Genomic DNA, 121,896 nt, shown 5'->3' on the forward strand with positions numbered 1-121,896 from the left:
GAATAATTAAAAAATCCTGCATGTTCGGCACAGCTTTTGTTCTGTATTTTGCAAAAGGTTATGCTATCTATAGCCTATTAGGATGTCACTACTAACTCCTAAGGAGGTTAAGCAAATTCAGGGAATAAATTCAAATCAACAGATGTAACCAATCTATTCCCAACTCCTAAAAGGCTTTTTGCCATTAATGGAACAGAAGTTCCAGATGACATAGAAGAGTGATAATGTAGTGCCACTAGTTTTTAAAAGACTATCAGTGTGAACAATGCAATATATATATATATTTATATATATCTTAGCCTGCCACAAATCCTAGGAAAAATAATGATGGAAAATAAAAAAGGACAATCACTGCTGATAGAATTTGTTCAGTCCATTTCAGTTATCAGGTGAGGAACAGTGGCCTGATTGCAGCCTGTATGTCTCTTTCTAGGTGTAAAAGAAGATAAAATGAGCATTCCTTCCTGGAATATAAATGCGGAGAAATTCAATTAGCAATTGGGATCACATTCTTACCATCAAGAGCACTTAGTGGGACACGTTGCTTACAGAAATGAAGGATTTGCCATGTCTTGATGTTTTCCAGAGAAAGCTGGATACATTTGTAGGGAACAGGCGGTGGGACCCACGGTGGGTGTTGGTGATGTGAAATGAGCAGGGTGCCCAGGGCAGGGAGGCAGAATCGATGCAGGCAGCCCTGTCACACCACACTGTTGGGCACAGATAACCCTCCCTTCCGCTCTTCAGAGAGAGTCCTAAAATCTGATCTGTTGCCTTTCAGCTCAGATGCTTTAGTCCAAGCAGTGGCTGAAATGTAAATGCTTTGAGATATCTGCAGGTGGGTATTTTGGTGAGCTGCAGCTTACTTCAGATAAACAATTTGCCCTTTCTCAGGGGCTATGCATCCATGGACATCCTGGCACCCCCTGCAGTAACAAATGCCCATGCAGAATTGCACCAGTTTTGTCTGGGGGACCCTTCCTGTGTGTCAGTGTGCCATGACTCAATGCACTGACTGTTCTGGCTTGGTTCTCATCTTTCTTTTGGGCATGGTCCATTTTCTGTGATTGTCTAAGAGTTTCATTTAATGTATTCCCTGCAGCAGTGAACCTAAAACATGAGTAATGCCTACAATCCACTGCTCTCCTCTCCAGCACATTTTTCTTGCTGGTTTTGTCCTTTTGCAGCAGGTTTTAAATTTGCTACAAGGTATTGGGAAAGGTTTCAGTAAATGCTCATTCTAGCCATCCATTACCTGTGCACAAGCTGGTCCCTTTCAGTTCAGCACTCCTACAAAGCCAGTGCTCGTGCACAGTAACTGCAGCATCGTGTTTTCAGTGTTGTTTCAGTCTGTTAGAAAACAATCAGTTTCCAGGCTGCCTTTCAGCACTGCCTCCCAAAAGGCAATGATTTGGGTTCTGTGTTTGGTTTAGTTCTCGTTTTGTCATCCCACTTCCACAAAATGGTCATGTGGATTGAACAGAAGTGGGAAAACAAAACTCACACCATCTGTGGCCCCTGAGGGTCTAATGACACTTTACCTCAGAGCTCAGGTGTTCATCCCGTGCCAAATGAGCCCTGGCAATTTCTTCTGCTCAGTTAGCTGCTTCCCAAACCAACTGTGTTACACTAAACACTCACTGTGCTTAGCACCAGGTATCTGGCAGGCCAGGAGCCACACTGCTGTGGCTAGCCTTCTTCCACAGGGGCACTGAGCCCTTTTTTTGTGGAGTTAAATGAGGATGAAAGAAACTAGAGGAGCCCTGAGCAGCCCTGCAACATGGTGCACATAGCCCAGCTCTGGGCTGGGGGGATGAAGGAAAGGGTTTGCACTGCAAAAACCTGAGCATTCACAGAGGTAAAGAGCATGCCATTTTCCCTCTGGGTGCCATTAAAACTTCCTCATTTGTGCAAGCTACAGTAGAGAGAATTGTATTTGTTTTAAGGACTGGAAATCCTCAGGACTGTGTGGCTGTAACCCGTCCTGCTTGCAGCCATCACATGAAAACATGCATATAAGTATGCCCAAGCATACCCCCCCGGGGCCCCAGAGACCACCAACCACTTGGTTTCTTGGGGACTACTGGCATGTCATTTTGAATGCAGGGGACGGTGCTAACGGGCTCTGCAGGGAGGTTTAGGGATGGAGGTGGTAAGTCTGCAATGCAGAGCAGGGCTGGAAGGCCCTCAGCCAGCCTGGGAATGGCCATGGCTCACATGGGATGCGTGACTTCCCTGAAGGAAGATGAAGAACTTGTCCCAGGACAAGCTCAGTGACCTTGTTTCCATGGGAAAGGGCTTTGCACAGAATGAAGTAATTTCTGGCAAAGCCCAGAGCTGAAATGAGACGCCCTGGCCAGATTGGAGGTCTGGTGCCCTCGGCCCAGCAGCCACTGCCCTCCCAGCATGGTGGCTGAGAGGCACCGTGTGCTGGCAGGAAGACGAGATGGCCAGCAGCACCAGGTTGAGGGCAAGAAGGTGCCCAGAGCATGTCGGGCTGCTCCCTTGTGTCACTGCAGGCAAAGGCGAGCCAAAAGGTCCAGGTTCTGGGGGCCCTTCCCTGAGCCTCCCACTGTTTCTAACTTTTGTATTTCCTCTTGTATTCTCTCTTTGCCCCCTCTAAGTGCTCAGGCCTCATTACTGTCAGCAATGACCATTAAAATACCGAGATGGAGCAGGACTCTCTCCAGTTGTCTGCCACATGACTTGCACCAAAGCTATTGTAGCACAATGTGGACCTTGTTTGCAAAAGTGTTTTGCACAACAGTGGGCACCAGGCAATGGTTTTGTCAATGACAGCAGTGGGAAGAGTTGTTTCTGTCCCAACGGACACTGGCAGAAGGGGTGTTCGGTGTCCCAGCACGTGCTCATGGGTTGGCAAAGCACAGCCCTGCCTGCCTGCCTGCCTCACCCTGAACCACAGGTTCAGGAAACTCAGCTGCAGTTTTCCCACTAGCATCAGGAAAAGCCTCTGTAATGGAGAACTTCACTGCCACAGATTTTTCATGACTGCCTTATTACTTTTCTGATAAAAACTTTGTAATAACATTTTCAATTTCAGCATCTGATCTTTCATATCACAAATTGATGCCAATGCTTATTCATATTTTTTCTTAACACCTGGCTGATGTTCAGTCATCCTGGAGAAGGATTCAGCACTGATGAAGTGTCATGTTGCCACTTCCAATGACTTTCAGTCCTGTTCTGTGCAGGCTGGGGGACATGAGAAAACACAGGCATGGCAGTTTAGCACAGTTTTCCCTTACCGGCAAGCTCAACTGTCCTCTGTCCCTAAATCTTAGTACACCTTTCAAAGTATATGTTGTAAGTCCCAGTGTTGCTTCTTGCCCAAGAGACATTTAAGGTCACTATGAGAATTATGGGTCTCAGTAATGTATTAAAACCAGTAAATTATTAAACCTGTAAAACAGCCTGAATACCATGATGCTGTCAAACAAATACAGCCCTTTTATTTGCTGGCAGTTACCATGCAGTGATATAATACAGCTGCCTGCTGTCTTGTGATCCATCTGTCATATCAGACTGAGGCAACCACCAGTAACCACTGGCTCCACAATGGTGTCCCTGTAAATGTGTGGCCGTCTCACAGTGGAGCATGGCTGTGTCTGGCAGCAGCAGCAGCAGCTGCAGAACACGTTGGCAACATCCCGTAAGTCCCAGTTCATCCCCATCTGCAGTACTTGGGGGTAAGCTACCGAACGGGGCACAGTGTGTGTACCAAAATATATGTATGTATCTTTAGTCCTTTTAAGGTGGCTTGGTAAAATATATTGCTCTCTTTCCCCACTGTTCTTGTTCTTTCAACACCAGGTCAAGCCTCTCTGGTCCTGGTGAGGCCCTTCCTGGGTCCCTCAGCCAGAAGGTGGGGTGGCCACAGGCACTGCCTCCTCCCCTGGGGGAAAGCAGCTCCCCAGGGATACCTGACAGAGGCCTCTGAGGCCACACCACCCCCAGAGACCTCTGTCCTTTGCCACTAACACTGGAGAGAGCATGAGCTGGGAAGGGGATGTGTGTCTGAAAAGTCCAGGCTTTGGGGGATCAGCTGCTCTAAGTTGGTTCCTCAGAAGCTACATGGACTTTGGGACCATGTTCAGCACCTGCCTTACAGCTGGTCACTGCTCCAGTAACTCACCCAAAGATTCTTAAATCGGAGTATGAACAATTTAAAAATAAAGTGTTTAAAAGACATACCATGAACTGGTTGGGGTTCACTGTAAAAAAAAGGTGAAAGAGGTTTTTAATTTCTCCCGTGCTAGCAAGCACCTAAACAACATGTTCTTCTAGACCTTTAGTTGTCTAAGCTGTTTCAAAAGCTTAAAACTCAACTAAAATAAAAACCCAAAACCAATCAGAAAAATTGTTGAAGTGAATGAGATTTTTAAGTTGAAAACTGAAAGCAGAAAGTCCTTCTCTCCAAAGACCACAGAATTGGAGCAAAACACAAAACACATGCTGGAGGCATCCCACCATGGCCATGGGGAGCCAGGGAGCCTGGCGCGGCCCCAGCTGCTGTGAGCACACAGTCTCCAAAGGTGTGGACTTTCTTCACCAAGCTGGATGAGCCCTTTTCCTGGGGGTCAGCAGATGTCCTAGAAATAGAGAGGAGGCACCAGCTGGAGAAATGGACATAGCTGGATGGGAGTGCTTTGTGGCTTTATGCAATGAAAGAAAGCTTAGGTCTGTATAGAAGACTGTATTTTAAATTAATGTCTCATAGTGATCTCATGTAGCACCCTCTGGCTGGAACAAGGCAGGTCAGGGTTTTCCTGTGGCTGCTCTCTCACCTGGCTCCAACGAGGTCGCATGGCAATTGCGGATGCTTCTCTGAGATCTCAGAGGCCCCGATGTCCCAGCTAACGACACCCGCCAGTGTGTTAGGGTGCTGTACTTCCCAGCATACCCTACAGAGTAGCCTTAGAGGGCACACTACAATATTAGTTCCTGATTGCCTTCAGCTAGGTGGGGAAAGCTTCCCACTTCCCAGGCCAGTATTTGGTGCTGGGAGGGAGAAGAGATTTACCACAGGTTCAGAGTAAAAGAACCTGCAGGGCCAGGTAAAATTGCTTAAAAGGTTGCTTTAAATAAAATGTTAAATAAAAAAGTTGCTTTAAGTACCAGTAGGCAAGATTAGCATAAAATATCACCAAAATGCCAAAGAAAAATAAGATGGTTTTATTAAATAGCAAACAACAAATGGAAATGCACCTTTCTCCGCACAGTAGGGAGGAAAAGGAATCGACCAACAGGGTACTAATGAAAGTATTGAACAACTGAATTACTTCTGGCACTGCAAATGAGAGTTGTAGACAAGTGTACATATAAAACTCGATTTACAAGGTCAGAAGAGGACTCATGCAGCACGCAAAGAAGTGGCATCCAGTCATGCTTAATTGATTAAGAATATTTTAACTGAACAGAGACCCCCAGCTGGAAAAACCTATGGAGAACCTATGTTTGTTTCTTGGCATTTTCAGCATTTCTCCAAGTGAAGAGACATCATTCCAAGAAAAGAAAGATGTAAGCATGTTTTCCTCAAAGGAAGGTTTCTGCTTCAGCTTTTCATTTAAAAATAATAGCTATGTCAAGCAAAATTTATGGGCTTTTTAAGACTTTTGCTAATTTTTGGTTTTTAAGGTTTTGTTCTCTGTTTCACAGATGGTTCTAGGACTGGAACTTCTGCATAGTTGTGCTAAACTGTTCCCAAATACTTTCAGCCTGAACAGAAACAGAAAACCCCAGTAATTATAAGGGAAACTTGGTTCTAAACCAGCCACAAAGTTTAGGTGCTTTTTTAGCTGCTTATCTAAACACCTGCTGTTATCTCTAAGGAGATAACTTATCTGGATAAGTTTCTGGATAAGTAATCCTTGATAAGTAATCCGGGATTACTTATCAACGGCAGTTGTGGTATCTGGAGGCGTGAGACTGTTGCATTTGTTTTAAATTTATTTTAAATATTAAGATGACATATCCTGTGAACTGAAGCTCAAATGTTTGTACTTCTGCAAATGAGGAGATTTACAGTCTGGACTAAATATTCATGAAAATTTTTGGCTGGATATATCTGTTTCTCTGTCTCTGTGGAAAATCTAATCCTATAGGTACATTTTCAGGTAGGTTTGTCCTGACATAGAATAAACTCAAGTCAATAAAGCTCTACTGACATATGCCAAGGATCTTTTCCAGTGATGACTTTTGCATTTGAATATGAAGACTTAAACTGGATACTTGCATCTGTTACTCTTGCCACAGCCCTCAGAAGGCTGATGGGACCTTGAGACTTTCAAGTTTGCTTTCCATAGTGCTAAAATAGCAGGCAGCATTGCCACTATTTAGCAGGTTCAGGATCAAGCCATGTGGTAAACCTTGGTTCTGTTTCTAGCACTAGCAGAAGAGAAAGTGCTGTAAGCAGCTCCTTTGCAAGGATGTAACAACTTGCACATCAAAGAAATTGAATCTCTGAAGAGAAAATCACAGAATCACAGAATGGTGGGGGTTGGAAGGGACCTCTGAAGATCATCTTGTCCAACCCCCTGCTTGAGCAGGCACACCTAGAGCAGGGGGCACAGGACCACATCCAGGCAGGTTTTGAATGTCTCCAGGGAAGGAGACTCCACAGCCTCCCTGGGCAGCCTGTGCCACTGCTCTGGCACCCTCACGGTAAAGAGGTTTTTCCTCATATTTGGGTGGCACTTCCTGTGTTCCAACTTGTGCCCGTTGCCCCTTGTCCTGTCGTTGGGCGCTACTGAAAAGAGCCTGGTCCCATTATCCTGACACTCACCCTGTAGATATTTGTAGGTAATGATAAGATCCCCCCTCAGTCTTCTCTTCTCCAGGCTGAACAAACCCAAGTCTCTCAGCCTTTCCTCATAAGGGAGACGCTCCAGCCCCCTGATCATCTTCGTAGCTCTCTGCTGGACTTGCTCAAGCAGTTCCCTCTCCTTCTTAATCTGGGGGGCCCAAAACTGGATGCAGTACTCCAAATGTGGTCTCACCAGGGAAAATGGTGAGCATCAATTTAGTATTTGATGCTCAATATTTAGTCTAACATGCCATATTATTATTGTAACTGAATTTTAGAGATCACTGCAACTAAGATATGAAGCTTACACAGGATTGAAAATATTCCCTGCCTGAAAACAGGAACAGAAGTCCAGATGGTACAAAATAGCTTTAGCATGACAGAAAATTGAAAGCAGCTTTCTTTTTGAAGGCCAAAAATAATTTTTCTTGTATGAAACATTATTAACTTCAACATGCAGGTTTTTCTTTTTGTCAAATTACCTCTCTCTCTCTCTTGCTCATCCTTATTTCCTACCCCTCAAATTGCCTAAATCTAAATACAGTCAAGGGGAAATGAGTCTAGACCAAAGCTATTGTAAATGCTTGGAAGATCTCTCATCTTCTCCTTCCTACAATGAACCGCAGTCTGGTTTTGTGTCCTAGTTTCACCTGCATGAGCCTTGGCAGAAGGATGAAAGGAGAGGCCCATGCAATTTGACCTCCACCTGTATCTGTTTTCTCCCCTCAGGTGAGCATGGGCTCACCTTGCTTGGGAGCTTTCATTACCCAAAACATTCATCTGAAAGGGAAGAAATACAGTTTTTCTGTTTGTTTGCAAGGCCATGTATGGTCCAAAGTTCTTCTGGTTATTTTTGAATTGAGATGGAGGTAGTGGCACATGTGCTCAACTATTTGAGCTTCTCATACAGCAAAATTAACTAATCGATGCCAGTTTTGTTAAACTTGTTATTATAAAGGATCTAACCCAGTTTTCACAGCACATTTTCACACAAGGGCCACTGAAACCTTTCTGTTGGAAGTGCACTGTACGCTCAGTTAAGGCCACTGGCAACAGGTGCCTGTTCTTATTACTTTCTGTCAAGTCTTTATAAGTAGTCTAACAAATCCAAAAAATCCTGGAGTTGAAAGGAACTGATACAAATTAAAAGTGTGCTCATCTGCAGGTGGATGAGGTGCTAAGCATGTAGTGCAGCACTGCTTTTCCTCTGAAATCTCCCATAGCAATGCAGCAAAAGAGACATGGTGAAGTCTGGCTACCAGACCACAAGTAATTTCTGCTTGACTCAGTCCTAGGATGGTTTGAAATGACCAAACTGTTACCCTGTTGCTCAAAATTACCTCAGATCCCAAGGTCTGGAAAATGGTACGTGTGGCATCAATATTTAATAAGACCCCTGGGGAAATGTGGAGAATTACAGGGAGATAAATCTGCCATACTAAGCAGATTAGTGGGAAAAAATATTTTGAAATAGATAAATATGTTATACCGGGAATGAATCAACATGGCTTTTAGAGTAAAATCTGTTGGAGTTATTTGAAGATATCAACAAACATACAATTAAGGATGAGCTAATCACCACACCATTTTAACAATGTCCCTCCTCAAAGTGCATTAAAGAAACTAAGCTATTATGAGTATAAAATTAGTAGAGTAATAGGAAATGGAATGGCTGTAGAACTCTCTAAATGTTCGTAAGTGATCATGAAAAGAATGTGAAGAATTAGGAGACACTTTTTGCTGATGATATTGAATTATTCACAGTAGTCAATGCTAAGTCCATCAAGAGCTGTAAAAAGATTTTGTGAGAATATTAAATACTGATAAATACAAAGTAATGCAAAACCTACCCGAATTACATTTTCACAGTAACGGTCTCTATATTAGCTATTACTACCAAGGAAAAAGATCTTGCAATAACTGCTAATATTTCTCTGAAAATTTCAGCTTAGTTCAGGGCAGTGATCAAAAAGCTAAACCAAATGTTAGGAATTACTAGGGAAGAAGCAAGGAATATAAAAGAAAACATATCATGCCAGACTGTATACGCCTCTGGAATGACAACAGCGTCTTCAGTTCTAGCCACATTAGCCCAGGGGGCCTGTCCTAGAGCCAGAGAGGTATAGCAATGGCCAACAACGATAAAAATACAGAAATACAGAATGGTTCCCATATGAGAAGAACACGCTCCCAAATAAAAGAGAAATAGCAAGTAGATTATTTGTGTTAGTGAGGAGCTCTACATTGAACTGAGGGGCAAGGGATGAAGGAGGATAATTCTCTGTGCCAGTGGGAAAGACACTGCTGAAGCGTGAAAATCCCCTCAGGCTATAAAAGAGCGATATGCACACCTTATCACCTCCAGTAGCCTGTCCTGAATTTACCAAGTCTATGACTATATTTTTATTGGTAATCTGATCGCAGCTTGGTAATAATGTTTTTCTTGTATATGATCAAATGTATAGTACAGCAGCTTTCCAAAGCCCAGGGAGTAAGGATAACAAAGCTCACAGCTTTTACAGACTATCTGAATTAAAAACTTATATAATTTTGTATTTTTAAAAATAGTTCTACAGCTGGGGCTTTCCTGAAGTGGATGAGGTTTCCATATCAATCCACAGTGGATTTCCCCTCCAAATACTCATCCAGTCATCCCCCTGAGCCATGTAAAGATTTTCCACTAACAAGATCCTTCTGCAATAGGTTCCACAGGTCAGTTACCTGCTGCATGACAAATCCTTTCTTCTGTTTGTTTTGCGTCCTGGCAGCTTTCTCTGATGCCCCTTCCTGCAGCACAGTGTATTAAAAGGATCCTGTCAAAGCACCAAATAATAATATGCACCCAGCCTGTTGCCATGTATTTGAGAAAGACCATAATTTGAAAGAACATAAATAGGAAACGAGCATAGCAGATAGCAGAATACTACTTTCTCTCCAGTTAGCAGGTTTAGTGCATTAAGAACAGACTCTTCTGCTAGATGTGGAAATGCTATTTCACCCTCAAAACAAGTGGAAAAACAGAAGTGTAATTTCAATTGTAGTTATTATTCTGACAACATTTCTCCTGACCTAGTAGCACAGTAAGAACATTTTCTTTCAAAATATGTCTTTATTTTCTGCAGCCACAAACCTATCATACATTAGCTATTTTGCCTAATGTATTGCATTTGACCCTCCGGTCTAGATGAAATCCATTGGCCCTGGGAGCGTGTAAATTACCCAAATCGCTTACCTGTGAGAAAGAGATCTTGCTAATGGCACCGTGTCCACACCAGGCAGAACCGCATGACTGCTCCCCAGCTGGCGGCCATGGCCTCTGGGCCTCCCAGGTGCGAGGATTTGCAGTGTCTTGTTTGAAAAATAGATCTGTCCACCCACTTGCTGGGAACATCCTCCTTACCACAACAGCCAAATGTTTCTGATTCTGCATGGCAATAAAAGGAGAGCTGTCAATCCCAGTATTAAAGTGCTTTGGGCAACACTTGCCCCAGGATGCTAAGAACTGTGGTGTAGTATGTGCTTTGCCATCCCACGTGTACGCTGTGGGTACAGATTCATAGCTGATAGCAGTAGGGCATACGAGCAACCCATGCAGCTCAGCATTTTGCAGCCCACTTCTATTCCTGTGAGGGCTGGAACTATACCAAATAAAACCCAATTCATATTGCTAAATAGAACTGAGTTTCTCTCTAGCTCATTAATTCACTTATGACTTCAACTGTCTTTTATTGTCGTCTTCTTATGTCTCTTCTCTGCTCTTTGGAAATAATTTTCATTTTTGGTAATCAGCCTAGTAATCAAAGCCTCCAGTTCCAGACACAAGCTCCCACTCACAAAATCCCTGAAGGGTTGATTGCTGGGAACTGGGAGGATCTGCCAGGGAGAGAAACACTCAGCTGCCCCTGTTTAAGCAGCCACTTCTGGTTGCTCTTACAAGCCGGCAATATGGATCTTCGCTCTAACTCAGTTCTTATGTTCACGAGTAAAACGGGGAAAATTTCTGGTCTGAAACAATATGTTTATTCATGTAAACTACAGTTCAATATGTGTAGTACCTGTTAAGATAGGGATAGATTTCCTATTCTCATTTGGCTCTGAAACATTATAGGAAGGGAAACAGTCAAAAACAGACAAAAAATGTTGAGTTTCTCTAATTTTTTTTTGTCATAAAATTGGGATGATTTTTCTTGCATAATCTTATTCATAATTATTTTTGAGCCCATAAAAAGCAACAATGTGACTTGTTGAATGAACAGATTTACTTTGCCATTATTCAACTGTTTTTATCCCAAAGGGTCAGAACAAGAGTTTTAAAAGTATTCATTGTTGGCCTAAGTCTACTTTCATTTCTGTTAACGTAAATGTCCCATCCTGGGCATGTTTCTCCTGTAGACTGTTAGGTGAATTTATCTCAGCTGGGTAGCAATGGCGTTTCAGGTTTTAAACACACTCTAAAGTAGTTTCATTAAAAATAGGGCTATTTTACACAACATGCCAGCAGCCCAGTCTATAAACAACTGCCTAATAAATATTTACTGGTTCAGGTTTGGCATTCTACTTCTACATCTGTCCTCCCAATACAGAAATCTGGGTGATGAAAGACCCTTCTGAAGGTTACTTTGGTTTGAAATCAGTTTCTCTAACTTTGGTGTCTCCTAGTCCAGGTTTGCTCAGCTTCTGGATGTGCTGCCTCTCTGAGCTTCTTTTTCTCCCCAGTAAAGCACCTTACGGTGCTCACATGTATGGGCATAACCCTTCTTGTCATACAGGTAACTTATGTGACATGCTGCAGCTGCAGTAGAAAGTGGAGGGAATGCAAGTGAATCTGTGAACCTGTGACCACACAGGAGCTTTGACTCTGGCTACCAGGCAAGACTCTGGCCTGTGCTTTGTGCATAACCTCGCATGCCCACTTGTATAATTAATAAAATGTTGGGACAGCAGCTAACCCATTGGTAATTTGTTCTCTCTCTGGTTTAAGAAAAGGCTTCCTTTGAAAGCTTCTTAATTTATATATATGATTTCCAGGGTAAGTGGTGGTAGGGTACGAAGTTTCTTTACTATCGGGGGAGCGTCAGCTGCTGCAACATGTTCACACCTGACTGTGCTAGGTCTCTGCTGGGCTCGTGTTTATTTTTAAACTGGTCTTATACAAAACTACAGATATAAATAGCATGGATAGTGAAAGATGAATTACCCAAAACAGGAGAAGATGAGCATTTATTTCCACGTGGCGTAGCCCCCACCAGCAGGTGACAGCAAGATGACTCCCAGGCAAAGCAGAGAAAGGAATACTACATGCAATATGGAGATTTTATTTGTGTGTTCAGTGTCCATCTCCCTAGGTTTCCATTTGATTATGGCCATATGCCTCCTGTGCCTCTGTGACTAACCCTCTGGGGTCAGCCATGGCTAAAGCAATCTTCTCTTTGAATTTTTCTACAGTAAGAAAAGGAGACAGGGTAAGAAAATGCCAAACATTTTGGTGGAGCCAAGTGCTGTGGGATTTCTTTCAAGAATAATGATTAACAAATGTTAGCTAACACCTTTCTGAAACTTCCTTTTTCTAATTCTTGCAAGGACCAGTTTGAGCCCAGAATATTAATAGTAACATTAATCCACTCATGCATAAGTAAATGTAGTATTTGGATGGAAATGTCTGCTGGTATGGGAACAACTCACATAACAACTGTGGACCCAGCCAGGTGGCCAGTTGTATTGCGGCTGTGGGGGTGATGTGGTGCAGGAAGGGCCAGATGAGGCCATGCGGAGCGTGCTGCGACCCACACATCGGCGCTGCCCCTGCCTGCCTGGGGTTCTGGCCGAACACGCGCTGAGGCATGGCTGGCCTTCCTCAGCACCAGTGCTTGCCCCGGCTCCTCCAGGGCAGAACAATGCAGGTGTCCAGCCAGGACTTGACTCTCCTGCCTGGTACAGGTCACCTACAACCATGTCTTAGCTCCTCCTAACTTTTGGAGGCTTCGCCTTTGGCTCACTGCAAAGCTAGGCCAGCCCTTGGAATGAGTCTCCCTCCATCGGCGGCGTTAGCTGCTCACCTACCCCGGGGCCAAGGTCCTGCTCTGACACGGCCCTGCTACGCAACTCTGATTCAGGCTGCTGAGCAAGAGCTGTGAGCCACCGTGGCAAGAGGTCAGCAATGCAAAATTACCGTGCCAGGAATCGTTGGGTCACACGGTCGGTGGACCGGCATTGGTGGGGGGGTGGCAGGCAGCAGCTCAGCACTGGGGAGGCTCTGGTCCAGGGGACAGCAGAGGCTGACCCCTCTCCTCCTGTCCGATGATCGCCTGGCCAGCAGAGAGACTTTGGGGTGGGGAGCATGCTAATGCTTATCTTCATAGTTTGTCAAATCCCACTTTGTAATGTGTGTTACGTAATAGATGATCACTTTATGCATTGAGTTGTACATGTCCTGTTTGCAGTCTCTTTGCATCTGGTTAGATACCCAAGCAAACTGACGTGAAAGAGAGGCCATAACACATTTTGAGCTGGGACCTGCTTGCGTTCACCTTCCCAGCCCAACTCTTCCTGTGCTGGTGGGGAAGACTGTTCACGCAGCTTGGTATTGCTCTTCTCCACAAAGACAGGAGGCCCCCATACGTGGTCTTTTAGTCTCTCTTCATGGCCCTGGTGACTCCATTGACTACAGAGAAGATCATTCTTCCCTTTGATCCCATGGCCTCCAGCCTCTGTTACCCCATCAGACTCCCTAGTGTAAATTATTAATGTAGATAAATTATTAATTCACACTGATGGTCCAGAAATGCTACACTAGTAAAAAACCCAGAAGCTTAATAAATAATTATGAAGGAGCACATCCGCAGTTACCACAGATGAACATGGTCTTCCAATAGTCTGAAGTTACAGGATAGCAACAAGCCAAAATGATGCAAATTGATATGTGGACTCTCTGTGCATATCTTTTGTGTGAATCACTAAGTCCTGTGATATCTCTAACATGTGTTTGATCTGTGATATTCTGAAAGTAAAAAACCCTCATACACTGAAAATGCAAAAAGTGCCCGGTACCTAACTGATTAAGCTGATTTCTAGACTCTCAGAAAAGTGCATAACTTCATTTCCTTTTTTATAATCTTCTTTTAAGGTACAAATTAAGTGGATGTCCTCTTTATTTCAGTGCTTCTCCTGTATTTCTAGAAAAATTATTACTGTGTCTGCACAGAAAATTATATAATACATATGTAACAAAAATGCCAGGTAATTTAAAATAAATGTTAGCTTGATAAGCAATGAAAGCTATTTCTGTATGTCTGCTACATCTAATACTGAAAGCAGTTTCAGTTATGTGTTTCCTTGATTGACACATTAGAGATTTTTTTATGGTTTAAGTGTAATGAAGCTATACATTTGAGAGACCTGTCCTGCACTTGAGGTTTTGCCAGGAAGGGTGAAGTTGTGAATATCTGGATTTACTACAAAATTAATCTGCTTTTTCCTTTTTGCACCTTCACTTTTGAAATGTTTTGCTTACTGTTGCAATATTATTCATGTAGGATGTTGGTTTAGCAGTTCTCTACATATTCTCCTTGTTAGCAATTATTCCACCACCAAGAGTATCCACCCCAGTGCTGTCATACATCTTATTTTAGAGCATAACGGTAAAGCAGCTTTTAATTTATCTAATTATCATATTTGCTTGATGATTCTGCCTGGATTTGCAGTGGATCCTTTTTGGTAATTAACCTAAATAAGTTTACTGAGATTACCTCTACAAAGAACAGACATTTCATTTCCTCTTACGCATGATTTGTATTCCGATTTCCTGTGCTTCACAAGCATAAAAGTAACACAGCCAGCAGCTTGGTGCTGCAGCCATCACATTCAGCCATTTACAAGCATCAGTCATCCATTTGTTTCTGGAGGAGGGAGGTTTATTTCCCACTCTGCTCTGCTGGCTGGCAGCATGCATACCCCAGAATTTAAGATTATTTGCGATTAATTTCTGTTGCTCTCTGTGCACATTTAAGGATTTGACCACTTAGTCCACCTTGAACTCTAGACACAGAAGATCAGTGGACCTACACAATGATAAAATGTGTTAGTAAAAGGAGCTTCAAATGCACGCTCTGTTCCTTTGCTTCTTCCTGCTCCTCTAGAGATGGTCTCCCTGAGCTTTGCCTTGACTTAGCCTCTATCCTGCCTCTATTTCTTGAAACCCTTCAATTCAGCGCTCTGCCGGAGCGGTATTTCACAGCCACAAGCTCGTTCAGCCTTCCCTCTCAGATGTATTTGATTGGAAAATGTGACTGGGAAAGGGGACATTTGCCTGTACAGTGCAGCTGAGTGACAAACACAGGTGGGCACCATTTGACTGACCAGATGCAAAGAACGCTGTCGTTTTGCTTCATTTCAGTCCTTATTATTCTAAACATTTTGACTTATTACATCTTTCTTATACTGGCAGCTACATTCAAATTTTATCAGTAGCTGCTGGCGCTTTTTCTTGGCTTTGTTTTTCTGTTACATCTTGGTTGTCTGAGTTATGACTGAAGTTAAATCATATCAGCATGTTTTCTTCTTCTTCCCTTCTGACTGTTTCAGTGCCTGAAGTTCTCTGTATGGCTGGGGAACAAAAAGAATTAACAAGGATTCTGAAAGCGTAATGCTTTCTGTGACTTTTAATTTAAATTGTAATTTTGCTAAAAAAACCCACATCAGAATCTCCAGAGTCAATCCTGACCTCAAACCGTCTCTGCCTTTCTTATCTGAAAGAAAAACTCCTTTTATTTCAAATAAGCTTCTGCTGAAGTCCTCATGTGTTGTTTCTTAATCAACTCCTTTTAACCACCCTAATTCTGCATTTTTTGATTGGTTTAGTCCTTAATCACCAAGAGCAAAAGGGAGCTATATTTTCCAGCAAAGAGAAGAGTCCCTTGCAAGAAACAGTCCCACGTCCCTGTCTCTGCTAGTGCATTTTCCATCCAAGAGTCACTAAACAAAGCACATAAACAACAGTGGGAGCGGAGACCGGCACCCAGGAGCCAAACTGTAGCCTCTTGCTGCAGGAGTATTTGCTTATCAATGCCAGAGTGCCCTTTTTGCTATGCCAGGAATGGCAGGCATATCACTTTTTGTTTTCCTATGTACTGTTCTAATTATTGCTCCACTGTGAGTGTGTTTTATTTCTCAGCCCAGCCGTCTCTCAGGACTGATTTTCATTCAGTACAAATGTTCTCATTAGAAAGACTTAACATGAGGAGAATATAAATGAGAAGATGAGTGCACGCTAAGAACTTGCTTATACAGAAACTGTATTTATCAAAGGAACAGCAGAGTAAAACACGTTAGCATTAGCATGCTCCTATTCCCACGGTTCAAACAGTTTCCTCTCCTGTAAGAACGGTGTGACTCCTTGCCTCTGAAACCAGGCCAGCGTAATGATTTTGTTTAACTGAAATAAAAAGTGCAAAGCATTTATGTAGAACATTATGGCACAGCACTCATGAGCTCTCTGAAAGCAAATGCACCTTCACCAGTTTCAGAGATTACTCCTTATCACTATGTGAAAACTTACTGAAGAATCAAAATTCCTAAAGGTTTTCATGAATTAAGTTACTACATGACCATCACTTAGAACAATTTTCATAAAGCTAAAACAACGCTTATTTTATCCGACTGCCCACTAACCACGGAGCTGACCCAGTCACCATCTCGGTTCTGAGAGGGTGCACCCCTCGGGGGCTGCTTTTGTCTGGTGGTTTTGGGCCATTTGTGCTGCCTCAGGATCAGACAGTAGTCATCTCTAGGTGAAGACTTCAGCAAACAGCCATGCAGGTCCTCCTCTGACCTCTGGCAGCGCGAGCGAGACAAGGTGTCTCTGCAAAGACATCAACCCCTTTGGGATTTCAGTGACAACTTCTCCCCTCCTCCAAAGGGATGGAAACAGCTGAAAGCTACGGTACCCTCATTTTCTAAGGGTATGCCATTAACAGTTGAACAGAGGCAGAGGGCATTCACAGATAAAAGACTGCTTTGAAAAGATTGTGCAAGACAAAGTGCCAGGCTAGAAGCAGAGTGAAGCAACCCTCAGGAGCCCAGCTACCAGGCTCCACCTGAGGCAGCCAGATTCCCTCCTGCCTCCCATGGGGCTGCAGCTGGCTCCGCAGGTAGCGTTTCATCTGCAGTGAAAAAGTTTCAGTTTATCCTTCATTTTACGAGCATATTTTTGGACATAACTGAATTTTAAAAGTAAATGTGCTTTTACTGAACTCCAACTTACGAGCTCTACTGGGCGTAGTGGCTTTGCTCTTCTATTTTTCCTGGTTGCTCATGACATAAATGTGTAGGATATCTCTCAAGACTTTTATAAAATCAGAATTCTAACAAGAATACATGAGTCTAGACTGACATAAAAATGAAACAGTATCATTCTTGTTGCCAGGATGAAGCATGGATGACACTTTTTGATCCATGACACATTCACACGGCCTTCAGCCTCAAACAGCACACACAAAAGTGTGCAGTTATAATCAGAAACTTCTATAAACGTAGGACATGAAGCCTCTTGAATCCTAACTTCCAGACTGTATAACCTTGCCATAAAGTAATATTTTACCACTCAAAGCATCATACTTATTTCAGTGGGACCATTAGTGGATCCAGGGCATTATCCAGTGTGGATCCCAATATCTGTATATCTGGATACAGTGTCTGACCTTAAGCTCCAACAGAGCTTAACAAGAGACACACTGTTTAGTTTCCTTTTCACAAAGATCTTGATGCACATTCATCTGCTCCTTTACGATTTAGCACCCTGATGCCATGTTCACCTGTGCCTGGAGCCATCAGTGTCTACAACAGTCTCTCTTCCCACATCAGAGAATTGGTGTCTGTTGGTCAGGACTTACATGGATTTACTGATCTCTCTGGTTACTCTGTCAACTCTTAAACACCTCTGATGCACAGCTCAACAGTGCAGACAATTTATGGCAAGGCCTGCTCAGGCAATCAAATGTACGGCTTCTGCAACTTCTGTGCTCTACGCCTTGACCAAACATAGATGTCAGAAACAGTTTCTCAGTGGGTCACTGCAGTCCAAAGACTTCCAGCTAGACCAGTTCTGGAAGCTGAGCTACCGCTTTTAAACCTGTCACAGACATCTCTACAATCAGCAGTGTAGAAATACTCGAGTATGGCAAGCTAGAAGGTAGAACTGAAAACAAAACATGGACAAACTTGCAGCATCTGTTTTGAAACGCCAACTCCTTCCTGCAATCCCCTGTGCATCACTACCTCAAGACATTCCCCAGAAGAAGCACTTAATTAAAAAACAGACTGTTGTATGAAAATGATTTATGAGTATGAGGAAGGCAACATATCTGTCCTGGTGTGCACGGCTCAGAGCTTCACACCTGCAAGTATTAGGTTCAGTCTTGATGCATCTGCCTTCTTCAGTGCTCATCCTCCAACAGATCCATACAAGAGATTTATGCTTTAATTTGACAGCCAGGCTTCACTACCAGTGGGAAAAGAAAAATAGAGAAAGCAAGAAAGGTTGTCGTAAGAGAATGAATCCAGATCAAAGATTTTTTTTTCTACCTTATTTTGTTTTCAATTTTATATAAATTAATAGCGGTGTCTTGTCAAAAGCTGAAACAAAGGCTATGGTTAGCATCTTAAAAGAATATGAACGGTTTAGAAACAAAAGCCCTGTTGACTTTCATGGGCCAAAACATCTGAAAATCAAATATGGGTTTTAATTGCTTAAACATAGTTATCTTGTATCTTTTTAGAGGCTCTGGGGTATCCTCTGGCCCACAGTTCCTGATCTGGAAGAACACATGTCTCCTGTAGGGCCTGCGTCATATTTGCCAGACCATGCCAAGCTCACTCTAGGGCATCTCAAATGATACTAGCCACCTATGCTCAGGCCACTAAAAGTCCCCTATACCTTATTTTTTCAGAGCTGCTATTCTTGATGCCATCTGTAAGAACTGTGAATGAGCCTCTAATAACAAGGTCATCTATCAAAGTGTCTGGACGTAATTTCAGTCATTGCTTTCTAAAGTTTTACTTGAAACTTCAGAACAATGACTGTTACAAGCTGAATGATACAAAAAGGCACTTCATCATGGTAATGACCTGTATGGAGGAGGAATGGGAGATGATAACCTGAGATTTAGAGAGAATAACAATAAACTGTCTTCCTGTTTTCCTAGCCGATAGTCTGGTTTTGTGTTGTCAGCTGCAGGTTGGATTTATACCATATTAAATAACTATTTCTGAATGAACTAGTACTCAGTAACGTTTCATATGACAAAGAAACTTCTCAGAAGCTTCTCTCCTCAGCCTGTGGAATAAGGGAACAAGCTGGGCTCAAGAGTCACTGTGCAGGGATGTACAGATCCACTTGTGAAAGTCTGGGGTTTTTTTTTTTGCAGATTTTTTTTTTTTTTACTCTAGAGCAAATTTGAGACTACTTACTAAACTCAAACTCAACTTTTCCTGTTGAAGAGTGGATATGGACCTCTACAAAGCTGTATCAGTACTTCATTCTAAACCCGCACTGCCCGGAATATAAATTAATCCCTAGAGATTCAAAGTTTTGCAATTTAAAACAATCATGACTTGGGACTAGCTTATCTGCATTAATTTCTAGATCAGTATCTTGGCACAACACCTGTAGTCAGCTTAATGGTGTGATTCATACCAGCACCGTTTCTGTCAATCCCATTACTTGCCAGTACTTCATTTTATTAAAGTCCATCTGGAGACGGGTAAAAACATACATACTTTATTGTGAACATGGCATGTGTGAGATGTATTTCAGAATATACTGTTATATATCAAATGGGAAAAAAATCTCTGACGCATGAGAAATGACCAGTGCTTGAGACCAATGAAGAATATGCACACAGCTGTTCTAACAGCATGATTCTGATACCAGTTACAACATATATTATACAGCTTTTATGAGCAGAGGCAATTTTAAACAATGTTTATAAAAAATGCAAATATTGGACCTACTCTTGCATTGTTGTACATCCAAAGCTTCAGTGAATCTTGCAGGTGTGTGGAGGGAACAATGACAGCAAACTGACACCCCACCTCACTCAGCAGAAGGTAGAGATGGAGAAATCATCAAAAAGAACAGACGAAAAACACTGTTCTACAAAAGTAAAAAGGTAACTATTATCCCAAGGAATATTGTTTTCACAAGAAATTTTAATTGCAGCATCCTGACTCCATTAAAGCCAATGAAAGTCTCCCATTGAGATCAGTGGAGCCTGAATCTCATTCTGAAATTTAAAACATTCTTGCATTAGTGTAAACATCAGCAGAAACAACATGTCAGCATCTATACGAGTATTCAAGTGCTGTTAAAAAAAAAAAATAAAAACAAGACAGTGCTAACCCAAAATCCCAGTACATATCCAAAAGGCAGGTAATTAAAGAGTTTTTTTCAAATATACATTTTACAGTATTTAAAAGCATCCATTTTTTAATATTTGTATATCATTGTGAGGGAAACGATGTACGAGAAAAAACAGTATTATCTGCAGTAATAAAGGAAGGGCACAGTGTTTGCTCAGACTTATTTGAAACCAGTATTTTTCCACTTTGGAGTCATGACATATATCTGCACATTCAAGCATGTTTCAAAGCAGTGCTGAGGAGTGGCTGTACTTCATCATTATGAAATATACTCCTCCCGTGCAAGTATTTCAGCATGATTCCTCATGAGCCATTTATACCCATTCATATTTTCAGTAAAAAATAACCAGAAAGGAAGATTTCTTGAAGAAATATTTTTTGTCTTTAAAAACAACCCGATGACATTTTACATCATGGCAATTTACAGTCATGCATTTGGAGACCCAGAGTCAATACTTTTCCATTTACTGTGAGAGTTGTGACTGTCTTCAAACAGTTCTTTCCTAATTTTCATGCGGATATCAGAACTGGATAACAGCTCCTTTATCTGAGTCAGTCTAGATAACAGGGCGTGTGTTTCTCTGTGCAAAGCTTCCTTTACTAAGTCTGCTTCATGGCTCTTTCCTAGAGGAAAAGAACAATATAACATTTTATAAAAACCACTGTCATTTAAAGTTATTAATGTACGGAGATAAAGAGATCGTATCTGGTTTGGACAGTATTAATTGCTCAGCCTTTTGCCCATATTGATTTTTTAATAAAAAGGTACTTTGTCAAAAAAAAACCAACTAATTTGCATCAACAAATGCTACGAAAAAGTAAAGAACAGTACAGCGTCACAGTTAAGAGAAACTCCTGCTGTATTACATACTGTGTAACAGTATCTGCGATGAATATCTGCAGTGGTAATTTTTAGCTTGGGGTTGACCGCTGTTGACTAGGAAACAGCATGTGCTCTCACATGCAGTAAGCAGGCCTGCGGCAGTGCCAAATCCTCGGGCGGAGGGCATTGCTTCCACTTATGGCAAGGCCTCTTCCACGGCCATTCGTGACAATCCGAAAGGCAAACGCAAAGGGTTCAGTTTCTCTTCAAAAGCAAGGAAGGGACTCTTGGTATCAAGAGCCAGTGAAGACTGGAGCCACCTGCTTCACCATTCTTGTCTTTTCTCCACCGTCCATCCCTCCCAGCATTCAACAGATTTTCAGCAGTGCTAGCACTTAAACGGGTAGACAGTGTCCTTCGATTCAGAACAAACTTTTGATAAGAGACTCACAAAGCAGAGTGCCTGTCACCCAGAACTACTTAGCAAATTTCAGCAGGGAGCTGGGACATGTTTTTGTGGTTATTCTTGGTGGGATATTTGCTCCCAGGCTTTTTGCACGGTGCTCACTTGCTGTTATTGTCGCTCTCATTCTTACTGCTGCTTGCTGCTTCTTCAGTTTTCACGGGGCTTCCATCAGTCTGTCTCGTTTTGTTTTGTGTTTCTTCTAAATATTGCTGTACAGCCTTCAGCACCGCGTTCTCCACCAGCCTTTTGCTGAGGCTCACCAGCTCTGCATCATCTGGCTCTGCTGCATGTTTTTCACCTACGTGTCACAACAGACAAGAGAAGGAATTCATTGCCACGGAAAGATAGTAGCCGTAATTTTAGCAGGAGCCTCCGGCTGAGCTGGATTTTAAGTTACAAGCTGCCTCTTCCTGATTGTAAAATGTGATTTCCCCCTCCTCAAGCTCTGAATCAGAAGTGTTTCATGAAGATGTATACAGTATATCAGATCAAAAATATCTCACTGCCCATCTTTATTGTAACACTCCAGCAAAAGCCGCTGGCTAACACTATGAGCACCCACTCAGCTTAGAAGGGCAAGCGTGCAAATTTGATTTCTCCTGGACAACCATCACCTGTGCCATCTGAGCAAAGGTGAAGAATATGGCACATGAGGAATCTACATTTTAGCAGCGTTCTTAAATTTAGCTGCCCCTGTTTTGTGATTTTGCTTAATAAAGCTGAAGTCTTCTACCTATTTATTCATTGCTTGTAATTCAAGAGTTTCTCATGGAAAAAAAAATGACTGAAATACTCTAAGCACAGGTTAGAAAGTTTTTTTCTAAACAAAGCGTAAAACTTGGAAAAAACATATACGCCCTCCCTGTCTCTCTTCTGTCTTCTAACTTAAAGCACTGACACTGAAGGAGTGCAAGTTCCAGCAGTCTATTCTTAGGTATCTGCTGATTAAAGCAAGAAGCTGGCATCAACCTACTTTGTTAAAGAGTTCACATGAATAAACACATACAATGAAGTAACTGTACACATAGTGAGGATTCTCATACATCACTACATGGATATTGAAATTTTACTTTTCCACAAATCATATTCCTAGCAAGCTAGATAGCCTACTACAGCATCCTCCTGTTATGAATAATGCAATCCAGGAAAAGCAGATTTTATTGTCTGATTTCCACTGGCCATGTAATTTGCCACTCTGCAATTTCTTGTACTAGGTAAATAACTGTTTCCCTCCATCTCTATTTAGAGGCTGTATTTTTAATGTCCTTTTCTGGAGTTTGCATTCTGCAACCAGTAATAAGAGGCTGCTTAGTCACATACATCTGGTGAGAGAGATACTATTGTATAGTCTCAGCACAAAGCTCTGTACTGTTCAATTACCTAAATTTGCTCTTTTTCATATATGTAAATTTATTCAAGTTTCCTACCACATAGAGATTATAGTTATAAAATACTTCTATTAGTCGTCTTAGTGGATTGCACAACCCAGGAGTGATTTCACTGATGAAACATAATTCATATGGGGATTTGAGGGGGAGAGGGAGAGGTAAACAAAACTCTTAATTTTCAGAGGCAGTGCCTTTATTAGCTGTTATTATAAGCATCCCACTCTGGAACAGCAACACAGACCAAACTCTTCCAGTTCTGGGCCTCCACAGCACTGTTTCTGTTGGAAAGGAAAACTGCACCCTCCAGCTAAGGAGTCATCAGACTAGACCCAGGTAAAGCATTTCATTACGTTTTGGAAAAATACTCTAAAACATCTCCTCCTAGCTTTTATGAATTGATCCCACATGCTCCTTTGAATGCAGCCCTTCGATTCCAAATTTCCCTTGCCTTTAATGAAGATGCTTAACAAAATTTATTCACTAGAAAAAAAAAAACCAACACTGTGGCTTCCAGTTGGAGAGCTTCTTATTTTTCAGAATTGCTAGTGAATCACAGAAATCGTTACTCATACAGCTCTAATGATTTGTCTGTGCAACTCTGAACAAAATCAATGGGAAATATGGTGCCCAGCCACTCTGACACTTGACCCTATAGTACTTAATATGCATAATATGAGTAATCAGTCACAGAGGCTTCTAGATACCACAAACCAATAGTGGTTATATTTACTCAGAATGTAATTTTACTTGTAGTACATTAGGTACTATTCTTATAGTCTAAAAAAGGACAGCGCTCCTCTAAAATATTTTCTGCACAACAGTTCTCATTTAAATATATACATATAAAATCCATATATCTACTATTGCATTTAAAACTTCAAAGTAAGTAGATAGCTCACTGCGTAAGTAATTTCTCAAGCACAACAAACGTTATGGTACTTAAAATAAGCCTTTTAAAAGTACAGTTTATATAGCTACAGAAAAATTTTTTGTGGGGGCTTTTTTGTTGTTTATTTGCTTGTAATATTTTGAGACATTCATGGCTCAGCAACAGCCTGGAGTCAAGCCTATAATACCTCCTAAGTAAGCTCTGCATTCCTACTGGGAAGACGTACACGGGATCTGACTGACATGTGAATGCGCATACGTGCACATCCCTGTACGAAGAGTGCCCTTGATTTATCCAGCCAGCCACCTTGGAGGATGGGCACCTGGGGCTATATGATTCACTTATGCTCTGTTTATATTCTCAGACTCCCTAATAGCAGCTCTATGACTGTGCAATGCTGAGGTTCACTGGCAAGGCAGTTGTATATTATTGTATCACTCCTATTCATGACTGTTGACAAAAAGAAATAGGTCACCTAATAATAACAAGTATTGATCATCTATATTTACTTGAATATTTAACACACATATCTGTTTATATCTCTCTCCATGCTGTATCTGCTGCTTGCCTGCTTCTTAGATGTATACAATTCCTTTGCAGTAGGCAAATGCTTCTTTGTGTAGACTGTCTTATGTTATAGGAATTATCAGAATATCAGTAAAAAGCCATTGTAGATATGACTGTTTCAGATTTAAAAGGGAGGTTTAAATATTCAGAATTGCTTTGGTTGTAAACTCTGAAAAGGGAGTAGATATACCACGCCCGCTGTATTTGCATCTATGCTATGCCTCTCAGTATGGCCCGTGCCCCTACTTTATTTCTGTGCCTGTGAATAAAAAACTTCAACTGTTTTCTCCTGCATGTCGCTCGGAATAAGAATGGAAAAAAAAAACCCCAAAACACCACCTTTCATTTTGTTTATTCCATAACTCTCTTCTATAATTTTCAAAAGATGAAAACAAATTCATACTCGGTGAACATATTCCATTGCATCCATGCTAAGCAGTGCTTTTTATTACTGAAGCATAGCTATTGTCCCGAAATGACCACTATTTTTTACAAACAGGAACTATCAACTGCACAAATTATTCAAAAAGGGCTTTATGATCCTACAGAATGCTGCTAGCAGTTATGGACATGCAACCAAATCCAAGTTTGGATTCAAGTTCACCGCTGAATCTCTCTACTGGACTCTGTATATACACTCTCCAACTCTACGCCCCCTTACGCTTTACAAGATTGTGATCTGGATTTTGAAATACTGCATTGGGACAAATCAGATTTCATGGTCCTGGTATAGCATTTTCATGGTCTTGACATAGCCTGTTTTAGAGCCCACATGGATATCTCAGATTTGGAGAGACGCAGGACAGTTACTTGGATCCCTTTTTTGCTTATAGCAGTCGTCCATTTTTTGTGAGAGATTTAATTGAAGGAACCAACAGTGGACCCCTTGTACAGAAAAAGCCAGTTTTACAACCTTTTACCAGCTACACTCCAAGACAATGTTCTGCAATCCTTGCCTCATGGCCTCAACACACTGGGTTTTGTTTTTCCTTCCAACAATCTTTCATCACAACAAGATGACGACAACATGGTGCAAATTATAAAGCAGACTCTTGGTATTTTGAATAGGTGACTGAGACCAGCTGGGAAGCCTGTACAAAGCAGAGGTTACAGTCTGCGCCCTGGGGAGGGCCATGGTAACGTACATGCCTCTGTTTACCCTTTGGTTCATCAGTTTTCTAATATTGTTTTTACAAAATCTAGAAACAAAAAAACCCCACAAGGGACTCAGGCAATCTTCCAAAAACTAATCACTAAGAAATTTCTTCTGAATGCTGGAAAGCTTCATTTTTCTACTTACACTGTGCCTCCGGCTGACACCAAGAGGGTGAGCCAAGTCATTGTTGCAAACACTTGAAGCTTTCACCACAAGACTCCCTTTCTATGGTGACTCCTCAGTGGCTCCAACTCATAATAATTCCTCACTATAAGATAATTGATTATTTCCCCCCTCTGTACAGGGGCAAAAAGCTTTGGTGGTGTGCAGTACGGCAGGACTGGAAGGAAGGAGACAACTACCCTAAGTATTGGCGGACTAAGAAACCTTCATCAGATGACTACCAATTATTTCTGCATATGGTAGGGTTACAGAAAGCAAAGAAAGGCCAATAAAACAAATGCCTGACAGATTTCAGCATGTGAATTCATGCAGTTTGCAATGTCAGTGGTTGTGCCTTTATCATGGTTCACTATGTTATCAGAAAAAGACCTAAGAGTGAAGACATCATTTATACTCACAAGGCTCAGGCAGACGTAGAGTATTGCAAGGCTGCCATGCCCAGCTGCAGCCCGTGGAAACATCTAGTCTTTGCTACACTAGACCTTTGCCTCTGCAAAATCTGATTCAAAATTAAATTAAATCTCATTGACTTCCATGGGAATTGGATGAGGTTCCCACACACTGAACTACAATGTCCTATGCATCAGACCAATGTGCTGAACATTTTCTTTTACTGAGGAATTTGAGATACATTTGGGAGGCCATATATAAGCAAAACTATAGCATTAGAGAAATACCATCCCCCCTTGCCCTGCAAAGACAGTGACTCCACAGTCCGTAACAGAGTAACAAGCTATAACAGCCACCAAACTATGCTTCCCACCCTTGCAACAGACTGTGAATGAGCCAGCACATTCAAGATCATGGCTTTGAAGCAATGAACACAAACATGAGCATGTGCCCATATCTAATCAACACAATAAGCACAGACAAGAAAGTCACAACTCTGAACATTTCCTCATTAATTAGGAAGGACTTCCACGAAATGTCTCGAGTGGTCACTTAAGGAATTGGCACAAACAAGGCACTGAGAAGAAGGGTAAACCTATAATCTCATTATTGCATGATGGTGATGACATTTGTGTTGTTGGATGTTCCCACCTGATGTTAAATGATGTGTGCAGTTTAGCTCCACTGGAAATCTGACAAACTTCTTTAGTTTTACATATATTGCTCTGTAAATACAGGACTGTAACAAGGCAATACCAATCTGTCCTTTGTGCCTAATACATAGATTTCTAGTTTGCTAGAAAGATTTTTTTTTTTTTAATTTGCTTTGACAATTACCATGGAATAAACCAAACAAAGACAGGAATTTCTAGTGAAGAGGAAATTAAGGGTGTTACAGCTATTCAGGGAAAACGGTGCTCTTGCCAGTTTCAGTGGTGACCGCAGGAACACCTGTACCTCCCTCGGAGCTGGAGCCTTGGCAAACATGGCAAAAGTTTGTTTTGTTTCAGACAAAACCCTTTGAAGCTCAGTGATCTAAAATTTCTGACCACCTCTGACTATAAGTGGAGAAACAGGATGTCCTCTGCTAAACATAGTCTTCCTTCTACGAGCACTGAAGGATGCAATGCCACAGACATAAGCCTTCAAAAGACAAAAAAAACCAAACCAAAACCAAAACCCAACCAAACCTGAAAAGCCCTAACTAAAGTAACAGAGACTGCACTCCTGGCAGTTCTGTTAAGTATCTTGGGCTTATTTTCCTATTAAAAGAGACCGGCTGACAGAGAAGCTTCCTGACTCCCTTAATGTAGTTTAATGCTTAAACTTAATGAATTTAAGAAGCCTAGTGTAGCCAGAAACACAGATAACATAATGGCTGGAGGAAAGAAATGGGTCAAAAAGCTGTGAGTTTTACTCAATTTTTCTCACCGATACTCAGGCAGAGAGAACAGCCCAAGTCACAAAAGTGGTTTTACATAACCACAGGAACAGCTACCGTGCACACTGACCATGGGAGGACAAAAACATCCAGGCAGATAGTGATAGCAAACACCCAGGCACAATTATTCACCCCCCTTCACCACCCACAGGACTGCCTGGTGCTAGCAGCTCAAGGGAAATGGTGAAGAGGAGCTGCCTGGGCCAGGAGCGAGAGCAGGAGAGTTCCTTCTCCCCACAGGACGCAGCCGAGGGGGACCCCCCTCCTGTTTTCAGTGCCTTAGACACCAGGCTTCCCAGCTTCCCATGGAAAAGCTGAAGTCTGGAACAGGTCAGACCCAGCAGTCCCTCATCTTCAGTGGCTCTCCAGAAATCATACTAGGAATGTAACGCATGATGGGAGACAGCGTACGTTGCTCCCCCATCAACCTGGGTCGCCAGGGACCACAGACAGAGCTGGATGGTCTTGAAGGCAGAAAATGACCCCACTAGGTTGCTAAGCTGAAGGGGGCTGTAGGCCCAAGAAATGCAGCAACTAACCAAAATAGGATATACACAGATTTTAATTGCCAAAGTCCACATGTGTTGCCAAATCCTAAAAGTTCCTGCTTATGGACCAGTCAACTGTGGGAATCAAATGTTCACTCACATGTGTGATGAGGGAAGTCATTTAATATACATTCACCTCTTGTTACTGTTTCCTATCCTTCTTACATTCTCTGTGAACTTCAATTCCATTTCTTTAGGATTCATCTGTTACTATACAGCTTCCAATGGGACACTATCTTGGCAGAGACTTCTTCATGCTACTATCAAGTAGACTAAAAAAGCAACTTTTTTAGACTAAGACAGATGTTAAACAAGCGCTAATAAGTGAATCTTAACAAGCTGATCCTGCATTGTTGCTCCTCCTGAGCTCAGAAAGACTCCATACAAACCCACACTTTCAAATAGTCTCTCACACAATATGTGCCTTTCCTCGGGGAAAGCAATTTTGAATATATTTGTAAATTATGGAAAGAAAAGCCAAATTTTAATCAACATGCATTTTCATTTAATTATTTCAGCTAAAGTAACATGAGTTGTGAAACACAGCTGCATACTGCTTGAACTGTAAGGAAGACGAAACCTTGTCCAAAAAAGATTAAGATGTACATATAATTGCAATTAAAGAGGATGTCCAACAGTGTCCATAACATACTGAAATAAGGTGCAATTTTTATGGAAAAATGTAGCTTGCAAGGTGTTTTTAACATTTTTGTAATCGCACTTAATTACACCCTAAATCTAATGGAAGAAGGCTACAGTCACCTCTTTTGGCAGGAGCATCTTACATAGTCTTGAACTGGTAGTGTAACTACATGCTAGCATTGTCAGAACAGATGGGTCTAAATCCTTTCCCCCAGGACCTTGCATAAAGGAACTGAATTGCCTTCATCAGCATCTTGGGCAAACCATGAAGTTATGTATTCTTGAACATGAGAGTAGTATTGTTGCTGTCTTTCATTTCATGGATCAAGCCTACAGAATCTGACCCAATTTGTTGATAGCTTTGGGAAAACTAACATAACACTCTTAAATCAACCTGAATGTAATTAAAAAAAAAAAATAATCATTAAGTACTTATGGCATTTCCTACCTTAATCCCCTTTATCTATTATATGTTTTGCCTTCAGTAATGTATTAAACATTATTCTTTCTTCCCTCCCTTCTGTTTGCCATATAACCTCCACTTTGGTTTTTTTTTAAAGCAAGTTTGACATGTTTTAACTCTGATTTTGTGAGATATAGCTATATAAGTGTTCACTGCTCTAACACATATAGGTTTATGAAAGGTTTATGAATATGAAATTTATTTTTGACTCTTGGAAAGATTAGTTCATAAAAATTTAGACCTCTCTTTAAATGCTATGGTTCTGAACTCACAAAACTACTGCTCAGAATCATCTTCAGGCCAATGTCTTCCTCAACTTTAATCTCTCTCTAAAAGCCCAAATATACTTACTTGCAAGAACATTGAATCTTGATGTCCAAAGAAAAATATTCAGGTCAGATAAGCAACAAATTCAGACATGTGTTTGGGCATAATAAATTGCTCTGTGTCATGGGGTTTTTGGTCACCTGAGCCACATGAAATCAGAGTAGCTGTAGGTAAAAAGTTAAGAATGCTGAAGGTATGACTACAGTTCACTTCATCTAATTCACAGGAATCTAAGAATCGTTGCTAAAGCATAGCATAAAAGGGGATCACTTAACGAAATCTGCAGATGAAAAAACCTGAAACATCACCATGTCATAAAACTAAATTTAATACAATCAATCCTTCACATCAAATAAGCAGACTTTATAATCTAGGACAAGAAAAAATTGCAGAATAAGAATACTAGAGGACAACTTTTTTCCCCATCCCATTTTCTTTATGAATAGTGCATATATCTTAAGTTGAAGAACAAGCACCTAGTAATCAAAATAACATTATTCTTGAGTCTGCTTCACCATTAGAAATCAAGAATAATTGAGTCCTGATTATTTGTTTAAACCAGTAGACCTTAATTCCACACCCTTGCTATGCTAAATATCAAATAGCTGTAAAAGCATTTTCTTTGTCAAACAAAACTCCTTAAGAACATAACCGACATTTCCTTACCTAATAGCAACACATGAGAGTAATTCCCTACAGCTCTTACACTGCATGCTAGCAAAATAATCACTCACTCTCTCTCTTCCCCCATATTTCTACTTCCTCAAACTCAGTGAGTCAAAGCCTATTCTAGGTGCACTTCAATGAAATCAATCCACAAAAATACATCTGCTATGCCAAAAACTGAACTAATCCTCACAACTTTTAGCAACTTACACTCTGTACCGCAATGGATTGCTCATTCCCATGCCTTAAAATTGATGGTTCTCTTTTCACTCCTTTTTCCATTTGCAAATTCTGTTAACTCTACCTACACAGTATTCACATTTCCATGCCTTCCTCTTCAGCATCTTAATAATTCTAATTCTGCCCCATTAACATCAATGGAGGACTGTTTATTTATGCCATCTGGTCTTCTGGTCTTTCATTTCTATCAGGCTAAACAGTTCTAATTTGGAGTTTCATCTTTGTTTCTTCATCTCCTCTTATTTTAAGTTAATATTTTTCTCAGTCTTTTGCCAACTCAGAGTAAAGGAATAAAGGTTGGATATTCATGCTGAAACCAGTTTTTGTATTTCTTTTCACTACATTCAGAACCAACCGTGAAATCAAAAGCAGGTATTTTTTATTCACTCCAGCTAAACAACAATGCATTTTTTTTTTTCCATAGTTGCCTTTGCCTTTATGCTTTCCACATAGTAAAGTTCTGCCACTTTTATGTTTGGCTACAGGGGCCAAGAAAAGTTCATTAAGGATGAGGAGAAGGAAGGAGACGGGTGATGGTTCCCCTTAAGAACAATTTTATTATTCATGATTTTGAGATTTCCCAAGATGGGTAAACACATGATAGTTGCATGGCATGTGTAATATGGTTTTAACTCCAAGAATGCAGGTATAACTATACATCAGAGGGTTATGTGCTGTTAGCACGTGGGGCACCAGAAGCAGTAACCTAGAGCTGTTGAGAATTAGCCTGCCCTCACAGTGTGGGTACAGCAGCATGTTGATCCAGCTGTTCTGCTGCTCATGTAGGAACTTATACTTGGACACATCTTACCACATAATGTGTTTTTATCCAAAGTCTAATCCTGTAATCTCTTATTTTATGCCTTCTATAGAGATTATGGCTAAAGAAGTATCAATTGAATGAAATTAATCTTTCAAAGCAAAATTATGTGCTTCATTTGAAATGGAGTTAGTATTATTATTCACTTGTGCTGAAGCAGGCGTTACAGGCAATGCCTCCATGATCTGGGCTGTGTTATACCAAGCCTCTGTCCTTATTACACCTGGCCCTCCTTCCAAATGTTTCATTCTAGTTACAACAGAGAACACACACAATATATGAATTGGGCACACAGGTGGGATCAACTGAAAGTAACATTGATTTCATTAAATCAGAGCATCAACAGTGTTTTGAAACAGGCAACCACTACACCAAATTTCATTTTAACAAGAGAAAAGTAATCCCAGACTTTAGGAGGGTGTTCAGTTACTACAACTCACCTTAGTCACTGGTTATATTTTGTAGAACTGCAAGAATAAACATTTCATTTCGTGCTGGAAAAACCTCTCACATCCTATTAACGATGTGTATCTGAAATGTAACAGGGGAACTGAGAGAAGACAGGAAGAAAGGAAAACCTTTTTGATTGCATAAGGCTATACTGGATGGTAATGGATTTTTAGGACAGCAAAAAATGTTACTCATTTGCTGGTTCTCCTCAGCCACAGTAAGTGCTGCAGAAAACATGCCCGGTACTTAATATGCTTTTGTTCAATCCTTGTGCTTTAGTACTAAAGTGGAAAATTGCATAAAATGCCATTTAAAGAGTTATTGCTGTGATGTGAAACTGAACAAGTAACACAATACTAGACCATGGCATAAGACATTTCTCCTCATAGCAAAAGGATACAAGCTCTCTAGCAAGAGCAAATGGATTATCGATGCCTGAGGATTTTAACTCACAGGACACTCAGCAAGTGCCCAGTTGAAGTTCACCTGAGACTGGCAGAGAGTCAAAAGGATTAAGTCACCAGCAGAAACGATAAAGTTAATTGTGAATTTTGAGATTTTGGGGAATTGGCATCCAGGGGAGATATTTATTAAGGAGTGAGTTTTCTCTATACCAATTTAGGGCAGCAATTCCTAAGGTTCACGAGAGTTATAGGCAGGGTCAGAAGACTGACAGAAGTTCAGCTGTGTATTCTAACATCAGAATTACAAGTCTAAAAGCACCAACTAGTGTATGAGTTGGGCAGCGCTGAATCTATCACCGGTACAGCGCACTTCCAGCTATTTAAGGCCCAGGGGCTTAGTCTGTATTCAAATGTTTTTCAATGGAAGGCTCCTAAATTTTAAACAATGCTTGTGGCTTCCAGTCCATTTTCCTTTTGTTAAGGCAGGCTAACTTCCTAGCCCTTCCTCCTTGCTAAATTTCATAGCATATACAACCCTTCTCCTATACCCCAAATTCTTCTAAATCTCACTCTCTTCTGTCAGTTTTACAGTTCAAGCTTATGGAAATTGAATTAGAAATAGCAAAAATGATTAGGTATGAAATATTACTAAACCAGCAATGAACAGCAGCTGAACAAGGTGCCAGTATGCCTTATTACGATACTTTTCAAGATATCTTATTTTCCACTTTGCCTGTAATATTTCTACAAATAACAACAGACCAGGGTCATCTAAAGAACAGCCTCTGACTGGACCAAGGACCTTTGATTGCCTTGTTTTCTTTGCTTGCCTGCATTCATCTGAAGATCTTGGTCACAACATTGCAAAACATACTCTCTGCAGTCCAGCGTGTCACTGACAGGAAGCTTTCCCTGAAATCTCTTGTTCTTATTTCACATGATGCAAAAGAAGTAATCCCATTCTATCTTAACAGTTGCTTGATCATGTTAACCAGTTCTTCCTCCTGCCTTCTGGCTTTGTAGCTTCTTTTCAAAACTAGCTAGTTCCTACTCTCAGAGCACATGGGCTGTGCGCAGGATGGAGCTCTGCAGTTCCCCAGGCATTATTTGGAAGTGCAGCCAGCCTGGGCTCCTACTTTGTGTTTGGAGCATTATCTTCTTTTGAAAACTTAACCCTTCCCTCAAACCTCTTCCTCTGCTCCATGCTCGTGCCTCTTGAGTTTCTAGGACAAAAGTTACACTGATCTTTCCAGTGCAGATTAGCTAGTACTGCATGCATGCCATTTCTGCTAAAACACTGTAGATCTGGTAGCACATTATTTTGCTGGAGGGGAAAAGAAATAGGGTTAATAGGGTTTGGGTTTTTTTTTTTTCTTGCTTCCCAGAGGTGAAGGTTTTCCATAGATGAAACCCATGTTCCACCCTTTTTCAATGAGGGCTGAGTACTGATCAGGGCTGAGCCTCCTGATCATTCCAGGTCAGTATAGAAATGTCAAATTTGAGAGTCTGGTTATTTGTCCAGATTCTGGTTCCTAGAGACCTTTAATGAAACAAAATAAAATAAATTATTTTCTCTTTCTTAATTATATGGTATCTTTAAGAGAGGCTGTGAAGACTAATTTTATATATTTTTTTTTAATTTTAGTATTTTAATGGTTTCTGGAATAAAGGTTAAAACATGCCTGCCTGCTTCCAGACATACCACTGTCCATTAGAAAACAAAGCACTCAATTAGCTAGCGTGAAGAATCATAAATAAGATAGTATAAGAGAGAAAAAAAAGCACATTTAAAATATCAGGTTAGGAAGAAGTAGACAAGCACCACGTGTTGGTTGTATAACACTTTGCCACTCCTAAGAGTGGCTATTCTATTTCTGTAATAGATATTTCTTCCACATGTTACAATTCCTACATTTTAAGTGGCTCCACTCTAAGATCACAGGGATTAGGTTACTGTAGGACTTGTCATACAACAATACAATAGGTTGAGGTAGAAATAAGTATCTAAATTGGGGTAGCTGTTCATACATAGTAACAAAGAAAGGTAACTCATGTTTAGCATGTCACGCTGCTTATTTGGCTGTAATATGGACTTGTTCACCCATCGCTTCTGAGCGGAGAAGGAAAATTCAGCTTAGGTTCTACGTTGACATTAGACATAGTGCCTGTCCTCACAGTAACATGAAAAGCATCTCTGAAACCCAGTGTTTCATTCGGAGGTACCTGGCTATATTTACACAGGTGAGCTCCACAATGCCAGTACCTGTTCTTTGGATAGGAGGCCAATTAGCACAGAGCAGCTCAGGTCCTTCTTATCTAGCTCTGCTAGCCTCGGAAATGGCATGACTGCACCCAAACTGCCTGCTGGGACTGGTCTTGGGGTCATAGCATGGGCAAGGCAGTCCCAGCACCCAGGCGCATCCCCAGACGTCTCTTCATGCAGTACACAGGAGTCCAAGACATGCAGAGTGGTCTGCAGAGCCGGGGTGTGTCTGTAGCTAGCAAAGCTGAGAAATACATTGAGCCAAATTCTGCATTCACAAAAGAGCTACTTCTGTGGATTTCTACTGGCAGAGGTTTTGACTTGTAACTCCAAAGCAGCCCAGCACAAATGAAAACAGAAATAAAAACTAAGAACAGTTTCAGAGAGTAATACAGTAGTAGCTAGAGTAATACATGTGCCAGAGTACAGGATTTGGCTCGTGACTCCAACAAAGCTGTGGAAACAACACAGCTTCCATTTCCTCTTCTACTGCAATGAAATCCTGCTGCTGTAGTGCTGATTTCATCTCCAGAAGTAAGGAAATGGAAAGGTAAAATTCATAAGTCTAAATACTTAGACTTTCCAATGCTTTCTACCTTTCAGGGCAGGTCTTACAGCACTTCAGAAAACCATGTTGCTCCTTCTACTGTCTGGTGAGTAACAAGTGGCACAAATTGTACAGTGAGTTGAGAGGCACTGTGCCAGAGTACACATAAAACTGAGTAAACTGAGAAAGGAGTATATAATAACGAATATGAGAAACAGTACAAGGGGGTTTCTGTTACACACAATAAGGTACTTGGATATTGTTCACTGGGAACATAGGGCAGGTTTTAATATTATCTGCTAGCAGTGGCCTGTAATTTACCCTTTGGAAATCAATGAAAATATAATGTTGTAGCCTTTGCCTTATTCAATAATATGCTAGGGTAAAGCAAGTAGAGTTCCTCTGAAAACCCAGTCTTCCTTTTGCCATGGCAATGGTGTTATTAAGATAATCTTTAAATATCTTAACAGCTTAAAGGACAGAATATCTCCTGTCTAGGTGTATATGGGAGGAATACAAAACATATTTTCTACTAATGAGCAATAATGTTGAACCTGCATACTTACAGAAGTATGAGAGCTCCAATACAACACTTCCTCTTCTTAAGTGAAATATCTGCATACAGCACATCCATTAAGTTACTCTCTTCAGTTCACTCAAGATGTGTTTATGTATGTTTGTCTGTTGCCCTTTATTCTCCCTTTCAAACCCAAAAGGATATGGGATAGCAGCAGACACACTGCTTAAGCAAACTAGTGTAAATGCGGAAAACTTAAAAGTGACCTTATTTTCCTTCCAGGCTCACTCTCGTTTTAAGAAATCATGTTGGAAGTCTCTTGCAAGAGCCATGGGAGCAGACTATGAGCCTGATTTATAATGCCCAGGGCTGCAAGAACAGTGTTTTACCCAGGATCCTTCCCTTGCTATGTACATACCTACAAAGAGGATTCCAGATGGAGCTGGCAATTTGTTGGCTTGCCATCTGAACCAGTCTCTGATATTATTTATAGAAGGTCTGCTTTTAAATGGGCTAGCTGATGTTCTCATCCATGTCTCTGCAGCCCTTGACTCTGGGGACTGCCAGCAGACTGTCACAGCCATGGCACTTGGCAGGCTGGGTCCTCGGTTGGTATAAATCAGCACTATTCTTGCTTACTGCTGCCAAGGGTTTCATTTGACATTTTCACCACTGCTTGATTCATGCCCCAGATAATCTGTCTCACTTTCATGGCTTTACTTGCATGTTTAGCAAAAATCCTGAAACACTGTTAGCTTGCTTCTAATTGAATTTTCCAATTGAACTGTTCTTTTCGACAGCTTCCAAGCACTCCAGTACTAAATGTTATATTATTATTGAAATTATTTTTAATGAAAGTAGCCATTATTAAAATTACCAGTTCAGTTACTGTATATTACAAATTTTCTCCAAGATTTTCTCACTACCAGAAAAGTACAATTTTTATTACATGGAAATAAATTTATGGGCAAAAGCACCATGTATACTTATTTATGTTATATTGCAAATTGATAGACAATAGTTAACTATCAATTATTTCCCCTTTACAAAAGATGAAAAGCTATTACCCATTACAGTATATTTAAAAAGTTATTCATTTCTATTCAAGTTTTTGTTCTAACTTTATGCTGGAGATTTACAAAACAAGCTAACTGCATTTGAAAGATTTGGCCCCACGAACAATGGTATTCACCATTCTTTGGTCTGCACTGCTGTCTGGGTGTTTTTTTTGAACCAAGCAGCAGCACAATTTGGAATATTAAATGCAATTTTCAGCTGTAATCTGGCACTGCAGCTGGTGGCCCACAGAAATGCCATGGGCTATTTGAATGCTATTGCAGCAGAACTCGCTCATATTCCAAATCATTGTAAAGCTTCCTTTTTCCTAGGCTGCCATATGGAGTGGTTTGGATATATTCCTGGGCCTTCCCCCTGCCCCCCCAACAGGGCAAGGAAATGACCTACGGTGGATGGAATTTAAACTGATATCTATATAACGTAAGAAATACAGGGCTCGATTCTGTATCTGCTGAAGCTTCCTGTCTCCCCAAACGTTTGCCACTCAACTTAATTGAAGGAACATCAATGTGCTTAGTAAGGAGATCAAGAAAATACTACTTTTTTTTTCTGGAATCTGCTCTTTTATTCATGTGGTTCTTTGAATGCAGTACCTTCTGGAAACAATGAATAAAATGTCTGGCTAATGTCACGGTTAGAAACTTCACATAAGCAAGTTTCCAGTGCATTACTTCTCCATGTGGACTGCCCTTCCTTGCAGCAAAGTTTACTAACATGTTACTTGGCCTTAAATTTTAGAATAGAGAGCAAAAGCAAGAAAACAAATCATGGAAGTAATTCATTGCATCAACATGCAGTAAAAGAAATATTTTAAGGAAGGTCCCTCTTCCTGACAGAGGATTATTTTTTTGATTCCTTTGCAGTGCTATACATATAATAGCAGCAATAGTGCGTGGTACTGATCATCATCTCTTACTGTGTTTTATTTCCACCCAGAAAGAACTGCATAACCATAGTATAACTAATAGTGCATTTTTCACAGCCCCCTCAACCAGAACCTCTGATAGTCTGACAAGCGCGCTGACTAGTTGCAGCAGTGGTGACCTTTGTATGGGCTCACTGAGATCGCAGGCTCAGTACCCATAATCTGCAAAGAAGCCTTCAGCTGTAAACAAAACAATTTTAATGTTGTCTCTCATCTTTGGTCAATGAAAAATTGCATAACAGAGTTATCCACTGTTATGACTAAACAGTGAAGAATCTGCTCTGGTATAACTAAATAGATTATTTTGCCTAAAAATCCACAAATGGCTCATACAATGCCCTTCACGGCAGAAATGAGGTATAAACTTGCATCAGTTGTTTAATTTTCTTCCATGGCTCTTAACATTCACAGACTGGCATTAACTAACTATCAGTTCTTTGTCAATAAACTGATTTCTAGAATTCAGAGACAATTATGGTTTTGCAGATTAGAAGATGAGGAAGCACACAAATACAAAGATAACCTTCTCGTGAAATATAAGCATGATAAATGCTACAGGACCTTGGAAGTTAGCCAACCAATGAGAAGTACAGCACTTTATCCTGTGGGGCAGCAGCCACATGAGGCAATACAACTGGGAAGGACGGCAAAAGGGAGATACATACTTCATATACCTCTCAGAGATTCACCCAACCATTCTTGCTGCAGTTCCTGAAAAGCCTTGGACTACAGTCAGGCATGCCCTCCTTGTTCTCTCCATCTGAGTCCAGGGTAGGTACAGACACATCACTTCACTGTCCGGAGAATGGTAGACATAACAGGAAGGCTGACCCATCTGATGTCTAAACAATTTAATGTTTGATCCACAAGTATCAGTGGATCAATCAGCACAGAAACAGAGCTTACTGCTTTAGACACAGTAAAATCCCTTTCCTTGCACCAAGTAGTACAGTTTTACTTCAGCTCAATATAAATATTAGAAGCAGAGTCTGCTGAGAAATACACCATAAGCAACCTATTCTGCTCAATGTCCCCTGCACCACTAATCCTTCCCATGTGCTAGGAAGGCTTCAGCTCCTTGCCACCCTGGCATCCTCTGCCAGCAGCAGGAAGGCAGCATCACATGTGCATATGTTCACAAGCTATCAAGGCTGCTCAGGACTTTGCAAGACTGAGGCCGTGTATTTCTGAAGCAACAGATATTCTTTACCAGATCCAGTCATACAGTGGAAGTTATTGGGGCTGGGTGATGCTTACAGTCATCTGCCCCAGGGTTTTTGAGGATTCCTTAATTTGCTTCGGGCAAAATTAGCCAGGTTAGTCAGCCAACAACAGAGAAGTGTTTAACCTCACTGGGGTGATTTTGCCTTAAAGGATTACTCACATAACCTGCTCTGCTGTGGATCAGTGTACACAGCAAAGATCACCAGCACACGGTGTATATGACCGGGGGTGGTGGCAGCAATGACTACGTGGGATCAGCAACCTCTTCTGTCAGCACTTCTGAATCCAGAAAAGGATGGATTTTTATGGCCATAGAGCCATTATTGTCTTGTTCATCTAACAACTGCCAGCATAGTAACTTTGTTTCTATCACCATTTCAGTAACAAGTGAGGTTAATTAGTCCTGTGTACGATCACATATTTCTTGCTAGAACTCACTACGGAAGACGGCAGCTTGTAGCAGCCCACCACAAAGTGCAGGCAGGGTTACCAAAAGCGTGTCCAGTTTCCACCTCGATAGTCTTATCAGGGAAGCAGGCGTGCCAACGATCACACAGCTCCCACATCAGGGGTAAAGAGGACTGTGATCATAGCGAAGGTGAAAGCAGAAGACAAGAGTTATCTTATGCCCCCTCTGACAGTCATTCAAACAGATATAAAAGATATATATATTAGGTCCCAAACACATTGGGAGAGAGAGAAATACAGTTGCAGAGGTACTGACAGTAATAATACTGTGCAAATAATGGATGGTGCACTTGGCCTCAATATGGAAAATAAATGCAATTTCAACAATATAGGAAGAATCTATGCAAACATTTCTGCAAAATATTATGTGTCATCTGATAGCTGAAAAGGTCCTTATTTTTTCTACCTATGAAAACCGATGTTTTGGCAATTACGTTGACCATAAGATGGACATTAAGCTATTTACTCCTGAATACTTACGCTAATGGACAGTCTAGATACAACAGACAGGAACAAACTGCCCACAAAAATATCCAGGAGGGAAGTTTTAAGAGGGTCTTAACCATCAGCGCAGACATTTTCTGCAACTGGCTCATGATGGCATCAGTGGAAGACAGAAAACCAATATATTGCAGTAACAGCAGGCTGCACTCGGGGACCTGGGCAGTTGCATCTTGCTACAGAGTCATAAATCACTGGAGAATGGCTCTCCACCAACACACTTTTTGAAAAGTGATGATTAAGTTTATTAAAATTCCAACTCCATCAACAATTTTAGCAAACTCATCTCTATTTCAGTTTCTCAGAGTCTTCTGAACTTTATCGCTCTTTTTCTTTCTCGTCTTCCCTTAGTGCAATCAAGAAGTGTTGGTCACCTGTCCCATGATGAAACTAGTCACCTATACCAACTAGCTAGTCCTGGCCTTCTGCTTGCTACAACTGAAATGAAATCTCGTCCTAACTGCTGATGGGTCTTCAAGTCCTTTAATGCAAACAGGTTTGGTTAAGGGGTTTGCTTGAGTTCCTCAGTGTACAGTAGTTATGGACCATTGTGGTCCAAAGTACTCCCAAATAAGGCCTTCAGCACCACATACCCCTTCATTTCATACACAAGCACATGTTATGTAAAGATTAGACTTTTAACTGAATTTACAATTTTTACCAATTTAGAACAGTTACAAAATAACCTGGACATTTTTTGATTATGAACCAAAGAACTCCCTGTCTTTGTTCATGTTTCCCTTCAGGAAAAGAGCAGTTCTGCCATATCTCTAAATAAATTATATAATAAACACTGCCACTTTTCCCCCCCATCAGAAACATAACTTAATAGCAAGGCAATCACATTTGACTTGATTCATCTCCAGAATTTCTAGTTGCAGTTCATTTTACATAAAACATCCTGCCAGGAAGGTGGAAGGGAACCTTAGATCTGCAATCTAATAGATTATTGAGCAAGACAGTCTGCTGTATATTTGTGAAATAGTAAAATGTAGCCTAGTTTTAAAAATGATATAATTCTGTACTTCAAAATTCCTTTTACCCAAATAAAAAACTGGTACAAAAAATTAAATTCAATAAGCTAATACAACTTCTTGATACAGGCCATATATACTGATGGGATTTAAATTTGGATTTACGTATGTTTGTATTAAACAAAGGGAGAAAAAAAATTGAATTTCACTTCTCAATTAAAAGTCAAATGCCACCTGAAAGGACTATAGGTCAGACACCGGAGGAAATCTAGCAATATGTGTTCATACCGTGTTGGACTATTTTCTGAAAGCAGTTATTAATTAAAAAAACAAACAAACAAAACCACAAAAACCAAAAACCCACCCCCAACCAAACCACAAACCCCAAAATGTAGAGACATTTTAATTCCAGGGAGGATTGCCTACAGCATATGGATCCATATAACACCATTTTAAAAACTCCCTAATTTCAGAGTCACCATTATTTTTATTCTCTTTACTTCAAGACAACTATATTTCTCTGTTTTTTGACGTCACAAATAGGAGGAAGAAGATTTTTAAAAGCCTTCAGCAGTAGATGCCTATTTAAAAGCCTGTTCTTCTGTCATCCCCTCCTGGATATCCTGCAATGAAGCTGAACTTAACAGTTCAGCTAAACCCCCTATTTTCTCTCCCAGATTTTCCTTAAATCTCTGCTTTCTCTTTGTCTTCACTGGTGTGTTCAATTCTTCTAGCAGTCTAGCCTTCATTACTGAGGGATTATTTTCGACAGCCAACATCAGTCCCAAGAATGGACATACAAGTTGAGATACTCATGATTCACAAACACTAATGACAGTCTTGGCTCTTATCAGGCCTTGGTTAGGTTTATTGCTTTGGTCATCAAACCTAACATTGTTGGTTGCAAGAGGAAAAAGACTTGTATAACTTTCAACTTTTACGTGGTAAGTACTGAACATTTAGTTTTGGCTGGGAACATGAAACTTTTTCTTCCCGTAGGGAATGGCAGCAATGTTAGCAACCTAATCATGGGCACTCTGAAGTTCTATGAAGGAAAAAGACAAATAACACCTAGTTGTTATTCAAAGTGTCATTTCAAGGAATGTACCTTTCCATCAAACTATTTGTTTTTTTTCATCCACATCACGCACCTCTTTGTCTACGTATATCTTGTGTGTATGAGTGAACGCACAGGTAGGAGTGAAGAAACAACATTACACCAGGAGATTGGCAAGACAGAAAAGAATATAACCTCACTAAGCTCAGCTGAAGTGTGTGTGTTTTCACATTTAGGGAAGAAGAAGGGAAAGGGATAGTGTCTTTATAATACCAGAGCAGGTATCACTTTGAGCAACCAGGAGCTAAAACCTCACAAAACAGAAGTGAAAAGGACGCACAACCTGCCGGACAGGGAGCTATCAGTATTGGAAACTAGGCAGACAGCCTGGCAAACGTACAAAGGCTGTTTAACAACAGGGACTGACTTACTATTTGTGGTAGGCAAACCTGTCCTGTCTTTCATGACAGAAAGCCAGACAACGCATCTTTTATGTGGCTATAGTACAAATGCAAAATAATTCATGATAACTTACAACAAACTACAAATTTGACCAAGTCATTGATTTGCAAATGTAACTTTCAGGATTTTCAAAATCCTTTTAAGACCTAAATAAAATAGCTCCATTTCATTCACTGAACTTTCCTTTACCCTCAAAAGCCAACCCCTAGTTTGATACCGTTGGGCAATTTTAGGTCAAGAGCAAGATCTGGACTGAATGTCACTGGCCTGGCAGTGCATTGGAGCTTGCCTGGTTCCTGTGCACAGAATACGTGGCTCCAGGCCCTGTGTTCATTTACTTATTTCCACATTACATTCAATATGCACCATAAGTAATAGTGTATAATAGCTATCAATCAACAAATTAAGTGCCTAATCTCATTAAATCAAAACACATAAGAGTGCTCACATTGCTATGCTCCACCCGCTCAGGTTGTGAAACACATCTTCTAGAATGTAAAAAAGTTTCATTTTCTGTTTTGATGTGACCATCCTTATTTCACATCAGTAACTGTCTGACATGGGAATTTTGTATGCTTTCAGTATTTAGCAGCCTCTTTTCACAATTTCTGGCCAGTAGGAAAAAGACTCTAATGCTTGGCTTCTTATCAGGTAGCAAGTGGGCTAACACATAAACAGCTAAAATTAAATGTAACAATGTTTATTTTGTAAAATGGTTTTTTTTAATGCCACATGAAAAAGTGTCATGCTATGAAGTTAGAATAAACACACAACTTTAGACCAGAAGTAAGCTACCAATGAGACCACTTCAAAAAGCAGTTAAAGACCATTTGAGGTAAGTGCTTTTTCATTTTGGAAATTATTTAGCATTGGCATAAGCAAATCAATACAAGGTCTAAGTCCAGGATTACCATACAGGGAATTCCTTCATGATCTCAGAAATATGAAGAATTAATTGTTAGACCATACACTAATCTTTTTTTGGAATATATACTCTTTCAAAAGCCCCTCTTTAGATACAGCAAGCCAAATTTTGAAACCCCCACCAACTTCACTGGAATTTAATGTTGCTGAATGAGAGAAGAAATCAAGTTGGTGTTTTTCTGTTTTCTTTTTTTTTTTTAAATACAGAGATTTCCACCCTAAGACTTTTAATTTAGAAAAAAGTCTTTTTAGATCAAAAATTTCATAAATTTTATCAAAATTTATATAACATCTAAAACTATTATTTCCGTTCATGAGCATAACTTCCTTCAAATGTATAGGAACCCGAGGAATCTCTTATGCAAGACCAGGATAATACCAATATGGTTTCATTTTATGTACCTAAAACCAAAGAAAAAAACTAGTTAAGTCACTGGTTATTTGAAAATAGTTGTCTGGTAAAGGACTCAACATAGGATGCATAGATGAATATACATAAAGGCAGCACTTGGAGATGCTGAATCAGGTGTCTACATCCCTGTAGAAAGCTCCCCAGTCTTAGCGTGGTTACATCATCGTTCACTGAGACAAGGGAAAGAACAGGTTGTGAGGCTCCTAAATGCCTAACAGCTTCTACTCATGCCTTACTTGTATCTCTGTTCCACAAGCAGTGGTGAGGACAGACGCTTCTTTCCTTCCTTTCTCTGTAGAATACACTAGCTCTTAATTCCCAGAATGTACTCTAGGGAACAGAGTTCTACCAGTTGGGCAGAAAAACTATTTAGATAGTACTTAGTAAATCAAGTTGTATTTGTTGGCATACCTAATAAGGTTCTTCACAAAACACTTATTTAAACTGTAAAGCTCCCTGCTAGAAGACAGAATGGATGCTAAAAGTTTACACAGATTCAAGAAGTGACTGGAAAAATTCTTGGAAGAAAAATTTATTAGAAGACTTAATTATCAAGGATGCCACCCTGCTTCACAAAGTCCACAAGACTTGAACTGCTGCAGCATTGGAGCTGTATTTTGAGGAAACGCCTTCTTACACTTGCCCTTTTTTAATGGTTTTATTAAACAACCTGTACGTACGATGCTCGGGAGGGGGATCTTAAATCTGGTCCAGAACAACCACTCGTATGATTTTAGCACAACAATAAACCTTGGCTAAATGTCTTCCAAGGTTATACTTGTATTTGTAGAGAATAGAGAGGGATGTGAAGCACATTCTGTGTGTGTATGCAAGATGTAAGCAAGTGGCTGTTCAAACTTAATAACATGACTCAGCTTTCACTGGTCAGTACTTTGGTGCGGTTCAGTCACAGGCATCTCTTAATTTCTAAGGTTAAATTCCCCCCCCCCCCTTTTTTTTTAATATACAATGCAGATTAGGCAATGGATTGAAGCTAAATTCAAATCAGACTTTATGTGAAATAGATTTAAACTCAAATTTTAAAATGCACATCAAAGCAGCGAGCTTTCACCTCACTCAACACAGATACGTGCTACCTAACAGTACCAGATAATATAAGCTACATCACCTTTTGAAAGTATGCTATATATGAAATGGAAATATTTCCTTACCAGTAAGTAATGAACTCTCAGCAATTCAATGACTAGCAGTAATCAACTGTGTTTAACTTGAGGTACCTCAACTGAAACAAAACTTACAGGAAGACCATAATGAAGTTCAGACTTTTTCATCTTCACTGTGACTGAAGCATGGTGAACTGCTTTTTACTGAAAATGCCTGCCTTTATTTAACGTACTTTTTGTTTCTCATATACAACAATCACATGATCACGATTTGCACCTGCATGTCTGCTAACCAGGATAATTTAGTGGAAATAAAAAGGCCAGGTTAATTTACCAACACAATTAGTTTAAAGGCCATCACAATAACACGTTAGGAAGATGAAAAGTGGATGTGAAAGTCATTCCCTTCTGCCTGTTCCACGCGCCCAGCATCAAACCATCCATCTAGTTGGAGCACAGCCATGCTAGATACGTGGCCATGCACAGCAGCCACTTGCTCCCACCACCCAGAAGAACCAGGTGTGGCAGAAGAGAGGGTGGGAGGCCAAGGAGCCAGCTGAAAGGAACGCCCTTTCTCTTCTCTCTCTTTTCTCCAGACTGTGCTGGACTGAAGGAAAAGCTGATCATATCCACCATCCTTGTCACATACTTCTTCTGTCTGTCCCTTTTAAGATGTCTCAGCCTATCTTACTCACCCACGAACATTAGTAAAACAGTGCCACATCTATTTTTTCTCCTCATTTCAGACACTGTCCTCTTACCCCACCCATAGACAGACTTCCTTGCTTCAGATTCCTGTCATCCTGTAACTATCCTTTTTGCCCCTTCCTCATTCTCAGGTGTTTGTGCTGCACCTTTTAGTTGCTACATGCCAAAAGCCCACCTTGTCCTAAAGCCTTTGAGACTTTGCATGCAATGACAGCTCCTGAATGATCTGTTCAACTACAAGCAGTCTGAGGTCGTGCTATGCTAAATACATGTTCAGTGTATGTTGCATTCACTCACAGGAGCACATACAAAGAAAGCTGGTGCACGACAGGTAATGCCAAAAGAAAAATTGAAAAGCACTGAAGTGAGGGGACCGAGAGAAGATATTGCTCTTTTGTATATTGTATTCTGTGTCAGCAGAACAATCTTAAAAACAATTTGTATTTGCTGTCCGTCTTCACCTATTCTGTATATTAAAAGTGAGATGCACTAGCTACTTGCTTTTCACATAAAGACATTCTGTACTGGCTATATGATAAAAAAGTTTTGAAATATAAAACATTCCTAGCCATTTTCCCCATGCAACATTTACAACATTTACCCTCATACCATGACCTGTGACTGAAGAACATTTCAAAACAGCCAAATCATCTTCTTGAGGCTGTCTTCTTGATTTCTTGCACTATTGGTAAACACATTTATTTTTTAATTGATGGCCTAAACTTTTGTTTTATTTATGCCTAGACAGCTTCTTGAGTAACAAGAATGAAATACAAACCAGATCAGAAAACTGGATTTTCTAGCCTACAACTAATTAATTATGTGAATTTAGTTAAAACCGATTTCAGACACAGCATGACAGAAATTTGGCTGCGTCTTCTAGAAGAAAGGTTGAAAATATTTCAGAGTGAAAAGTCAAGAGTAAATATTTTATTGTGTAACCAAACTTAGGACAAACATCATTTTCAGCACATAATTTAATAGAAAAAACATTCCAGGCTTAGCGAGTTTGCCTCAGTTCACTAAAGGATGAGGCAAATCAGAACTGCTTCCTCTAACTCAACTTACATTTACCCAGCTAAAAGCAAAACCAGAGATACATACTTGACAGTCACTCCAGACACCACCAGATGAGTATGTGGAGATAAACTGCAACTGTTCCCTCTCTGGGTCTGCTTAAAACTACATATCCAACCAGCACTCAAATGGAAGATGAACTGATGGTTTCCTTCATCATATGTCAACACTGCCTTCAACAAAACCTCCATTCTTTCTATCTGTTGGTAATGAGCATTACCACCAACATGCATATGCCATCAGCGTCAAAGCCTTCTAATATCTTACATGAAATCATACTTGTTAAAATCACACTTGCTTTTCATCCTTTTCGTCTCTTACTCTAAATCACACTTGCTAAAAAGGAAAATTACAATACTTACTTTGGCTACATTTGCATAGAGAAAAGGACTGCCAGAAAGCTCATAAACAAAATCAGACATAATTACTTATCTCTATTACAAAGAAATCTGAACCTACTCAATGGAAATCTTGCTCGATTTGTCCCCACTTATCCCCATCCTTTCTCTAAAGCAATCAGCTGATTTTCCAAAAGGGAAAAAAAAACCCAAGCCCCAAGGAACCCCAGGGAAAGCCTGCTCCCCGCAGCCCACCCCCCACCCCCCCGAGGCGGCGGCAGCCCAGCCCGCACCGCCGCTGCCACTTACTGATTTTTTCCTCCCCTCGGGAGAAAGGAAAGCAGCAGAGCTGGCCCATGGCATCTGCCGCTTTATCTTCCCCCTCGTCCTCCCTGCGTGCACCTCAAGCGAAAGCTCTAAATTATGCTGTACTCCGTGCAGAAATTGGGTGTTCTGCTCGGGTAGCAAGCGGGAGACCGGGGGTGAGCGGCAGCCCCGCCCCGCCCCGCCCCGCCCCGCCTCTCGGCTCGGCTCGGCTCGGCTCGGCTCGGCTCGGCTCGGCTCCGGTTCGGCCCGGCCCGGCTCGGCTCGGCTCGGCTCGGCTCGGCTCGGCTCCGGTTCGGCCCGGCCCGGCTCGGCTCGGCTCGGCTCGGCTCGGCTCGGCTCGGCTCCGGTTCGGCCCGGCCCGGCTCGGCTCGGCTCGGCTCGGCTCGGCTCGGCTCGGCTCCGGCTCGGCTCGGCTCGGCTCGGCTCAGGCGAACGCTCCTGCGCTTTCCTTCCAGCACTGCAATTTGTCTCAAAAAAAACTACTCGATCTCCCCTTTCTTGTCCTTCTGTTAAAGGAGGGATGGGGGCTTAAAAAAATAAGCACAATTTGGCCACCTTAAATAAGGCGCCCGTCCTTTAATAAGTGAAAGCGTGGTTGTGTGCCCTCCGGCCCCACAGCTCCCCTCCGCTTCACAAAAGTGCGCTGAGAAAGGGGAGAAAATGTGGTTAAGTATATATTAAGTATATACATACTTAATAAATGGGCTGCCCTTCTTTCCTTCAGAAGCAAAAATGAGGTTATAAGACTAAGCAAGGGTAAAAACTGGTCGAGCTGCTGGAGGAGTGGCAGCCGTAGCAAGAGGTGTTGAGACACAAACTGGGATTATTGCGCTCGGTTCGGTGGGGATTCGCTACCAACATGAGCAGCAACAGAGCTGGTCGCCTGGCTCTACTCCAGGCCGCCAGCCTTGCTCCCCAACGGTGCGAACTGCACGTGCGGCTGGTGAAGGTCACCTGGTGGACGCAATGAACGGGCTTTTCTAAGGTAATAAAAAACTACTGAGATGCAACATCAGTAAAGAGTGAGTTGGTGATTAAAGATGAAAAATAATCAAAGGCAGTCCTACAGAGAGAGATTAGTACTGGTCCCAACGCTACTCAACACAGACATTAATTATTTGAAAGTAAATAACTAATAACACACCTAAGAGTGGAAGTTCAGCATACAGAGTGAGGCACGACAGCAGATAAGCACAGCCTGCATAGCTTTGACAAACTGAGAGCATTCATCCAAATGTAAAGATGTACATTTTGTTTAAGTATTCTTGTGTTCACCAGAATCAAAACCGCCCTGCTACCTACCCCCTTTGTCTTGTGGTTCCTTGAATTTTTAAAGGAATTACACAAACGCTATCGGGGTGCTCACACGCTGTTAGCTATCAAAGCATCCTGGCAGGGGAAGTGTACTGTGAATATCCCAGCTTTCACTGCAAATAGCTGTCATCACAAACCGTTCCGTTAGACAACAAAGAATGTACATCAGCTATGTGGCTGAGAAGCAGCTCTTTGGTGTCCAATGAATTAATGTTGAAGACTGACCCACGGTAAGCCATTCACAAGGACAACAGTCCCTGGATGCCACGTGTCTCTTAGAAGTTGAGGTCATGCTACATTTTTCCTTCATTGTGGGACTTAAAATATCTCTCGTCTATCTGCATGTGTGTTTCTGCTAGCATGTAGATATTTGATATTTTGAGACTTCTACAGCTGTTTAATTTACCAGAAATTTGCCAACAGCTTCTAAAGTTATTGTAACTGACAGGTAACACACACACACGTACACATACACAAAGGATGATCCCACAAGACTTCTATCATTAGGCTAATAATGAAGGAACACAGGCATACATAGAAATTGTGGGATTACAGTCTAGAAAGTCTGCACAAAATGTCCTCTCCAGGAGATCCAGGGAAACCATGGTGCTTCACTGAAAGATCATCTTTGCTTTTGAAAGGAATTTTTTTACATTCAGAACATAACAAGAAAATCAGAAGAAACCAAATTCACAAATACTTTCTGCTATAAGATCTAATCTTGCAGACCTTTTCTAGTAATACCTGCAGTCACTGACATATTTCCAACACCCATGGAATATAACAGAGAGCTGTGATAACAAAGGTTCTTAACATTTAATATTAATGTGAAGGATGGATAAAGCATGCTCTTGTTCTCCTTATCACACTGATAAAATAAATGATAAGGATAAGCTGACCTTTTTAAAATATTCTTGTTTATAATCTAAAGACTAGTATTTACAGTTGAAAAAATAATCCATTTACCACAAAATGAGGGTATGAATTCTGCTACTATTAACCTCCACTTTGTAAGTGTTCTAGTTAGTATGACACGCTTTCCAGAAAACCGATAATTTAATCAGTGGCAGAAATTCTCCAGAAAAATGTCTAATGCTTCATTTCAAACTACTATTTGATTCACAAAATTATATGTTTGTTTTCCTAGATGTGAGAATCTCAGACTGGAGAATCCTATGAATATTTAATATTTCTTACACAGATAAGTCAGCTTATCTGTGAAGAACAGGTGTAATATATTTAACATATTTGTAAGGCATTGTTCCGTAGAAAAATAGAATTGTCTTTAAGCTAAGTAGTATTCCAAAATTAACATGCATTAAAATAAGGTTGCCAGGTTGTAATTTTTTTATTCTTGTCCATCACTACTCTGTTATTAACAATAATCAAATCATCTACTGTTTTAAGAATTCTTATCTTCCAGTAGCAGAAACAAAAAATCAAGATAGTATACAAGTTTTTAAATAACTGTAACAATTATTAAGTTTTAAATTCATAGAAATTTATTTCAGCTGTGCAGTTACCTCACTTGAGGAGATGCTGTCAGCCTAACCAAGAGAGAAAAAGAAAAAAACGTGACCCATATTCTACAACGTAAGTGAATAAAACATGAATACTACCGGGCATAAGTGAAGCCAGTCATCAAAGCACAGAGACACTATTTCTAAGAGTGAGCAGGATCTTCCATTCCGCTCAGGTTCAAAACAAGAACACAGGCAACATTTTAGGCAAGAAAACAAATATCCTCCACCAAGAAAAGTTTAAAAAAAAATCAGAGAAGTTCAAGTAATACACCAAACAATAACATGTATTTTTTCAGTTTTATGTAGGCATAATCTCCTTCTATATGGACAGATCACACCTATGTGGCACCTAAATGAATACAAAACTCTGGGTGCCATCATATTTTGACAAGCATGTTTTACAAAGCAGCATATAAAGCACGAAGTCCTCTTGTACTTAAACCCAAGCATCCTTGTGTTAAAACATGCAATACCCATAGCTCTTTTTACTGATTGCTTTCTAAGCAGTCCTAGCAATCCATGGATGTCAGGCTGACAATACTCTATTAAGCAATTCTGGACTAGTCACAACCAGTGACAGACCTCTTTCATCCATCTACAAGCCATCTTTTAGCTAAAACTAACAAAGCACATAAGCACAAATGTGGATACAGAGAAGAAAGAGATGATTCAAGGATCCTGGCCTTTTAGCACTGGCCAGGTCAATGTACATGCTCTAACTAGCAAGATGAGGGGGACCATGAAATCAACTGAAACCTCCCCAGCTGGATATGGTCCATCTTAAATATTTGGGCATATATTCTTTGACAAAGGTGGGCCTGATCACATTTTCAGTGCTTTGCTAGCTCAAGGCCTGTAGTTTGTTCTGTTTTGACATCTCTTGAAATTTTGGTGAGATAGCCAAACTACCTTCTGACACGTTATAGCACAGCAGCAAAGCTTTCAGACATTTCAGGCAAGTAAGTGTGACCAGATATGGAATTATAACAACTCTAGCCATACAAGGCCTAAACAGCCAAAGTATTATTAAAAATCAACAAACCCGAAAGAGACACTGGTATGTAATTTTAGGGAGGCAGGGAAGCTGGAGAGCACCTTGGGACTGAAGCTGGGGGATGGAATTTTTTCTGGTAAAGGACATCAAGGTGCTGTCCTTTATCAAGGATGGTTGCCTCGACTAGCCAAAACAAACTGGTGCAAAACCATCAAGCATAACCACTGGCCTCCACCAAGCAGAAATTACAATTTTGAGTCTTGGAAAGTGTCTCTCTTCAGAGAAGATAAAGTCTAAGAGAAGCTAAGAAGTATTCCTTCTAAGCAGAGGCAATTTCAGCCTTCATGCTCCTGAATACTGTTCAGCTGATCCAGAAGGAACCTAGCAAAGCTTTTTTTAGATGATGCTTGTGGTGCAAATTATGTAAAAAGTGGGTGAGGAAGAAAAGCTGATCTGCATTTCAACTTAAAAGTATTTCTGCACTCAGAACCTAAGCTGTTCCCAAGCCTATGTATATGAACACACATACACACACACAGAGAGTGCAGCAGACAGTGTAACACTGTAAGTGTTGTTTTGGGAGCACCGACCAAACCAGTATTACAATCCTCACCTAAAAAAAAAAAAAAACCCACAGGTGAACAAATTATCTGTTGGACTTACCAAATGCAAACATCTTCCTACTGTGTTTGACAGTGCAGACTATGCTCCCATTTCTTTCTGATACTTGGTTTGTAATGCAATGTGTAATTCTATCAAACTTTCAATTGTGTCCTTTTGAAAACACTTGCAATTCGATTTTTCTGGAGAAAAAACAATTAAGTGACTAGACTAAATGAAATCTTAAGTATTTGATTTTCTTATTCTTCAATGGCTTAAGAATATTCCTAGAAACATGTACTATAAAGAAAAAAATGGTACTGAGTTGGCATTTGCATTCTAAAATAGAAGTGCCTATTTTAGCTATACTTTTTTAAACCACATTAAAATACTTCCAGGGAAATCTTGCCACTAATATGTACTTTACAACACTGCCTTCTAGAGAGAGAATCTTGCTGCTGTCACTGTAAACCACTATTTCTGTGAGTTCCATTTGCTGAACGCACCGTACCTTTTCAGCAAAGGCTGGGACGCCAGCCACCGATACACCCACCTTCTATTTTAAGTGCAGCCTCAGGGCTAGGCTCAAGACCAAATCTGCCAACTGTCCAGATTGTTTACCCTCAGGAATGCATTCAGAGCTGTGTTTAGAATAAGCCATACAGCACCTCTGGGTGAAAACCCCAAATATATTCAAGCTCTGCTGAGTACTCATGGCACCCTCCTTTGCAGAGTGGATGTGTCTGACTGTGGTGTGGATATCCCAAGGCATCCCAAGGCATCCCATCTATCCCTGCAGTGATTTTGCCTGAGAGCGGGTGTATGAGGCGGACTTCATAGTGGATGCTGGCATACAAGAATGTGTCACCCTTGACATACAAGACTTGTAGACAAGCCCCAAGACAATGACAATGCGAAAAGCTGGGGCAAGGTACACCTCCGGGTCTTCCCAAGGCTCACCTTACAAGCCTAAGCCTCTGAGACCTATCAAGCATTCATTTAATTCAGTATTCAGCTAGTTCCAGCTATTATGGAAAAGAAAGATCAAGGAATGTATAAAAGTGGGGAGACCAGAAACTGAAGAATACCTTAGTTATTGTGGGGGAAACCCCTTCCAAAATCACAAAAAGAAATCAAAACTCTTAGCTTAATACAAATTATTAAATGCCACATGTGAAAAAACAGTGTAATTTAAGTCAGGGCAAAATTTTAGCACTTATATACTTTTTCCTTCCAAAATTTCAAAGGTGAAGTGAACAGTTGAGATAATGAGGCTTGAAAAGAGTTATGTTCATAGCCCGGCAATCTCTCAAAGATTTTGCCAAGCAGTAAGTGACTAGAGGCAGCTATTGTAAACCAATGATGGTTTACGGAGAGTTAACCTGGCTGTGAGGACACCAAAAAAGTTTTAAGGAGAATATAACAACCTTCCCTTACTTTCAACTTATTTACTATAATAAAGAGATTTTTTTTTCTTATGTGTATATGAATTAAACAAGAGAAAGATGTGACAGTGGCAGGGCTCTGATGACTATGTTCTGATATCTAAATTGGCAGACCTTAATTCCCAATGAATTATCACTACACTTTTTGCCTTTTTTAAGAGGACTTTCATTTTTTGCCCAAATGTTGTTTTGAATATTTTCTTTACTTTCCTGATTACATTTAGTATTTTTTAATGCTTATTTTGATGAACAGAAAAAACTGGCTACCAAGAAAAAGAAGTTTGAGGTCTGTTCTTGTACTTTCTTCCCTTGTTCTCCCTTCAAACATGACAATTTTTTACATTTACAATAAAATGCAACATGAACACAGCACAGTGAGATTTTTTTTGCAATGTACATATATTATCAATCACATTATGTTACAGCTTGCTTTCTGGAACGTTTAGTATTGTGCACAGCCTAGAAGAACAACTCTTTAAAAAACAAAACCACACAAAATTAATTTTCCACTAGAACAAGCAAATTGAATAAACTTTTTTAAAAAAGCAAAAAAACCCTTAAAATAAATGGTGACTACTAATATTCTTTCCCTCCAAAGTTTGTCAAGAAAGTCAGTGAAATGCACTATCATTGTACCACAGTCTTGTGTATCATATCTGCTAATGCCGCTGACCCCAGCCAGTATTTTATTGCTGATGGATTGCTCTTCATTATCATTCTACACTAGAATTCTTCTGGGATATATAAACAGGCTCATTGAATGTGCCCAAAATATAGCTGACATAAGGTTGCACAGGAGGACTTGATTACAGCCCCTTTTCCATTCCTGTTGCAACACTCCTCAGTATTGTAACTTTTCCCCAGTCGTCTATATTTGGAGCTCCAGGGCCCAGATTTGTTAACTTTCTGAGAATATTATAAAGTTCTTTTTCTCCTGCTTGTTAAAGCTGCTGGTAAGAATGCATGTCACGACAGAGTTGAGATTTAAATTAGTCCTTTCTGTAAAATTTTCATTTATTTAAGAGGTACTTGACAATACAACAGGAGAACGCTCCTTAAATATGTATTTTTACATGCTGAAGAAAACATAAATGTTGAATAGACAGACGTCTTATGCTCTTTGAAGTTCTGGAAATCAGTAGTAATAGATTATTTCTGTTCTAGTGAGAACAAAACCCCAGCGTTTCAGGTAATTTTTCAGTCTTCTGCCATATTATTCCGGTATGCCAGTGAAAGCGCAGTATTTGGTGCTGTGCAAATAAATACTTAGCACTAAAGAACAGAAATGAAGGGTCCAGTGCTAGTTACTGCGCATTACAGCTATGTTTTTAAGATTGTATCAAAGGCTTTTCATGATTCATGGGAGGAAAAAAGGCAAGTAGCATGAAGTCAGCAAAGGAATCCATGTAAAACTTGTATTTAAAAAGACACAGTTAATAAGGTTTTAATGTTGTCAGCTGACAGCATTTGCTAGATGGCTGCACCTTACTATGGTTCACTGAAATCTGCCTGTGAGCTGTCATTTGCTTTAGTAAATTGCATAGCTAACCAAGGAACACACCTTAGCCAATCTGTTTGTTCAGATTATAAAGAAAAAAACATGTTCTGAAAGAAAAGGATTAACCCTTGACTCCCTTTCCTTTGAAATAACACATTTCACCTCAAAGCTTTCCAGAAGAGGAATCTCTAGATTTGAATATATCCTTCAATACATCCTTCTCTTTCACAGCCAACAATCCTTCGAAAAGGTCAGCCATAGCGGGAAGAAGGTCTGTGAATGGCACAGGAAGAGAGACGGATGCGCTGACCAGTTACCAGGTTCAGTATGGAGAATCCTCAATTTTAAGTGCTTGAGGGGCACGCACATACGAAACGTGCAGGAAATCAGACCAGTGACCAAGACTGATGCCCAGAGGAATTCTAGCTTCTTCTACACCAATGAAATGACAAAGCTTAGTGCTCCAAGCAGTTAATTCTCCACCATTGCCAGGGCTTTGACCACTGACAGAAGCCAAAACGTCCTCTTTCCACACCTGCACCATGCACCTGCAAGACTCCATACGAGCACCATCTTTTCAGCCTACCTAAATTCATTCATCTCAGTGAACGGCCAGGTGGGCTGACAGCCCACGCTATAGCAGAGATCAGCTGGACTATGGAACCATCTCCAGCTTTGTACTCCATGCAGCTTTAATAGCTATTTTCAGAAATTCAGCAGTCTCTCCCTTGAGTTTCAAACAGAAATCAAGTATGGACCCTTCAGGCTTCCCTCTCCTTTGAATTGTTTTATCTGATCTATGTGCAGCACCCTAGCTTTCATCTGAGATGCACTATGTAGTTTAAAGCAGTATGCACAACCTTAAGCCCATATCTACACCAGATAAAACTGATACACAGAGTACAATCTTTTGCAGGTAGCAAATGCGCTGAGCTCTTAAGCTCTACTCCGAGTACAATGACAAACAAACTTATTTCAGGAACAACTTTGCTCTCAGTCCTTCCTAAGAAGACACAAATGGGGCAATGGAAAATATTGCAGGATCTAGCCCACATATTCTAATATATTGTAATATTTAGTCTAGCAATCACTTATTGACTGTAATTTTAAAAAGCTGTTTCTGTGATTCTGTGATTTCCTTTTACAATTATTCTTTTTTCTGTTTTAATTTAAACTCTGAAAGGAAGGGGAAAACAGCATGGAATTTGAAATGTTCAGTTTCACAAACAGGCACCAAAAATGCATTCATTATTGATATATCTTTGCAGCAAGTGTACTGAATAACCTGCTTGCAGGTGACCCCTTAGCATATGGTCTACCAACACATCATAAATGCGTTGCCGAAGGATCGAAAGTTGGACAAATGTTGGTGTAATTTTAACTAATAGATATTACGCTGCCATGGCTGCCTGTATATGTGAATGTCAGATTCATCATCATGAGGATAAGTGCCAGATAGCCTCTACGAAAAGATCAGGACAGACAGTAAAACACTGACTCATTTCTTGTGGTATTCTGCCCCAAGGTTTTGTTGAGACCAAAGCAGAAAACTAATTCTAAATGGAAAGGAAAAGAGAACTGGGAATGTCAGCCAGCTTTTGGTTTCTCAGATGACTGTGAACTAAACTCCTTTTGGTGAGTCATGCACAGATTCTTGTTATTCATTCTTCTCAGAAAAACCTAAGTAACACAAAAATTACGTTCTGCCCCAATGTTACCAAAAACTTCTGCTGGAACTCACCCATTCCTTTGCCACAGACTGACAGCCTCCTAATTTTATATTGATTTAAACAAATCGTTCTGCCAGTTTTCCATTGGCCTTCCATTACAGATGAGATAAAATATTAGAGTTCATTAAAATAATGTAAACCTAATTATACGACTTACCCAAGAGACTCAGACATTAACAGAATATACTTACAGATTGAAAATTAAAATACACACGTTTTCAAATAAATAAGTTATTTTGTAAGTCATTATATATAAGAGTATTGAAACAATTAATCTGAACGTGTTCCTTGACGAAGTAAAAAGTCAAGTAAGAACAAGTGAAGCAAAGCTTGTACATTATGATTTTCTATCACATCTCTACAAAAAGTTGTTGAAGTGACATCTATTTAAGATAAAGTTGGTAATACTGAAAGTGCATAATCTGAAAGTCCTCCTAGAAATCTATGGAATCAAAAGTGAGCTAACAGCTAGGAGTGATTTACTGGAAGGTTTTCAAAAAAAGCCAGCTAACACTACACCTAGAAAACTTCCTTGTATCTTCACCCAGACGCATGCTTATGGCCTTTCAATCTCAGGTTTTAAGATTTATAACTAGGAGGGAAGTGTGTTCTGGAATTTTAGTTTCATAGGTGAACACCCATTCTATTTGTACAAAAATGATGTCATTTTGATCAAAATATTTGGATTCTTAAAAAGGAATTCAAGAATTGGGAGCTTTGACTGAGATGCCTATATTAACTGAGTACAACATAAGTAACTGAGCGGGCATTCCTACCCATTTCTTTACTCAAAGGACACAATGATATTTATAAGGGTCAAAAAAGGGAATGTGATTCTGCATTTGCTGTCAGAACAAGGAGAAGATAAAATATCTATTAAATCAAATAAGAAATTCTTTCCCCCTTCCTCAATGTATCAAAAAATATTTCTTTACCAAATGTACTCATGTATAAACAGGCTTTAAAAGAAGTAAAATGGTTTCCTTTGTTTGGCCTAAATTCTGTTTATTTCCATAGATCTTCTGTGTACTGTACAGACTACAGCTGTTTTTCCCTCCTAGAGAAGGGAGAGAGACATGAGTTTTCATCCTTAGCAATGATAAATACATTTTGGAGATAGGAGAAATCACTGGTTACACCTTCAGTATCTGCTCTAATTTTTAAATTGCTGTTTTATACTAATTGATAAAATAGGATTTATCTATTTAATTACAATGTTAAACATGAACATTTTATTTCAGTGCTAATGAAACTTTTATGTATGAGTGCAAAAGGTAGCACAGCTTGAAAAATGGGTTCACGTACAAAAGATAACAACGTGCAACAATACAGAAAGATGCTCCTTTAAATGGACATTCATAAACATGTCAGTGTATGAGACTCTCCGAACTGCTTCCAAAGAAAAGGAACATTTCAATGAATCAGGTATTAACAATACATGTGAAAATGAACATCCGGGCCATACTCAGTCCAAGACCTATCATGGGAAGCCTACTGTGCAACTTACATATATGTCAAGGTGCCATAGAATTCCCACAGTCAAAGGCTGTCCAAAACACATTTATTCAATGCTTTTCTGGTGTGCTTTTTCTTAACCTCCTCCATGCAAACACCACCCACTTCTGTGGCTAAATTGATTAAAAGGTTTCCAGCAAGAAAAGAGCTGCTTAAAAGGAACATTTTGCATTACCTCACGGTAAAGTAAATACTAGGAGTTATGCTATGTGGACTTGCATGCATGTGCAGACTCACAAACAGGAAAACACACACAGAGACATTTATATGTTTATCTATGTATCACCCCTATATACTGATAATTTGTCTCTAATGAACAGTAAAAAAAAGACAAGCACCAGAGCACTTAGACAGGAATGGTGTGTCTGCATCCAAAACCTGAATAAAACCCAGATATTTTACCATTGCCCAGCAGTAGAAACAGTCATGTTCAGAATTGGCTCAGTTTGAACAGCCTGGGCTCCATCTGCTTACGATCCAGAAACCGGGCACTCCTTTTCCTACGTCAGCCACGAGATTAAGAGTGCAGTGGACATTTTAACATTGTGTCTGTGACCTCCGTAAAACTAGGTGCTCCAAGACATAATCACAGGATTACAGAGTCTGACTTGGGGCAGTGGGGGTCCATTCTTTGGCCCTATGAGATCTGAATTCTTTGCTACTCTGGAGAAGATCCTTGAAGAACACAGGTGCATCATTTGGCTTCCATGCTAAGCTGCCCGTTGTGGCTTTTCCAGCCTTTGGGGAGCTTGATTTCCCTTGAGCTGGGGGAAGAAAAAAGCCCTGATGTCCAATCTGAGCGGGAATTGTAACCAAACTATATATGTAGTAAGAATTTCCTCTTTAAAATTAAAAATTTTTTAAAAAGTGAAACCTGATTTAAGTACCCATGTATCATCAGCAGAGGATACTGGGCTTTGGATCCCAGTAGGGTGAGATGCCTAACTCAAAAATCAACGAAAGACAGAGGTGTTGACACAGATCTTTGCTGAGTGTTTCCCACTGGCTTGTTCAATTCAGCACTCAGTTCAGCCTGCAATTTCTTGACTCTGCTCTGAGACACTGGATTGGCAGATAAACAATCAGAAAAAATTCAATTTTTAAAACCCCTTAGCCCTTATACCTGATAAGTAACCTGAATAATTACAGCATCATGGTGAAAATTGGTAATATTAACCAAGAAAGGCTCTAAAATACTGAGAAGCAGTAAAAATATAGAAGATTCTTTATCAGGAAATTATTTACAATAGTTTATAAATAGCTAAGGCATTAGGATTTACACATCTGTATTTCAAATTATGGATTTAGGTTTACTTTGAAATACGTGCTTGTTATGCCTACATAGAAAGAATTGTACTATAATATTTTAAACTCCATTTGGAGAAAGAGTATGCCTTCATGTGTTTTGTGTTCTTCAAAATTAAGAAAAGCTACCCCAACCACTAAGTACATTCAAACCAATCCAGGTAATGAATTATGAAGAAAGATAAACCAGATGCTCTGTATATTTCTGAAAAGAGAAAATATATATGAGAAGCTCTGACTAGATAATTAGATAACTACAAGACAAATGGAAGGTGTAAATGACTGAGGTAGTAGCTAATCCAGATTATGGATGGTAATTAAGATATTTGGAGATCAGCATCTCCACATTTTGGGTAATATGTCAGGAAAGGAAATTACAATGTATAGAAAATGGAATTAACCAATAATAATGATCACAAAGAATTCAACATATGCTTCTAAAAGAGTACATCCATAAGTAGGTATATTTGCCATGTAAAATAATGATTGCTTTTACATGCTTTCATGTGAAGATAACACTTCTAATATTAAAGATACACTAACAAGTCTCCTCTTCTGCCAAAACCTAATCAAGTGATAAAAATTTTTAACATCCAATGTGTTTTGTGTTTGTAATACGATAGATAGGAACGGGGAAGGAAAACTATAGGGCTTGCCTGGATTTGGAAGATAAGACAGATTAACACTGGCTGGGAATTTTAAAGTACTAAGAGCTGTTTCTGAATAATTCCATATGTGAACGCTCTTATTTTGGAATAAGAGTGCTTTGTTCTTGTTCGGCTTGACCCACTTTCTAAGTGTATTTAATTAGGAACAGTTTTATGTGTAAGAAAGCCTTTTGTTTATTCTCTTGATTAAAGCAATAAAGTTCAGTGCCTGGGGTTTCTGATTCAAAGCACTTTAGACATTTTTTTTAAATAAGCAAGCTATGGAAAAAGTGCCGAAGTATTAAAATGTAATTGTGGCATTTTCACTGTTTCCCTAAATAAGTGATTTCAAAGGTAAAAGGTTTTTTAAAATGTCTTCAGTCAGCAGCAATTACTTTCTGCTGTAATCGTAGGCTGTGAATGGTTACTCAGAATTCTTTAAGACAAATCTGCTCTTTGCAAAACATGAAGTTACAACAGAGGTTTTTAAAAGTATATGCCAGAGGGTCAACTGTAGTGTCTCAGCGCTTCAGAAATCAAGCTATTTACCTAAAGTAAAGCCATGCAGTCTAGAGAGCAGCACAAGAGAGGCTCGCTCTTCCCATAGTCACAGCTGACCCGAATCCAGGTGAACAGAATCTGGTGCCAACTCAAGCTGTCAAGCTCAGCACTGTGCTGACCACGTGCACCCAGGTATCTGCTCAGAATGGAAGTGGTGTGAATCCACACTGACTCAGCAAATTCAGTGTAGATATGTTTAGAAACTTAAAAAATTGGAAGCCTAACTTTAGATGTCTTTAAGTATGTCTAATAAGTATGAGTATGTATGCATGTTTTTCTTATGTTTGGTACCACAGCTTTGGCTGCATAAGACTCCTGACCTACTGATGCTTGCATAGAAACACTATAGCATCAGCCTAGAGATGACAGCCAACATTTCAGAAGCAGGAAGAAAATCTTTATTAAGCATTGTCATCTCCAGGCAATCCTTAGAATTCCTTGTCTATTCCATAGCAGAAGTAAGCGGGGGACCTTAAACCACTAAAGTAGTATCAGATAGCTTATGTAATGAGGGGTAACACTTTTAATCTTGCAACAGAACAGCAGAGGAATGTTCACATAGCATGAAAGGCAGCGTAAAAAAAATTATTTCTTATGCATTTCTCAGCCATTTATTGGCAGCTGTAAATGGCAAGGTTTGGCACCATTCTGCCTACAGTGGTTCTGTTCTAACCCATATCTTCTGGTCAATTTTCAAGCTATGGGGCAGGGGGATTAAGCCCAATGCTGGACTGTCCACAGCTGGACAGGTGACAGATAAGGGCCCACATGCAGACACAGGCATACTTCACTAAGAAGAAATAGAAACTATTCACTCATGTAATAAAGTAACATGTTTATGAATTGTATGTTGGACCTTCCCAGAAAGTTCTCTATACTGCACGAGTGATACCCTCCAACCATGCATACCGAACAGATCTGTGTAACTGTCCTATAAACAAAAAGGTGTTTCAGGTTTCTCTCCCGTCATTAAATATGAATTCAGATTATAAAGGTTCAATCTTCATTTGAAAAATAGAAGATCACATACTATGTATTCAGCAGGTACTGTGATGGCCCTTTCTGATGTGTTTGAGAATAGTTTAAAACTTCAAGTAGTTTGGCAGTCTACTGTTAAGACAATAATGGCATGGTTTAGCTTGTAGTTGATGTAATCTTGCTCTTACATTCTACTGCTTCCATAAGAAACAGTGCATTGCTGCTTTCTAGGAAACAAGAAATGACACTATATGCCACATTAAGGATGTTTTCTTTAAAATCTGTCACATTTTATCTTGAAATTATTTCCACTAAAAAGAAACCACTTTTAGAAATAGTAGGGGCTTCAAAAATATTTTATATACAGTCTAGAATAAGAAAACTACTGGAAATGAAATTACCACCTGTTTCTATTCATTGCTGAGTACTGTTCTGAAAAAGAGAAACGTAAGTTGTGGTATTAAGCAGAACAAAGCCCTGTTCCTCAACAACTAAATTTTTATGTCAGTGTTTGTATTATTCCTGAAGTACTGATCTCTATGGATCTGCCTCCATGTCTTATTTTAGAATACCTCACAGGGGTTAGGTAGGAAGCTCAGTAGACTCTTGGTGTAAACATGTAGCACGCTGGATAAGCTCTTCAGATCTGCACTAACCATCAACAATTGAAAAATGCTGACATCTGAACAATGGAAAACTGGTTTTCCTTTCACTCCATGTCCTTCAAACTACTGAAAACACTTCTCATAGGAACTGCAGAAGAACTTAATCCAATTATGATAAATCAAACATACCTTCCTTTTGATATTAGGACTATATAATAAATATGTATCAACAAAAGCAACATCCTATCTAGGAAAATGTTAAGAATAAAAAGTAATTATCTTTTGCTGATCTATTCAATGAAAGAATATTATATATTTAATTTACTCCTCACCTCGTAGGTGGTCTGTTTACTTTTTGCAATTAACATATCTTGAAATTAATGTTTTCCATCTTTTTGATGTATTTTAATATATTAAATTTAGGAATAAATTAATTGGACATCAAAGTCTGCCTGAGGAAAAACGTCTTTAAAGCAGAAATACTTAAGATACAAAAAAGCTGCTGGACATTCTTAAATTGTATTTTATAGCATACTATGCTATGTCATGAAAAATCAATTCTGCCTTTTTTATATCATCAATTAAATTTTCAGTCATGAATCACATTCTTACTGATGTCAAATATGCTTTTGTGTTCTCCTGTCAGATTTACTTCATCAGTTTTATCCCATTGTCTGCACATATTTTTCAGTTTCATCTATTGAAAATCTTGTTTTCACTTATTTTCAACTACTGATAACAGCTCTGGCATGAAAACACATCACTACTTCAGACACCTTTTTGTTAAAAAATAAAAGGACAATAGCATTCAGAATAGAATTACATTATGGTATTTTTAAAGAAGATTGTAAAAATTACTCTGTACAATAAAGCAAGTACTACATACCTCATAATCACAGAGTCACAAATTACAGAATCACGGAAAGTTATGAGAAAGTTTTACTTACTTTCAGTATTAGGAGACACATGATTGCATACTAAATATCATGTTGCTGTCTTTAAATCTCCCTGTCACTTTGTAATGAAAAGTTTGTCAAACATTTGCCAACATTAAAGCTCAAAGTCAGGGACATTAGAATTTGCCCTCAAAACAATTAAATATCATTCCAAAATAAAAATTTGCACTTTCAAACCAAATATAGCTGTTAACATACAACTGGTACTACAAAATTAATATAAAAATTCTATCTCATTATGCAAAATGCTATACTAATGGTCAATTTTTCAACAGAAGAAAGTTATAAAATACAGAAGAAACCACCCAATGTGATGACACAAGATGAGATATGTTGCTAGAACTGAAGAGAATATCCATCAAGTTTTAATGTAAGACTAGCAAAAAGGAATCCATAGGGGACTACCACTCTGTTCCCAGTAGTGAACTGAAAATATTTTATGTGTGTAAGAAACCACTGGATTGCTACTTTCTAGTCATGTCCATGAAGAGCCTGCCTTCTAGGTTATTACCTAAAATGTGAGGGTTTCTCTGCCATATTTAAAAGCATAATTTTTATAAGTCAATATTCTACCATATTACTCTGCTAAGAAATAGTGCTTTAGGGAAAGACTTTACTGATTAGCACACAATACCTATTGATTTTTACGTAGGCAAAGAGTTATTTAGCGTACTGCATGCACAAAATTGCAGCAGCTGTGGATAAACTCCTCACAAACTATGAATTAATTACTCATTTCAAATGTTAAGAAATAACTCCAGGGAAGCTGCCCAAGACAATTTTATCCAACAGCAGTATGACTGCCATATTATTAATTAAAATTTAGGAAGACTGCCATAGAAATGCAAAAAACTCAAGAGTGGTTACTTGCAACTTAATAGAGTAGAGAAGGTAGAAGCTAGCCTACAAATTGACTATCAAGGAAAGAATAATTAAGGAACAAAAGAAACAGACCTAGGGGTATTTTGAAATTATAGGGAAAGAAGAAAGAAGGACAGATAACAGATAAAATCCAAGAATGATTCATTACTTTAGAAAAAATGATTCACTGTCATGAGAGTAAGAGAGAGGGTAAAAGAAACCAAGATATGATATGCGTAATTTTGGAGGATGTACAATCTGGACAATCAAAACAGCATTTTCTTGGTTACCATTGCCATTTCCAATGTGAGAAAATGTTCAATTGCTGTATGAATAAAATCGACCACATTTAGGTCAAACCACCTGTAGACAGAGAATCGGGAGAGTATCTAAAGGAGACAAATGGCAGTCTTTCTCTTCATTTAAGCCAGTGCCACTTTAAACAGTGTTCAGACAAACTGGGCAAACTTCATATCGCAGACGGTATTTGAACCCTCTTATTCCTTGATGATGAAGGTGAAATATTACTGTATGTTTTGCTTGACATTGGCAGTGCATTTTTTAAAAAGAGCAAACCAAGAGATGTTGACAATCTATCCAGCTACCAACTGGTTTCCAGTTCTTCTATCTTCAGTCTTCTGTTTCTTCTCAGTATTATTTTCAGTTCAAAAAGTGCTGTTATCATACCTATTTTCTGCTTCAGGTACAGATGAGTCTCTTCTTCCATTCTTCTTTCTTCTGATTCTTTCTTCTTGGTGGGTACCCCCAAAACCTACTGCTGACCAACTGATTTTCAGTCTGCAGAGCTCTTACACGAGGCACCACCAGGAGCATCTTGTTCTTTGAGACATGGGTGTTGAGCAGCTGCCTGGCTAACATCGTAAAATGTAATGTGGAAACATAAAATGCACCACTGAATCCTAACTCAAGGTTATTAAACTTAAGTAATTAAAAAGTTACTTAATGATTCGACTAGCCTAACAGCAGCAATCTGCAAGAATAAATTTTGTTTGTAACATGTTCCATTCATAATGTTATTGATCTCCCTCAGAAACGTGAAGCTTGTAAATATAATGCATCTTTTTGACATTTAGTTGGAAAATTGTATCTTTATCTATACATATATGAAATTAACAAGCAAGCTAATTAACAAATATTAACTGTTCAAGTAGCATATCTTAGACTCACATCTTGCCTGTCTTAGACACCTCTTAGATCTTGCCTGTCTTACATACACATTTTAGGATGGGATGAATGACTTTCTGTAGGTGTCTCCTATTTCAGAGAGACTGCAGAAGGTACCTTGCTGACAAGGTCAGACTAGACACCAAACTTGTACGTAGTTCCATTGAAATGTAAATCGACCTATCAATGTTCTGCTACTTAAAAAGGCATCTGTTTGAGGAATTACTTAAGCAGCAAAGAGCATTATCTTTTACCATATTATTACGATTTTATTCAGATAAAATAGATGTTTGTAGCCTGATATTTTGATTTCCATATTGCTATTTCTAGATTGCAAGGGTTAAGGGGAACTGTAAGCCCTTTAACCTCCAACCTGGGAGACATTCCAGATATATGAGTTCTGGCTATGCAGAAAGTCAGAGAAACCTGCTGGGTGGTTTACACCACAGAACAGACTTCTTGAAGTTTCTCCACCTCAGAGATAGCACAGGGGAAGTCTAGTATATAAACTTCTCCTTACTAGCTACTCAGGGGAACCTTATCACAGTTTACAGGCTGAATACAGCTTGACATCTTCTTTGCAACAAGTCTAGAAAAGTCTTCGTGAATGTATCCTGAAAATATTTAAGTGAGATACTTAATGCTAAAGGCGTATCTAACATAAGAAGATTTACATAATGCTCCCTTTGATGGTCAGGGTCTATTGAACATCTTCACCATGATGTACAGAACTGACCAATCATTCAGGTGAAGGAGTATATAGTTGAGAAGCTCAACTCATTCCAACATTCACTGGTCTTCTTTGGGATTTGAGGTGGCACATAACAGCTGCCATAAGGTGGGCGGTCTGAAGGACACTTTGTTGGCTTGCTGTTTTGTTTGCTTTAAAGAATAAACTGAACTCTTACTTTGAGGATGAAACTTCAACATTACTGTCACTGTCACATCGAATTTTAACTCCTGAATACACACCCTGTGGCACTGGCATGCAGATGCAGATAAATCTTCTGGTGCAGATATTGGTGGGCTCTGCTGAAGATAGTAGATGCTGCTCTGTAGCATATTGTCAAAGCCTGTTCACCTGCTGCACATATCACTGCAGCTCAGCAGGTGTTTCACCGCTGCCTTTATTCATATCAAGCTTTTATGCTCTCATATTTGTAAACATGCTTTTAAAATGCACAGCTATCAAGCTGATATGTGATGTGGCACTTAGTAGCTATGGTAGTACGCAGTTCTTTGTTGTGTATGGACTTCTGTTTCTAACATTAGTTCTGATCCCTTTTTAGATCTTTTCATCTTATTAAATGCATAACGCTCAAGTATGGCCCAAACTCTAGGTAACAAAAAGTAAACACTGTTTTTGTATTTTCTGTGCACTTCAAGGAAAGAAGATGTTTGAGTATACATACACGTAGAAAGAACTAGAGCTACAGTGTTTTGTCTGTATTAAGTAATTTTCAAATTTCACTATTTCTGATGTATTAACAGAACTGCAATAGGTCCCTCCTGTGTTTAATATCCGAGCTACCTATAGTTACTAAAAGCCCTATTCAAATCACATTTTAAAACATTTTAAAATTAGTTTTTCAAAATTCATTAAAATATAGTTTCTTCTCCAAAATTAAAAGATAAGCATTTAAACCCTGCTCCCATATAGCTGTTTTCTGTCTCCTATTGGCTTTAGATAAATAGATATTAATGTGTACAAAACCAGAAAAATTAAATGTATGTTTTTAGGCAAGATTCACTCTGTATAGGACTGAAAAAAGTGGGGCTAATAATACTATACTTTCTCAATGTGGTATTAGTGAAGAGCATCTGTTCAAATACCATGGCTAGAGAAAGCCAGATGTAGTATTCATGTAAAAATAATTCAGAGGAAAATTCTGTTCGGCCTGTGAAAACGACACTTCCCATAAAGTCTTTACACATTGTCACACCAGCATTGAGTTAAAGCCAAACAAGCATCCGGTTCTTGCTTTGAATACCAGTTGATTGACTGCTGTTATAAGCCATTTAATGGGACTCATATTTGAAAGACAGCTGAAAGACTGACTGTCTAATTTTAGCATTCTGAGATGTCAGTAACAAGACAAGTTCAAGAAGAGACATTTATAAAAATGTTTCAAAAAACACTGTAAATATCTGCCAAATATACTACTAAACAGCTTTTATTTGTAATGAGTTATTTACCAAATTCCTTAACCAGATACATATTCCAAAATATTCTGAAGTATATTTGTGAATAGCGGAGCTTCAATTTCACCCAAATGAAAAATTTTATACCATGTTAAATAATCTGGTAATTTCTATTTCTCTAAGCATTTGGATGCACATAGACACATATTTGAATGGACAAATGTGTACAGTAGACATTAGATATATAGTTATATACACAGATATAAACATAACTATGAGATATGCATAACAAGGTAATAAATATGATATATTTAGAGGGATAGATATGTATAAATATATCTCGCTTTAATTTTGACTGGTTTGATTTTGCAATCGTGTTGTCACTAATTTAAACAGACATCCTACACTTCTTTTTCCCCTGTACTACTTTCGATTTGTTTTGTAACAGTCTACCTAAGCTAAAAAAAGGCAGCCCTAAGTGCAAACAAAAACATTAACAGGAAATAATACTGAGCATTTGTAAAGTGCCTGACATGTTCAAAGTATTGTTTAAGTATTTAATCATAAGTTCTCAAAACAGTCCTCAAGACCAGTGAGCTCTTCCACTATCAATGCTGCAGCATAGGGAAGCAAGTTACCACAAGGCAGAAACCAAGTTGCCACCACAGCCCTACATGGAGTCCTGAAACAAGCACTAACTTTTAATAACAGTATTTATGTAAAGCTGGTCCAAACAACAGGAATTTAGAAGTAGTAATAACTGATCACGAACACCCTTCGTCTCCAACATAGTATCAGTTTTGATAGCATTAAGAATGAAACAATCCAGACCTTGAAAAGCAGCTGATAAACAGCAGATGAGGCACCAGGTATAATCAGGTATAACTTGCCTATTAACCAGGTATAGTTTCTATATAGATGAAAAAAGTAGTATGTGCTTAGGAAAAATGAAGTATAATGCATTATTCACATGTATTTCTGTCAATTATAAGCCTCTGAAACTTGGATCTTTCCATCAAAACTAGCTCAACTAGAAGAGGTGCCCGGATCAGAAATTTTCCTCTTGTTTATGCTCATCATACCTTTAAAGGTTTTGCAGAATTTGAGGATGGACACGGTACCTTCATAAAGTTTTTGTCTTCCTGAGATTTCTTAGTCCTTAACAATGTATCTTCATAACATACAGAAGTTTTCATGTTTTAGAGATTTCTTACTCCTTAAGGATGTATCTTCGTAACGAATAGAAGTTTTCATCTTTTTGAGTTTCCTTATTACTGAAGGATGAAGACAGGGCTTTCCTTTAAACTGTCTGCATGAGAAAAGTTTCCAGTGAAGACACTGCTATTCAGCTAGTTGGGATGGCAATGATCTTGGAAAACTTCCCTGATGTTGCATGTTTTGTTCTTTCTTTCTGAGGATATGATCATTCCTTGGTCATGAATATTTTCATTACTAAGGCTAGTAGGCTAGTATGCTTTGGAGTGGGATATGTTAGATCCACTGAATAATTTGCTTGATGGATTGATTTCTGGTCAATTTCTTTTTTTTTTTTTTTAATATATTTCTGCTTATTACCAGAAATCTGGAAAACATTGCAAGGTATATGAGGAAAAACTTACTATAGTCTTTAAGTAAGCATTTTATTGTTGGGGCTCCTTGTAAAACATTTTTCATATTTCTTTCCTATTATTAGATGATCCATACAAGAACAGATGTACTCTTTTCCTTAAGCAGGTCAAAGTCAAGACTTTGCTTTATTAAGATTTATTAAGACTGTCCATATTCTTGTTGAGATGGAGCTATTGCTCATTGACAATATGCCAAATAGTTTTTCTCTATTTCTTAATTTCTATTTCTGAAGAGAAAAGACAAAGTTAAGTCTTCACATGAACTTTTGGTATGAATTTCAGTATGCCATGTCTTCCAACACCACTACATTCAACCTTTGATGTGACTGCAGAAAAAAAAAAGTCCCAAAACCACAAAAACCAAGCTGTACCAGTACAAAGAAGAAAAAATATAAACTGACCTCCAAAGACCATGACCTGTTCCCTGCTATAAATCTGTCTTCTGAGATTCATGTCTAATATGGCATATATAAAGAATAAGCCTAATTAGATCAGATGAAAAAAGCAGTTAATATAAAAAACTTTGTATTTTGCTGTATTACTACTTGATGGTCTTCCCACGTCATCTGATTTCTTAAAGATCTGCAGGTGCTGTAGTGGTATTTTTAAAGATATTCCCAATACATCATATAATATACTCCTAGATTTAAAGGAGTGTCTGCATTTAAGAAAAAATCCTCAACATTCTCTAGTTATTCCACTTAGATTTAACTCATGTTATTAATATGACTAATAGCAGCCCCAAGATCCACTATCAGCTACTGAGAGCTAAACATAACAAGAGTTTTATTGTACAAGCCATTATTCCATAGTCTCTCAGTCCACAGACCTTCCATGTGTACCACCTGAAGTTCCTGCTAGACATGACTTGTGGTAGAAATGAGAAGACAAGCCTAGAATATTAATCATAGGGATGTGAAGCTTCTGTTCAGATAAAGCAGGAGGACACAACTGTGATTTCTAGCATTGTGATGATCTAGGCAAGGTGTCTGTACAATGTTTAAAGTCTTGATGGTATTCTGAACAGTTATGAAAGCTGCTGTACCACTGAAATCCTCTCTGTCTATGAGTATAATCCAAGTAAGGTCACACCTCTGCCAAACCAAAGACATTTCACTTAGCTTTAATCATCTATAATTACTGCAACTAATCTAATTTAGTCACACAGGCTGTCTTTATAGTCAACAGACAGATGCGCAGCTCCAGAGAGTGATATATCTCACTTATCTTAAACACCCACTTTACGATGAGAAATGGAACTGGATTATGGGGATGGATAGTTGAGCATAAACTGTAGCTGTCAGCAAGAAGCACTGCACAGTGTTCCTGGAGAGCCAGGATGAAAGGACGGACTTCTGTCAGGCTCCATGGATATTGTTACAAGAATCACCTAACATACACTGCAGAAAAAATGGCTTTTCAGGCATAAAACTTGTAGATACAACTGATATAAGAGGAAAATGAAGACATACTTACCAAAAACAATAGAGGACTCACAGTAGTAGTAACCATTTGGTTGCTTTTTTTTCAACATGGAGCAAAGATCTAGGCGGTGCAGGATTTCATCTCCAAAATAATGGCTTTTAAAATCTTCATACAGGCTTGAGTCAATTTTTTTCACCTTTAAATAGCAACATAAAATTCAATTGGGCATTCTACTAAGAGACTGAATTTTCATATTTAATTCCTAGAGTTTTCATTTTAACCAGAGGTTAGGATGGAACACTACAACATACAAAAAGAATACTGAAACAATAATGTGACAGATCATCTGTTTTAGTTAAGCACTGTCTCCTACAGAACTTAAACAAGGAAATAAGTGTCATGACACCTCCTTTCTACCCCTCGCTCTTCAGTCCTGTAGGAAACAAATCCACGTACACATTGCTACAACTGCTTTACCTTCCAATGGTTTGCAACAGTCTTCATGGAACATGTCACTGAAGTTATTCTTGCTGTCACCACTGGGCATGCTACTACAAGGAAGAATCTCAGATGTTTGTTAAGGGCAGTGTTCTGGGTCTTTAAAATCACCAAACAGGAAAATGTGGTTGTATTTAATGAGCACTAGGCTTTTTATCTCAGCAAATCTAAAAAACTTGCAGTGATCTAGAATATCAGTATCATCATGTAGTTTTGCATGCACAAAGTGAAACATAACAAATATTCTATTGGGCTGTTTTCAGAAGACCTCATTACAGTAGCTATTTTAAGAGTTTAGGGCTCCTCATTCCGTCATATTTTCAATAGATTATCTCTGTAGAAATTAGATCTCTGCAGAATTTTCTCATGCTGTTTTCTTTTAAAAAATCATTGCTATATGATAAAGGATATTAGGAGTGACCCCTGCCTCCAGCAGGTCCAGCCCAGAGCTCCCTGCCACCCGGCTGCTTTCATGTCCCAGAGGCACATAAACATGCTCAGAGGACATGGACACGGCCAGTTACACAGGCTGCCACAGACAAGGCACTGTCTTCAACAGCACCCATATTCATGGCTCACACGAGACACAGGTGTTGACAGCCCCCAGACAGAAGGTCACTAGTGCAGGCGCACACATGACTGTCTCCAGGTTCACAAGCACATTTGTGCATCCCCCAAACACTGGCATGGCCCCTCTGTCTGCCGAGCACCCCTGACCAGATCCCAGGCCCCCTTACCCACCCCACAGGTCCCCCATTTGCTGGCTGGTTTAGCTTGAAGTTTGGTAGCGAACACCCACACCCCTCACACACATGCAGGTTGGGAAAGATGCAGACATTTTCCCCCAGCACCCAGTGGTCAGCATCCCAGCTCGGTCAGGCAAGCGTACCCACCAGCCCCGTTTTACACAAGACTGGCCCCTTTTACAGCCCATTCTGTCCACTCCTCCTTTGTTCCTCCCCATCGCCTTCCCCTGAACATGCCCACCTGTTTCACTGTCCCACACTCCCGCCCCCCAACACCCTGGACCCTCAGCTTTACATCCCCAACAGCTGCAAAGTCCCAGTTTGCCTGAGGTTTCTTGATAGCCCTTCAATTAGTGTGACTGACAAGGTTTGTTTCTTGGTTTTGTCTGTTATGTTTGACAGGTTTGTGTCTCTCTATATTTTGTTTATGGCTTCTGCCTTTCCTTTACCATCCCGACAAGGTCCTCAACCAGACAATGCTACTGAAATAAACATCCCCACACTCCACATACTGACCAGCTTTGGCTCTTGCTGCTGCCTCCTTTCCTATGCTGGTCAGGTTTGTGTCTGTAAGTGTTGTTTAGGGCTTTCTCCTTTTCTTATTATCCCCTTCTGCACTGAAAAGGTCCTTTACCAGACACCCTAAAGGGGACAGATGCTGTCTCCTTCCTCACAGCCTTACACTATATCCGTTCACCTGAGCATCACACTCATGCACTTCCTGTGATGCTTCATTTACAATTACTCATACGCAAGATGGGCTCACTATTGGTATGTCTACTGAGCTTTTACTTACATACAAAATTATTGACTTCAGAAGCACTTTGCTTAAGTACCTGCACCTTTGGTTCTCTAAAGTCTCATTTATAGACTTTTGCTCCTGTTTACTAAATTAGACTTTTGGTCCCCTAAAGTCTAATTTAGTGAAGGTCAGAAATGTCTTTCCACTTCCTTAACCTCTGAAACGATGACATCTAGTGGTGAATGCTTTTCATTTCAGGTACATGACCTCCTTGGAAGTTAACATTTATTCCAGCCTCACTGATATTATTTAAAATCTGATATTCTGTGGCTAGATTAGTCCTTATGTACTAAGATTATTTTGAAATTAAACCATCATGCTTTTCTTTTTGGCTGGCAGTTCTTTCAAATACATTTAGACATCAATCAGTAATTTAAAAAGACCTTTTCATCCAGGAGAACACTTGTCAAAATGTGAAGCCTTGAGTACTCATGGAATGAAATAAGGAAAAAATCAAAATCACCACTTCATGCTCCAATGAAAAAATAGCATTTACAAAAGGTTGGGATGTTGCTTGTCAAAAACAGATTGGTAAGGTGTGAATCAAATGTTGAATGCTCAGGAATTGAATTATACTTCTGATGCACTACTGAAAGATATTTGGAAAAACAGCCATGGGAAAACTATGATATTTTTAGTAAATTGGAGCAATTTCTGGAGCACTGTTTGTATGGAGATGTGAAAGGATGAAACAATACAGGTGTTTCAATTCATTTCTTAATTGAAAGGGTCTGGACCAGTAGAGACGAAAGAGAGTTGTTACCACAAGGGAAAGTTATAGATGCTGACTACAGAGATGATAGGCTATAATTTGAGGAGGGTGAGAAACAAGAGTATTTGAGAGGCCATTTTGAAGTGTTTGGTGCTGAAAGGGGAGGAGGAAGACACCTGCCTCTTGAGGAAGCACTGTAATGAATGGATGCCTGTAAAAGGACATGGCTGTGTAATGTGGGCCGGGAGAGGTGTTGCACATGGAGCTCTTGCAAGACTGGCAGGGCACCAAGAAGACAGCATTTGGTAGGCCTGTCATGTCTGTTAACTCTCTGTGCTTCCGTCGTATGAAGGCGAGGACGGTGCAGCCTGCCATCCCAGCCTGCAGTTAAATCCTCCAGCTACACAAAGTCCCCACGGCTGCTGTCAGCAGGTGGCCAGGCAGCATTTGCCCCTTCATGGGACCAGGGGCAGGAAGGCTTAAGTGGTGACAGGTCTTAGCACAGCTGCGAAGTGAGATGCCCAACACTCTCCCACAAGCATAGAATCATAGAATAGTCTGGGTTGGAAGGGACCTTTAAAGGTCATCTAGTCCAACCCCCCTGCAGTGAGCAGGGACATTATCAACTAGATCAGGTTGCTCAGAGCCCCGTCCAACCTGACCTTGAATGTTTCCAGGGATGGGGCATCCACCACCTCTCTGGGCAACCTGTGCCAGTGTTTCACCACCTTCGTTGTAAAAAAATTTCTTCCTTATATCTGGTCTACATCTACTCTCCTTTAGTTTAAAACCATTACCCCTTGTCCTATCACAACAGGCCCTGCTAAAGAGGTTGTCCCCATCTTTCTATAGTCCCCATTTAAGTACTGGAAGGTCACAATAAGGTCTCCCCACAGCCTTCTCTTCTCCAGGCTGGACAACCCCAACTCTCTCAGCCTGTCCTCATAGGTGAGGTGCTCCAGCCCTCGGATCATTTTTGTGGCCTCCTCTGGACCCACTCAAACAGGTCAACACCTTTCAGACCCAACAGCCAAAATGCCTGGCAAACAGCACCACACAGCCAGCTCTCTGAAGGTGAGGGCTGCATATGAAGATTTATTTACAGTTGCTCAAAGTAGCTTGTTACGTGAACCGCGGAAGCCACAATGGGCTGAAAGAGGCAAGCAGTGGGGAGCTGGGCAGCGGGTAAGGCCGGCTGTGGCTTCTCCTGGAGTGCTGGCAGGTGGTGCAGGGGCAGACTATGGAGATGATCGGTGGAGCAGAGGCTTGGCACCCCTTTGCCGGCCGGCTGCTCAGGCGGCTTCCTCCAGCCGCCTCCTCTCCGCGCCCCAGTGCCGGGCCCCGAGCAGGCCGGGGAGGAAGGTGTAAGGAGCCGTTCCCGAGGACAGGCTGGGGCTGGCGGGAGGAGCTGGAGCCCCGAGGAGATGGGCACTCCCACCCAGGCGGGAGGCCGCACGGGAGGCTGAGGGTCCGTTCCCCGCAGGACGGCAGGGATTTGCTGCCGGGAGAGGGCTGCTGCAGGCCGCCGGCAGCGGGGGGCGACCGGCGACTGAGGGAAGCGCGGCGGGGGCAGGATGGCGGCGGCGGCCTGGCCGCGGGGACAAGGCTCCGCGACGCCGCCCAGCACCTTCCTGACAGGAGCCGGCGGCGGGGAGGCCTGAGCGCGGGGAGCGCCAAGCGCCGGCCCGGAGAGGGAGGGGAAGGGGGGAAGATAAGACTTTTGTGCTGCAAGGAGGCGCAGCAAGCGGCCCGTCTGTGGTGAGGAGGGTGAGTGAGAGGGGAGGTGGGGGAGAGGGTTGGAAGTGGGTTGCGGCCAGTGACTGTGGGCTCTGCAGGGGAGAGGGTTTGGTGTGGTTGATCCCTACAGCAGTACTTTACTGGTATAGAGACGGGTCCTGTGCGATGGTGCTGCGTAAGTACGGGGGCAGGACCCTGAGACAGTGACCAGCTTATGTGTCTGCCCTGTTGTGAGGAGCTGTGCTCAGCACATGTGGGTGTCCCATACCTCTGAGGGAGGATGATTTTGTATGTGTGTATACATGTGCGTATACGTTACTGTATTTATGGGTATTTGAGCATACGTATATACTTACTAAAATAAAGGATACAAAGAAAAAATGTCGAACTATTCCAACACTACTGGTAGTTAGCTCAGTCACACCTTGCTTGGAAGCAAGATGGCAGCTGTAGTTACTGGCTCTGTCTTTTTAGTTGATGAGGTTACATTTGTCTTTAATTCCTGGTAGCATCTTAGTTTCTCCAGGGTTGGAAGAATGAGTGTTAACCTGCTGTTGTCAATTACAGTTACTTCTCAGGACTTTTTGGATGAGTTGTGAATAAAAATGTCTTTCTCCAACAGAATGAGTGCCACACCAGTGACAAGCTGTGGCTTGCCACCACCACCAGGGCCTGAACAAGAGGACCAAGAGTGCTCTGAGACACACATGTCTGTTTTGTGGTATGCAGGGCAGCTTGCAGTTGCTTACTATGACACAGAAGATTGCTCAGTCTATTTCATGCCTGACACACCTGATAACGAAGACCTCAGGCTACTGCATAAAGTGATTGAGGAAGTTAATCCTCAAAGCATAGTGACCAGTGCAAAACAGGATCAGAATATTGCCAAATTCCTTACCAACCTAACAGCTACTGCTGGTGATAAGGATACAGGAAAACCAGAAATCGTCCTGTTTCCTAACATAGATTTTGGCCTAGAAGTCAGCAAGCAACGGATCCTATCTAGGCAATTTCCATTTATCCCATCTCATATGACTACAACAGAGAAAATTCTCTACTTGTCCTCAATCATCCCTTTTGAGAGCCCACTTGTGATACGAGCCCTAGGGGGACTCCTTAAGTTTCTAGACAGGAGAAGGGTTGGAGTTGAGCTTGAAGAAAGCGCTATTGCAGTCCCTATTTTGGCCTTTAAAAAGTTTGTGCTATCAGATATTGTGAACATGGACCAAGACACTTACTGTGTCCTGCAGATATTTAAAAGTGACATCCATCCTTCTGTGTACAAGCTGTCCAGTGGATTAAAAGAAGGATTCAGTTTATATGGAATTTTAAACCGTTGCAGGTGCAAATGGGGAGAAAAACTGCTGAGGCTGTGGCTCACGCGACCTACTCGGAACTTGACAGAGCTGAACAAACGGCTAGATGTTATCCACTTCTTCCTGATGGCTCAGAACCACGAAACAGTCCTCACTCTTCAAGGTTGCCTCAAGAATATTAAAAACGTGCCTCTTATTCTAAAGAGAATGACCCTTGCCCACACAAAAGTTAGCGACTGGCAAGCACTCTATAAGACAGTGTACAGTGCAGTGTGCCTTAGAGACACATGTCGTTCTCTGCCCAACACTATTGAACTCTTCCAGACTATTTCGCGTGTCTTCACTGATGATCTGCACTACATTGCTAGTCTAATCAGCAAAGTGGTGGACTTTGAAGGCAGCATCTCAGAGAACCGCTTCACTGTTAGACCCAATGTGGACCCCACCATCGATGAGAAGAAACGAAAGCTGATGGGACTGTCAGACTTCCTTACAGAAGTGGCACGAAAAGAATTGGAGAACTTGGACAATCAAATTCCCTCCTGTTGTGTGATCTACATTCCTTTGATAGGGTTCCTCCTCTCTATTCCACGGCTACCAACTATGGTGGATAAGAGTGACTTTGAAATCAAAGGCTTGGACTTCATGTTCTTGTCGGAGGATAAGCTGCACTACAGAAGTGCTAGGACTAAGGAGTTAGACAGCCTGCTGGGTGACTTACACTGTGAGATCAGAGACCAGGAAACACTTATTATGCACCAGCTGCAGACAAAGATCTTGGAGAAGTCTGAAGTGCTTAACAGTGTGATCGAGTATACTGCACACCTAGATGTGCTGCTAGCTTTGGCAGTGATGGCCCGGGAGAATGCCTACTGCCGGCCACACTTTACTCACCGCCATGGCTTCCATATCAAGGATGGAAGACATCCACTCATGGAACTATGTGCAAAGACTTTTGTGGCCAATCCTGTGAACAGTGGCGAGGCTGCCAGACGAATAAAGATCATCACGGGGCCCAACTCATCAGGAAAGAGCGTCTACTTAAAGCAAGTAGGTCTTATAGTATTCATGGCTCTAATCGGCAGTTACGTCCCTGCAGCAGAGGCAGAGATTGGAGTAATTGATGGGATTTACACACGAATCCACAGCAGGGAATCAGTTTCTGTAGGGCTCTCCACTTTCATGATTGATCTTAACCAGGTTGCCAAGGCAGTAAACAACGCCACAGAGAGGTCCTTGGTACTTATTGATGAGTTTGGTAAAGGGACCAACACACTGGATGGCCTGTCCCTTCTGGCTGCTGTCCTGAGGTACTGGATCAGTCAAGGAACACAGTGTCCGCAGATCTTTGTCTCCACTAATTTTCACAGTTTAATGCAGCTAGAACTCCTGCCTGACACACCTCTTCTGGAGTACCTGACCATGGAGACCCACCAAGATGGAGATGAGTTGATATTTTTCTATCAGATCAAACAGGGCATGTCCACTGTTAGTCATGCTGCCAACATTGCTGCATTAGCAGGAATGCCAGCCAAAATTATTGAAAGAGGGGTGGAAGTGTCAGAACTGATTCGCAGTGGAAAAGCTATCAAACGTATTGATCATCCTTCAAAAGGAGATCGGATGGAAAACTGCAGGTCTGTTGTGGAAAAGTTTCTTCACCTAGACCTTGATGATCCCCAGGTAGACTTAGAAGAGTTCATGCGTAAAGAGGTGCTGCCTTCTGCAGCCTCAGTCCTGTAATGGGTATGTGTAAAAGCACAGTTTACATCATATCTACCATGTTCAGTAGGAAAGTTTGGTAATTTGGAGAACGATCACTATGACTAACACCTCACACTACATTTAGCTTGTAGCAAACTGTCTATAGTTATGTCCTTTCTCTTTCTTGTTTGAAGTAAGTACTGTAGTTACATATCTCTGCAATACAGTGAATGATATGAAAGCAGGAAGACTGAAAGAAGATAATTCAAGAACCTCTTCCAGCTGTTGGGTCATCCAGTTTGTGCATATTCTGCTCCTGTTGTTAGATCTTCAGATTAAAAAAATACTGTAGAAAAATCACAAACCATTGCTTTCACAGTCTTAAGAGACCAGCAGAAAAGTGTTTATTGTCTTGTATTGTGCCGAAGTGATCATTTCAGACATTTTAGGATCAGCATCAAAGTTTCCAAATAAGTATATGCCTCAGGCTTGCATATCAGCAAGTAACAGTGGTCACAATACAAACCACTGACATAGAGCTGATAAATGGAAATACAGAGGGATTTAATGAGCTCTGCCTCTTTTCTTATACCAGCATTTCTGTCCAAAATGCTAGAGGTCAACAGGACTTCTATAAAAAGAATGCTGGAGGTCAGAATCAGTGGGGACTGATAAACAGGGGAAGTGCTTTAGTTTTACTGAGAATCACTCTCTTCTCATAAGGTTGTATATGGTACGACTATGTATCTATGCCATATGGGTATAAATAAAAGCAAAATTACAAATCTAGGAAACTGAAAACACTAGGGATGTAAGACAGAAATTCACATATTATATTCTGTTCTTGAGTATTGAGTAAAACTTAACACTAAAGGAATAATACCAGAGGGGGAGGATTCCCATTCACTTCTCTTGTTATGCAGAGGATCTTTCCTGAACACAGTATTTGATATATGCATATGCAACAAAAACTCATTAACAGATTAATGAAGCAGGAGACATAATACATAAGTATTATAGAAGTAACAACCTTTCCTGCAACAAGATAAGTGCCTGAGATTCCTTATCTAAATTAGACAGAAGAGACATGGGATAGCTTATTGTCTGACTGCCAAAACTTGCTGTAACTGCTTGCAGGATGGCTAATAAAAGACATCAACAGATATACTACATCTGTCTTCAGTTATATTTTATTTCAAGAAGCCAAAAATATTAGTCACATAAATTAAGAGAAAGTTTACATGAGAAAATGTAATTACCTTCATAATTATCAGTATTAAACATCTTATCTGTTACGTCTAGCTGAAGATAGCAAAAAGATGAATGTGAGCACACATCAAAAAGATTTTAATTTGGAGGCACTGCTTTGGGTTTGATTCAGTGTGGAATTTCCTCCTTTATGATAGAAGAATTATCATTACTATTATTACAAAATAAGTACCTTATGTTATCTCTATAGGAAACCAGGATAGTGGCAAAAGTTTAACATAATTTACATTAAAAAATACAAGAATAAATTACTGAATCATGCAGTTACTGCTATTTCCAGTGCAATCATAATAATACTGTCTGCAAAATAATACCTAGCATCTTGACGATGTTACCATTGAAGTTGAATGGTAACAGTGAATCAGGCATTGTACAACACTTGCAAGTGTTCCAAGTAAAATAGATTTTTCTCATTAATATATTCTCCTCTACTGATGATAAATGCAGCATTCTAAAGATACACTGTACAGAAGAATAAAATGTATTAAATATTCATAAATTATATTTCTGGCATTTAATCTTATCAACCACTGTCTAGGCTAAGGGTATATTCCTTACTAATTAAGCAGATGCCATCAGAGCAATTTAGCTGTCAGTCATCTTCTACTTATGAAATCCATTTCACAGTATTTGCAGTTCTGGCAGCACCAGGTATCAAAGGATCTCCAGATGCCATACAGCATTTATCAAGTGTGCCTCACAACAGGCTGTGAAACAAACAGCAGTCTGGACGAATGAAAAGCAGAGGGGTTGTAACTGACCTGCGGCAACGTAGAGGGCTAGCGAGGGAAGCAGGAATAGAAATGTTATCTTCAAGTGCAAAACTCCAGTTGCTCTTTCATTGTGTTTCATTAGGCTCTTTGTATAGGAGATAGCGATACTGACTCAAGATTCTTACCATTCAAACAATCAGTTGTGGAAATAACTAAACACGTGCAAGTAAATGATATCTATCTCCTTCCCCAAGGACACATAGAGCCCCGCTGCACCTCCTTCTTTTGGAGGAGTTTTCAGTGGCACATTTGAACTCAGAATTGTCCAACTGACCACGAAGAATAAGTTGCTCCCACTTCTGAGTAGGTAAATAAATTCTTTAACCTGAGAAGCTGAAGGAGGTGCAGCAACCCAGATAGCTCTTTTCTAATGCGCTTTATCTCACATTTTTATCCTTTATTAATGTCTGTTTCCAAGTTTTCTGTATTTACCATTTTTATCTTAATGCTGTGCCTTCAAAATGGAAAGCTGATTTCTTGAGCTCTTTATTAATTTTGAATTCTCAAACTCTTTGCTTTGTAATTATCAGCAACAATTTGGGAAAGTTAAAATCTTTTCAGAATATGTGCATTTCAAAAATGCCTGGAGCTATATTAAGGTCTGAAAAACAGATTGTTTTTTTTCTGCCCCCAAAAGATAACTTCGGTGGAACTTAGACGTCATTATGATGAGAGTGGCTTAACAGAGTATTGCTTCCAGTACGGAAACTTACATTTAAAAAAAATATTAATATAGTTACAAAGCTATAGCTGTGAACTATACTCAACTACTTTAATTCTATTTGGTCTTTTTTATGCTTTTTCATGTAATTTTAATCCACTCCCCCCTTCTTGTTTTTCATACTGTTGTATTATCTGAAAATGCAATTAAATGTTATAATAAAACATACTACAAAATAGTTATTCCTTTTATGTTTCATGTTTTTATTTATTGTTTTCAGTAAATGCATGAAACTATGTCACTAAATACATGGACACAATGAAAGAAAAAATGATAGTAAAGACTGATGCTTATAAAAATTCCTGATAAAATAATTTACAGATTTTTAATACGTAGTGTCTTTCTATACAGTGTATCTTTAGAATACCATATGCATTATCCAACATTATAGAGGACTAAGGAAGAAGGAAGATGATTTGGAATGACATTGACCTGGTTCTGTCAGCAGCAGTGAATATCAGAACACAGAAAGTATGCATCCTGGCTAATAGTTCATGCAAGGTAGATCAATGTAAACAACACAATCAGCCAAAAAAACCCAACCAAAAAAACAGAATGGCAAAAACCCCACCCTGATTGTCTCAGGTGTTTTAACCAAACAGTTAAATTACTGAACAGCTGGTAGTCCGGAAGAGCTGTGGGTTCTTAAAATGAGTGTTTTAAAAAACAGCTGTTAATACAAGCAAAAGCGTATGTGAGCTTACAAATTTCATAGCTATACCACCTACAATCTGTGCACAAGCCCTTATTTCTGTTCCAGAGCGAGTAAGAGTGCCCTTGAAATTTCTTGATGTATCTCAAATCTCACTGCCTTCTTTGAACTGATTTCACAATACTACTTTATTAAAATGTGCACCTTCAGCATTTTTAGAGTTATTTCTAATTACATTTTAAAGTGTTTTTCTTTAATGCTTACTATTAAGGAGAAATCAACTTAAAATATTTATATTATGTATTTTCATTCATATTTAAAAATATATTGTTTCTGAAAGTTATTTTCCTGGTCAATTTTAAAGGATCACGTAAAACATTCTGTACAATGTCAGCAAAAAAAAAATTTATGGAGACATACCTTATGTTAAATAATACAATACTACTGTTAAATTAGTATGAAATAAAAAACTAGAGGTACCAGTATTGCTTCTATAAATTTATCATTACATTTATAACCTACTTTTATGCATTTGTGTATTTTGACAAAAAAGCTGATAAATAGGCAAGAAATAACTGCCTGCAAAAGAGAATACAGAAGATGTGTTTCATTGCTACTCTGAAATTCACCAAAGTATATTCAATAGAGGGATCTAACAGTCTGCATATTATGCATAATCCAAATACAAATTCCACTGTTTATTTGCTTATTTTCTCCTATATGGTAGCAAACCAAAGCTATCCAAACAAACTGCATACATATAATCTACATCCTAATAATAATTCTGTAATTTTGAACAAGTACTTTCATCATTTGGTCTTGCACAATTTTCATGAAAGAGAACAGACAACAATATTGCTCCATTGAAAATATCAAGAGTGGTAACTTAAAGTACAGTACAGGACTGCTGTCTATGTGGACGATGTACTCATTATCTTTTCTAAAAAAAACCCAGTATTATTAAGTCTTACCTCTTCAGCTGGTTACAGAGGAGAAAGTATGATGCTATAGCATAAGCAACTGCTTTGTTCATCTCCAGATTAAACTTTCTATATTGCTGCTGAGCTATGTGAAATGTGAGCTCACCTGCTTACGTAGCTGTGTTGATTTTGACAACTTCATGAAGGTCAGATGTGGTTTAAAAGCTCTTTCTTCTCCTGCCAAGATGCCCTTTTCTTGAAATTTCTTCTTTATAGTCTCTGAGTGGGGAGAAAAATGCAGGGGTACAAAGGCATTACATGACAGAATGCTTAAAAATGTGCTTTCTACTGTAATATGAGTCACAGCCACGCCACATGGAAAAAACAAGATGATAAAGCAAGTACTAAAAGGCAGAGATTTCTAGTTAACTTCAAAGGTACATATTACTTCATGTGAAAACAGTCTTATATTTGCAGGTAATATGGGTCACAAATTTGGCTTTACTAAAATAATGGCAATTAGAAAGCTATCCATGCTGTCTGCTTTTGCTATCAAAATAGGAACTTGACATTAGAACTGCTCAGAGTTACTTCCACTGGAAGAGTTTTGGAAACTTCAGGAAAACTCGGAGTATGAACAGAATTGTCTTTCCTCAAAAACACTATTCTGTGGTGAGTTCTATTATTTGTGTTTGGGAAATCTCCTACTCAGACCAAAGGAAATTTGAAATTGAAAGCTGTGTTCTGGCACTGGATTTACACGGCAGAATTAGAGAATGTATCAGGAATGCTGATGATTTTTGTTGGGTTTGGGGGTTTTTTTTTTAAGTTTCACTGTTGCCTTCCAAACTGCTTTCCTATTTTTAATGTACACTTTTATCTGTCTACAGCCCAGGCCAAAGCAACTCTACTACACTGACCTAGTTTACTGTTTCCCAACTCATCCGTCCAGTGTAATGTTTCATTTCTTGGAAATAAATCTCTGTACAACTTTTGAATTATGTTCCACATTTCTTTTAGCTCAAATACTTTAAATGAAAAATTTCTGTTGTAATTTTGAAAAAAATAAAATAAAATTGCTAAAACCTGTGGCAAAAATAATACCAGTAAGTCGAATATTAGAATATTTCTATTACTGAAAAACAGAACGAATGCAATAGCTTTTTTTTTCTTTGCAAATACAACTTCCAATTTTTCACTAACTGTAGGCCTAGCTGACTCATGCTGTCCTTGAACTAAAATCAAAATGAGGGGGAGAAATTGATCCTATCACATTAATTTAATCAACACTTACCATAACAATGTATTTACATTTATGTTTATTGGGTTTTGGCTTGATAGTTCAGCTGTAAACAGTGCTTTACTTTCCCACCGGGAAGAAAATGCATTACACTGGGAAGTGAACAGCACCACTGGCTAAAAAATATCAGGAAGGCCCAAGGAAGAGGAATATAGGCATATAAAACTAGGTAGCCTAAGTCTGCCAGTCCACGCTCCTGTAACATGCCATTCCAGAGTCCTTACTCTTACCATTTTTTGTTTTCTAGAGTAACTATTTAAGCGAGCTACTTTGAAATCCCACTTAAGAGGAGATTTTATAAGTTTGTGCGCTACTTTGCAACAGAAATGTTCTAGAAGCAGCTCAGTATTCCCTAGGCACCTGGAGATCAAAAATCACTTCTCTTTCTCTGCTGCGTATGATTTATAACCTTAGGCTCCACAGCCTATGCAAATGAAGTTGGGGTTGTGAAATAAGCCAAGGAAATCAAAGACCCAGATGCCATCTCTTAAACAGGCCCACTTGAAAATTATCTTCCAATGTTCACTCCCCACTTGTAAGATGCTGATGCATTTTACAAAAAAGAATTGGCCCAACCTCTTATTCTAACTCAGAATGTTGAAAGGACAAGCAGATTAAAACTTGTGAAACATTGACACAACGGTAATGGCAGTCATATTACTACGGCAGATGCTGAAAATAACCTACCAGAATGGCTGAGGTGGGAAGGGACCTCTGGAGGTCATCTGGTCCAACCTCCCTGCTCAAGCAGGGTCAACTACAGCCAGTTGCCCAGGACTATGTCCGGACACGTTTTGCCTGTCTCCACGGACAGAGACCCCACAACCTCCCTGGGCAACCTGTGCAAGTGCTTGGTCACCCTCACAGTAAAAAAGTGTTCCCTGATGTTCAGAGGGAACATCCTGTGTTTCAGTTTGTGCCCAGTCTCTCTCTCTCCCCCCACTGCCCTACGTGTATACATATATATATACAGGCATAACTAATATATAGAGATATATATATCTATATCTATGTATCTAGATCTATAGGCCTACTATATAGCTATAGCTATTTATTTTTACACAAGTACCACTTAGCGACTTGTAGTATTTTAAATTGTGTCTGCGGGAAACATTTTTAAATTTACACTGAATCCCCACTAAGCTATTGTGCAGCTGTGCACACAAAATGCTGCTGAACAACAGATTAACATGTCACAACAGACGGCTACAAATAAATGTTTGCTGCTTCTTCAAACTGAGATGTGGAAGTCAAATTAAGTCCTTTAGTTACAGTGTGCATGTATTTCCATGCATCCAACAGCCTGCTTATTTTCTGATGTCAGTAAGCTAATAAAATGTTACATTTATTTGAAACTGAGATTATCTGTAACAAAGCCATTTTCTGGTTCCTTTGTTTGGTTCCTTGAACTGCATCATTTGGGGACTCAATGACTTTGATGTTCCAGCAAAGGATTAGTCTTATCAAAACCAGGTTTAAGCTACCCTGTGATACTCTGACTCAGTCTTGTGGACTGTAGCCTTTTTTCTCCCCTAAAAGCTCAGTGTCTTTATGCCACCATGTCTTATGCAAAGCGGTGTCTTACCTCCCACTCTGCAATAAAGATCTGTGCTGATCTTTGCGCCTCTAAGGGTGTTCCCCTGACTCCAGTGTCAGACCAGCGGTTTGCCAATGTACATCTGATCACAGGATTTTAAGCCCCGTCTTTTCAACAAGATCGACTGATTGTATGGCACTATAAATGTGTGCTACAGTGGGACAGCAGGGCACCCACACTTGACACTGCTAACAGCAACCACCTGGCTTGTGTGTCTCTATTTTGCACTAAGTATCCTTGTTCAATATCTGCTTTTATGTGTCTTTCTAAATTCATCTTTTTTTTTAATACCTGGCACCTCTAATCAGGAAAAAACACCATGAAAAACTAGGCCAGAGGAAAGAAAGCATAACTTCAGAGAGAGGTTGCAGTTTTAAATTTCATAGATTTACACGTGTGTGTGTGCATGTGTCCACAACTGTTCTCATGGTGACCAGATTTCTCACACAGCGTTGTCATAGCATAGACTGTTATTAAACCTTCAGGCTCAAGAGACTGGCCACACTTGCTGGTACTATAGATAGTGCAGTATTTGACACTTAGGGAAAGCGTGACATTTTACTAGTTAAGGTGACTTACGAACATAATTAGCACAATATGTTCTTCTTCAAACATCGTGAAAAGAGAAAGAAACCTGAGTAGATGGAGGGAAAAAAAAAGAAACTAAAGGAAATGTTTTCTTGAGAGCACAGGAAGGTTAAAAGATAATGGAAAGCTATTAATATCCATGCAGCTCTCTGAACAAGTGGCCACAAGAAGGGTTTTAAAAGAAATAGGAAAGCAAGCATGGATGCTGTGGGCAAGAGAAAGTTCCAGGCTTATGGGACAGCATGCATGTGGATTTGAAGATGGAGCAAATACATGAGGGTTAAAGTTTATGATGGGGATTGCCTGAAATGAAAGAAATTAGAGACTAGTAACAAGAATGGTAGACAGGCAATGCCCATCGGTCTTAATAAATGAAGGTTTGCCATCTTTCCCCCAGACACCAACATGCTAGCTACACTGAAAAATCAAACAAGATCTGTGTTTTCCCTTATTAGAATCATAGAATGGTTTGGGTTGGAAGGGACATTTAGAAGTCATCTAGTCCAACCCCCCTGCAGTGAGCAGGGACATCTTCAAATAGATCAAGGTGGTCAGAGCCCCGTCCAACCTGACCTTGAATGTTTCCAGGGATGGGGCATCCACCACCTCTCTGGGCAACCTGTGCCAGTGTTTCACCACCTTCATTGTAAAAAAATTTCTTCCTCATATCTGGTCTACATCTACTCTCCTTTAGTTTAAAACCATTACCCCTTGTCCTATCACAACAGGCCCTGCTAAAGAGGTTGCCCCATCTTTCTATAGTCCCCATTTAAGTACTGGAAGGTCACAATAAGGTCTCCCCGCAGCCTTCTCTTCTCCAGGCTGAACAGCCCCAACTCTCTCAGCCTTTCCTTATAGGAGGCGTCCTCCAGCCCTCAGATCATTTTTGTGGCTGAAAAAAGTCAGCCAGTCTCAGGTTGACCAATGTTTGCAGATTCAGAGTACACCCTAGAAAAGTTAAGGCAATTTTTACAAGCTCAGTGACTTCCTGGAACAAATTTTTGGACATCTTTCAGACCGTCTTTCATGCAATTTGAAGTACTCTACCATACTATTTTGTACCTTACCTTTATAATGTCAAAATTACTGAATATCATCTGCCTCTCTTACATTGGATGTGGCTGAACCCATTAGACAACTGTTTCCCCATAATTAGACTTGAAATGTGATATATGAAACTTATTTAGAACTGCTGTATACTGGAAAGGCTCAAAAATTGAACAGCTAGATCAATACAAAATGATTCATAGAAATATTGCACATTGAGCCATATTCCATAATACAAATTACTATCTTCTTCTTTTCCAAGATTTCATTAGATAGGGAAAACTGCTATATATGTACATTTTCTTCCAGTCTGTTAACTTCTGCTTGTCTCTAATCCATGCCATCTCAATTAAAGGGTTTAGAATTTAGAAACAGTATTGTCTCTTTATTGACAAATTTTTTGCTTTACACTTGGAGCTGAGGAAAAACTAATTATAGATAACTTACAATTATATCTATCATGTTAAGTCATGTTAAAATTTTTAGGTTCTTAGCTGTTTTTTAAGAGTATTCTGTTGGCTGTCAGTCAGCAGAAGTTTGGGTTTTACAAAGAAGCTCTTCTGGTCATCTTTCCTCTCCTGATAGCACCAAGCATAATGCACTTGCAAAGCCTCACAAGACCCGATTTCCAAGCCAATGAAGAACTCAAAACTGTCTATTTCAGATGCTAATATTTATCATAATCTCAATTACATGTCACCAGATGTGAGCACCACAAATTTAAAAACATTATTTTAGATATCCTGTTATGCTTGGAATATACAAGCAAAGGCTGCAAACACCAAAATCTATACCATTCTATCGTTAAGACCATTATAAATGATAGTATCAGCCTGAGGAGCATCCCTAGATGCTGCCTGACAAAAACTACTGGCTCCTGAATGCCTCAGAAATCCCCAATCTCTAATTAAAAAAAATGGTGACTAAACCAGGTTCAGTCCCTATCTCCTGTGCTGGGGACTTTTATCTCCGGGATGCAAGAAAAGGAGAGCCCTTGCTTCTCATCTCTCCATATGAAAAGTGGCTATTTTTTCTGCCCATCAGTACTATCATTTCTGTGCAAATAGTCAGCTTTACACTGTGTCAAAAGGTAAACCAGAGTCAGGCCAACTTCCCAATGGTTCTTCCAGTGCTACTTGGTTATATATTACTTTGGCTTTTCTACAGTGAATTGTCACTGTACCATATCACTGTCATATCAGTGAGCTATACGGTGATTTCAAACATGTATCAGCAGTATGCATAGCTTGTTCTGTTTCTCTCCATTGCCATCCATGTATATAGAAGATAGATGTGCTCTTTCATAAAGTAGGACCCAAGGAACAGCTGGACCAAGCTATCCCCACTTTGTGCACAGGTGCCAATATGTGAGGTAAGCCTTAGAAAACAATGATAATGTGAAGGCTTGAAGTGCTAGACTGAAATAGAAACTTAGGTAGGACTTCTTGATGAAACTCGGTTCTTCTACTGTCTTTAATCCATTCAAATACTTCCTAAGAGTTTGTCACACTCACAAAAAGAAGTGGGTAAGAGTACCTTCTTTTAAACCAAAAAAAAATCCATATCTTATTGCTTCATTTTAATGAGGTATTTTTCAGAGTAATTTTTATTCAGTGTTTGGCAGCACAATATGAAGAAGAAAGTAAATTAAAATCAAAAAGCATTTGCTGTCCTTGCTTCCAGAGAACCATACTTTACATTTTTAGCATTAAGGAACAAATGTGGAGATCACTAATGGGTGGTTTAGAGTAACAGAGGCAATGAACATAGAGAACAGTATGTCCAGTTTCATTAAATAATACAGCAGTGCTCAGTGGCCTTTAACCAGATCATCATATCTGTTCTGTACAGAGGGATGTTAACAATCAAAAACATCTCATAAAAAACAATCAAGGAGAAATTAAATGGCACATTCAGAGCCAGTCATGCACATGGTTAGTTTGTTTTATATATTTCACTTACAAAACTACAGTAAGAATAAAAACTGTAATAAACATCAAGGTGCAAAGACAAAATACTATGACAAACTGAAGATATTTCAATCTCCCTACTAACTGAATAAATTCCATGCAACAATTTAGAACTTTACTTCCAATCTCACCTGACTACACAACAGCAAATTAGAGATGTCTAAATGCCAAAATCCTCTTGTAAGATTTACTTTCTCCTTTCCTTACAAACAGATCCTCTACTTATTCCTGACTTACTTTCTATTAAACCCTTATTCTTCCCCTTAGTATCTGCCCTCTCTGTACCTAGCTGAAAATGCCATTATACAGCCCAATCACATTCTTCTTAGCAAATTGAAAAGATTTTTTCCATTCTTTTTGGTTCCTTCCACACAGTTCATCAGAATGTTAAGACCCTGTGTGAAGAGTAGTGCAGTCAAAGGGCAGGAGAGGCACTGCAATACAGTGCTCCAAAGCCAGTCCCCTGTCCCAGCCTATTGTTCTTACATATCTACTTAAGCCTCTTCTACTTCTCACGTGACACACAAAAAAAGCTGAGCTAAGAGATCTGGCAATAGCACAGCATTTAATACTCCCACGCAATAAATGTTGAGCTCTAGAGCAAACTGTTTTTAATAACTATGACCTGTTGGAAGCACAAATATATAAAACTAACTGGTGTTATACTAGACCTCAATAGTACATAAAATGTTTGCCCCTGTTCACAGAATCACACAGATTCACAGAATCCCAGGTTGGAAGGGACCTCAGGGATCATCTAGTCCAACCTTTCTGGGAAGAGCACAGTCTAGACAAGATGGCCCAGCACCCTGTCCAGACGAATCTTGAAAGTGTCCAACGTGGCCGAGTCAACCACTTCCCTGGGGAGATTCTTCCAATGGGTGACTGTCCTCACTGTGGAAAATTTCCCTCTCGTGTCCAATCGGAATCTCCCCAAGAGCAACTTGTGTCCATTCCCCCTTGTCCTCTCCATGGGACTCCATGTAAAAAGGGAGTCTCCATCTTTGTAGCTACCCCTTAAGTACTGGTACGTGGTGATGAGATCCCCTCTAAGCCTCCTTTTCTCAAGGCTGAAAAGGCTGTTGTCAGCATTTGTCTAGTCAAGGCACCTAAAATGAAGAAAACTGTCACGTAGCACAAAGCTAAATTAGAAAAGGTTGCATACAGAAGACTACGTAATATCAAAAGGCATGAACCTGAATGCTCAGGTCTAGTGGAATCAGTCCTTGATATAAGTATATCAGCAGGTAGGTGTCTTGGCTTTTGTAATTAAATCAGCAAAAAAAAATGTCAGTTGTTTTTTTTTTTCTCCTAGTTGTATTAATCACATAATACAGTATACATATATTTGCTGACATAGATATATTCTTGAGACAGCAGAACACTGCCACTTTCAACTTTAGAGCACACTTCTGTGCTTGCTGTGGATGAGTCAAGTTCCTACACATGCCAGTAAAGTTTTGCTACACACATTAGTAGGAACTGTAACTAATGGCACCTGGATTAGAAGAAAATCTAATGTCACAGGAGTAAGTTTTCAATGCAACTGCTGAAGATTTGGACCGGTAGCTTTTTGTTCACTTTGTACAAATCAGTTGTTTTACAACAGTTTTGAGTTACCGATTTTTCCATTCTGTGAAACGACTTAAGAATAACTGACAAGAGGCAAAATTCATTTCTCTTAGCTCCAGCCAACTGAAACGAAAATGAACTAAATTAACTGAATTAAACTATTTCTCTAGGCTCTCTGAAGTCAGCGCAATTTACCTCACCCTAAAATAGATGCTAAATGTGTGGTTTCATAATCTTTAAAGCAGCTCATTAACCACCATCCTTGCCAAAACAGACTGTTCCTCTCCAGCCCCACACCTGCCACTGCTCCTATCTTTTGTGCCAACAGCCATGCAGCTATACAGTAAACTGCACTGACAAACAGAATAGATTAAAAATTAGCTGGCAGAGGTAAGAACATTAATTTAACCACAGCTGAATTCACCATGTGGCTGCACAAATCACCAGCACAACAAAAAGGGACAGACTCCTTTGGTATGGTGGCAATGCCAGCTTATGCTCTAGTAAAGCTGTAATGTACCTAGAGAAGAAGATGGGCAGGATGACACGCTTTCCATTTCTCTCTAGTATGGACTGTTAAGAAAATTTATTTAGTGAGATTAGACTAAATGTCATTTTTAGAAAACTGAAGTTAAAGAAAATGACTAGGTAGGTGTACTACGTGTCTGTCTAGTGCAGTCCTAACTGAATTAAAATATTTAACCCAACAAATCAACATTTCTTAAAAGCAAAGGACCAAAAGCAAATGAAATAATTATCTGCATAAACAGAAGAGTAACTTTTTTGTTCATGAAGTACAAGCTCCCTCTGACGGTCAGACCATAACGTGCATCATTCATCCATAAAACAAAAATCTGCAAATCCTTTGGGTAAAAGCCAGGATTCACTTATTCACTTTTATCAGCTTCAAATAGCACATACAATATAATTACTAAAGTGAAAATCGAAGCCAAATGATTTATTAACTTTTCCAAATTCACTTGGTACTTCAAATATTCTGTAGTATAGCAAAGCACGTGAAATGAGGAGTTTTTTGAAAATTACTCTAAGTGTATACATCGCTTCTAGCTCAGGATTTCTAAGAAGACTTGGACAAAGAGTGATTAAAATACTCAAATTTCTCACATAACAGTTTAGCACTATTCCTGGTAGATAAATGTATGATGATAGTGTCTTTTAATGGATTGTTGGGAAATATCTAGCAAATCACAACAAACGGAAGATCCATATTAGCTCTGCTTTTCCTAAACTTTTGTCTCTGGCAAGCTTACATTTACATCGGCATTAGCAGGCACGCACTTACCATTATAACATTCAGATGTTATTGGTATCAAACAAATTTCCATATAATTTATGGAACTAAATGGGCTCTTACAAGAAGCTAATTTAACTTTATATATTTTCTATTGCTTGTGTTACCAATATTTCTCCTTCAACATTCATGTAGGTCACAAAATAACACATGAAGTCAAAATTCACCTTAGAGCATAGCAGAAACCAAACATAATCTTGAAATAGCAAAACAGTAATTCTGTAATATGCTAAACTCAGGTCTTGCCAAAAATCAAACCAGCTACAGAAGTGTTCTCTCTTTACTGTTCCATGGACAACAACAGAATAATTAACATCCTGCAGGCAATACTGGTGTGGTTTTTTTTTTCTTTCTACCAGCCTCAGTTTTAAAACTGCAGTTTTCTAGGGACACAGGTTATATCACAGGCAAGCTGTACTAGGAGCCAGAATGAACAACTTCACAGCAGTATATATATGAAGAGCTGACAGCAATCTTTACACACACCCTGACAATAGCAGCCCAGCAGGAAAGAGTTTCCAGTATTTTCTTTTGCTGCTGTCTCTCTAAAATTGTGTATTCAAGATACTATCCACAGGGCAGGAATACTAGCCATAATTTTTACACACAGCCTGTTTTGAATTAATATATGAAAAGTATTACAGAAAATAAACTCAATGGCACACTTCTGCTAATATGATTCATTACATTAGAAGGTATATTTATTGTGTGGTCTTTTCCCCAAAATGCAACACCTTCAGTAGGAGGTTTGGCACTTAGAGGACTGTCTGCTAATGTTTTGTAAAAACTGCACGCATATGAAACCGTGTTCCAATTAACTCTGTAAGTGTACTCTTACATTAAAGGAATTATACATTAAAGGAATTAAATGCTTGGGGAAGAGGCGAGAATCCTCATGGCTCTCTTGTTTACCTCATCAGTTCTGAAGAGTTCACATGGATTCTTTTATGTAACATTATTTCACATTTCAAATTGCACTGCCCTGAAGGACATCTGTGTAATAAGGAATTATCTATTTTTATCAGGTTACTTATATGAAATTCTTTGCAATTTAATCTAATGAAGACATACACAGAAACTACTTAGTGTATTAATTTTCTTCCTGCTCATACCTGGCCTTTCCACTAATTTAATATGTAACTAAGCTAACTTTTGAAACATACTTGTATAATCTTCAGTATTACATAATTACAGACTGAAAAACTTTTTTGCTGGCACATGCATCAATACAAAAACTGAATTTGCTTTCATGAATTATAGGTTATGCATTATGAAATAATGCTAGCACTTCCAAGAAGGCACAAAAAGATAATCTGAAATCAGCAGCAATTCATAAGTTATGGTTATGACAGTCACAGAGAAATGTTAAGATGGCATACCCTGAAGTCATACCCATTAAACATTTTAAACATTTTCAGTCATTTTACCATTTTCTTCTTGTAATGCTCAGTTCCCTACCCTGTGTCAGAACTAAATCCAGATGAAACGAACATTACCGTCTAAGTCTAGAGACTGAACGACAGGCCTAAGGCCAAGAAAAGATCCATTCAGTTGATGAAAGTAAGAACTGAAGAAATATTTTTACTAAAGTAAAAATCAATTACTTTAGTGAAAATAATAATATACAGCTATAGTTCTAATATAAGCAAAGAATGCTTACCAGTCAGTATCAGCAGTTATGCTTTGCAAAGAAAACATAGGTTTGCTTGTTTGCTAAATTTGACTGTACTGAGTTTGTCTAATATAAAGGAGTGTCAGACTTAAAAACAAAGGCTGAAAACTGATCCCATCATTTACTTGCCTAATTCTGATCAAAATCTGGTTCACTAGTCTAAGGTGTTGTGGCGGGTTGACCCTGGCTGGATGCCAGGTGTCCACCAACACCGCGCTATCACTCCTCCTCCTCGGCTGGACGGGGGGAGAGAAAATATAACAAAGGCTCATGGGTCAAGATAAGGACAGGGAGAGCGCTCACCTGTTACTGTCACTGGCAAAACAGACCCAACTTGGGGAAAATTAATTTAATTTATTACCAATCAACTCAGAGTAGGGTAACGAGAAATAAAAACTAAATCTTAAAAAACACTTTCCCCCCACCCATCCCTTCTTCCTGGGCTCAACTTCATTCCTGAATTCTCTACCTCCTCCCTGCTATGGAGGTTGCAGTCAGTTCATCACATATTGTCTCTGCCGCTCCTTCCTCCTCATGGGGAGGACTCCTCACACTCTTCCCCTGCACCAGCATGGGGTCCCTCCCATGGGAGACAGTCCTCCATGAACTTCTCCAACACGGGCCCTTCCCACAGGGTGCAGTTCTTCACAAACTGCTCCAGCGTGGGTCCCCTGTGGGGTCACAAGTCCTGCCAGCAAACCTGTTCCAGAGTGGGCTCCTCTCTCCATGGGGCCACAGGTCCTGCAAGGAACCTGCTCCAGCGTGGGCTTCCCATGGGGTCACAGCCTCCTTCGGGCATCCACCTGCTCTGGTGTGGGGTCCTCCATGGGCTGCAGGTGGGTATCTGCTGCACCGTTAACCTCCATGGGCTGCAGGGGGACAGCCCGCCTCGTCTTTATCATAGGCTGCAGGGGAATCTCTGCTCCACTGCCTGGAAAACCTCCTGCCCCTCCTTCTTCAGTGACCTGGGTGTCTGAAGGGCTGTTCCTCTCACATATTGTCACTCCCCTCTCCGGCTGCTGTTTTTGTACAGCAGGTTTTTTTCCCCTTCTTAAATATGTTATATCCCAGAGGCACTTCGGGCTCAGCCTTGGCCAGCGGCAGGTCCTTCTTGGAGCCAGCTGGCATTGGCGCTCTCAGACACCGGGGAACCTTCTGGCAGCTTCTCACAGAAGCCACCCCAGTAGCCTCCCTGCTACCAAAACCTTGCCACCCAAACCCAATACAGATGTGTAGAAAATCACTCATAACAAACTCCTTTATTTCCTGTAGTTAAAAGATATTTGACTCTCCATGTCTAGCAACTTCAATTATTTTGGAGTTTTTAATAATTAACTATAAATGTCTCAAAATTACTATCACTAACAGAAACCATTCATCTCCTTTCACAAGACGTACTGAAAGCGAACATATTTATGAATTATCTCACTGTTTCTAAAACAGCATACATACAATATTGACTCACCTTTAAAAGAAATGCAAAGACAAACTCAGAGACAAGGATGAGGAAATGTATCATCCAAAGGACTGAAGGAATGCTTGGCAGATCCAGTCTTTGAAATAATTATGGGATTATTTGACAACTGAAGCCTCTCTGGAACTCTAAGTACTGTTCAATTTCTACCATACTGAATATTAGAAATACTTCTCTATCGAGTGTTGCTTAGAATAATAAAGCATTGCCCAATAACAGCATAAGCAAACTGAAAAGCCCACAGTCTTCTATTCAACCTTTCTTTAAAAGATAAGTTCTAAAATACTAAATATTTTCTACAGGCACTTCAGAAATTCATGTCAGAAATCAGAAATTAAACCAATTAATTGCTAGACAAAGCACTGTATTAATAAGACTTTTTCCATTTCCTCTCTGTACTGAACTGCAAAGAGGTAGCGTGAGAGCAGCAGTCTTTGCTACTCTGTAAAATGTCCTATATGGGCTATTGCACTATTAAAAAATGGTGTGACCCCACATTCCTCAGAGGACAAAAGATAATTCATCAATACTGAAAAACTCTTTTAAAGAGCCTTTCCAAGGAATAGTTGGAATTGCCGGGATAGTTTTAAAGGACACCAATGAATTACAGACAGTACTGGTTTCTGAGAATTCTTATTTAATATCTGTAAACAACATAGTTTAAGAATAGACCCACAGACAGATAAAAAAACTCCAGTCTACCTTGTTTTCGTCTAGGTAGTGACTGCTGTTTCTCAGCTGATATTTACACTCCTTTTAATTTATATACTCCTGCTGACTTGAACTGTATCTTTGGATGCATTTTATCTGACTGGCAAAGGTAGCGGCCTAGCTCCACTGTTAAGACAGAACTGAAAGTTTCGCTCTTGAAGTGAACATGTGGGTGCACATGCATAGTAGCATCTACCTGCCATATCTTTCAGGAACTTCCAAAATGCTTAAGGAAGGCAACTAACATTGAACAAGCCACAGACTGGTTGCAGAACTGTTCAAAAAAAAAATTTCAGGCTAAAGCAGCATGGAATCTGGCTCCATACCTCTGGCAGATGAGCCATGTCCTTCTCCCAAATTCCCCTTATCCTCCAGGAGTGTAGAAGCAGTCCAGATTTTACTTTATACATAAATGGAAGTATATCTATAAAGTACATATATATACACATATACACACATATATATATCTCTATGTGCGCATGTGAGATTTAAGACTGATATATATAACATACAGGAAACACAAAACTCAAAGACTCCCCAAGACCATGGAAGAGGAAAGAACATCACTGTCTGTCAGTGCTCTACTCAGCATGAACACAAAGGAGAGAACTATGTAACTTTGCAAGCCAGGTAAGATGCACCAAAGATACAGTTCTTAAAGTCAGTAAGTATGAATATACAAATCGAAAGGGGTATAAATATCAGCTGAGAAACAGCAGACAGTACTTGGACCAAAACAAGGTAGAATGGAGTTTTTATATCCATCTACAAACCTGCACTACTTTTTTTATATAGACTAAATAAAAAGTTATCAGAGAACAGTACTGCCTGTAAATTCATTAATATCATTTTGAACTATGCTGGGAAATTCATCATGTACTCTTTGCAGTTGTTAAGGGTAAATTAACATTGACTAAATTAGCACCAACTTATCTTTGTGCTCCACTCTTATCTAGGCTGTTAAAACCTCTTTAAAGCACTTAAGCTAGGATGACAAGTTGTACCTGCAATTTCCGTAAGTGTAGTTGTATTATCATTTTCTGCCAACTTCACAAATCCAACTTGATTTTTGAAGTGATCAATTCCTTGAAAAGACAAATCCACAGTTTTTCCTTTCAGGAGATCTTCCACAAAATCCTTGCTGTCTGAAAGAGCACCAACTGCTCTGTCAAGAGGAAAGAAAATACCTATGTGAAAGTCAAATATTTTAATTCTGTTTACATTGCTATTAGTCGTTCTATCAAAAAATCTCACCAAGCTTTATTAGTATCAATTTATTATGTACTCAGGTACTTTTGCACTACTTCCTATCAATGCAGTCAATACTGTTATTACCATTTGATAAACTGGTTCATACACCCTGCTGTAAAACCACAGAAATAATAAGGCAGACCTAGAAGCAGGTGTAATTCCTCAAAAGAGTTTATCTCAGTCCTTAAGGTGACTAGATATTAACAAGATAGTGTCTCTATTACTCTGTGCATCCCATTTAAATGAGATGCTTACTTGGAGGCATTTTGTTTACCATTCTTAATTTACTTCTTTCATCTCCTGATGGCTCAACTGAAACTCTAAGATTCTGCTTTGTTCAAAGCTACTACAGAGTGTTACTTAATGTTATCAATAAAGGTTAGTGACATTATAGATATTAAACATGATAAAATTATATGTAAATTACTATTAAGCTCACTGAGATCTGTTATGAAAAGAAGTACTATCTAAATTGATGCCTACTTTCTTTAAGAGATAAGTAGCATGCACACATAATCTACACGTAACTTAAAAAACAGGAGCAAATATGGTAACCTTATAATAATCATATTAATTAGCCATATTAAGTGCACATTCGATTACATTAAATATTTCCTTTGACCTGCACTTGAAGTGATTCACATGCTAAACAGAAACTATATAAACATTCTCAGTGTCTTCTAAAAGATTTCTCACATGCTTAACAGTTTTTAATTCTATACAACAAAACTGAATTTCAACTTTTCACTAAACTGATGTTGACTTTATGAACACTAGGTGGCAGTGACAGGTTAAAAACTTTCAAGAGAGTTTATTTTACTTTTTCTGTCTCGCGGGATGAAAGCCATCACCATGATTTCTAAAGTTGGCTAAATTATATTCTTTAAGCCTGTACAATTACAAACAACTCTACACACGTTTCCATTGTGTTTAACAAGATGGACTCTCAGTGAGAACTATGCATTTAATTGAAAGTTAGGCCAGGTTAAGAAAGACGTTAAGGTTGATTACAAGACAAAATATCCTTGATTGATATAGCCCTCCTGTGTTTTTTTTTTTTTATAGGAGTTTATGACCCAGGAGTACTTTAGCTCCTATATAACCACTTTAAACAACAATGCCATTACTCGTTCCTTGGCAAAGATATTTTCCTTTGAGCATAGTCTCTGCCACTTACCTACCCTTTTATCATCATTAGACAAGCCTGTTCCTGTGTCTTCTGTATGTGCTATATTTCAAGACCTTTCAAAAACACCATCCAATACTGATTATACCTGTCAGATTACTTCACAGGCAATCATGTGTAGCTTTATTTACTGACATGAACCTGAAAACTGTTCCAAAACAAGTACAGATATTTGAAATACACTGTGTCGAAGACTGCAGCGGGCTTTCAAGTAGTGAATCACACACATACCTAAAATCCATCTCTGGACTTTTGCATTTGAGAATTGGTACTCAGAGAGTCATGGAAAGCTCTGTTCCCCAGCTGAACAAAGACTTATATTTCCATACTCTAGGGTGTGCTGCAGAACTCACTGACCAGCTCAACTCTACCTCATAAGGTCTATGAAAGGTCAATTCAAGCAGTGCAGTGTGTTTTCAGTTTAGCGCTGTGTCCCTGAAGATTTAGTTCTGCTTTTTCTTTCATATATAATCTTGTAAACACTAAAGTATTTACGAAAAATAGTTGTCATCTCACTCTAGCATATTTTTTATTTTCGTATTCTATCAATCACTTTATAATGTCTAACAATTGCTTTGTAAGAATAATGCACAAGGACAAACATTTCCACTGAAGTCAATAGCAACAAACACAACAGCAGTATTTTCTTGTTATTCCATACCAAATAATATTTACGATGCCAAATAGTAGTAACACTCAGTGCATCTAACCCACAGGGATAGCAAAAATGTTTACAAGCATTTTGCTCCAAAGTGAAGAAAGGAAATAAAAAAAGCATTAAGCAGCATATTCTGAGCAAATACAAACTAGGATTATTGAAGCAGTGCCTGCTTTTTTCTATATTGACGTAATGTAAACATTATAGCACTTAAAATTGATGTAGTTTCTTTTTAGACATTTCAGAATTGTTGATTTTGATTACATGTTAGAAAAAGCAGCCTTGCAAAAAATGCCAGACTGAAACCTTTCAGCACTCATATTTATAATGAAAAGGTTAGATTCACAGAGCCTTTGACAAACAACAAGCAAGAACTTCACACTATAGTCTGGTAATGAAGGCATTTACTGCCAAGGCAGGCGTCCTGATTTCTAGTACCTGATCCCATGACTGCGCATACAGTTAGCACGGACTAGAACTCCTTTGCTTGAAGGGAGTGCTGCCATTACTCTTTCTCGCTTGCTTTCTTTATGGTTTTTAAAATCTCACATTCATGATTTCATATAGTCCTACAAAAAGAGATATAAAGTACATACATGAAGGCTAGATCATGGCCAATAGTGAGTTCGGAAACTCGCATGGGAACTGCGGGTCTGGATTCCCTTAGAAAGAGCGGCCTAGAATACAGATCTTCCATTTTCAGGGCGAAAGCTGTATGTACTAAAATACCATACAAAGGGCTTTGTGCTGAATTGAATGTTAGGTTTAGCACATTCTTATCACGTGTTTAGACTTCAAATAGCGTTCAACACATTTCATTTCTGTACAGACAGAGGCACTATTGTGCAAACACAGTAGAAAAACTGTAGATATGTGAGTAACTTAATGGATCCAAACCTAAGGATCTATGAACTCTCAGATGCCCAGCTGACAAGCTGCACGTTCTTTGAGGGATGACTCTCACCCTATGTTACACAGAGGTTCTTTTGCCAGCCTGGATCTTGGTTTCTTTCCATTCACCTGGTATCAAAAATTGGTGAAGCAAAGAAAGGAAAATTCAACTTTTTACTCTTCAAACTCTCCCAAGAGATTAAACAGAAAACATCAGTTATGAAAAAAAAAAAGAATCCTATATAATAGAAAATGCAATCTAGAATACCTGAGGATAGCTGAGCTAGATACCTGTAGGAGGCATCTGGCCAGGGAAGGGGTGAATTACTGGGGAAGCTGCTGCTGACTGGAGGACAGCTCCTGGGTGCCTGGACTGTGGAGTTCTGCTGGGAGAGGCAGAGAAGAACTCCGTAAATAAGTGCTTGATGGCAGTCAGATGGTGAGAGCTGAGAAGGATCTCAAGGAGTAGCAGAAGATACTGAATTTGGGAATATTTGTTTTGATACACAGTTTAGGACTCTAAAAATGTTCATGAGGAGGCATACTTGCCTTTGAGATACCCTCTCGCATTCCTTTTTTAAAAGGTTCATACTTCAAACCTTTTAAAAGAACAACCACACAGTTAGTGGTTGTTCTCACTGATTTTCAGGTGCTACCACAGTTTGCTCATCAACCAAGGCAGGAGGAAGCTGGTGTGCGTACTCCAGGAGACAAAAGGTACATGGGGAGGAGAGGGAGTCCAGCAGATTTAGGATCCTTTGCTTTCCTTTCTGTTCTCTGTTCCTGGTTATCCGTTCCTCTCCCTTTAGATCAGACTGTTGGAGATGAGGATACTGACACACTCGCATCCTCACAGGAGAAGTAAGAGTGTAGAGGCCTCAAGGATATAGCATTCAAGGAAACAAGTGTGAAAAACCAGCAGGGCAATTGATTTAGATATACTGATACCTCATTATTTTTGAGTGTGTTTAATGTTTTTAGCCATGATACTTCCACTTGACCACCAAGTGGTTCCTACATTCTATCTTGGATTCTTGCTTTCTTATGAGCAATCTGCACTTTAACAGCCAGACCTTCTGGGGCAAAAAAATTACTCAATTTTGGGGCAAAAAAATTACTTAAGATACTCTTATTAGACACATTGTTTTGTAACTGTATTACCATAACCAAAGCACTGTCTCACTGCACTTATTCATTACTTGATCTAGATAATTCAGTACATGGACCGCATGCCTGCTAACACCACAGAGAAAACCAGTAAGATGTATAGATATATGACAGAGGGCTTCTGAAAGAACTCATCTGCGGGAGATGAAACCGTGAGGCTTCTCTTTCACACAATTATAAGGATCTGATTAATTTGGATTCACTAGCAGTTCTGTACAAAATAGACACATAAGCAATGGAGGATTCCCAGATGTTCATATAATGCCAGTTGGCCATTTATCAGCATTCTACATAATACTCTATTATAGTTACCAAAGTGTTTACAATCTCAATTCTGCAATTATAATGTGTGAATATAGAGACATCGCATATGCAGGCCACTGGGCACCACATCTAAATAGGAACTGTTGAGAAAGTCTGTGTAAAGTAGGACTATAAAATACAATGTGTGTTTTCATTTCAAGTCAAAATTACAGCTAGACACACAAATTATTATTCTGAACATTCATAAATTACAGCTGTATAGACTTAAAAGTCTGAACATCTTTGTATTAACCATTGAACTTGTGCATTAAAGTAGGCTTGTCAGACAGCAGTACAACATGAGGTAAACAGTAAAAAAACACCAGAGAACTGCACTTTTATAAAGCAAGAGGTCACATCTAACACTTAGATACACGACATCATTTTATAATACATACACCTTTGCACAACTTTTCTACCTTTATATGATCAAAAAAAATCAGCTATATCACTGAAGCAACATCAAAATTATACTTTTGATAAGGCCTAAAAGCCACCTCTCTTTTAGTGTACTTAAATTTTGAGTGTAATAAATTTATTTAGGAACATAAAAAAAACCCTAGGACTGCATGAGGCATTAGCTTGTAGCTAAGATTTACTTTATTGAAGTCTTTCAGTGACAATTACTAATTTGACTTATAACATTTGCTAAGCTATGAAATTCTGAAAATTCCCGTTAATCTGTTCAGTGTCCCTATAGCAAAACATTGTTTTAAAATAATTACTTTAGCAAACATGCATTTGTGCATGCAAGTTCAGCACACAGTATGAAAAATGCAAGGGAAAAAACGCATACTTTGTTCGGAGCTCATGACATACCATGTTATGAAAATGGCTTATTTTAAGATTAGCATTTTAAGAACATGAATTACACATTCGGTAACCCTAGTAATTTAGGGCTGCCATAAATAAGCATCAGTTACCCCTTCTAGTCTTTTTATGAACTCCTCCAGCAAAAATACTTGTATATACTTAATTTAACAGCAAATACCTACATGCTAATTTCTTCTTCATTGGATAAATGCATCACTAACATGGTGACGTGCAACGAGCCAGTGTGAACCATTGCTTTGGAAAGCCTTTGATCCTTTTGCGTTATTGCATCTTGGACAGCCTGAATGCCACTAGTAATCTGGGAAGAAAGAGACACAGTTAGCCATTACAATTACTGTATCCCATCATGCAAGTGAACAAGAAAGCAAACAAACAGAAATCAAACGTTTATATAAAAACCATTCTAGCAGAAGAAAGTTTTATCCTCTGTGCTAACTGACCCGAGTAAACTGAAAGTGGGCACAAATGGAGTGATTAATAAATCACTGGACACTCCCTAACACATCTTAATAGGAGTCTGCTTCCGTAAGTATGATAAATTCCTGGAGCAGATTAAGATCGTCCAGTTCTACACTGCCAGTAATCCAAATAAAAGGCTGCTTCAGGTATTTTCTCTGCCCACTTTGCTAAACTTGTATGTTGCTATGTGCAGACAACTGTCTGGAAAGAGATCTTTGCAGTATTGGGCACACGCGAAACAGGAATATTCAGTAAACAATTTGCAGAGATATCCAATTTACAATTCTGATTATACTGTCCAATAGACAGATATAATTTTTATACTGTCATCAAACACATTTTATTGAATTTCCACACAACATGTATGATCTAACTTCATCAGTCTCTTTCTTTAAAATTATTTGGATTACATTTTCTTCATTGAAAAATATTTTTATGGTTACACATGCTTTATAAATTGTGTCCAAATATGTTTACTGTGCTTGCCATTATGATAGTTGTATTGTAGTGATTTTTAAAAAAAAACAACAAACAAACCCTGCAACAATTCTTGAATACATTAGTGGAAATTAAATCAAATCGAGTAACCTCGACCATCTGACAAAGTGAGTTATTTCTTAAAGCATGGTAAGCAAAGACACTACACACAAAGCAGCATGTAGAAAACCTCAGTCTGATTATATTATTTATTTGAAATTCAGTGGTGAATGCTTCACAAATATACTGTACATATTGACTTTTATAATATAAGCACAATTAGCTCAGGTTAAAAAAGAAAAATAAAGCCTTGATATATTTTGGTAGCTCTGTTAATCATAAGTAACATATAAGTTTCCTGAAAAAAACAATCTAATGGCAGTGGTCAGTATTTTTCTGACCTAATTTCCTAAGATGAGTTTTGCAATGCAGGAGTTTTACCTAATGTGCCATAGACATCTAGTGGTGTCATATAAATAAAACGAAATTATAACTTAAATGAACCAACTCTAGGGAGAGTGGGAAATAGGAAGGAAGGTAAAAGCCACTTGCCAGAAAAAGGTGATATGACATCTACAAAAATCACAGGTGCCTTAGTTGTATAAGACATATGAAGAAAATTGCACCAACATTTTGATCATAGATCATGTTGTAACAAGACCATCTTCTTCTATAAGTCAGAGCTGATCTTATCCTGGATAAGTAACAGCTTCATTGCCTCAGATGTAGGAGAAATTTAGCCCACATTTAAGCAAAAAAACAGTAAGCATAATCCCTGATAATTAGGATGTATTGACTGCATAATTACTTATGTTTATAAACTAAAGCAAATGGAGTTATCCCCATACATAAAAGAAAAAACCACCAAACCTCAAAAATTAAATGACCTATCATATGAATTACAATTTTATTCCATTTTCAACTACTGCTTCTAAATTCAATTTGCACCTGAGAGCTGTGTATGGACAAGCCCTTCAGAATACAGAAGACAGGTGTGGAATTGTGTTATCACAGCAGTAAGACCATCCTAGCTCTGAAAAAGATCAATGTTATTCAGCATTCAAATTAGCAGCCAATACCCCACATCCCCTTACCCATATAGTTTCCTTTAGTAGTACTTCTGAGTCCCTTCCTGCTCACGCCCTAAACTACCTCCAGCTCCCTCATATTGTTCAGTTCTGGCTTGGGCAAGAAGCAACACCTGCTGCGGCAGATTTTCAGCTTAAGGAGTTGACTAGCTAACAAACACACAGATATTCATTTGTCAGCTGGCAGGTCTAGAAGAATAGGTAATTGCCACACTCATATTAGTCTTCTCAACACAAGCATGTTTTTTCAAGGCTCTCTTTTATGCAAGTACCAATTCCACAAAAATTGTAGGAAATTAGTACTTCAGATATGTCAATTTTTAATCCAAATTTGAACAACAGGTTGAAAACCCACAGCAGGTTCAAAACCCACAAAAACCCAATGGGGTTCTAACAAGGCAAATAGATAGGCAGGCTCACACCTGTATGAACTCCATCAGGAAACCAAGCTAAAAACCTAACAATTAACATACCTTTGGAACAGGATTAATTCCAAAAGATGGCTAGTTAGCAGTTCCAGAGACAAACTGTTACTGAGCCCACCAGGAAAGTATGAAATTAGCTGCCTTTTTGACAAAGGCAAAATAGAAAGATGACTGAGCACATTCTCTCCCTCTGGCTAAGGGAATGAGAACATTCTACACAATCTTCACCATTTGGAAAGAAGAAAAAAAGTTCTCAAGTACATTTTTGTGAATTTCAGGGATTTATTTTTAATGTTTTCCCAGACTTTATGTGACCAAAACATAACGCAATAGCTGTAGCATAGCTGTGCCATCGCAATGCATGATATAACTTCACATTGGTTCTGCTTTCTTCAATAAATCTAAGGTGCAATTAACAGTTGGGTGCCATGAATATTAATTAAGTGAACCAGGACTCTTCCTTTATCTCTGTGTAACTAGTTATGATCCATTGCATAAATAAGAACTTTAAATTGCTATTTAACCTGCTATTTACATTACCTTACAAAGTTTTATCACATTTCAACTGCTATCATGGTATTTCTTTTAACTTGAGATTTCCTAAATTAACTAAAAGAAATGTCTGAAGGCAGATCATACTCAACAACTCCTCTGTCAGATTATTTTAAAAAGTTCTCCAAAATAAGGCCTCAAATACTGATTTTAAAGTCCTTTCTCCCATTACTTGAAATATGTTATTCTGAAGAGTAATAAAATAACTTATTTTTGCTTATTGCAGGGATACTACTAGTAAGTAGATCTTTAGCTTACAGTCTTAATATTCAACAGATCAATTATAATCAAGACTGGAGGACCCTGAAAGACTAACCTACTAAGCAGTGACACATCAGATTAAACATAACTTTAAAAAGTTACCAGAAAAGGATACAACGATAATCAATACATTTAACTATTTTTGCACAAGCAATAAAGGTCAAGATAAATTAAAAATTAATGGAACACGACATTTTATTGCTGAAGATTCAAAACATAATTAAAATGAAAACAAGGAAACTGTTTAATTTCCAAGAGGAACAGTTCGTTAAATGTTCCACAAATATCCCTTATCACAAAATGGCTCCCTGCGTAAAGCTTAAAATATTATATAAAATAAGAAGAAAGAGTACTAATGCCCGAAACACTTCACTGCTATAAAATCAGATCCTCCAAAAAAGAAAGGTCTCTCATTACTAACTTAAATACTACAAGTAATTACCAGATTCCTCTGGCTATCAAGAAACCAGGTGTCTTAAGTCTAAATTTTGGCTAATGTTGCCTATACAAATTCCAGTGTGCATTTTCTACTTTCAGAACAACTCTACATCTAAGGCAAGTATAAACAAAACTGTCTAGCAAAGTCCTGGAATTCCCAAACGCCCTGCGATTTATATAGTTGTTCCTTTACCTCTGTAAGTGATATAAGACTAAATACCTGACATATAAAAAAGCATGCATAGTTAAGACTTTTCCACTCAACCAGCCATTCAACATAATAACAAATGTGAGCAGGAATTCTCAATTATGAGATTACATAACCCCTGCATTATTCTTGCTCTTGTTAAGTCATGGAACAGGCAGGAAGAAAAGATATTTCCCACAGTATTTGTGTCAGGCTATCCTGGATCTTACAAAATCAGCCCCTACAATCTCTTCTTCACATAGTATGTTTTGAAGAAGCAAAGATTGCATTGTAATTTTCACACCTACTTTGGTTTATTTTAATTTTGGATTCACTTAACCTTTGACTTTCTCTGAGAACAGACAGTACAGATCTAGGATGACTTAAAATTCACCTGAGATGGTGCCTGGTAGTAAAAAATAAACCTAAATTTGGAAATGTTGCATTTAATTTTTTAAACATAATGCACATACTTTCCCTGTTTCCAGACACAAAAGGTATCGAAGTCGTATCAGAGACGTCCCACAGCGTGTAAGAAATTCCCATTCACTGTTTAAATGAGACAACACATGCTAACTATAAGAAAATACATGTTCTTAGAGAGCTCTCTGCACTTCTTGAATCCCTTTGAACAACATTTCACCAAAACAATAGGTTGTTTGAATTTTAAATAAGGTGATCAATTTTACTGGGAAATGTTAAACTACAAACTGCCTTGTTAAAACAGCAACAGATCCAAATTTAAATTCCTATCTATAAGGAGAGCTAAAAATATTGCTAGGGATTTTCTTATTAAATTAAATAAGAATGTCTCTCTTCCTTAGAATAAGTGAATGACAAAATAAGCAATACTGGAAGAATACAGAGGGGAAATTTAATCCAGCTTCAGTCGAAATAATGTGAAGTCCATAAGACTGACAAACTGCATAAAAGGATAAATATTTTTCCCCTCGTCTTTTCCAGATAACCATTTTTTTCCACAAAAATGCTACATAAAATAAAGTTACTCCTTGAATAGGCTGCTAATGTTCCTTTAAATATACCTGAAAAAAAATATTTTGCTCAAGATCAGACACTGTTCATCTTATAAATACATGCAGCTGTTGAAGTAAATCTGCTTATACCAAATTAGTATAATAAAGAACATCACCTTTGGATTAGTAATTGGAAGAGAAATGAAATAATTCGGCTGATATGTTTTTTTCTTTTTCTTCTTTCTCTCACTGCCTTCTTCAATTTCTTTTCCAGTAACCCTCTTTCTTTTCTTTTTCATATTTATTTCAGAGGTTGCATGCACTGAAGAGAAAAAAAAGTTACTTTCAGCATAGAGATAAATCAAAACAAAAGTACACTAATATCATGCCAAGCTTCAGTCAACTGACTGGAGGATGTCTGCACAGTCATCTGACTGCCCATGCTATGAAACGTCCGATTGGGATCCTACTCCGACCTGAATGACACAAGTGGAGTACCATAATCAAACTAACAGCCTACACGTCTAAGCAGGACTTATAAGCCGCTAACATAGGCCGGTTCCAAAATGCTGCATTTCATTTAGCCAACTCATGCTGCAGTGGAATAGGCCTGCAAAATGTCCGCACTTGAACACGGATGTGACTTTAGAGCAAAAGCGCCAATATTAAGTATCAAAAATCCCATGCACGCTGCATTTCTGAAATATAAAACAAGATAACACATAGGATTTTAAAGGCTGTATTAGACTAGGACTGGCCAACCTATAGCTGAAAGACCAAACCCAGCCCAGAAGAAAATTTAATCCAAGCCAGATCTACTCTCTATCGCGTCCTTTCCCAAGACCCCTTCCAACATGAATAGCACTATAAATTATTTTTCTCACAGCTTATTTCCTCAAGACTTTGCAGACCCTCTCCCACCATGTGGCCTGACACATGCCCAAAAGCTGACCAGGCTGCAGACATCCACTGTCCAACTAGAGGTGCATTTATAGCCACGTGCTGGGAATACACATATCGGAAGATAGCTCATAGAATTCACCATGTGAGAAGGTCATATACAGTAATGTGAACTGATATTCGAGATGTCTTTATTCTGTGACTCATTGCTGCAATGAATCACAATATGGTAAATTTTCAATATAGTCGAGTATTTGCTGGACTGAGTACTAATAAGAGAGGCTCTGGACCGGCTCCAGTTCGCAGGGAGACTCTGTTCCATGTGCACAGCCCACCTGTACACGCCAACAGGCAGGACCAAGAACTGAACGCATGTGTCTATGCTTTCACATTACTTCTGTTTAATATACTTACTAACAAATTCATCTTCAATATCTGTGTCGACAAATGGCATTTCTGCCATCAGAGATTCTACCAAATCAGCAGGACATGGCTCTTTTCTCTGTTGTGTCCATTTCTTATTCTCTTCAGAGATTTTCTTTTGCTGTACATTTTCCAGCCCATCTGTAATATATTTAAAATAACACACTGGATCTTAGTTTTTGATATAAACAACTAAAAGACATTATACACAAGCAATATACCAGTATACATTTCTCTAATTATCAGCAACTGAGTATTGACCTATAACCCCTTTAAGAATGCTGATCTTCTTCCTTGTCAACATATCAGCATAAATACTTCAATGCTTTATGTGGAATAACAAAAAAAAAAAACCAAAGTGTTCAGTTCAGCCCTCTGTATTTAACAACTTATGGCCTTGTTTGGTTCTAAGAAAATGCAATTATGTGCAAAAAAATAAAAAGGATACATATAACCAAGCTTAAAAAAATAAAGTCTTCGGACAACACATAAAGTTCACTTTAGATAACAGTAATGGCATATAAAATTCAGTGCAGGCAATCATTGGCAAATGAATTCCCATGTAAACAGACTGAAAATGAGGCATGAAGGAGCAGGAAGGGAATCCTACCGTTCCACATATAACAGAGTTCTCAGCTGACTATATCATTCAGGAATGAGATGATTATTCTACTCCTGCATCCCACACACAGAGTAACATGTTATAGGTGGCAATGATCGGAACTTCTGGTTCTAAATACTAACTTTTAGTATTTAAGCTAAAAAAGAAATCAATACAAATCAAAACTCATCTTGCATGTATAAAGATACACATGAAGTTCTATTTCAGAGTGATACCACAATGACAATAATCTCCCCTAACAAGTTTTTTTAAAATGTCTTCTACCCCATGAGTGCTAAGCATGAGCCACTTCGTTATGTCCGCTTCATGCTTCTGCTTCAGTAAACTCTAATATTTGCGCACTAGCTTATACCTTAGAAAATGAAAAAATAAAAAACCTCTCTGGCAGCAGAAACGGTGCACATAACCAGGCATCCAGCAATATTCTTTTGGGACAACTCCACAATGGGATTACTGTAGTGGAAGAAGCCTTATGTCAGAATTGCAGTTTATCCTAGGACAGCTCATTACTACAGACAACACACTTTCAAAGCTCTTCCTGTGACCAGTGCAGATAGTCCAAATCTGGCCCAAGGGGAAAATTTGGCAGCAAAAGTGTGTATTATATTCTTGTTGCATGCAAAACTACGACACGTGTAAAATCCGTATTACAGACCCAATCTGGGTTATTATCACCCTATGGAGTGCTTTTTGCATATATCACATTATGCTAAGGAAGAAGGTAAAAGAACAACCTGATTCAGCATTAATTTACTCCAGTCTAAAGCAGGGGGGCATAAATCGCTCTGTGGTTGTAGTCTGACACCTAACTTTATCCCAGAGGCTATTAAAAAGAAACAAAGTATTTAGATTTGTTGCTTGATCCCCCTGTAGACATTAAAGAACTATGTACAACAAACAGGTGTTAAAGCAATAATAAAATTATTACTTAACATTTAGATTAAAGTAAAGCTCACACAAAACAGTTTGTTGCTGGTGATCCACAAGTGTAAAGAAAACAACAATCCTTCCTTGAAAGAGATTGCAAAGCAAAGGACAAGACAGAAATCCATGAAACTGACAAACAAGTAGGTCAGTCTGGGGCAGAAAAGTTATCAAGATTCAGAAATTGTAACAGAATTATAACCAGTAGGAGCAAAAGGGAGTTGTTAAGGTAGCATCAGCTGCAGAAGAAAGGCTCACATAAATCTGAGGGGTGTATATTGCAGATTACGCACTTCCTTTGCTCTGTCTGCTCAAGACGCAACATACTTGAGCCACTTTGAGAAATTCAATCTGGTCACAATATCGGATGGGCATAGCAAAGGCACAGCTAGTGGTTAACAGTGTCCCTTCTCTAGTCAATTAGCTGAACCAAACAGGCACTGCTTCTAAATTCTACAAGTCATGCCCCAAGCAAAAAAACCTCCATCCCTCATTCCTGACATAATGTTGATAATCTGAGACCAAAGTAACAAAATCAGCTTTGATAGGAAGTCCTTAACCATCAAGCTGTTACAGGATAAACTTGTTTTTCTTAATTGCATGTTTAATTATATTAGCCTGAGTTTCGTATATGAACAGGTGTATACATTATTCCTATACTTGTATTTGTTTAAGAGGCTGCTCTTCTTCACTAGTATTTAAGTAATCTGACCTAGCAGAAACTAAATTATAAACCTCATTCACAAAGGGGAGAATACAAAAATAAGGTGCAATAAAACATACTTGATTGCACTCCTCTCCCAGCCGTCTTCTCTCCATACTGATTATAGTTTCAGATAGAACGATCTATTATTTGACACCCACACATCAGAGATCACAGTGAGATTAGGCCTCCAGGCACTGTTCCCTGTTTAATATGTTTATCTTAATGTTTAATGTGTTTATGTTCATATGTTTAGTAACAAATTAATCCTTTGGACACAATTTAACTGAAAGCTGCTGTAGAAATAAATGGTCTTGCTCTCCAGGTGTTTTGAACTCAGCGCTAGCAACAAGTGTTCACATAGAGAACTGAAAAAGCTTAAAGCCCCAAAACCAAACTTTGGGGAAAAGAATGGTAGGCTTAGTATTCAGCCAGGTCGGATGCTCACAGGCAGGGAAAATAAAAGCAGAACACTTCTTAGCAACAGTCCACAATTAAGTTGAATCGTTTCTCCCTACGGTCTCCACAACCCGCGCTGCGAACTCCGCCTCTTCCCGTTCGTTACGTGCGCACTAGCCGTTTGGCCCAACGTGACCGTTTAACGGCCAAGGGACATCAGCAACGTCGGGTCTCCCTCCCTCCCTCACAGCGCGACCCACAGGCAGCCACTCGGTTGCGGAGGCCGCCCGGACGGAGCTGAGGCGGCTCCGAGGACCGGCGCCCGTCTACCCCCACAGTGGCCGCCAGTCCTCTTCCCCTCGCTCAACGGCCGCCGCGCCGCCTCCTCACCGTCCTCCGGGATCGCGCCGACTCCGCGGGAGGTCTCCCCGCCGCTACCGACCCCTCCCGCCGCTGCCGCCGGCCGCAGCGCCATGAGGCGGGGGGGCGCGGGCACAACCCGCCGTGCGAGGAGGACGCGGGCCGCCGCCGCCCGCGGTGGGGAGAACGTGGGGAGAAGCCGCCGCAGCAGCCGCTGCATGCCCGGTTAGGGACCGAGCGCAGCCGCCGCGTTCCTCGGGCAAAGGACGGCGGCGGGAGAACGGAGAGAGCCGGGCCCTGCGGCCTCCGGACTACAGCTCCCAGCGTGCTCCGCGCCGGGCATGGCGGGAGGCGGCCCCACGTCCCGCACGTCCCCGCCCGCCACCTTCCTCCACACTAATGCCGTTTTTTCGGCTGAGCCGTCCCGCTCACAGCGGCGATATTGAGATAGTGCGCCCTGAAGCGTGAGATCCGTATTTGCAAGCGTTGCTTTCCCTCAGTATTTTACCAAAATGTGGCTGCCCGAGCGCTTGTCCCACAGAAGGGCTGTGACTAACTGGAGTGGTTTGGGCCGCTGTCTCCCAAAAATAACCAGTTGTAGCTTAGGGCTGCCAGAAGAACCGTATGCAATCCAGAGCAATAATTTCCCTCCATTCAGCTGCGGTCTGGGGGAGACCAGATGATCTTGCTCTAAACGCCTGCCTTTGTGCAGCCCCGGACCCCTGTGGCTGTGGTCACCAACGCCTCTGCTGTGGCCATACAGTCTCTCGTTGGGAAACAGCCCCTCGGGCGTATGGGAGAGGCGGCCTCTCTGAGGCAAGGAGTGGGCTCCTTCCTGTTAAATAAAGACTTGGTGCCTCTTAGAAGCCAAATCCTGTTGCTGCGTTCTGTGGGAGAAGCTGTCACCTCTGTTTTTGCAGATCAGCCTGTGCATATAGACTAGATCTGAGGGACCCGATTGTTGTATGTAGATGAAGATTCCCACTTTCATTTCTAAAGAGAGTAGGGATGGCAAAAGCAAATAAATAAAACAGGATGTTCATGATAGGGAGGAAGCTGCATGGCTGCTGGATGTTAGAAGCTGAGAGACAAGTGAAAAGTGAGGCCAGATTCTGTGTTTGGCTCATCTGTGCCTTCCCTTTCTGGGAGATAAAATCTGATTGGAAATATTTTACCACTGTGTTGACCCATTTCATGCTGTGTTTGTCTTCACTGTCTTTCACACATTATTTTCATTTGGTCTGCATAGTCCTCTGAAGACCAAGACTGGATGTGACACAGAATTCCATGGTCTGTGGGATTCAAGAGAAGCTTTAGGATGAGGCTGCTGGCAGTTTTTTTTACAATACACATGTCATCTGAATATCAGCTATCGTTAGAAGACTAAATACATAAGTGGTCACTATTAGCACTGGCAAGTAAGATAGTTCCAGAAGAATTAGATTCCATAGAATTATAGATCACATACTGGGAGAAAATCTTTTGGTATCAAGTGTTTTTTTAAAAATATGAATTTAAAACACAGTTTTGGATCTGAAACTCCTCCAGATCAACTCATTAGGTGTTTTACAGAAATCTTCAGCAAGCAAACTCCAGAAAGAACATTTCTGTCTGCACAGCTGACAGGGGAGTTCCAATGCAACATTTAGATAAGTTAGCATTTAATAGTCTTCTTAAAAATTGAGAACACAATGCATTTTTAGTGGAGCTAAAATTGCATCTAACCTAACCCACTAGCCTAGCACTAATATGTAGATCTGTTCTTTGGGTTCATGACATGCCTGAATATATGATGAGGGGAAGTGAGAAATTAAAAGCACCTTAGCTGGAGCTAGTAAGAATTACCATGAATTGTCCCTACAAGTCATAAAAGTGGTGTTGGAGAGAAATGTTCAACTGAGGACTAGAAAGCTGAAGTAACAAGTTGTGGTTTTTCTGCCTGCCCAAATACTGCACACATTTCATAGAGGTCACTGACCTGGTGCCTGGCAGAAACTGGTTTTCACTACTGCTTAGGTTTGGGCTGAAGCCAGCACTTTATCAATTTTTTGTGGCCTTGCCTTTATTAAAAAGGGTTTCTGATTAACCTCTCAGCAGTACGGTTGTCCCTTTGAGGAAAAAGAACCAACATCATGACAGCTGAGTGACGCTAACAGAAAGAGGAAGCACAGTCAGCTCTACAAATGTATTTGCTTACACAACCACACTGCCCGTGCCTGCTAGCCTCTCAGCCTCCTTACTGTCTCTTAATGCACCACCTAACTTCAGTCAAATTTAGTAGAGAGCAAGAGGATTCAGAGATATGATATTGCTACAACTTTCCTGGAAATGAGTGGCCTGGGAGAAAAGAGAGACTTATTTACCTCCCAAATGAGGGAAAGAAGAAACAATGCTGTGCATATGTTTTTCCATGAAACAGTGGCTGGCCATGAGTACTGGTCAGCTCCTTACACGATAGGTCACGGTACATATTATCAATACATATTATGTCTTATCTTAGTCAAGCAAGAGATATGGGGGAGCTATGAGTAGCTGGGACATGACTGACTGGGAGATTAGGAAATAAAGGGGCAGGAATGGCATGTGTTGCAGGGAGGCCCGAATGTTGGAAGGGGACACTGGGATATTGTGTAGGTTGTGGGAGGGAGTTGAAGGTATTGTAATGGGAGGGTACGGGGGCTATAGGGGAAGCTTGGGTTATTATGATAAGAAGGGAGGACATAACTGATACAAAATAAGGCTTCATTACTGACACTGCTGATACAGCGACTTGTCTTCTGAGAAGTGAAACAGAATAGACCATGATCTGATAGTAATAAGAGATTTGATAGAGAAACAAAGAGAAGTATGAGTTGCAGAACTGCAGATAATAGAAAATGAGAGGTAGAGGAGTGCCTGGGATAAAGTAATTTAATGCAAAGAACAAAAAGCAAATAGGCTAGGTTGTCTGCAATAACCGGTATAAACGGAAGAAGCGCATGAAGATGCTATCAGTTGTACTTAATGAATAGAAACTACCTTTGACTGACATCTAACACGAATATGAAGATTAATGTGAAAAGTATTAACATAAATAGATATTTTCGTGATCTGTTGGTCACAGGCATTCATTTACATTGCAGAAGGAGGGAACAGAACGGTGGGAATCAGCTGAAAATTTAACCGATTACCCAGAGCACCAATTCTTCACTTGCTACCCTCTGGATAGCAACCTATTATGAGGAACTCTGGCTAAAGACTGGCATAGACACTCAAATGCGACTAATGTCAAGGTATTGTTTCAGACACTTCCAGGTTCCTCCTGGCTTTTATGCTGATAGGACTCTTTTTGAGGAATGATGACTGTTGGGTAGAGAGAGGATTCATCTAATAAAGTGGGGCAGGAATGTCTTTTCCAACAGGCTTGTCAGCCTTATAAGGAGGGCTTTACACTACGTTACTGAAGGACAGAGAAGTAGTTCCATCAGACCTAAGCTGGAAGAGAACTGGAAGAGCTGGAAGAGATGTGCTGGCAGAGGGGTAGTGGTAAATGATGGGAAAGCAGATGTAGGATAGCATGATGGCAGAGGCTGTCCCTCTTTGCCTGAGAAAGCAGCCTGCATGGGGACCCATCCCATTTCCTGCACGCAAACTAGCATTTAGGGGCACCTCAACAGGCTGGAGAAGTGGGACAACAGATGCTTGCTTCATGAAGTTAACAAAGACAAATGTAAAATCTTGCATCTAGGACAGATGGGTTTTGGCAAAAGCAGCTGGATGCACATCTGCACTAACTTACAGTCCATGACATTTTTTACTAACTTGGACTCTGAACTGGGCATTATCAGTCTCTAGCCCTTGCACACTGAAAAAAGCAATTATTAGAACTATTTCCTTTAACCACTTGCCCTGAAAATTTTATCTCATTGGCTAGTTTTAATACTTCCTCTTAAATACTTGAAGAAGGGGTAGAATATACTTTCCTAATCTAATTTTTCTTTCACTTGTCAGCATAGAAAATGCACCGGAAGTTATCTAGGTAAATCCTCATTCTGCATTGGAGTTAAATCATCCTTCTATAGCCAACAAAACCAGTTTTTCCCATGTTGTTCCACCATCAGGTTAAAAGAAGCTCTTAATTTTTTTTACCTTTGTCTCAGAAGCACAAATTCCATCAAAAATGTGATATGCATAACTTCAGTTTCCAAAATATAGGGTAACTAGATTACAAATAGTATTATGAAATACTTCTACTACTACATATTTTGTGATATGAGTAGATGGATTCCTTTTTACTAAATATTTATACATGCACAAACAAAACTAAAATAGAAAATAAATTTACGTGATTTTGATTAAGTGATTTTGATGGACACAATGTTGTTTCTCTTATTCCTGTTACAAATAATTTGGATTTAAGCAAAAAGTTGCATGTTCTGGACACCATTAAGAATGGTAGTCTGCGGAGTGAAGACACCATCCAGTTTCAGAATCACAGAATCGCAGATGGTGGGGGTTGGAAGGGACCTCTGGAGACCATCTTGTCCAACCTCCTGCTTGAGCAGGCACACCCAGAGCAGGGGGCACAGGAACGTATCCAGGCAGGTTTTGAATGTCTCCAGGGAAGGAGACTCCACAATTTCACTGGGCAGCCTGTTCCACTGCTCTGTCGCCCTCACAGGAAAGAAGTTTTTTCTCACATTCAGGTGGAACTTCCTGTGTTCCAGCTTGTGCCCGTTGCCCCTTGTCCTGTCGTTGGGCACCACTGAAAAAAGTCCAGTTCCATCCTCTTGACACCCACCCTTCAGATATTTATAAGCATTGACAAGATCCCCCCTCAGTCTTCTCTTCTCCAGGCTGAACAAACCCAAGTCTCTCAGCTTTTCCTCATAAGAGGGATGCTCCAGCCCCCTGATCTTCTTTGTAGCTCTCTGGTGGACTTGCTCAAGCAGTTCCCTCTCCTTAAACTGGGGGGCCCAAAACTGAACACAGTACTCCAATTGTGGCCTCACTAGGGCAGAGTAGAGGGGGAGGACAACCTCCCTGAACTTGTTGGCCACACTCCTTTTAATGCAGCCCAGGGTACTGTTGGCTGCAGTTTGATAGGAAACCTTCACAGATCTGCAATATTAGAGATTGTACCTTGAAATAAAAGCACATCTCCCTCTTACTAAACCTGCTGGACTTTTTAGCTCCAAGGATCCAAGTTAAGGTGATCTGAAATCTCTATCTACCTGGAGCTGATCTTATTTTCTGACTGAAATAGAGATTTTTTAAAAAGTATGTACAGGGGAAGGGTGGAGGGAAAGTGTTTTCTTTAAGAAGACGACACTGCCTGCAATTAAAAAACAGTTTGATTTTGAAGGCAGTGAATATTGCCAACTACATGTGGAAGTCGTACAGCTGAGATACTAGATCCTGCATTCCTTGAGTGAAAGACACTTTACTGGGAGTCTTAAGCAAGTAAAGAATGCAGTTCTGAATCCAAAATTCATATTATTCCAGATGTGGGTGGGGGAAATACGTATTTACTGACTAAACTGAAAAATCTTCATTCTCAGCTGCCTATCTGTTGTGCTTCTTGCTCTTCTGTCTGTCTCTTTCTTCAGCCACAAGCTGCTTTTTTAGCTCTGGCTTCCTTACCCTCCTAAGCTCCAGGTATTGCACAAACAGGCTATGTGTTTGTCATTGCCATGCAGGTTTTGCATGTGACCTTGCATCTTTTTTCCTCTTTTATCTATGTTTTTTTTTTGTAACGTTAGGATGTCTGAGGAATAAGGACAGTATCTTTCAAGCACATTTACAGAGCACAAAGACCAATTAAAAAAACCCCAAATCTTAGCTTCTTATTCCCTGAATATAGTACAGTCCTTCTTGAAGTTCAGATCATCACTCTTACCTCTGCACGCATTTCTGGTGTGCCTGCCTTTCTTCCTAACAGCAGCTGACACATTAGTTCACAAGCACTACCAAAGCGTCAGCCAGTTGCTCATTTAGCCTAAGATGTGAATGTACCTGCCCTGGGACTCTTCACCAGTCAATAAAGACAGAAGCTTTTCCAGAGGGGAATTGTAATTCCTAAAGAATTAAGTAAGAGTTGTTCTAGAGGTGCTCTTGTCTCTCCGTGGACAACAGAGATGGCCAGAACAACTAGGCTTGTGTCCTGCTTAGGCACACCAGTTAGAAGGTGCAAGTGGGATGACTTGAATCAAGGCCTGAATTTTGTGATTGCCTGGTTCAGAATTAAGAACAAAGCTTTGTGCTCTGGTCCATTATTTCAGGCTCTGGCAAAGCCTCTTGGAACCCAGACAATTAAAATCAATATCTACTCTCTAACAGGAAACACTTGTGTCAAAACAGCATTTCTCAAATGTTATACTAACCTTCATCCTGTTGGAAGAACATGATGATGGCTATGGCTAATGCTGCAAAGCTCAAGTGCTCAGAAAACTTCACGCAGTGTAGGTTTTGGGACTCTGCCAAGTTAGAGCCTACCTAGGAAGAAATAATTAAGCAGTGTTGTTTTATGTTTCAGATGAATTTTGAAATTGATTTACCCCTGGTGTTGCTGGGCCTAACTGTGCAAAAAATCCCACCCACTGCTTTCACATCAGCAGTCTCTTAAGATGTCTGTTTATATTTAACCAGAAGTGTAAAACAAAAAAAAAAAAACAGTGATGTTCAAAATACCTTTCCTACAAGCTATTCAGGGAAACAGTAACTTATTTTTTTAAGGAGAAGAGGGTCCCTGACCTAGGCAGAAATGAGAGATTTCAGTTCTAATGTCATTTAAGCTGCCACTCACAGGAGCATCTAGTCTGACAGTCTGGCATCTAGTTCTGGTCACTGAAATCTCACAGAGTTATTGGATCAGTCCATATGTATTGCTCTGAGAGTATTCACCATCTCTTTGCTGACAGCGGAGTTTCCTGATCCTCTTTTTGAGGCTCAAGGTTTTAATGTATCAAGTCACAAGGGCGAACCAATTTAAAGCTCCCTTATTTACAATCATTATTTTAATTTACATTGTTAAGTGAAAGACTTAACTTGTGTCCACTTTCTAGTATTACGACGGAGCATGAAAAAGGAAACAAATGCAATTAAACAAAACCACCTAAACACATTCTGGCTAATGGGGAAAGAGACAGGTTTTAATTCGTCAGCTTAGCACATTGGTATGTCTTTAATAGTTGATCTCTTACAGTTCTTATTCAATCCTGCAGGCTTTTGCTGAGCTGCTTTCAATTCACATTCACTCATACAGTAGCACTAAATATGCTGCAGTAACTGAAAGGGAGGAAAACATTTACATTTCCACTGGTAAATCTGACTTTCAGTCCAGGTTAGAACAGCGTTTTCAGTACTCCTATTGAAAGGACCAGATCTGGGACACTTTTTCAGGAATCCAGTCTGTCTCCATAAGCCAGCATGTGCCCATTACCGTGTGTCTGTGAAAATGGACTAATGGCTGTCTAATACAGTTAGTATAAAGAGAAGAGAGGGTGGGGAAAAGCATCCCCCCAGGGCTGCAGAAGAACTGTCGTTCATTTGGTCTGATCACAACAGCTATTTGGTCTTACCACAAGAACTTGTACCCATGTAGGAGAGAAAAAAAGTCTTATTTTTAATCAGTTTCTGGGTGATTTTCATTTTAAGTGTAGAATTTGCCAGACTCACTTCTATGTAAGACAATCACTCTACACCTTAAAAGTCGTGAAAGGTGGCTTACACATGTTTTGAAACACTGAAAGGAAGGACCTCAGGCACACATTAAATGCGCTCTGTCAAGAACTCTACTTTTGGTGGGCAGCCAGAGAATCAATGAATTTTTTTGACACGTATTTCATACTCAGTTCAAAATACTTCAGTATCTGATATACTTGCATTCAGTTTTGACCAAATGGTCAAAGGCATTCAATGAAAGAAGTCATGTTTTCCTGCAGTGGTATAATATGGCCAGGACCTGTTCCCTTAATTGAAGAGGAGCAGGACCAGAAGAAGAATGAGGGGAAAAAAAAGCAGACTGAATTGCCAAAGGAAATGTTGAGTTGCACTTCTGTCAAATCTATGTGTGGATCTACAGCAGATGTTACCAATTATGTACTGTATTTGGAGGACTCCAGAGACTCATGGGAAGTACCACTAATGTCAGTTCCCTTGTCATATCCATACCATTAGAATGATAATTAGGTAGATTTCAGAGCAAGCGAGAATGATTAGATAGAGCTCACCCACTTCCCATGAGAACTGGCAACCTAAGGGGCCTTTGTCCCTTTGATAATAAGTCTGTATGTACTTGCTTTTCTAGATGTTACATGTCTTACCCATTCACCTACAGGCTCAGTCAATACACTGTTTACATTTGCTGTCTAAATTTTTCTAAAATTGCACGTTCTACAGTCCAGTTTCTGCCCTACAGCTGAAACTGTTTTCACCCAAGTCTCAAATGACCCAAGTTCCAGAAACAAGACTCCAACATTATTCTTAGTGGCTAGTTGACATCTTTCAAATCATATGGTCAGATTTCTCTCACTGAAATCTTGTCCCACTTGCTTTTTTATGACAACATTAACTCATGATTCATTTTTCAGCATTGCCTTTGGAGGGTTTGTCTTACTCCTTCACCCCTTTCTGTATATCCTTCTCTTCTTAATGGTCTTCCATCTAAAGCACAAGTTACCAGCTTTATCAAAATTACTCCCAGGTCTTTCTCTCCGTCATATGTGTTTCCTTCTTTTCAAATTAAGATCTCAGCCTGTATTTGACTGTAAGCCTGCCTGTGGATGTCCAGCTTTCAGCCCATGTGCAATATCATTAAACACAGCTCATCCTCCCTCTCCATACTCCTTGAGTCACCAGGAGCCACAGCTTCCTGCCCGTCAGTTAGTACCCATCACATAGGCATTATGTTTGTCTCAACCTTCTAAAGCTTTTCTCTCAATCTGTCGTAAGATATGTTATGCAGAGGTTAACCTTTTAATTCTCCTATGCAGCAATTTAGAAAATCTTTAGAAAGGTAATTTCTCCTAGAATTTAAGTTTTGGCAATGTCACCTATCTTTAAATTCCCCCACAGCTTCTGTATTTTAGCTAACAACTTAGGTGTCATGACTTTCATTCTTTATGGTTGCTACCTGCCTTAATTATCTTTTGTTTAAGACCAAGAAGGTTGATTTCTTTTTCTGAAAGATTTGTAACTTTATTTCTAAACAGGAGTTATCAGTTGTGCCTGCATAGCTCAGGGGAAACACAGTCCAGATCTTAACAACCAGTCATAGGTACTGAAAACTGGATGGCTGTGTTACTGTGGCTGTACATCTGGATGAATATATTGTGCTTCTTAGCTGGTTAAATAGCCCAAAGAGAATACTGCACTAATTAATTTGTTCTGCTTCCAGTGCCATGTTAACTCATTCAGAAGCAGCTCAAATATCTGTGCACATAATTACATTAGTACTGTGCAGACACAGAATCCATGTTTCTTCCTATACTCACTCTTCTGTTTAGAAAAACTTTGCTGTTAGCACCAGCAAAATTACTTTGTTATTCTCCTTTAAACTGTTACATGCTAGGATATTGCCAAAGAAGAATCCCAAACAACAACAACAATAATCCCTACAACTGCTGAGCTAGTAATGCACTAAGATGATCTTCTAAGCCGTTTAACACTGGTCTCACGGCTCCCTTGCATATATCCCAGTCTATCTATCTCAGATGGAGCTTGTCTGCTCTAAAACTAAAGAAAAAACAACCAACAACAAAAATCTGTCCAATGAAAACTGGACCAGAAAATTTCTTGTTTGTGTGATATGTACCATCCATTCAAGCCTTGACAAAGGCGCTGATATTCCTTTGTAAACCTTTATTTTAAAATCTCATTTTAAATTACTAGTAGATCACTTCAGAAAGAACCCATAAGAATTCCAGTAAATTGTATGTCATAAAAGACACATCCTCCTGCCAATACCTATTCCTGAATCTTCTAAGTATTATCATTACTTGAAAAGTTTACTTCCTCCAACTATATTTCCTAATGCTGATTTCTGAGTGACTCATTGCATCCAATACTGTTGAAACTGATCCAGTTTAATTACATGAGATGACATCTATGTTGGTGGAAATCCAGGATGTAAAGCTGTAACAAGATTTACCAGAAGGAATTATCTAAAGAATGATAGTCTTTTACATTTTATTTCAAAAGTGGCATTTTTATATTCTTTCCCTGCTTTACACCATAAAAAAGGAAAGGAAATGTGTATATTGCTTCTCTACAATGAGGACACTAGAATACTTAATAAGTCCTTTGCAGACAAAAGGGATGTATCCTTACTGCGATTATGTCGGCCACAGATTTTTTTTGTGTGGTTCTCCTCTTGCTGCCAAAGGGTGGTTAAATACCCCTGCTTCTTCCTAACGAGTTACTACGAGACTAGTAGCACACTGAAAGGAGACAGTAGCTTTTGGGATACCAGGACAATTTCTGCCAAAAATACTGTCTCCTTAGGATCAGGAAAAAAACACACTGTTGCTGTTGTGTTCCTGCTTTCAGCCATAGACTGTACATGCCTAACAATGAGTAAAATTTGAGCACAAATACATTTAAATGAGTTATCTTACTACAGTTTCTTGACTATATTGAAATACCTGGGTATAAACCAGAAGATAAAATATCAAAATAAGTTGTTTGGAAAATATATTCAATGTATTTTTCCTTGCCAAAAACTATCTTCTGCTAGTTTTTACATGCCTTGTAACTGGGTGTTCACTGTAAGAGTTGCTTTACTTACTCAGGAAAAAGAAATTTTTGCCAGAATTAGGACTTCATGAGCAGGTCTTGTACATTATGAAACAGCACATGGAAGGTCATTAGGAGCTAGTTGAACACTGTGCAAAGAGGCTGACAATTCTTCTGTCTCCTTGTGTATCCTGCCAGCACCTGACTTTTTTTCTTACTTACATGAAAACCATATTTTTAATACTGCCAAACTTTTTATATTTCTGGTGTTCATATCTCTGTCTCACCATTAATGCCAATGAAAACAGGTCACAATCTGTACTAATTGACATTGGTTTAAAAAAAAAAAAATCCTACCAGGAAAGCTTAAACATTTGCATAAATTATTTGCCTAAACTATGAACGTAAATGTAGGAACACCAGAATTAAAAGGGTTTTGTATCTTACCTAATTTCTGAAAAGATCAGTACAGTTAAGTCTGGAGCAATATTAATTTTATCTTCTGGTCCTTTACTAATTCTTTTTCCATAGTTATGATTGGAATTTGTAATAGCAGGGGAGATTCTCGCCACAGATAATGTTTCATAGGTTTTACTGCTACCCTAGCACAGAGTCACAACTATTGGAGTTTATTCAGTGCCAAGATGTTGAATTCATGGGATATTTTACTCC

At 39.6% G+C, this 121,896-nt stretch overlaps 2 protein-coding genes across 5 annotated transcripts; one reads left to right on the forward strand and one right to left on the reverse strand.

Annotated features, from left to right (window-relative positions):
- Nucleotides 1-19,579: 19,579 nt before the first annotated feature.
- On the reverse strand, nt 19,580-111,217 carry AKAP7 (A-kinase anchoring protein 7). 4 transcript variants are annotated; one of them, XM_064447279.1, is made up of 9 exons: nt 110,542-111,213; nt 107,495-107,644; nt 106,357-106,502; nt 101,481-101,617; nt 96,034-96,194; nt 81,953-82,065; nt 69,988-70,132; nt 21,628-21,823; nt 20,703-20,860 (listed from the first exon to the last, which is right to left on the reverse strand). In XM_064447279.1, exons 1-9 carry the CDS (start codon nt 110,729-110,731, stop codon nt 20,848-20,850), a joined length of 1,251 nt encoding a protein of 416 aa, XP_064303349.1. In that variant the 5' UTR covers nt 110,732-111,213; the 3' UTR covers nt 20,703-20,847. The 4 variants fall into 4 exon arrangements, with proteins under 4 accessions (XP_064303352.1, XP_064303349.1, XP_064303351.1 ...); XM_064447282.1 differs by lacking the exon at nt 21,628-21,823 and having other exon boundaries at nt 19,580-20,860; nt 110,542-111,104; XM_064447281.1 differs by lacking the exon at nt 20,703-20,860 and having other exon boundaries at nt 20,887-21,823; nt 110,542-111,103.
- Nucleotides 74,080-82,784, forward strand: MSH5 (mutS homolog 5). The gene is made up of 2 exons (XM_064447278.1): nt 74,080-74,461; nt 75,054-82,784. The coding sequence occupies exon 2, from the start codon at nt 75,055-75,057 to the stop codon at nt 77,488-77,490; it is 2,436 nt and encodes an 811-aa protein (XP_064303348.1). The 5' UTR covers nt 74,080-74,461; nt 75,054; the 3' UTR covers nt 77,491-82,784.
- Nucleotides 111,218-121,896: the final 10,679 nt, after the last annotated feature.

This window comes from Phalacrocorax carbo, chromosome 3 (assembly GCF_963921805.1).
Source record: "Phalacrocorax carbo chromosome 3, bPhaCar2.1, whole genome shotgun sequence".
In the NCBI taxonomy this organism is placed as follows: domain Eukaryota; kingdom Metazoa; phylum Chordata; class Aves; order Suliformes; family Phalacrocoracidae; genus Phalacrocorax; species Phalacrocorax carbo.

Coding starts and splice junctions, on each gene's coding strand:
- MSH5 (XM_064447278.1), top strand. CDS start 75,055: ATGAGTGCCACACCAGTGACAAGCTGTGGCTTGCCACCACCACCAGGG.
- AKAP7 (XM_064447279.1), bottom strand. CDS start 110,731: ATGCAGCGGCTGCTGCGGCGGCTTCTCCCCACGTTCTCCCCACCGCGG. Junction 106,503..107,494: donor TATTGAAGATGAATTTGTTA/GTAAGTATATTA, acceptor TTTTCTCTTCAG/TGCATGCAACCTCTGAAATA. Junction 21,824..69,987: donor TGAGTCCTCTATTGTTTTTG/GTAAGTATGTCT, acceptor TGTGACACGTAG/GTGAAAAACATGCAGCAGAG.